Source organism: Artemia franciscana, chromosome 6, assembly GCF_032884065.1.
Source record: "Artemia franciscana chromosome 6, ASM3288406v1, whole genome shotgun sequence".
NCBI lineage: Eukaryota > Metazoa > Arthropoda > Branchiopoda > Anostraca > Artemiidae > Artemia > Artemia franciscana.
The window spans coordinates 1612960-1716283 of NC_088868.1; the positions used below are offsets into that span (position 1 = coordinate 1612960).

The 103324-nt window shown below is 34.3% G+C and overlaps 1 protein-coding gene across 1 annotated transcript; it reads right to left on the reverse strand.

The window, feature by feature from the left end:
• Window positions 1-23373: 23373 nt before the first annotated feature.
• On the reverse strand, window positions 23374-83806 carry LOC136027897 (pentatricopeptide repeat-containing protein 2, mitochondrial-like). The gene is made up of 7 exons (XM_065705327.1): window positions 83655-83806; window positions 73886-74117; window positions 68198-68291; window positions 56105-56299; window positions 48978-49181; window positions 43412-43630; window positions 23374-23602 (listed from the first exon to the last, which is right to left on the reverse strand). The coding sequence occupies exons 1-7, from the start codon at window positions 83710-83712 to the stop codon at window positions 23486-23488; spliced, it is 1119 nt and encodes a 372-aa protein (XP_065561399.1). The 5' UTR covers window positions 83713-83806; the 3' UTR covers window positions 23374-23485.
• Between the last annotated feature and the right edge of the window lie 19518 nt (window positions 83807-103324).

Consider the following 103324-nt stretch of genomic DNA (forward strand, 5'->3'; position numbering starts at 1 on the left):
ATGTTAAAAAAAAAACGCGATCAGTAATTGCATGATCAAAGACTATTCCTCAATGTTGAAAAAACAACAATAACAAAAGAATATCGAAAGAAGGGACTAAATTGACTTTGCAGCCAGTTGAACTTTATCCTTTTCAATCATAGACATCGTGACGGATGAAAGGTTAGAACAATATCTTATATAATCCAGTTGGTATTATAAAGCTATCTGTAACTTTTCAGGATCAAAATACCATAAATGACACTATTAACTTTGAAGAAACTACTATGACATATTTTCTATCAGCTCATTACGAGCTATCGATAATACCGAAAGAAGGGACTAAATTAACTTTGCAGCCAGTTGAACGTTATCCTTTTCAATCGTAGACATCGTGACGGATGAAAACTTGAAACAGTATCTTATATGATCTAGTTAATATTATAAAGCTTCCGTAACTTTTCAGGATCAAAATACCACAGATGACACTCTATTAATTATTACGAAGCTGCCTCGCTGTTTTACTTTATCGTTTGTATCCGTTGCGTAAACACTTAATTCTAGGTTACAGTGAGTACGGGTGGGCTACACCAACTAGCAAAAGTTACAAACCTCTCTTCACTGAAGATGATTGTAGCCTAACAGACGATTATTACTTAAAAGTCACCGACATGTCTTACCACTGGAACCAAGTCGGTCTTACCATCAAATACACTGGAAACAAATAATAGGTACACTAAATAGCAAAATTTGCAAACCTCTCATTGCCAAAGATGATTATGAGTTAACAGCCGACCCTACATGTCTCACAATTGATATCGGCCTGTTCTTGGTTTCAGTATGTACCTTACTACTGAAGTTGTCAACCTTTGAAATTCTTAAACTGGTATATCTCATGAAGAAATTTGTGTACCAAAAAATGGATGACATGTACTTTGGTCAGCTCATCACGATCTATAATACCGAAAGAAGGGACTAAATTGACTTTGCAGCTAGTTGAACTTTATCCTTTTCAATGGTAGACATCGTGACGGATCAAGACTTAAAAAATATCTTATATAATCAAGTTGGTTTTATAAAGTTATCCGTTACTTTTCAGAATCAAAATATCATCGATGAAACTCTATTAATTATTACAAAACTGCAGGATTGTTTCATGTTATCGTTTGTACCCGTTGTGTAAACACTTAATTCTATGTTACAGTGAGTATGAGTACACCAACTAGCAAAAGTTAGAAACTCCTCAGCACTCTCATTGTTCTACGTTATCGTTTGTACCCGTTACGCAAACACTTAATTCTAGGTTACAGTGAGTATGGGCAGGCTACACCAACTAGCAAAAGTTACAAACCCCTCTTCACTGAAGATGATTGTAGCCTAACAGACGATTATTACTTACAAGTTCCCTGCATGTCTTACCACTGGGACCAACTTGGTCTTAGTATCAAATACACCTGAAACAAATAATAGGTACACCAACTAGCCAAAGTTGCAAACCCCTTATTGCCGAAGATGATTATGGTCTAACAGCTGACTGTTGCTTACAAGTCCTCTACTTGTCTCACAGTTGGTATCGGCCTATTTTTGGTTTCAGTGTGTACCCTACTACTGAAGTTGTCAACCCCTTAAAACTTTCAAACTAATATATCGCATGAAGGAATTTTTATACCAAAAAATGACTGTCATATACTTTGATCAGCCAACTTTTTGACGTGACCATTTAGAAAGGAGCAAAAGATAAGCTGCAATTTCTTTAGCAATGACAGAACTTTTAAGTTTCAGTGGTACATCTGATAACATGTCTCTACCTCATTCCCAAGTCCTTAAAAACAAATGATAATCCCACCTGAAATTACGGCAGCACTTTCGGACCCGTGGGAAAATGCCGCTTTTTTGCTTCTTTCAATTTTTCTATTTATCACTCAAAGAAGATACATTGGCTGTGTGGCTGGGTAACTGCCGCATATATTTAACACTTATAGATTTTAGTCCTTCTTCAATTTGAAAGTGGTGCCTGCCTTCTTGCCTGCTAGAACGGAGCTTTCCACTCAAAAGCAGAAACAGGGTTTGATGAAATGAAAGCTTGGCTGCACAACTTCAGATACTCCTCTCTGACATAACCTATATAACTCCACTTCACTTCGCACACCATAGTCTCTGGCTCGTGGACAAGCAAAAACAGTTCATTTTTGGCCCCAGGCAAGAGTTCTGTGGAGCTTACCAAAATGTAATGCCATAGTCATCAATCTGGCCCTAGGCCCACACTTTCCGTAAAAACCGCACAGGTTAGACTCTTACCAGTTTCCAGAAATAAGCCGAGATCGGCAGCATAGGAAAAAAAAAACATAAAAAAAAGGAGACAAAGCCAAAGTGTTGCTCTCGCAACGCAATAAATCCATCGAGGATTTTGTTGCCAGGAAATCTTTGGTTGTTCTGAATTACCCCGATAAGCCAACTTATGACTTTTCATATTGTAGCCCCGACGTCAAAGCAGCTGGTTTAAATTGACTAAAATTTGTTGACAGCTGGGGAGACAAATAAGCCGCTATCCTTATCTGATCACTTGCATATCAAGTGTAACCTAGTTTAATAATTTCTGTTTGTTTTAAATTATAGTGTCGCTCCTTAATTGCAGTTAAAGAACTTGTTTTTTATTTAATCTTTAATACAGCTTAAACGCATGTGGTAACCGCTCTCGTAGGAATGCTTCTAATAGAATTCAGAGCATTGGAATTAAGTATATTAAGATACGGAAAAATTGTCGATCTCAAAATTGGCTGAGGGTTATGAGTCCTACTTTGAATGGAATTAGCTATTTGGCACACCATAGCCATTATACCGATTATTTTGACCAAATTTTTGGGGTCCTTCCTTTAATGACTTCACTGTATTTCAGCCCTTTCATATAGACTGGAAAACTTTAAATCAGTTTTTGTGTGCAAAATTGTTTGATGAGTTTAAAAATTCTGTTAGGACATCGCTGCCTAACTTTTAAAAAAAAAATAAAGATGACCTTATCTCTGCATCAAAAATCCACCCAAATAGAAGATTAAAACACCATTTTACAGGACACAGAAGGTTGCTTAATTTTAAGGCACTTAGTATCTACCAAGTTACGTATAGCGATCACAAATTCTGTCGGTCGGTCTGTCTTGCTGTCCCGATTTTGCTAGTTTAGGCACTTCCAGGTAAGCTATGACGATGAAATTTTGCAGGCATATCAGGAACCAGACTAGATTAAATTAGACATTGTCGTTTCCCAAATTCAACCATTTAGGGGGACGGCGGTTAAATTAGAAAAAAATTAGGTAGTTTTAACTTACGAACGGGTGACCGGATCTTAATGAAAATCGAGGTTGGTTAATTCAACAAATTAGAAAATATGAGTTATTTTTTAACTTAAGAACGAGTGATCATATCTTAATGAAATTTGATGTTTGGAAGGATACCGTGTCTTAGAGCTCGTATTTTAGATCCTGATCGAATCCGGTGACATTGGGGGGGGGGACCTAAAATCTCGGAAAACACTTAGAGTGGCTGGATCGGGATAAACCTTAGTGGGAAAAATAAGCACAAGTTCTAGATACGTGATTGATATAGCCGGAACGGATCTGTTCTCTTTGGAGTAGTTGGGGGGGGGGGTTAATTCTGAAAAATTGGAAAAAATTAGGTATTTTTAACTTACAAAGGAGTAATCGGATCTTAATGAAATTTCATAATTTAGAAGGACCTTTTAACTGAGATCTCTTATTTTAAATCCTGACCGGATCCAGTGTCATTGGGGGGGGGGGGGGGTCAAAAATCTTGGATAACGCTTAAAGCGGAGAGATCAGGACGAAATTTGGTGGGAAGAATAAGTACAAGTCCAAGATACCTGACTGACATATCCGGACTATCCGCTCTCTTTGGTTGAGTTGGGGGGGGGGGGGGTGTTAATTCAGAGCAATTAGAAAAATGAGGTATTTGTAACTTAGGAACGGGTGATCAGATCTTAATAAAATCTGATATTTAGAAGAATCTTGTGCTTTAGAACTCTTGTTTTAAGTCCCGATCAGATCTAGTGACATCGGTGAGAGTTGGAGGGGGAAACCGGAATTCTTGGAAAAACGTGAAAAATGTATTTTTCCGTGGGTGTATTTTACGGGAGGGATTTTCCAAGGAGGAGGTCGTGGAGTATGTTTTGAGATGGTAAATGACATGCGTAGAGCTCAAAATCCAATTAAATATGGGGAATGGGGGAAGCTGTCACCTCATGACCCAAGCATTCCCCTCAGACCTCAGTTTACCCCTCCCCCAGCTGAAATTTAGTTTTTGCAAAAATTTTTGTCAAAACTAAGTTGAGCCTGCATAATTAAAGTATCCTGAGAAATAGGTCAGTTTTCTTTAGTAAATATTTCCCTTTATGGTGATATACACTAAAGATACTCTACACCACAAATTCGATTTATATTTCAAATAGAAACATTTTCAGGGGGGATTTTATCTGGTGGAGGGGGAGGGCTGGTGGGAGGATCTCTCCATAGAGGAATTTATCAGGGTGGAAGAGAATTTGCATGAAGGGGGAGGCTGGATTTTCTAAGTATAATCTAAATAACAATGAAAAAATCAACTGAAACTAAGGAGCAAAATTAAAACTTAAAACAACCAGAAATTAGTACGTATACGAGGGGGTTCGTCCCCTCCTCAATGCCTGGTTCCTTACGCTAAAGTATTTTTAGTAATTTCAAAAAAGCTATTTATTCTAATTGAACGGTCTTTGTGATTAAGGGGTCATTCTTAAAGAATTGAAGCAAAATTCAAGCTTTAGTGTAAAGAGCAAGGCATTGTCAAGGAAACAAACCCCCTCATATAAAAATATTATGATCATATATTAATAAAAATATACGAACATAGAATTTTGTTATGCAAGTTACGTATATTTATTACTAATATAAATACGTTCTGAGACCATACTGGCTATGCATGATGTATGAAAACAAGAAAGGAAATAATACATGAAAAGAGAAAAATCAAATAGGGGAAAAACGAGGATTTTGTCAGCCAGTAGCAAAATATGAAAAACAAGCAAACATTTCGACAAGGACCTCCGCCAAGTCATCACCAGTGCTCAAAAAATAAGAAAGAGGAAAAAAAGAAACAAACAACAAAATCTAACCTTCTTAAGTGAACTGTACGAGAGGATATTATCCTCTCGTACATTTTTCTCTTTTCATTTATTATTTCCTTTTTTGTTTTCATACGTTATTACTAATAAGAACGTTGGTAAATAAAATTAAAAGTTCTAGTGGCTTTTTTCAGTAACCAAGAAATTGGAGGTCAACTAGGCCCTTTCCCCCGCCCCTTTTTCTCAAAATCATCCGATCAAAAACTTTGAAAAAGCCATTTAGCCAAAAAAGCAATAATTAATATACGAATTTCGCGTTAATGATTCATATACGATGAGCCAAAATCGAAACCTACATTAAATTTTTAACTGAAAGGAAGGAGCGATATTAAAACTTAAACGAACAGAAATCATTGCGCATATGAAAGGGGCTATCCCCTCCTCAATGCACCGCTCTTTACGCTAAAGTTGGACTCTTTGTCTCAGCGCTAATTTTTAAAACAATAAAAAAAATAACGTGAAGAGCAGGGTGTTGAGGAGGGGATCACTCCTTTCATATACAGATTAAATTATGTTCGTTTTAAGTTTTATATCGGTCCTTACTTTCAGTTAAAAAAAAACTTTTTCTTTTTATTTAATTGATTGCACAAGATGATCTTGAGGGTTGAACTATTATCTGCTCTTTTTTCTAGCGTTCCTTAAAATTAAACATTTTTTATTCTACCTTAGCTTGTCGTGTAAAGATTAGGATTCTAATGTTTTAACTTTTTATTATTTTTCGGTAAATGTTTAGTTTCGTTCCAAGTGCTCTAAAGTACGTATTACTGCATATACCAAGATCCCGATGATCGTATATTCTTTCTCTGTCATTGTTAGAGAAGCACATCCATTTTTTAAGCTTTCGAAAACCACCCTCCCACGAAACTAAAAATTTATAAAGTGGCCTTGCTTACAGGTAACATTGCCTATAGAACGAAGCGTATTAGTCCATGAGCCCCGCGGGCAGCGGAGTGAGGTCTGTATTTTATATTTATTCAACAAAGAGTGATAAAGCAAAAAAAAAACACCTCAAAAGAGGTTTATTAAGTAAATATAGAATACCAGCGTCGCCCTGGTGCCCGTGAGGCTCATGGACTAGTGAATGCACAAAGGGTCAAAATCGTTAATGACGATTTTAATTAATGACGTTAATGAATAAATAGATTAAATGAATGAATAAATAGATTAAATGAATAGATTAAATAATGACGTTAATGAATAGATTAAAGTTAATGACGTTAATGACGATATCATCTCAGGATGATATTTCCAGCAGTAATTGAAATTTGGTAAGGTCATCAGCACAGAAATGTTTTCAATTTAACATAAATCAGAATTTGCAATGAAATAGATTGAACTTGCAAGTAAGGTCACTTTGCTCTTCATCTACTCTTGGGATTTTTAAACATGTCATTGCTAAATTTCAGACCTTGTACCCAGAGAAAAAAAATATTGATTATGTATCATGAATGTAGAACGCGTCTAATGTAAATAAGTATATTTTAAGTATAGAAACTTACAGTTTCTACAAATTAACTTACACCATTGTTTAATGTAGCGGCACAACTAGAAAAAAACACTAGTTGACTTATGCCCTGATGTCGTGCTTATCCAAGAGCCTTATATTAATAAATCTGGTAAACTTTAGTTTATACCGAATATGTACAATATCTTGTCAAAGACAACATTTGAAAAAAGATTTTATAGTACTGCTTTACTTGTGCACAAATCCCTAAAAAAATGTAAAACCTAATATAAAATTTTAATAAACATAAAATACATGTAATTTATAAAAGGAAGGAATAAACAATAAGTAGACAAATCTGAAGCTACGATAACATACAATATACTGAATCAGAAATTACCACGAATACAAATAACGCAAAAATGCAGAATTATGGAAGGGAAATTGTGTCCGCTGATGACCATTGTATAATTAAAGTATTCAGAACTTTCTACAACCAGAGAAAATTTCGTCAAATCAAGCACTAGGACGTAGAACCAGTAACAATGCCCCCAAGATGTGGGGATACAGAAAAAACTTTCATATTTCGTTCTTGTCTTATTCTGGATTGCGTCATTCTGTTTGTTCTGTATTCTATCAAATCGTTTTGTGAGAGACAACTTCCGTCATAGACGGTCATTTTGCTCCGTGCGCACAGCCAAAAATAACAACCAATCCGAATCGAAGATCAGTTAACCGTGAATCAGATTTCACCAGCTATTAGAAATATTTTGTTTGTTAATCATTGACTAAATCGAAACGTAAAAATTTACTATAAGGCAGATACATACATAACAATTTATTTCGAGAAGGTGTGGGGTGTGTAGCCCAAGTTCGTACAATAAACCTTGTCATTTAAGGGGGATGAACCCAGGCCACAGTTGTCTTCCACTGCCTACGCACCTGATCTTCGGTAGGTCTAACTGTTTTCCAGATCTGCAACAGGGCTAGGCTATGCGACGTTAGTCTAGAAATGTTTAAGGTACTTGAGTATTATAAAAGAAACACTCGAGACATTACCCAGTTTTCATTCCGGTTAGTTTGTAATGTGTATTGATAGAACATAGTGTCTGAGCATAGATAGCTATATTCGTAAGATAGGTTAAACGGGATAAAAAGTATTTCTGTTTTGATGACCTTGCTAATTTAAAGTGTACCTAATCTTTTAATTTACAATTGCTCCATAACGCTTATATATATATATATATATATATATATATATATATATATATATATATATATATATATATATATATATATATATATATATATATATGTGTGTGTGTGTGTATATAATTTATTGGAACCTCTTCTGTATTACTATAACCCATTCCCAAACTAATTTTTGCAAATATTAATAATAATAAAATTATATAAAAAGGCTTAAAGTAAATACTAAAAGAATTCGTTTGACCCTATTTTTAGTCATTAAAATGGTCTTACTCTTTTGATGCCAAACTTTTAACAACCCCCTTTTTTAGTGGTCTCTTTTTAGCAATATCTTAGAGTACGTTTTAGAATATGCTTAGATTTCCACAAATATTCCAACTAGAAGTGACCGGTTCTCCAGCTTCGAACTCACTTCCGCAGCATGAATTTACTCCTCTAAGTTATCAAAATTAAAACTGAAAACTGGGTTAATAGCAAGAACAATGTTTTCTCTAACTAAGTGGTTGGCCCAATAGTTATTTGCCCTCAGGGCAAGAGTTAATATGTTGCTTGTCAAGCTAACTCTTTTCTCCCAAATTTATTTGATCAAAATTTTGAGACGGTTATTTTATTCAGCATAGTTGAAAGATCCAATAACTATGCCTGGTATACATGCATTATAGCGACCCCAGTCACGTTTTTGATCTGAGTAGAACTGATTTTTCCGACCATAAATGAAATTTATTAAGTTTGCCATGTGTAGTGATAGAGAATAATGTCTGACCATGGATGTTAATATGAAGATTTGGGATTTGCCAAGGACTGAAGAAGAGGAAATTAGACTTTTCCAGGATAAGGGGGTGTTGCCCAAAACAAAAGAGTGTGTCAATGGAAACAACATGACTTTATGCTTTTTCAGCAAAAAGCCTTTTTTGTAAGTGAACAACTGAGCCATGTAAGAAAAGTCGGTTTGTGTGTACACGCGTGGTTTGCTGGCAGTAAAATTTTATTACTTTTCTTAATTTTCTTCTGTAATTTTCATAATTGTGTTAATAAAGTATTATGTTTTCATCCTGTTTTGGTATATTTCACCTAACTTCACTTCTTGAATGGGGTCGCTATAATACAGAAATACCTATATCTTTGGGGACAAAAGGACCCCCGATATCTTTGGGGAGAGGGCTGTAAGTTCAGAAATTTGCCCATTGTTTACGTATGGTATTTGTTATTTGGAAGTTAATACATTTCTTGGGTGGGGTGATTTTAGTTGGCTTCCATATGGAGAATTTTCAGTGGAGAGAGAAATTGACAGGAGATTAACTTTTCAGAGGAAAATTTACATTGGGGGGATTTGACAGAAATCCTGTACGAAATTCTTTTTAATTGTCTTACTTTCTTTTTACCAACTCAATTTTGCATGTGGAGATGATATGGGAATTATCCGGAATATTTTCAGCATATTTCGATTTCTGGGAAAAGATTTCTATGGAGGGGGGGGGGGGTATTTCCGATGTGATCGAGAAAACAGTTATAAATTAACATATATTTTAAAAGAAAGTAATTTAAGGTAAATTGTTTTCGCTGAATCGTCCACAAGAAATTTTTGGCGAGGATGGAACAGTCTCTAGGGAATTTTGCAGAGGGGTGGGGGTGTATTTTACAACGGAATAAATCTCCACGGAAGAATATCCCATGAGGGAGAGGGAAATTTTTCATGAAGGGTGAGCCAGATTTACCGGCCTTATTTGAAAAACGATCACTAATTAGATACAAAAGATCAAGTTTTTTTTAATAGGAAGGAAGGAGCAACATTAAAACTCAAATCAAACAGAAATTGCTCCGTATATGAATGGATTGCCTCCCTTCTCAATACCTTGCTGTTTACGCTAAAGTTTGACTGTTGTCCTAATTTTCCTTAGGTACAGATACTGAAACACAAGGGCTGTTTAATTAGAAGAGGAAGGTTTTTTAAATTTGCTAAGACTTTAGCGTAAAGAGCAAGGTATTGAGGAAGGGAGCAACCTCTTATAAGGCGGAATAATTCCTGTTCGTTTTGAGTTTTAATGTTGCTCCTTACTTTCAGTAATTTTTTTTTAAATTCGGTTTCTTATGACGAGTATTCAAGGCAAACCCAAGAAAAACATACTTTCAAATTTAATTGCCAACGATAAAATTTTTTGGGAACGTATAAGATCCTGGTAAGGTTTACTTCAAAATTACCGACAAATTTCTTTTTAATTTAGTTGTTTATATATCCATAGCATCTGCCTACCCCCCCCCCCTCTCACATATTTTCCAAGCATATTTCAAATCTTAGAAAGAGTACACTGGCTGAACCCAAAGAAAAATAATAATAATGGCTTCAAGTTCAAGTTCAAGTTCATTTATTTATTAATCGCACATACATGTATATATATATATATATATATATATATATATATATATATATATATATATATATATATATATATATATATATATATATATATATATATATATATATATATATATATATATATATATATATATATATATATATATATATATATGACATAGGCCCATGGGGAGACAAGCTCGAAAAACTAGGCCTAGACAAAGAATAAAATAATAACACACTACAATACAAAGATAAACAAGACGGCAAAGATACAATAACACAACAATAGTATGACAGTAGCAGCTAGCTCAGGATCATTCAATACTATTGAAGAAATTAAGAATGTAATATTATTAAATATAAATTAATACTGGAAGATAGCTGAGAGGCCCATAATCACCCAGAGCAACGAACCATACAAAAACTTTGCCTTACTAAATAGATACTTAATTAATTAAAAATAATCCTGAACTAAATGAAATTTAAGTTTCCTTTTCAAACAGTTCGTGGTAACGAACTGTAGTAAGGAGCGACCCGGTTCAATAGTAACCAAAACTCTAAAAAATGGAATTTTGATACCAATAGCTACATCAAAAGAATCGCATTTTAATGCTGGTTTTAATATATAAGTTTCATCAAGTTTAGTCTTACCCATCAAAAGTTACGAGCCTGAGAAAATTTGCATTATTTTAGAAAATAGGGGGAAACGCCCCCTAAAAGTCATAGAATCTTAACGAAAATCACACCATCAGATTCATCGTATCGGAGAACCCTACTGTAGAAGTTTCGAGCTCCTATCTACAAAAATGTGGAATTTTGCATTTTTTGCCAGAAGGCAGATCACGGATGCGTGTTTATTTGTTTTTTTGTTTTTTTGTGTTTTTTTTTTTTTCTTTTTCCCAGGGGTGATCGTATCGACCCAGTTGTCCTAGAATGTTGCAAGAGGGCTCATTCTAACGGAAATGAAAAGTTCTAGTGCCCTTTTTAAGTGACCAAAAAAATTGGAGGGCACCTAGGCCCCCTCCCACGCTAATTATTTTCCCAAAGTCAACGGATTAAAATTCTGAGATATCCATTTTATTCAGCGTAGTCGAAAAACCTTAGAACTATGTCTTTGGGGACGACTTACTCCCCCACAGTCCCCGTGGGAGGGGCAACAAGTTACAAACTTTGACCTGTGCTTACATATAGTAATGGTAATTGGGAAGTATACAGGCGTTTTCAGGAGGATTTTTTTGGTTTGGGGGAGGGGTTGAGAAGAGGGGGATATGCTGGGGGAACTTTCCTTCGAGAATTTGTAATGGGAGAAGAAAATTTCCATGAAGGGAGAGCAGGATTTACTAGCATTATTTAAAAAAAAACAATTAAAAAATAAAAGTGAAAAAGCTTTTTCAGCTGGAAGTAAGGAACAGCAATAAAACTTAAAACAAACAGAAATTATTACCCATATGAGGGGCTCACCTCCTTCTAATACCTCGCTCTTTACGCTAAAGTATTTTCAGTAATTTCAACTACTTATTCTACGGTTTTTGTGATTCAAGGGGTCATTCTTAATGAATTGGGATAAAATTTAAGCTTTAGTGTAAAGAGCAAGGTACTGACGATGGGGCGAATCCCCTCATATATGTAATAAAAACATGAGAATACAAAAGTTTTTTACGTAAGCTAATTTATAAGTTACGTAAATCTTTTACCAATAAAAAGATTCGTAAAAAATTAAAAGTTCTAGTTGCCTCTTTAATTAACCAAAAAATCGGGGGGCAACTAGGCTTCGTCCCCCGCTCTTTTTTTCTCAAAATCATTCGATCAAAATTATGAGAAAGCCATTTAGCCAAAAAAAAAAAAATATGCAAATTTCGTTTTGATTATCCCTCTGCGGAGAGCCAAAATCAAAACATGCATTTGATTCAAAAACGTTTTTACTGTTTTTTACTGTTTTAAAAAGAAGAATTGAGAGAAAGAGTCAAACTTTAGCGTAAAGAGCGGGGCGTTGATGAGGAAGCAGCCTCTTTCATATACGAAGTAATTTCTGTGCGTTTTAAGTTTTAATGTCGCTCCTTACTTTCAGTTAAAAAAACTTGTTTTTTTTTATTTAATTATTAAATGGATAGAGGAAAATTTATCAATAAGACCCTTGTGAGCATCCCAGCACCGAGCTATTGACACAAACGGAGCGAATTTAGATCGCTCAGTATTATACTTGTCAATGTAGATATCCTTTTTTTGTCGAGTGTTATAATTATGTAAATCTTGTGATTGGGAGAACAAACTTTGATGGAGGTAATATGGCGGTAATTTCTTAATGTCATAATCGATTTTGAAAAGAATTGCTCCAAAAGCAAATTGTTGAGAGACTGGAAGTACATCTAGATAAGTATATAAAGATGCAGTAGAAGACTTATTTGGAAGTTCAATAGGTGATGGAATAAAAAGGTTAAGGAATCTTAGGGCTTTATTTTGTAAAATCTGTATTGGTTTAATATGGTTTTTAAATGTAGATAAATATACTAGAGAACAATAATTAATATTAGTCTGAATCAGAGCAAAATAAATACTTCGTAAAGCAGAGTAGGGCAAACAAGGCTTAAACCTTCGCATTAAACCAACATACCTTGAAATCTTTAATCGTAGATTTTGAATGTGTGTTTTAAAAGATAAGCTTTCGTCAATCACAAGTCCAAGGTACTTTGTCATTTTCACCCGAGATATTGATAATAGATACTTTGAAGAAGTAACTCGGGTAATACGAGGGCAGATATTTGACTTTCTGCCGTAAATTATGAAATTTGTTTTTGATACAGTCAAAGCAATAAAATTTGAAGAACACCAATCAAGAACATTAGAAAATGCAGTATTCAGTTTTGTCTCCAACTCCTCGTCATTCTTTTCAGAAATTGAAACTGCCGTATCATCAGCAAAATGTGTTTTGAGACACGGGGATGTAAAAGCGCGGTGAAAATCATTTATATAAATTAAAAAAAGGAGAGGACCTAGGACAGAGCCCTGAGGTACCCCAACCTTCGAAGACTGATGTACAGGTGAAGAGAGGAAATTGCCTCCATCTAATCGTTGCTTTCTCTTATCAAGATAAGATTTAACTAGATCCAACGCCGGTCCACGCACACCACAATTATCCAATTTAATAAAAAGAATACAATGGGATATTGTATCGAATGCTTTTTTAAAATCTAAATATATTGTTGCTGGAATTTCACCTCTATCTAAGCATTCATGAATATAATGGATGAGAGCAACGATAGCATGTTCAGTGTTGCGTCCAGACCGGAAACCAAACTGGAAATTTGCGAAGAAATTAGACGATTTAAGAAAGTCATAAAGCCTCTTATAAATTGCCTTCTCAAGTATTTTAGAAAATGCTGACAAAATAGAGATAGGGCGGTAATTTGATGGATTTTCAGGAGAGTCACCTTTGTGAAGCGGAACTATCCGCACTTCTTTAAAAGCAGATGGGAAAACTCCAGTTTTAAATGAAAGATTAATTATATGCTGTAATGGTGATATTATTGCAGACAGTATTTCTTTAACAATTTTAGAACTAGACCCGTCAATTCCCGCTGAATTACCTGGATTTAGATCACACACTATTTTTGTTATTTCAGAATGAGAAATAGGCCCGAGAAAAATTGAATTACTTTGAGGAGATGGAAGGTATGAAGAAAAATGTTTATTACTACGTGAATCAAACTGGTTCATTACTGATGAAACAATTTTCTCTCCTATTCAAACAATTCAAACAGCGTCTATTTAAAAAGAAACCATAATTAATTTATCAAGTTCAGATGCAGCTTAAGCATTGCGACCTCGACTTAAATTTTTGTTGTTTACTTTGGCAAAGGTGATATCCACGTGGAAAATTCAACCGCCACAACAATTTTTATTGTTCTGATATGCTTTGTTAAGTCAGACAGCCTTTTAGCCCCCAGATACAGTTGGCATTTTTAGATGTGTAAAGGATAATATTGCAGTGGACATATCAGGCACAAAAAATCACATGCTTGGTAAAACAAACATCAGATAGGGAAAGGGTGTGTTCAAACGAAAATCAAAGGTCTAGTGCCCTTTCTAAGTAACCAAAAAGATTTGAGGGCAGCTAGCCCCCAGACACAGTTGATATTTCTTAGAAGTGTAAAGGATAGTATTGTAGTGGACAAATCAGGCAGAAAAAAAATATGTTAGGTAAAACTAACAGACAGGGAAAGGGTGCATTAAAATGGAAACTAAAGGTCACTTAGCCCTTTGTAATGATGACAAAAAGAAGTCAATGAAACGGATAAAATCCGTCGAAAACATTACAGAACAGGCTAGCTTATATCTTACTCTACTAAAGCTCCTTTCTGAATTTAGATTATCATTTAGCATCCGAGGGTTGATGCACATCTTACTTCACTTTTGACCTCTTTTAGGGGGGAAGTTACGATACTTAAAGGGTTGAGAAATGATATCTTAAGGGTTTTTAGCGAAAAACTTTACTGAAACAGCAGTTTAAATTATATATGTAATAATAATATATAATAATGTTGTATAATAATTTGTTATTGCTCGAAACGGGGGAGGGTTATCACGTAATATGGCAATCCGTGAGCCATTTCTAGGCAAGTCAAAGGGTAAAAGAAACCGCATGCTTTGCTTCAAAGAAAATGTATTCCAGCAATAGTTTCTATATACTGGACATATAAAAAACTTGATGTACTGTGTATTGTGTTAATGTGCCTTGCGGTCCTTATCGTCAGCTTTTTCTATTTAGGCTAGGGTAAGACCCTTGTAAGGTTTACTTCAAAACTACCGACAAATAATTTTTTAATTTATTTGTTTATTTATCCGAAGTATCCGGCTACCCCCCTCCCTCATATTTTTCGAGTATATTTTAAATCTTTGAAAGAGTTTCCTGACTGAACCCATAGAAAGGAAAATAATGGCTTACGATTCAGTGGTCCTTGTGGTCCTTATCGTCAGCGTTTTCTATTTAGGCTAGGGTAAGACCCTTGTAAGGTTTACTTCAAAATTACCGACAAATGATTTTTTAATTTATTTGTTTATTTATCCAAAGTATCCGGCTACCCCCCCACCCTCCCTCATATTTTTTAGCATATTTTAAATCTTTGAAAGAGTGCCCTGGCTGAACCCAAAGAAAGGGAAATAAGGGCTTACGATTCAAACAGCGTCTGTTCAAACGGAATCATAATTATTTTTATCAAGTTCAGATGCAGCTTAAGCCTTTATGTGAGAGTAAGTTATCTTATCTACTATATTTTCTACTTTTTTTGACAATTTTTAGCGCTAATGCTAGGTTCAGACGCATAGAATTTTCCTTAAATGTTGATAGAAAATCCTTAAAATGTGAAATTATGAGACTATGTGATATCTACTATCTGTTATTCTAATCGATAGTTTTAGATGAAAAGTAAAATTTTAGTGCATATCTACAATTGAGTAAAATAAATGAAACTAAAAAACCCCCAAAAACAAAATAAAAAGCATCAACTAATGGTATCGATATCGTTAGCATGTTTAAGTCGATCCAAAAGTCGTGTTTTTTTTTTGCTTTGATTGAATAAAACCACCCAGAATTGTTTCTTGGTAATTTTTCCATTTATTGAAGATATCTGTATTTACCTGAAGTATCTATATTACATATAATCTGATTAGAATATCACTTATCTACGATGACTTTGTTGGCTCTTGACGGAGACTAGATAAAAAAAAAAACTAGTTTTTTTTAACTGCGAGTAAGGAGCAACATTAAAACTTAAAACGAACAGAAATTATTCTGCATATAAAAGGAGTTGACCCCTCCTCAACGCCTGGCTCTTTGTGCTAAAGTTTGACTTGTTCTCACAAGTCTACTTTCTAGAACAATAAAAAAAACTTTAGCGTAAAGAGCGAGGTGCTGAGGAGGGGTCAACCCCTTTTATATTCGGAATAATTTATGTTTGTTTTAAGTTATAATGTCGCTCCTTACTCGCAGTTAAAAAAAAACTAGTTTTTTTTTATTTAGATTCTGAACGTTTTTAAATTTATCAATCTTTTGATTTTGGTTCTAACAAATCAAATTTATTTTAATCAGCAATTGAAATAAAATTTGCATATTCATTTTTTTTGGCAAAATGGCTTTCTCATAGTCTTAATCGGAAGATTTCGGGAAAAAAGGTGCGAGGGAGGAGGCCTAGTTGCCCTCCAATTTTTTGATTACTTAAAAAGGCAACTTGAACTTTTAATATTTTACAAACGTTTTCATTAGTAAGAAATATACGTAACTTACGAATTAACTTACGTAACAAACTATATTCGTATAGTTTTATTGCGTATATGAGGGGGTTCAACCCCCCGTCGATACCTTGCTTTTTACACTTAAGATTAAATTTTGTCCCAATTCCTTAAGAATGACCCCTGAATCACAAAGGCCGTAGAATAAATAGTTTTAATTACTAAAAATACTTTAGCGTAAAGAGCGAGGTATTACGAGGAAGTAAACCCCTCATATCTATATATATAAAAATAAGTTTTCTGTGTGTGTGTCGAGTGACGTCATGTTTGTGTGTCGGCTGACGTCGTGTTTGTCGACTGACGTCATTATAAGGATTGAGCTGTATGCGTCATGAAGTTGTTTGTCGACTGACGTCATGTTTGTCAACTGATGAAATTACAGACCGGGACACCGGGATACAAATGACGACCGGGACACCGGGACACAGGGAATATAAATGACGACCGAGACACAGGGACACAACTACAACGGGGACGCCGGGGGCAAAGGGAAGGTATATAAATGACAACTGGGACACAGGGATTGTTCAAAGAAAAATTACAGACCGGACACCGGGACACAAATGACGATCGGGATACAGGGAATATAAATGACGACCGGGGCCCGAAGTAGCTGAGTTAATAACGCGTTATGTTCCAGGTTCTTGGTCCGAGAGGTTGCAGGTTCGAACCTTGGCTAGGTAAAAACTACAAAAAAAACTAAAAAGAAAAAACTAAAAACTAAAAAAAAACTAAAAAAAAACTAAAAAAAAGGTAAAAACTACAAAAATCATTAGAATCATGAAGTATAACTAAAAAAACTAAAAAAAAGGTAAAAAACTAAAAAAAAGACCAATTCAAAAACGAATGCATATACAGGGAATGTTCGATTAGCAATCACCATCAACAAAGCTCAAGGGCAATCATTAGAATCATGAGGTATAGATCTGAATACGGATTGTTTTTCCCATGGACAATTATATGTTGCATGTTCAAGAGTCGGTAAACCTGACAATCTATTTATATGCACAGACAATGGGACAGCGAAGAATGTTGTATATTCGCAAGTTTTACGTAGTTAAAAACATATATATATATATATATATATATATATATATATATATATATATATATATATATATATATATATATATATATATATATATATATATATATATATATATATATATATATATATATATATCTGTATTCACAGGTGGGACACAGGGACACAACTACAATGGCGCGTAACTAATATGGCAGGTAACGACTTACGCGCGCGGGGGGCTTGGGGGGGGGGGCGCGAAGCGCCCTCAACCAACTAGGTGTTGGGGTGGCGCGAAGCGCCACCCCAACAGCTATTGCGTAATAATTTCTGTTCGTTTTAAGTTTTAATGCTGCTCCTTGCTTTCAGTAGAAAAAACTTTTCATATTTATTTTTTTATTGTTTTTTTAATAATGCTAGAAAATCCTGCACCCCCTTCATTGAAATTCTCTTGCCCCATGGAAAGTTCCTTCATGGAAAGATCCCTCAACTTCCCCCCCCCCAAACCAAAAAAATCCCCCTGAAAACGTCTGTACACTGCCCAATAACCATTACTATTTGTACACAGGTCAAAGTTTGTAACTTGCAGCCCTTCCACGGTAACTGTGGGGGTGTAAGTCGTCCCCAAAGACATAGTTATTTGGCTCTTCGCCTATGGTGAAAAAAATGGGTATCTCAGAATTTTGATTCGGTGACTTTGGGGAAAAAATGAGCGTGGGAGGGGGCCTAAGTGCCTCCCAATTTTTATGGTCACTTACGAACTTTTAATTCCCATTAGAATGAGCCCTTTCGCGACATTCTAGGACCACTGGGTCGATACGATCACCCATGGGAAAAAAAAATTAAATAAACACGCATCCGTGATCTATCTTCTGGCAAAAAATTCAAAATTCCACATTTTTGTATATAGGAGCTTGAAACTTCTACGGTAAAGTTTTCTGATGCTCTGAACCTGATGGTGTGATTTTCGTTAACATTCTGTGACTTAAGGAGTATTTTCCCCTATTTTCTAGAATAAGGCAAATTTTCTCAGGCTCATAACTTTTGATGGGTAAGACTAAACTTGATGAAACTTATATATTTAAAACCAGCATAAAAATGTAATTCTTTCTATGTAACTGTTGGTGTCAAAATCCATTTTTTAGGGCTTCGGTTACTATTGAGCCGGGTCGCTCCTTGCTACAGTTCGTTACCACGAACTGTTTGATTAAGAATTGGAATCTTAAAGTGACGCTATTTGAATTTGGGGTAATTATTCTGTTAAAAGAGTACCTTCTTAATCTGCTTGATGTCAAATATTTTTAGCTTTTTTTTTGCTGATTTTTTTTTAAACTTGACACCTGCTACTACCAAAGTCTGCATAACCACAGATGATGATCTTTCTCATCAAAAATTGTATTCTTTATTTTGTGTTGTTTTCTTAAGATAGTTATTGCTGTGTTTAAACTAAATAATTGAATATGGAGGTCTTTTCTTTAAAATTAGGGTTCATAATTTTTAATTATTTAAGATATATGGTTCGTAAGTATCTACATAACCAATTAAAAAAGATCCCGTTTTCTCTGCCCTCGTTACTTATGTGACTGCATACTTTAAATATCTCTAAATTGCTTTTAACTCGAGACCTTTTCTACCCTGCACAGTAGTCTTGATTGATTTTTTTTTATTTCTTTTTTTATTCAAAAGAAAACGGTGAAGCTGTGCGTGCCAGGCATAAACGAATAAATTTATGGAGAAGCAAATCATCATTTATTTGAGAAACAGAATTTGTACAAAAATACAAGCTCAAAATAGTACTCAGCTACTTTTTCTGCATTTCAAAGTTTCAATTAAAAGAAGTAAGAATTACCAATATCTCCATTTCAGAGATCTCCTAAGATTCGCGGTTTTTATTAGGTTTTAGGGAGGAAAGCTTCCCCCCCTCCATAGGTAGCGATTCAATTTGGCCTTATGTATTACTGACATTCCATTTTTTTCAGTCTAGCAAACCCCTCCTTTCGCTGAGGACCGAATTCTGGGTACGACTATCCTATATCTATATCTGTATATCTTGCTATTTCTATATACAAAGGAGTACAGAATAGTGTATAATTCCTACAACCACCCCCACCCCGCTTTTTATCTGTGGGATAATTTAGGCATTAACATGTACTATTATAGACATCCTTCCCCCCCCCTGCCTGTCCAATGACTCACGGTCTCAACTTCTAATAGATGGTTCGTAATAATCCATAACTATTCAACAATTCTTGAAATTTCGTGTGGATCAACTTTGTTAAATACTACTACTAACAACTCACTGCAGAACTAAACCGCCTGAGGCTAAGGACTAAAGCTCATCTGTCAGTTGAATGCTCATAATCTATAAAACTGAAGAGGCACTTCCCAATTATTAATCTTAAGAGAGAAAATCTGGTCAACCCATCTACCCATCCTAAAACCGCAATGTCCTCTTAAAACTTTGTCTACAGTATCTCTTAGTCTAAAAAGTATCATCATACTAAGTAATTTGCCTCTTACAAAGCCAAAAGTCACTGACCCATTTCAGTTATAGATAATTTTTTTATTTATAACAGTTATATTGTTATAATTTTTTAACAGTTATGTGCATGAAATTTTAGTATCATAAAGTCAAGGCAATAGAAGTTGATTTTCTATCATGTACGAATACCATACGCTGCATGTACACCGTGCGTGTTCCGTATCACGTTATATACCGTACGTTGTACGGTACTGAATTTCTCCATGATTAATTTCCAGGATCTAAAAAAAATAAAAATATTTATAAAATAAAAAATATTAAGAAATAAAAAAGATATTTAAAAATAAAAAGGATCTGTGACTTTTGGCCCACCCTGTACAGGGGTTTAGTTAGGATTTTCGTAAAAATCGCTAGGGACTTTTTAAAAACCATTTTCTTAATCTTCTGTGTTTCATTTTCATCCTCATAGTTCCTCTATTTAAAAAAACTCATTTACCACACTATCAGCACCTGTGGTCTTTTATCCCTTTTAGTACTGTCACTAATTCTTCCTCATAAAATAAATCTCCCTTTGTATCAAAGTTTCACAAGCTTTTCTGTTATCCTCTATATCTTTTCTGTATCCCGGTTTAGCACATTCTCAAAATGCTGTGCCCATTTCTATTTCACTTTTTCCCTATCACTAATCGTGGACCCCTTTCTATATTCAACTGGTTTAAGTGAAAATTCATTACTCCCTCTTAATATATTAACATGCCAGTACAACATTTTACTATTATTGTGTCTAACTGCATATTCCAGATTCTTGGTGATTTTATCTTAACTTGGGAAGTTAGTTTGGGTGGTTTTAGTTTCTTTTTGTTTTGTCTTTTTTGAAGTGTAATCCCGTATCGATCGAAATGCAGGGTAATTGAATATTTTTTTTCTTTTTCTTTTCTTTTTTTCTTTTCTTTTCCTTTTCTTTTCTTTTTTTATTTTCCTCTGCTTTTTCGTATTGTTTTTTTTTTGTATGTGCACTGGGGTTGTAAGCCCAAACAAGCTTTGCTTCGGGCCATTTGCTCGTTTCGTTTATTTATATCAATAACCCCACCTTTCTCTCTCTCTCTTAAAAACAAAATGAACAGAAAATAACTGAAATTTTTTCCTTCAAAGAAGTTTCTCAAAGCTACAAATCAATATTAAACTTAAGACGAGCAAAATAAATTCTACAGTAGTTCAACCTTAAAACGACCGGAAACAACAATCAAAGAATAAATGAGACCCAAAACGAACAGAAATTAGAATAAATAGTCATATCAAACATAAATATACCAGATAAAGAAGTAGATGAATAAATAAATCCTAAAACAAGTAAAAATTAAATTGAATATTCAAGTCAAGCTTAAAACGAAAAAAATATTGCTATAAACAGGAGCTTTTGGTTTGGTCCCCTCCCCTTCCTCTAGCCTTAAATTTATAATATACTTTGTTTTCAGTATAGCACATATGACGCAATTTGATTTAGAACTCCTTTTGTCGAAAGCACTTTTTAATGAAAATAATCAAAATTATTTTTTGAATAAAAAGGACTGTTTTAATACCTATCTTTTAATTAATTCGAGCCAGTAAGAGTAGAAAAAGCTCCTGATTATTTTTTTAACACAGTTTTACTGGCCGAAATTTTTTTTTTTTAAAAATGGTGTAATCAGAAGGGAAGACGAACCGATTGTTCACAGACATAAAATTAAGAGTCTACAAGACTGATAAATTTTATCAAGCTAGTATTATTGTATTGTGTGATGCTCTCGTAAACTAGTTCCTATTTATTCAATCATAAAATATCAGACCACGAATTTGCTTAAGGTAGAAGGTACCTTAGGTAGTTTTTCACCACAAGAGAAATATCCAGAAATTTTGTTCCCGATCTAGATGGATCATTTACTAATCCTACGTAATGGTGATCTTTTCAAATAGGGTGTTTTCGTCAATCCTCCTTATACAATAGATGAAATCCTGTCTCGGAGCGTACTAGAGTCCAGAAGTCTTATAAAAACACATTCATCTACTTTTTTTATTCAAAGATTCAGAAACTATACTATAATATTTTATGATAAAGATCTAGAAGAAACCAATCCAGTACTGTGTCATAGGATAACGATAATATACCCACAGACAATCTAGTCCCTTTAATCAGAGCCACATCCGTGGCCCTTCTTACAAGATTCATAAAAAGACACTGGCCACTGGAATTTCCAAAACCGGCACTGCCGATGAACGAAATCGTCCTCAGACTTTTTTATTTTTCAGTTTTTCGTTGTTACCTCTTGTGCTGTTGTTTAGCATGGTCTTTAATTTTGTAATAGCATTTAAAAAGCCTTAGGGCTTCGCATAATTCTACCATTAGGATTTTAACAGATTATGGACAAAGAGATTGAGTAGTAAATGTGCATTTAAAACTGAATATTCTTCCTCTCGCAGGTAAAAGTAGATGTAGTAAAAAGTAGAAAAAGTAGGTAAAAAGTAGATGTAGTAAAAAGTAGAAAAAGTAGGTAAAAAGTAGATGTAAAACTTCCATTTTACATCTACTTCGGTTGGGACATTTACAAATAGCTTAAATAGTTTTTACAGTCAGTAGATATTTGATCCGTTTGAATCTAGGCGATTTTTTATTTTAGCCGGGGGATATGTAAAGAAGTCTCCCTTATTTTCATCATATTGTTGTTATTCGTGCATAAAACACAATCCCCACATATTGCACTCACCAACTGAATGAAGTAGAACGGTCAAACTCCGTTTGAAAGAAATACAAGAGGCGAATAGATCCTTTCCCGGTGTCTACAGATCCTACAACCATACGAAAAGCAGTAATGGATGAAAGCAATCATAGTAAAAGTGCATTTTCCAGAAATATTCTTTTTTTTTACCAAATTAAGTTGAATCAAAATTCAGCACTAAAGAGCATAAAAACACAAAGATCTGGTGGAAAAGCGAATGGAAAATCATAGCCATGACCTTTTTTATGATTGATTGTATTATTCTTTCTCAACGTAGATTGGGTGTGTAAATCAGTCCATCATCATTGCAATTAATGCAGGAAGGGAGGGGGCTTGAGTGGAGTATTATTTTGCGTTCCCAAAAACCATCATATTTTTGCTTTCATTCTCAAACCTGTCAAGACAGTCATCGATATTTTGACTTATGAATACGCCAAATAAACATATCTTTCTAACTCAATGAAATTCAAGACACAGCCACCTACTGCTCAAAATATATAAACCGCCGCTGACATTATTGGGAGTCGCTCTTTTTACTAACACTTCACATACTGTTTTTCCCAATTATTTTTTTAAATAATATTTATCTGAATTTCTAACCTAACAAAGCTCAATGTTCATCCAAACTTGTAGAAATTTTCAGAACTATCATATTTTCAACGATTTAAATCCAAGTCTTTTCTTAATTAAATCATTATTTTAATGGAACAGCGCCTCTGAGTAATTACAAAAACGATGACACTAGGTAGTAGAACTTCTTTGACTAAAATTAAAAACGTCAACTTCACATCAATCGGAATCAGAATCACTCTCCACTTCTTGCTTTTTTGAACTCTTTCGATTACGTTGTTCCTGACTTCTTGGAGTCGTCCTTACCACTGGTCTTTCCAAATAATACTCAATGTCCTAAAGGAGAAAAAGAAAATATATACATCTAATACAAAAATACAACTCGAACTGGTATTCAGTTCCCTTGAGTAGAGATTTGCTGTGTGTATTATTTATACTACAAGCACTAGCTTATCACAGCCCAAGCAAACCCGAGGCCAACACATTTTGGTAAGTTTCTACTACCACACTACTGGGTTACACTACTAAGTAACATTACTACACTGCATTACCAACATTACCTACACAGCACTACAACAATACCATAGTGACACTACTAGCACTAATAGCTTATCACAGCACCAAGCCATCGAGGTCATAAAATTTTGGAAATTCCTCCTCTGACCCCATCTATTCAGAGTGTCATTATTTTTGTTCGACTAACAATAATAGCTCAGTATCACAGTAAAACTATTAAGTACCATCATCACACTACACTACCAACAATACTAAAACAACTGCCACTAACAACTCACCACAGTGCCAAGCCTCCAAGGCCAAGACATTTTGAAAAGGCCTCCTCAGACCAAATGTATTCAGAACTTCATAGTTTTTTCCCTTACACAAAGTTCCGACAGCTTTAAATCTTTGCTTATAACGTATTGCCTCACCTCCCCCCCCCCCAAGTATCCTGTCAGGATGTCTCTCGAGTTGCTCTAAACTTATTTACTCGTTTTGGTTGTACGTGTTTTTTTACAGTCCATACATCACTATATAGTTGCTCGCGCATTAAGCTCATGGTTTTTCCATACTTTTAGCATAGACTAAATACCCTCGTATATTTGACATTATAATACAAAGCAGCGGTGGAAATACAAAAGGCGTTATGTGACTTATTAATATAAAAAAAGAGATATACATCGATTGGACTAAATTCAGGCACGCCAGATTGACTGGTTTAATCAGAAAGCACCTATCACCTTTAGTTCTGGAGATATTCAACATTTTATAGTCCACTCAATACATGTTATAACCAAATTTCGACCAGTTTTTTAGATCAAAAAGCGTAAAGTGTATGACTCTTCTGCAGCCACGCGAGGATTGTCACTTAAATAATATGTAGGCATGTTATGTTGGAAATTCCTTCCAGACGCTATTTGACATATTATATGACAAAAATATGTAGGCATATTTTCAACATTGCTTTGCTTCGCCTGAACATTTTGGAAAAAGTCACGTAGTGTCTATTTCCACAGCCAAAAGGCATTGTTTTTCGGCTGTTGCAATATATTATTTTTATTCATGATAGGAGAATGAAATTCTTTTTTTTGTTGGCTATTTTAGGATTATAGGGACTAACTACCTTTCAAAAATAGGATAAAACCTAGTTTTGGTGACTACAGAACTAGGCTAAAGCCTAGTTAGACCAAATTTATTTCATCAATGTTAAATCAATGAAGTTATGCAGATCCCTGTGCATGCTTGACCGCAATAAAAATTTCATAATAGAAAAAAAAAACACATTAAAATAGGCAAACTACTTTATATGATGCTATACAGGCATTCAAACATGGATATCACTGTTTAAACCTTTTTGACATTGACCCCTTTACATGTCTAAGCGTGATTCTTGAAGGCGTTTCTAATAACCGACAAGTACCAATTTTATTTAACTGGAAAAGTAACCAAATCTACTTTGTTGCTGCCATTTGCCTTATTTAATTTTAATTCTACTTTGATTTTACTTAATTCTACTTCAATTTTTAATTCTACTTTGTTGCAGCCATTTGCTGCAACTCTTATCTTGATACCTTTTTTTCAGTAAAGGGGTCAATGTCAAAAGAGTTTAGAAATTGTAGTCTAGGAAGCACCATGCTAATGTCATAACCATAGGCAATGGATTTTTTTCATTAACAAAGCATTTAAAACTTCTTTTTTATATGGATGTCACACATTGTCGTTCGTTGATAATATGTCTGGTTTCACATATAATTGTCTTATTTGTATTTTTTTTTCTGTCTGTTCTTCTTTGTTTTGGTTTTGTTTGTATTTGTCAAAATTTATTTGTTTATTTCCCTTTTCTTTCTTTATACTCCATCAGTGTTGTATTTTAAATTTATGATGGGCAATAAATTGATACATACATACATGCATACGTACGACAGTTTCCGAACTTTTTTTTTTTAATAATGAGCTCTTCGATATTGAAAAACAAAAAGATACCAAATACGCTATTGATTCAATAAGCATTGTAAAAATATACTGTCTTTTTAATTTGTTATTCTGTTTACAAAAAGAGATTTCCAACTATGAAGATAGGTGTTTTGCGAGCATCACTGTAGGAAATGTTGCAGACGCCTCGAGCATCATTTATTATAAGACATTTTACCCCAAGTATTTGGAACATAACACTTGACAATGTTGGTGAGGCTACGCATCTTTCTGCATCCTAGACACCAGTAAAAAGATTCTTTCCCACAAAACAGCTAAGAACCGATAACTATTTTTATTTTCCTTCAATTTTTTCCTTTTTCTCATCGAGCTGTTTTTGCCGACTCTCCTTTATTTGAGTCTTATTATATTATTGATTTTATATACATATATTGTTTTCTACCTGCTATTTAAACAATTCCTCTAAGACTTCTCCTACAGGTGAAGCAAAGTACAGGGTGACTTTTTTCAGTGATATCACTTTCAATAATACATTTGCTTTTCATCTTAGAGTGGCTCTTGGAAATTTTTCATTTTTTTAGATTTTTTTTTTAGTTTCGACCATGGACTTTGTAGTTCTTCCTTTTTTTATTCAAAACTGTTTGATTTCTTATTATTCAGGCCGAATTCAAATTTCCACATTTTTTCTCCACGGCTTATGATTATTTTTTTTTCACATTTTCTCCCAATTTAGCAAAATATATATATTTTTAAACCCTTTTGTTGCACTGAAAACATCTTGAACGATATATCTGCGCTTTGTCTAATCTGTTCAGTTACTGGAAACTTTACCACGGTTTTTTCTCTTTATTTCTTATATTATTATATTATTATTATAGTCAAGAAGCGTCATAAATCCGATACAATACAAGTAACAAAGGAAAATGATTTATTTAAAAAAAGAAAAAAAAAGTTTATATAATGTGAACGAAAGTGGAATTGAATATGTGTATTATAAAATAAGGACGTTTTATAAACAGGTTTTGTTCTGGAGAGGCTCTTATTTTTTCCATTTCTAGTTCTTAAAAGAAAGAGGGTAGACACCTGAGCGATTCAAATCACAATGCGTAAATGTATGAAAACAGCCTTAAAAGGCGGCTTCCAAAAAAATCCGGTCTGCCTTCCATGATATCTAATTCAATATTGTTCTGACTACCAAAACTAGACTGATCCTGCTACCCTTAAGATTGGTCCGAAATGTATTTTCCCCTTATATGTGTTATTAATTCTCCACGGAAAACATCGAAATAGTTAAAATAACTCTTGATAGCTAATCAATTAATTGATGTAGAAACATTCTTGTAACAGCTAGTCGTGGTTCTTAAGAGATCTTCTCTAGGCACTTACTTTCTTCACTGAAAGATTAAAACTGATTTGACGCCTATGGATGTGACATTAGCATGGTGCTTACTAGACTACTATTTCTAAACCTTTTAGACATTGACCCCTTTACATTTGGATCGGGAGAAGTAAAATTCTTACTTTTCCACATCTCAAATGTGGGTTAATTTTTTTTTTTTCAAAACTATTTTGACGCCTATGGATATGACATTAGCACGGTGCTTACTAGAGTACAATTTCTAAACCTTTTTGACATTGACCCCTTTACATTTGGATCACGAGAAATAAAATTCTTACTTTTCCACATCTCAAATGTGTTTTTTTTTTTTTTTTTTTCAAAACTATTTTGACGCCTATGGATATGACATTAGCACGGTGCTTACTAGAGTACAATTTCTAAACCTTTTTGACATTGACCCCTTTACATTTGGATCGGGAGAAATAAAATTCTTACTTTTCCACATCTCAAATGTGGTTTAATTTTTTTTTTTTTTCAGAACTATTTTAACGCCTATGGATATGACATTAGCACGGTGCTTACTAGAGTACAATTTCTAAACCTTTTTGACATTGATCCCTTTACATTTGGATCGGGAGAAATAAAATTCTTATTTTTCCACATCTCAAATGTGGTTTAATTTTTTTTTTTTTCAGAACTATTTTAACGCCTATGGATATGACATTAGCACGGTGCTTACTAGAGTACAATTTCTAAACCTTTTTGACAATGACCCCTTTTCATTTGGATCGGGAGAAATAAAATTCTTACTTTTCCACATCTCAAATGTGGTTTACTTTTCTTTTTTTCAAAACTATTTTGACGCCTATGGATATGACATTAGCACGGTGCTTACTAGAGTACAATTTCTAAACCTTTTTGACATTGACCCCTTTACATTTGGATCGGGAGAAATAAAATTCTTACTTTTCCACATCTCAAATGTGGTTTAAATTTTTTTTTTTCAAAACTATTTTGACGCCTATGGATATGACATTAGCACGTTGCTTACTAGAGTACAATTTCTAAACCTTTTTGACATTGACCCCTTTACATTTGGATCGGGAGAAATAAAATTCTTACTTTTCCACATCTCAAATGTGGTTTACTTTTCTTTTTTTCAAAACTATTGTGACGCCTATGGATATGACATTAGCACGGTGCTTACTAGAGTACAATTTCTAAACCTTTTTGACATTGACCCCTTTACATTTGGATCGGGAGAAATAAAATTCTTACTTTTTCACATCTCAAATGTGGTTTAATTTTTTTTTTCAGAACTATTTTAACGCCTATGGATATGACATTAGCACGGTGCTTACTAGAGTACAATTTCTAAACCTTTTTGACATTGACCCCTTTACATTTGGATCGGGAGAAATACAATTCTTACTTTTCCACATCTCAAATGTGGTTTAATTTTTTTTTTCAGAACTATTTTAACGCCTATGGATATGACATTAGCACGGTGCTTACTAGAGTACAATTTCTAAGCCTTTTTGACATTGACCCCTTTACATTTCGATCAAGAGAAATAAAATTCTTACTTTTCCACATCTCAAATGTGGTTTATTTATTTTTTTCAGAACTATTTTAACGCCTATGGATATGACATTAGCACGGTGCTTACTAGACTACAATTTCTAAACCTTTTTGACATTGACCCCTTTTCATTTGGATCGGGAGAAATAAAATTCTTACTTTTCCACATCTCAAATGTGGTTTACTTTTCTTTTTTTTCAAAACTATTTTGACGCCTATGGATATGACATTAGCACGGTGCTTACTAGAGTACAATTTCTAAACCTTTTTGACATTGACCCCTTTACATTTGGATCGGGAGAAATAAAATTCTTACTTTTCCACATCTCAAATGTGGTTTAATTTTTTTTTTTTTTCAGAACTATTTTAACGCCTATGGATATGAGATTAGCACGGTGCTTACTAGAGTACAATTTCTAAACCTTTTTGACATTGACCCCTTTACATTTGGATCGGGAGAAATAAAATTCTTACTTTTCCACATCTCAAATGTGGTTTAATTTTTTTTTTTCAGAACTATTTTAACGCCTATGGATATGACATTAGCACGGTGCTTACTAGAGTACAATTTCTAAGCTTTTTTGACATTGACCCCTTTACATTTGGATCGGGAGAAATAAAATTCTTACTTTTCCACATCTCAAATGTGGTTTTTTTTTTTTTTTTTCAGAACTATTTTAACGCCTATGGATATGACATTAGCACGGTGCTTACTAGACTACAATTTCTAAACCTTTTTGACATTGACCCCTTTACATTTGGATCGGGAGAAATAAAATTCTTACTTTTCCACATCTAAAATGTGGTTTATTTTTCTTTTTTTCAAAACTATTTTGACGCCTATGGATATGACATTAGCACGGTGCTTACTAGAGTACAATTTCTAAACCTTTTTGACATTGACCCCTTTACATTTCGATCGGGAGAAATAAAATTCTTACTTTTCCACATCTCAAATGTGTTTTTTTTTTTTTTTTTTCAGAACTATTTTAAACGCCTATGGATATGACATTAGCACGGTGCTTACTAGACTACAATTTCTAAACCTTTTTGACATTGACCCCTTTTCATTTGGATCGGGAGAAATAAAATTCTTACTTTTCCACATCTCAAATGTGGTTTACTTTTCTTTTTTTCAAAACTATTTTGACGCCTATGGATATGACATTAGCACGGTGCTTACTAGAGTACAATTTCTAAACCTTTTTGACATTGACCCCTTTACATTTGGATCGGGAGAAATAAAATTCTTACTTTTCCACATCTCAAATGTGGTTTAATTTTTTTTTTTCAAAACTATTTTGACGCCTATGGATATGACATTAGCACGGTGCTTACTAGAGTACAATTTCTAAGCCTTTTTGACATTGACCCCATTACATTTGGATCGGGAGAAATAAAATTCTTACTTTTCCACATCTCAAATGTGGTTTACTTTTCTTTTTTTCAAAACTATTTTGACGCCTATGGATATGACATTAGCACGGTGCTTACTAGAGTACAATTTCTAAACCTTTTTGACATTGACCCCTTTACATTTGGATCGGGAGAAATAAAATTCTTACTTTTCCACATCTCAAATGTGGTTTAATTTTTTTTTTCAGAACTATTTTAACGCCTATGGATATGACATTAGCACGGTGCTTACTAGAGTACAATTTCTAAACCTTTTTGACATTGACCCCTTTACATTTGGATCGGGAGAAATAAAATTCTTACTTTTCCACATCTCAAATGTGGTTTAATTTTTTTTTCAGAACTATTTAAACGCCTATGGATATTACATTAGCACGGTGCTTACTAGAGTACAATTTCTAAACCTTTTTGACATTGACCCCTTTTCATTTGGATCGGGAGAAATAAAATTCTTACTTTTCCACATCTCAAATGTGGTTTACTTTTCTTTTTTTCAAAACTATTTTGACGCCTATGGATATGACATTAGCACGGTGCTTACTAGAGTACAATTTCTAAACCTTTTTGACATTGACCCCTTTACATTTGGATCGGGAGAAATAAAATTCTTACTTTTCCACATCTCAAATGTGGTTTAATTTTTTTTTTTTTTCAAAACTATTTTGACGCCTATGGATATGACATTAGCACGGTGCTTACTAGAGTACAATTTCTAAACCTTTTTGACATTGACCCCTTTACATTTGGATCGGGAGAAATAAAATTCTTACTTTTCCACATCTCAAATGTGGTTTACTTTTCTTTTTTTCAAAACTATTTTGACGCCTATGGATATGACATTAGCACGGTGCTTACTAGAGTACAATTTCTAAACCTTTTTGACATTGACCCCTTTACATTTGGATCGGGAGAAATAAAATTCTTACTTTTCCACATCTCAAATGTGGTTTTTTTTTTTTTTTCAGAACTATTTTAACGCCTATGGATATGACATTAGCACGGTGCTTACTAGAGTACAATTTCTAAGCCTTTTTGACATTGACCCCTTTACATTTGGATCGGAAGAAATAAAATTCTTACTTTTCCACATCTCAAATGTGGTTTAATTTTTTTTTTTTCAGAACTATTTTAACGCCTATGGATATGACATTAGCACGGTGCTTACTAGACTACAATTTCTAAACCTTTTTAACATTGACCCCTTTACATTTGGATCGGGAGAAATAAAATTCTTACTTTTCCACATCTCAAATGTGGTTTATTTTTCTTTTTTTCAAAACAATTTTGATGCCTATGGATATGACATTAGCACGGTGCTTACTAGAGCACAATTTCTAAACCTTTTTGACATTGACCCCTTTACATTTCGATCGGGAGAAATAACATTCTTACTTTTCCACATCTCAAATGTGTTTTTTTTTTTTTTTTTCAGAACTATTTTAACGCCTATGGATATGACATTAGCACGGTGCTTACTAGACTACAATTTCTAAACCTTTTTGACATTGACCCCTTTTCATTTGGATCGGGAGAAATAAAATTCTTACTTTTCCACATCTCAAATGTGGTTTACTTTACTTTTTTTCAAAACTATTTTGACGCCTATGGATATGACATTAGCACGGTGCTTACTAAACTACAATTTCTAAACCTTTTTGACATTGACCCCTTTTCATTTGGATCGGGAGAAATAAAATTCTTACTTTTCCACATCTCAAATGTGGTTTAATTTTTTTTTTTTTTTCAAAACTATTTTGACGCCTATGGATATGACATTAGCACGGTGCTTACTAGAGTACAATTTCTAAACCTTTTTGACATTGACCCCTTTACATTTGGATCGGGAGAAATAAAATTCTTACTTTTCCACATCTCAAATGTGGTTTACTTTTCTTTTTTTCAAAACTATTTTGACGCCTATGGATATGACATTAGCACGGTGCTTACTAGAGTACAATTTCTAAACCTTTTTGACATTGACCCCTTTACATTTGAATCGGGAGAAATAAAATTCTTACTTTTCCACATCTCAAATGTGGTTTAATTTTTTTTTTTTTCAGAACTATTTAACGCCTATGGATATGACATTAGCACGGAATTACTAGAGTACAATTTCTAAACCTTTTTGACATTGACCCCTTTACATTAGGATCGGGAGAAATAAAATTCTTACTTTTCCACATCTCAAATGTGGTTTGATTTTTTTTTCAGAACTATTTTAATGCCTATGGATATGACATTAGCACGGTGCTTACTAGAGTACAATTTCTAAGCCTTTTTGACATTGACCCCTTTACATTTGGATTGGGAGAAATAAAATTCTTACTTTTCCACATCTCAAATGTGGTTTAATTTTTTTTTTTTTTTCAGAACTATTTTAACGCCTATGGATATGACATTAGCACGGTGCTTACTAGACTACAATTTCTAAACCTTTTTGACATTGACCCCTTTACATTTGGATCGGGAGAAATAAAATTCTTACTTTTCCACATCTCAAATGTGGTTTTTTTTTTTTTCAGAACTATTTTAACGCCTATGGATATGACATTAGCACGGTGCTTACTAGACTACAATTTCTAATTGCATTTTACAATTCCTTTACATTTGGATCGGGAGAAATCAACCCCACATCTCAAATGTGTTTTTTTTTTTCAGAACTATTTTAACGCCTATGGATATGACATTAGCACGGTGCTTACTAGACTACAATTTCTAAACCTTTTTGACATTGACCCCTTTACATTTGGATCGGGAGAAATAAAATTCTTACTTTTCCACATCTCAAATGTGGTTTACTTTTCTTTTTTTCAAAACTATTTTGACGCCTATGGATATGACATTAGCACGGTGCTTACTAGAGTACAATTTCTAAACCTTTTTGACATTGACCCCTTTACATTTGGATCGGGAGAAATAAAATTCTTACTTTTCCACATCTCAAATGTGGTTTAATTTTTTTTTTTTTTTTTCAGAACTATTTTAACGCCTATGGATATGACATTAGCACGGTGCTTACTAGAGTACAATTTCTAAATCTTTTTGACATTGACCCCTTTACATTTGGATCGGAGGAAATAAAATTCTTACTTTTCCACATCTCAAATGTGGTTTAATTTTTTTTTTTCAGAACTATTTTAACGCCTATGGATATGACATTAGCACGGTGCTTACTAGAGTACAATTTCTAAACCTTTTTGACATTGACCCCTTTACATTTGGATCGGAGGAAATAAAATTCTTACTTTTCCACATCTCAAATGTGGTTTAATTTTTTTTTTCAGAACTATTTTAACGCCTATGGATATGACATTAGCACGGTGCTTACTAGAGTACAATTTCTAAACCTTTTTGACATTGACCCCTTTACATTTGGATCGGGAGAAATAAAATTTTTACTTTTCCACATCTCAAATGTGGTTTAATTTTTTTTTTTTCAGAACTATTTTAACGCCTATGGATATGACATTAGCACGGTGCTTACTAGAGTACAATTTCTAAACCTTTTTGACATTGACCCCTTTACATTTGGATCGGGAGAAATAAAATTCTTACTTTTCCACATCGCAAATGCGGTTTAATTTTTTTTTCAGAACTATTTTAACGCCTATGGATATGACATTAGCACGGTGCTTACTAGAGTACAATTTCTAAACCTTTTTGACATTGACCCCTTTACATTTGGATCGGGAGAAATAAAATTCTTACTTTTCCACATCTCAAATGTGGTTTATTTATTTTTTTTTCAGAACTATTTTAACGCCTATGGATATGACATTAGCACGGTGCTTACTAGAATACAATTTCTAAACCTTTTTGACATTGACCCCTTTACATTTGGATCGGGAGAAATAAAATTCTTACTTTTCCACATCTCAAATGTGGTTTAATTTTTTTTTCAGAACTATTTTAACGCCTATGGATATGACATTAGCACGGTGCTTACTAGAGTACAATTTCTAAGCCTTTTTGACATTGACCCCTTTGCATTTGGATCGGGAGAAATAAAATTCTTACTTTTCCACATCTCAAATGTGGTTTAATTTTTTTTTTTCAGAATTATTTTAACGCCTATGGATATGACATTAGCACGGTGCTTACTAGACTACAATTTCTAAACCTTTTTGACATTGACCCCTTTACATTTGGATCGGGAGAAATAAAATTCTTACTTTTCCATATCTCAAATGTGGTTTATTTTTCTTTTTTTCAAAACTATTTTGACGCCTATGGATATGACATTAGCACGGTGCTTACTAGAGTACAATTTCTAAACCTTTTTGACATTGACCCCTTTACATTTCGATCGGGAGAAATAAAATTCTTACTTTTCCACATCTCAAATGTGTTTTTTTTTTTTTCAGAACTATTTTAACGCCTATGGATATGACATTAGCACGGTGCTTACTAGACTACAATTTCTAAACCTTTTTGACATTGACCCCTTTTCATTTGGATCGGGAGAAATAAAATTCTTACTTTTCCACATCTCAAATGTGGTTTACTTTTCTTTTTTTCAAAACTCTTTTGACGCCTATGGATATGATATTAGCACGGTACTTACTAGAGTACAATTTCTAAACCTTTTTGACATTGACCCCTTTACATTTGGATCGGGAGAAATAAAATTCTTACTTTTCCACATCTCAAATGTGGTTTAATTTTTTTTTTCAAAACTATTTTGACGCCTATGGATATGACATTAGCACGGTGCTTACTAGAGTACAATTTCTAAACCTTTTTGACATTGACCCCTTTACATTTGGATCGGGAGGAATAAAATTCTTACTTTTCCACATCTCAAATGTGGTTTACTTTTCTTTTTTTCAAAACTATTTTGACGCCTATGGATATGACATTAGCACGGTGCTTACTAGAGTACAATTTCTAAACCTTTTTGACATTGACCCCTTTACATTTGGATCGGGAGAAATAAAATTCTTACTTTTCCACATCTCAAATGTGGTTTAATTTTTTTTTTTTTCAGAACTATTTTAACGCCTATGGATATGACATTAGCACGGTGCTTACTAGAGTACAATTTCTAAACCTTTTTGACATTGACCCCTTTACATTTGGATCGGGAGAAATAAAATTCTTACTTTTCCACATCTCAAATGTGGTTTAATTTTTTTTTTTCAGAACTATTTTAACGCCTATGGATATGACATTAGCACGGTGCTTACTAGAGTACAATTTCTAAATCTTTTTGACATTGACCCCTTTACATTTGGATCGGGAGAAATAAAATTCTTACTTTTCCACATCTCAAATGTGGTTTAATTTTTTTTTTTTTTTTTCAGAACTATTTTAACGCCTATGGATATGACATTAGCACGGTGCTTACTAGAGTACAATTTCTAAACCTTTTTGACATTGACCCCTTTACATTTCGATCGGGAGAAATAAAATTCTTACTTTTCCACATCTCAAATGTGGTTTAATTTTTTTTTTTTTCAGAACTATTTTAACGCCTATGGATATGACATTAGCACGGTGCTTACTAGACTACAATTTCTAAACCTTTTTGACATTGACCCCTTTACATTTGGATCGGGAGAAATAAAATTCTTACTTTTCCACATCTAAAATGTGGTTTATTTTTCTTTTTTACAAAACTATTTTGACGCCTATGGATATAACATTAGCACGGTGCTTACTAGAGTACAATTTCTAAACCTTTTTGACATTGGCCCCTTTACATTTCGATCGGGAGAAATAAAATTCTTACTTTTCCACATCTCAAATGTGGTTTTTTTTTTTTTCAGAACTATTTTAACGCCTATGGATATGACATTAGCACGGTGCTTACTAGACTACAATTTCTAAACCTTTTTGACATTGACCCCTTTTCATTTGGATCGGGAGAAATAAAATTCTTACTTTTCCACATGTCAAATGTGGTTTACTTTTCTTTTTTTCAAAACTATTTTGACGCCTATGGATATGACATTAGCACGGTGCTTACTAGAGTACAATTTCTAAACCTCTTTGACATTGACCCCTTTACATTTGGATCGGGAGAAATAAAATTCTTACTTTTCCACATCTCAAATGTGGTTTAATTTTTTTTTTTTTCAAAACTATTTTGACGCCTATGGATATGACATTAGCACGGTGCTTACTAGAGTACAATTTCTAAACCTTTTTGACATTGACCCCTTTACATTTGGATCGGGAGAAATAAAATTCTTACTTTTCCACATCTCAAATGTGGTTTACTTTTCTTTTTTTCAAAACTATTTTGACGCCTATGGATATGACATTAGCACGGTGCTTACTAGAGTACAATTTCTAAACCTTTTTGACATTGACCCCTTTACATTTGGATCGGGAGAAATAAAATTCTTACTTTTCCACATCTCAAATGTGGTTTAATTTTTTTTTTTTTTTTTTCAGAACTATTTTAACGCCTATGGATATGACATTAGCACGGTGCTTACTAGAGTACAATTTCTAAATCTTTTTGACATTGACCCCTTTACATTTGGATCGGAGGAAATAAAATTCTTACTTTTCCACATCTCAAATGTGGTTTAATTTTTTTTTTCAGAACTATTTTAACGCCTATGGATATGACATTAGCACGGTGCTTACTAGAGTACAATTTCTAAACCTTTTTGACATTGACCCCTTTACATTTGGATCGGGAGAAATAAAATTTTTACTTTTCCACATCTCAAATGTGGTTTAATTTTTTTTTTTTTCAGAACTATTTTAACGCCTATGGATATGACATTAGCACGGTGCTTACTAGAGTACAATTTCTAAACCTTTTTGACATTGACCCCTTTACATTTGGATCGGGAGAAATAAAATTCTTACTTTTCCACATCGCAAATGCGGTTTAATTTTTTTTTCAGAACTATTTTAACGCCTATGGATATGACATTAGCACGGTGCTTACTAGAGTACAATTTCTAAACCTTTTTGACATTGACCCCTTTACATTTGGATCGGGAGAAATAAAATTCTTACTTTTCCACATCTCAAATGTGGTTTATTTATTTTTTTTTTCAGAACTATTTTAACGCCTATGGATATGACATTAGCACGGTGCTTACTAGAATACAATTTCTAAACCTTTTTGAGATTGACCCCTTTACATTTGGATCGGGAGAAATAAAATTCTTACTTTTCCACATCTCAAATGTGGTTTAATTTTTTTTTCAGAACTATTTTAACGCCTATGGATATGACATTAGCACGGTGCTTACTAGAGTACAATTTCTAAGCCTTTTTGACATTGACCCCTTTACATTTGGATCGGGAGAAATAAAATTCTTACTTTTCCACATCTTAAATGTGGTTTAATTTTTTTTTTTTCAGAATTATTTTAACGCCTATGGATATGACATTAGCACGGTGCTTACTAGACTACAATTTCTAAACCTTTTTGACATTGACCCCTTTACATTTGGATCGGGAGAAATAAAATTCTTACTTTTCCATATCTCAAATGTGGTTTATTTTTCTTTTTTTCAAAACTATTTTGACGCCTATGGATATGACATTAGCACGGTGCTTACTAGAGTACAATTTCTAAACCTTTTTGACATTGACCCCTTTACATTTCGATCGGGAGAAATAAAATTCTTACTTTTCCACATCTCAAATGTGTTTTTTTTTTTTTTTTCAGAACTATTTTAACGCCTATGGATATGACATTAGCACGGTGCTTACTAGACTACAATTTCTAAACCTTTTTGACATTGACCCCTTTTCATTTGGATCGGGAGAAATAAAATTCTTACTTTTCCACATCTCAAATGTGGTTTACTTTTCTTTTTTTCAAAACTCTTTTGACGCCTATGGACATGATATTAGCACGGTACTTACTAGAGTACAATTTCTAAACCTTTTTGACATTGACCCCTTTACATTTGGATCGGGAGAAATAAAATTCTTACTTTTCCACATCTCAAATGTGGTTTAATTTTTTTTTTCAAAACTATTTTGACGCCTATGGATATGACATTAGCACGGTGCTTACTAGAGTACAATTTCTAAACCTTTTTTACATTGACCCCTTTACATTTGGATCGGGAGGAATAAAATTCTTACTTTTCCACATCTCAAATGTGGTTTACTTTTCTTTTTTTCAAAACTATTTTGACGCCTATGGATATGACATTAGCACGGTGCTTACTAGAGTACAATTTCTAAACCTTTTTGACATTGACCCCTTTACATTTGGATCGGGAGAAATAAAATTCTTACTTTTCCACATCTCAAATGTGGTTTAATTTTTTTTTTTTTTCAGAACTATTTTAACGCCTATGGATATGACATTAGCACGGTGCTTACTAGAGTACAATTTCTAAACCTTTTTGACATTGACCCCTTTACATTTGGATCGGGAGAAATAAAATTCTTACTTTTCCACATCTCAAATGTGGTTTAATTTTTTTTTTTCAGAACTATTTTAACGCCTATGGATATGACATTAGCACGGTGCTTACTAGAGTACAATTTCTAAACCTTTTTGACATTGACCCCTTTACATTTGGATCGGGAGAAATAAAATTCTTACTTTTCCACATCTCAAATGTGGTTTTATTTTTTTTTTTTTTTTTCAGAACTATTTTAACGCCTATGGATAGGACATTAGCACGGTGCTTACTAGAGTACAATTTCTAAACCTTTTTGACATTGACCCCTTTACATTTCGATCGGGAGAAATAAAATTCTTACTTTTCCACATCTCAAATGTGGTTTAATTTTTTTTTTTTTTTCAGAACTATTTTAACGCCTATGGATATGACATTAGCACGGTGCTTACTAGAGTACAATTTCTAAACCTTTTTGACATTGACCCCTTTACATTTGGATCGGGAGAAATAAAATTCTTACTTTTCCACATCTCAAATGTGGTTTATTTATTTTTTTTTTCAGAACTATTTTAACGCCTATGGATATGACATTAGCACGGTGCTTACTAGAATACAATTTCTAAACCTTTTTGACATTGACCCCTTTACATTTGGATCGGGAGAAATAAAATTCTTACTTTTCCACATCTAAAATGTGGTTTATTTTTCTTTTTTACAAAACTATTTTGACGCCTATGGATATGACATTAGCACGGTGCTTACTAGAGTACAATTTCTAAACCTTTTTGACATTGGCCCCTTTACATTTCGATTGGGAGAAATAAAATTCTTACTTTTCCACATCTCAAATGTGTTTTTTTTTTTTTCAGAACTATTTTAACGCCTATGGATATGACATTAGCACGGTGCTTACTAGACTACAATTTCTAAACCTTTTTGACATTGACCCCTTTTCATTTGGATCGGGAGAAATAAAATTCTTACTTTTCCACATCTCAAATGTGGTTTACTTTTCTTTTTTTCAAAACTATTTTGACGCCTATGGATATGACATTAGCACGGTGCTTACTAGAGTACAATTTCTAAACCTTTTTGACATTGACCTCTTTACATTTGGATCGGGAGAAATAAAATTCTTACTTTTCCACATCTCAAATGTGGTTTTTTTTTTTTTTTTTTTCAAAACTATTTTGACGCCTATGGATATGACATTAGCACGGTGCTTACTAGAGTACAATTTCTAAACCTTTCTGACATTGACCCCTTTACATTTGGATCGGGAGAAATAAAATTCTTACTTTTCCACATCTCAAATGTGGTTTACTTTTCGTTTTTTCAAAACTATTTTGACGCCTATGGATATGACATTAGCACGGTGCTTACTAGAGTACAATTTCTAAACCTTTTTGACACTGACCCCTTTACATTTGGATCGGGAGAAATAAAATTCTTACTTTTCCACATCTCAAATGTGGTTTAATTTTTTTTTTCAGAACTATTTTAACGCCTATGGATATGACATTAGCACGGTGCTTACTAGAGTACAATTTCTAAACCTTTTTGACATTGACCCCTTTACATTTGGATCGGGAGAAATAAAATTCTTACTTTTCCACATCTCAAATGTGGTTTATTTTATTTTTTTTTCAGAACTATTTTAACGCCTATGGATATGACATTAGCACGGTGCTTACTAGAGTACAATTTCTAAACCTTTTTGACATTGACCCCTTTTCATTTGGATCGGGAGAAATAAAATTCTTACTTTTCCACATCTCAAATGTGGTTTACTTTTCTTTTTTTCAAAACTATTTTGACGCCTATGGATATGACATTAGCACGGTGCTTACTAGAGTACAATTTCTAAACCTTTTTGACATTGACCCCTTTACATTTGGATCGGGAGAAATAAAATTCTTACTTTTCCACATCTCAAATGTGGTTTAATTTTTTTTTTTTAAACTATTTTGACGCCTATGGATATGACATTAGCACGGTGCTTACTAGACTACAATTTCTAAACCCTTTTGACATTGACCCCTTTACATTTGGATCGGGAGAAATAAAATTCTTACTTTTCCACATCTCAAATGTGGTTTACTTTTCTTTTTTTCAAAACTATTTTGACGCCTATGGATATGACATTAGCACGGTGCTTACTAGAGTACAATTTCTAAACCTTTTTGACATTGACCCCTTTACATTTGGATCGGGAGAAATAAAATTCTTACTTTTCCACATCTCAAATGTGATTTAATTTTTTTTTTTCAGAACTATTTTAACGCCTATGGATATGACATTAGCACGGTGCTTACTAGAGTACAATTTCTAAACCTTTTTGGCATTGACCCCTTTACATTTGGATCGGGAGAAATAAAATTCTTACTTTTCCACATCTCAAATGTGGTTTAATTTTTTTTTTTTTCAGAACTATTTTAACGCCTATGGATATGGACATTAGCACGGTGCTTACTAGAGTACAATTTCTAAGCCTTTTTGACATTGACCCCTTTACATTTGGATCGGGAGAAATAAAATTCTTACTTTTCCACACCTCAAATGTGGTTTAATTTTTTTTTTTTTTTTTAACTATTTTAACGCCTATGGATATGACATTAGCACCGTGCTTACTAGACTACAATTTCTAAACCTTTTTGACATTGACCCCTTTACATTTGGATCGGGAGAAATAAAATTCTTACTTTTCCACATCTCAAATGTGGTTTACTTTTCTTTTTTTCAAAACTATTTTGACGCCTATGGATATGACATTAGCACGGTGCTTACTAGAGTACAATTTCTAAACCTTTTTGACATTGACCCCTTTACATTTCGATCGGGAGAAATAAAATTCTTACTTTTCCACATCCCAAATGTGGTTTTTTTTTTTCAGAACTATTTTAACGCCTATGGATATGACATTAGCACGGTGCTTACTAGACTACAATTTCTAAACCTTTTTGACATTGACCCCTTTACATTTGGATCGGGAAAAATAAAATTCTTACTTTTCCACATCTCAAATGTGGTTTACCTTTCTTTTTTTCAAAACTATTTTGACGCCTATGGATGTGACATTAGCACGGTGCTTACTAGGCTACAATTTCTAAGCTTTTTTTACATATTTTTTTTTTTTTTTTTTTTTTTTTTTTTTTTTTTTTTTTTTTTTTTTTTTTTTTTTTTACAGAAAGTATTACTCAATCTTGATCAAAGAAAAAACGAATATAGTGTAAAGTTAAATTCCATCTTAAAAAAAATTCTAAATCATGAAGTAAATGTCAGTTCCAGAGTGATGCTTTCTTGCCTTTTCATAATCCAAGTGATGAATGTAGATGTCCAACAATCAGTCGGTCTTGATATTAATTTGATCTAAGTATATAGTCAGCTTCGGTAACTTATAATTCAGCGTCATTCGATAATTCCATTTAATGATGTCCCTAATTTTATATTGTCTCTCTTTATTCCTTGTTATTTTGTCTAAAATTTGTGATGTTTAATTAAAAATGATCTACTTCAAACCTCTTTACATGTGGAGTATAAAAGTGTATACATGAGGAGTACAAGAATGCACTTAGAGGAGTACAAAAATACATACATGAGGAACATAAAAATGCACTTAGAGGAGTACAAAAATACATATGTGAGAAGCAGAAAAATAAATACAAGAGGAGTACAAAAATACACTTAAGGGAGTACATACAGAAAAATATTATGGAAATAGAAACAATAGACAAGAAAAAACTAAAAAAAAATAAATAACATCTCAGCTACTTAGGCAACATGATTAAGCTATATAGTTAAGTGGAAAGTCAACAATATTTTCTCGACGCTTATGGGACCTGTCCATAAGCTGGTCCATTTTTGAAAAAAATATCAAAAACCCCAGATCTACTCGAAATGTACCGGTTGCAAGTCCAAAGCGGTAACTGCAGAGGATAAATGCAACAACGGACGAATATAAATGTAATTTTCTTCCGCTCAGATATTGTGAAAAAACTGCACAAAAGGAATAAGAAAAAGAAATGCGGGACAAAAAAAGCGTTATAAAATCCACCCAGGTTTTTTGTGAAACTAGCCTTTAACTCAAAAAAGCAGCCAGTACTATTTTCTAAGCTTTTCTTTCGACATTCATATAACAAGTGTCTTAGTAGTTTTAACATTTCGTCCAAACGAGAGACCTAAATAGTTCAGAGAAGACGATGCAGAAACGGTTTCAGGATCAAAATTAGTAGGAATAGGAGGTTGTAGAAACAAACCGTAGACGAAAAGCTCAGTTTTAGGAGAGGCTACTTGAAGCATAATTTCAGTGAGACCATAGCAAATTTTATCTACTGCATCTTTAAGAACCTAGATATCATCTGATAGTAGAAGGATATCGTCTACGTAACAGACGTCACTGACATCAATATGCGGCTAAATCAGAAATGAAGGAAAATTATTAGTAACAATTATGAACATTATTAGTTTTTAACATTTTAGCAATTTAACAATTATTTATTTTAACAATATTTAACATTTAACATTTATTGTTAAATTTATTTATTTAATATTTATTAAAATATTTAATTTAATATTTAAATTAATAATTTATTGATAATTTAATTAATAATTAATGATTATTTGACAATTAATATAATTAATTAATAATATAATTAATAATTATATTATTAATTATATAATATTAAATAATAATATAATATAATTGATAATAACATAATTAATAATTAATCAATTAATTATAAATAATAATAATTTCAATATTTATTCTAAAAAAATATTAATAATTAATTAAATATTTAAATTAATATTTAATTTAATATTTATTTTTGGCATTAATGAAAAGAGTGGACTAAGTACAGAGCCTTGTATCCCACCTTTCGGAGTACTGACATTAATTGTGAGGTTGTAGCATATGGATCAGTTTTGGCAATCACCATTATCAGGTGTCAAAATACTTCTCACGAAAGAGGGATGCAGAAAATAATATATTCACCAAACATACCCCGGTGGCAATTGTCCAGAACAAAACTAACTAAATATCCTTACCTTATCAACCATGAGATTTTTCTCCTGTAGTTCTTTTTCTACACTATTAAACTCAGTGGTGAGAATCTCTTTCTGATTTTCTTCTTTGACTCGATCTAGTGACTGCTTTAATGCCTCTATGGCTTCTGGCATAAATTTGACAAGTTGATCTCGTACTAAAGGCCGTCTGATTGTGCTCAATGCATCCTCTGGACGATCCAAATATGAATATGCAATAACCTGAAAAAGAGAAAATGGAATAAGAGCAAACAGAAACAAACCAAATCTACTTCCAAAGTTTTGATATAACCTACTTTATGAGCGTAGGAGGCGTTAAAACACAGCAAAATAATAAATTACAGGATTTCGCCATTAGTAACACAAACCCTCTCTAAAATCAAATAAATGCAATTTCTCATTAAAAATCGATCAGGCATGACTGAGTGACAGAGATTTAGTAGCTCAAATAGGAAATGCAAGAAATAGTTATCAAACCTTAATAAACTACAGGTTATTGGATTGTTGGCATGGGAGGTCGATACCTCTCTTCTATCTTGGAGGGGGGTCTACAACCCGAGTTTATTTCCCAAGGGGAAGGGTCAATACCTCTCTCCTGTCTTGGAGGGCGGTCTAGGCCCCGAGTTATTTTCTTCCCAAACTTACTATTGCTTAACAGAGAAGGAAAAAAAAGATACAATATAGTTGACGGATGATAAAACTAGACTAAGGTGAATGTTAAAGTTAGCATGAGCCATAGAGATAGTAAATATTAGGGAGGATTTGATTATTAGTAGGGATAAAGTATTTCTAGAGAAATGAGTCGTTCAGTTGTCAAATCAATTGAGCTCTATTCTTTAGATTTATACGTATTTAAAAGATTGAAATTAAATAATTGAAGAATGAATAGTTAGAATTAAACAAAACTTAATAATTAGAGCGAACATTCAAACTGAATATCAGTTTATTACAAAAATAAGTGATAACATGATAACAAAATAATATATCCTTTAGATTTATAGATATTTAATCATTTAAATTAAATAATTAAAAAAATTGAATAGTCAAAATTGAACAAAGCTTAATAATTAAAGCCAACAGTCAAAATGAATATCAGCTTATTACAAAAATAATAGGGATAATAGTAATAATAAGATAATAAAAAAAGCTCTATTCTTTAGATGTATAGGTTTTTAAAGCATCTAAACTGAATAATTGAAAAAATTAAACAGTCAAAATTGAACAAAACTTAATAATTAAACCCAACAGTCAAACTGAATATCGGCTTATTACAAAAATAATAGGGATAATAGATGAGATAATATAAAAAACCTCTATTCTTTAGATGTATAGGTATTTAAAGCATCTAAATTGAATAGTTGAAAAAATTAAATTGTCAAAACCAAACAAAACTTAATAATTAAAGCGAACAGTCAAACTGAATATCAGTTTATTACAAAAAAATAATAGTATTAATAACAATAATAAAATAAAAAGCTCTATTCTTTAGAATTATAGTTGTTTAAATCATTTAAATTAAATAATTGAAAAAATTAAAGTTGACAAAACTTAATAGTTTTGTTCAACACGAAGCACGTTTGTGGTGCCTCATGTGTTGTATATATTTAGTTAATGTGGATTTATTGGTTTATGTATGTAGGCTAATGTGAATTTGCTGTTTTTTCTTGCTTTCTTGTTTGTTTTCTTTTTTCCTTTTTGTATTATTTTCTATTCTATTTAAGACAATCTTTTTCTCCAACAAATGGAAAATAAATTTATCATCATGCGGTTAAGGTAGGAAATGAGGTTAGCAACTGGTTTTGTATCTATCCCCCTTTATATGGATCATTTTGATGGACTTCGTCTTAAGGAGCACAGGAAAGGCAATTGAAGACCATGGAATCAAATGGGGAGGAAGAACGCTCCTGGACTTAGATTATGCTGATGATTTAAGCATATTAGATGAAAGTGTGAGCAAAATGAATGAATTTTTAGAGGTTTTACGAGTTCAGGGTGCTAAAATAGGCTTGAAAATTAATGTTAAGAAGACTAAGTCACTAAGGTTAGGAATAAGTGAAGATGAACAGGTGACCTTAGGTAACGAAAAGATTGATCAGGTTGGGAGCTTCAGTTACCTTGGTAGTATTATTAGTAAAGATGGTGGGAGCAGTGAAGATGTTAAAAGTAGAATAGCTAAAGCTCAGGGTGTTTTTTCACAGTTACAAAAAGTTTGGAAGAATAGAAAGATAAGCCTACAAACCAAGATTAGAATATTGGAAGCTACAGTGATGACAGTGGTCAAATATGGCTCTGAAGCATGGACACTCCGAAAAGCAGATGAAAATTTACTAGATGTTTTCCAGAGAAATTGCCTACGGATTGTTCTGGGTACCCGGCTGACTGACCGTATTTCAAACAGTAGGTTGAACGAAAAGTGTGGTTCAATCCCGCTTTCTGGGGCTATAATGAAAGAAAGGTTGAGATGGCTAGGCCACGTTCTACGGATGAAGGATGACAGATTACCGAAGATTGTCCTTTTTGGCCAACCGTCTGGGGCTACACGGAAAGCAGGTCGTCCTTGTCTGGGTTGGGAGGATGTCATAAATAAGGATTTAAAGGAAATGGGAACTTCCTGGGAGGGTGTAAAGAGGGAGGCTTTAAATAGATTAGGTTGGAGGAGGAGCGTGCGTAGCTGTGTTGGCCTCAGGCGGCTTGGTGCTGCAGTGAGTTATTAGTAGTAGTAGTAGTATTATCAATAATTAAAGAGAATTCAGTCATACTGAATATCAGAATATCGGGTCTACGAGTATCACGGTCAGTTTCACAAGCATAATTCCCAAGCATCAGTATTTTGGACCCAAAATTGCAAAATACATTCACCATACAGAATATTCTCAGAGCGAGTATTTGTTTGACATTATTTTTCACCAAAGGAGTTCGGTGACTGATAAACAAACTACTTACAAAGAGTACGTTTCCAAAGACGTACAAAGTGTACGGAGAGTACTTTTACAAAGACGTACCGAACCCGTACAAAGAGTACGTTTCCAAAGACGTACAGAGTGTACGGAGAGTACGTGTACAAAGACGTACCGAAACCGTACACAGAGTACGTATCCAAAGACGTACAGAGTGTACGGAGAGTACGTTTACAAAGACGTACCGAACCCTCAGCTACTTATAAGATATTCTTTTCAACACTCAGTGTATTTAACGACAGCTTTCGTGTTTTCCGAGATTCAAACTTAATCATTTTTATATAAATTTTATATTTTATATAATAAATGATTATATTAAACTATAAATTTCTTAAATTCGGGTAAAGATAAGACCCCAGTTACTCGCCAAAGAGAGGTCTATCAAATACCTTGTGATTGTGGAAATTATTATGTCAGCAGGACCCATCAGAATCTAGACAAACGGTTACAACAGCATAAAAATGACATAGACAAAGCCGTAATTTCAAATAGTTCCAACAACTCCTTTGATTCTGCTTTAGGTTGGCATATATTTAATAATCCGTCCCACATGATACTTTTTGAAAACTCTTCACTCATCAGTAATGATTTGGGAATAAAAGAGATGGTTCGAGAATCAATCAAAATTAATCTCAAAATAAATAATAATATTTCTTTGAACGCGGACTTGGAATACTCACTAAATTCTTTATACTCAAATTTGATTAAATATGATCTAACAAAATATTTCACTAAACCGATTTATAATAGTACTGATCCAACTACGAAAAGGCCTTTGAGACAGGCTAAACAAGCAAGATCAGCTTTAAGAAATTGCATCTAATCATTTTGTTCTCTTTAGTTTGAATGAGCTTATATTCTCATTTCATTCTTTTCGCCAGTCCTGGTTGAACTTCGTTGAAATAAGGATGCTAGGGCTATTTTTAAAAAAAAGTTTTAAAAAGTGTTTTAATTCTTTAGTTTTAATTCTCACAATTTTATTTAAGTTCATTTATATATATATATATATATATATATATATATATATATATATATATATATATATATATATTGCCTCTGAATTATTTGTCTATATTATTTTTTCTATGGTTTGGTAAATGATGACTTATACTTATTGACGACATGACTGCCTGTCCATGGATTATTCTTTATGGTTGATTGTGTGTGGCTATGCTGTTTGACCTATGTGATTGTATGGATGAGTAGGGTTAAGGCCTCATTCAAGTGCTGGTCTATATTAATCACTAATTTAGGAAAACAGTCTTCCTTTTCTCCTTCTGTCTCCTTTTTTTTTTTTTTTTTTTTTTTTTTTTTTTTTTTTTTTTTTTTTTTTTTTTTTTTTTTTTTTTTTTTTGTGTTTGTGCTGTAGCATTGGTGATTTCTCTTTTCATGATATATATATATAGTTTATCTCTTATCCTTGTATTGTGCTTAAGACGGCCCTTGGACAAAGGGGCGAAATATCCACAGAACTAATTTCCACTGTCTTGAAAAGATTTTCCCTATTGTCTCTACTTTGTATTTGTTTGTTACGGAAAGGCAGTGTGGTCTTCGTCGCTATTTTCAAGTAAGCACGTCCACAAAAAAGAAATTATAGATACTGAAAATAATATATCAAAATAATTGAACAACAAGGAACATGTGAACTGAAACACCTGTCATTTCTCGTACTTAAATATTTAATAGTTTTTAGACATTTTTTTATTTTTGCTTCGATAGTTTTTTTAGAGCACTTCGTTCCCAGATATAACGGTTTGGTGTCTTAAATTTTCTCCATAGATGAGAGGGACAAATTCCATAGATGAAATTGGAGTCAAGACTTTCTAGTCCGAAGATAATAACTTTTTACATTTGTGGCCAAAAATGACATTGTTTACATTTGAAACAAACCCCCTAAATGTTTGATAAAATAAAAGTAAATATAAAAATCATTAAGAAAACCAAAATAATGAGGGCGGTTTCCATCCAGCTGAAAAAAACATTGAAAAACAAAAATCAGATATTTCCACGACAAAATTTTGAATTAAAATGGAATATTTGTGGGCATCAAGTCTTGGCTAATTGTAGAAAAAGTCAATCCAAGATAGTCCAATTGAGTGAGAGGCAATTCTGGCATTAGCCCACCTTATTAGGATTGTATAAAAATAGTGTTAGCTCATTTGTTAATAGATAGATATATCTATCTATTATCCGTCCATGCGTCATTTCCTAGGGCCAGTAGAACTAAGGTATATAGTCATAGGGCTAAGATAGCAATAGAACTTGTAGTTTTCAAGCTCCATGCCATCCTCATTACTATAAGAAAAAGAAAAAAAACCTTTTCAAGTAAACGTTAATAAACACAAAAAAAAGAAGAAGAATAAACACACAAAAAAACAAGCCAGGTCAAATGGAAGACTTTTCAAAAATTAGATTAATAAGGATTTTTCTTTTGCGGTTATGGTCTTTTAAAATATGTACTAACGTTGGAAACCCATTCCCTGGGTTCAATAAAATGGTTTTCCGAGTGTGTGCCAAATTGTATATCGAATCGCAAACAATGAACAAGAGTCCATCTTCTAGGCCAATCCTATCCCAGCCCTCTAAACCCATGTTAAGCAAGGAAAACTCACTTTAAGATTTCTAGGAAGAATTCCAGTCCTTTCGTCCATTCTTGTCAAGAAATCTAATGCAGTGTTCGGGTCGTTTTGCCTCAAAGCAATACTTGCAATTAAAGTAACCCTTTGTCTTGAGCTAGCTATGTGATCATTGCTTATAAGCATATCTTCGTTCTTGTTGACTAAATCTAATGCCATCTTGTAGCTTTCAGGGGTATTCTAAAAGAGAAAAAGAATTCAATAAAAAAAATATGCAAGAGTCTGTCAGGGACGTATCCAGGATTTTTGTTCGAGGAGGGAATACAAAAAACGTTTACAAAACGCAGCAAAAAATTTGTTTATATTTGTTTTTGTCACTTTTATACGAGTTTCAGGAGGGCTCAAAACGAGTAGCTGTTGTTGAGACAAAATTTCCTTTCTTCTTCTCGCTGATACAATTTGAGAGTTTGATCGGTTTTCGCATAGATACTTAATTTTCAGATCAAAATGTTGCAACAAAAATGATTGCAGTTTTGACCACGTAGATTTGTGTAGTGTTTTAACTTGTACCAACAGAGAATGCATTTTCACTCATGTCACTCCTGACTTTCGGAAAACAAGTGGGCGTGTGCCAACGAGCACGCCATTATCGCTCCCTGATGGACACGCTTATCGGTGTCAGCGACAACCTTGCAAATATCAGGCAAAAAATTGTTTCCAATCTCTGCTAAGCTTTCAATCACCAGAATTCAATCCCCAAACCCCCCCCCCTCCCTGAATACCCCCACTTTAGTATCCCTTTTTTGTTTCCCTCCCCCTCCCATACGGACGTTTCCCCAACCTTTTCCCACCATACCCTGGCATAAACTTTTTCGAAATTTTCAGATAGCAAGCAGAATGATCCACACGTGTTAGCTCCATGCAGAGTTCTCAAAACTTCAAATAGTGAGACAAATACTAATATATTTTCTGCTCCTTTGTCACCGTTTCCGTCTCGTAACCGTTTTGCAGCCCTTCATGATGAATCAGATAGCCTAGTTATTGCATTAGATAAGCCTGAAGTTTTTCGCCCGCCTAAAAAGACCTTCCCAAAACAGACAAAAGTAAACAAACGTAAAGTTATTGAAAAAGAAGTCCCTCGATCACATTTTCATTTTCCTTCTCTTTTAACTTTAAATGCGGAAAGTCTCAACGTTGATAAAATGGGTGAACTTGAGGGTTAGGTTCAAGTAACCGGAGCTGATATTATTACAGTTACGGATGTACATAAACAAAGTCCTGAACATCTTACAATACAAAGTTACAAACAATTTATTAAACTAGGACATCCGAATCATCCGTTAGGTAAGAAAGGTGGCGGCGTAGCCTGTTTCGTACGTGAGCAGTTGGCGCTGCGGTGCCAAAAAGTCCTGAACGTCTTACAATATAAGGTTACAAATAAATTTATTAAACTAAGACATCCGAATCATCCGTTAGGTAAGAAAGGTGGCGGCGTAGCCTGTTTCGTACGTGAGCAGTTGGCGCTGCGGTGCCAAAAAGTCTTGAACGTCTTACAATACAAGGTTACAAACAATTTATTAAACTAAGACATCCGAATCATCCGTTAGGTAAGAAAGGTGGCGGCGTAGCGTGTTTCGTACGTGAGCAGTTGGCGCTGCGGTGCCAAAAAGTCTTGAACGTCTTACAATACAAGGTTATAAACAATTTATTAAACTAAGACATCCGAATCATCCGTTAGGTAAGAAAGGTGGCGGCGTAGCGTGTTTCGTACGTGAGCAGTTGGCGCCGCGGTGCCAAAAAGTCCTGAACGTCTTACAATACAAGGTTACAAACAATTTATTAAACTAAGACATCCGAATCATCCGTTAGGTAAGAAAGGTGGCGGCGTAGCGTGTTTCGTACGTGAGCAGTTAGCGCCGCGACACCAAAAAAGCTTCCGAGATCTGTAACTGGTATTGTTATTGGAGTTTTTTATTGCTCACCCAGTATGGCATCTTTCCAAAAAAAGGTCTTTGCTCAAAAGTTAGCTTTGTGTGTTGATTTCATTATTTCTAAGTACCCGAATGTCGGAATTTACATTACTGGTGATAAGAACAATCTAAGAATTGAAAGCTTCCTCAGAAATTGTCAGAATAGAAATTATAATATTCTGAAATTTGTCAGAATATTATAATGAACCTCAAGACCTACCTCCCCTTGGTGGTAGCTACCACTACATGATAAAGTGGGCCCAACTACCTTCGTATAAAGTAAAATATGTAGTTGAGAAAGTTTCCTACCGACAAATCGGACAGGGGTCTCTTGGAATTTGGAAATTGGATTACATCCGAGTCCCGGGGTGAGGTAGCAATTTTAGAGTCCTCCGATGAAAAAGCTGAAATTCTGCAAGATAAATTAAGAAACAAACATGAAGAATGCTTTCCTGAGAAAACTTCCAAGCGGTGCAACACAGATCGTCCTTACATAACCCAAGAAATTAAAGATTTGATTCGGTATAAAATTCAACTAAGAAAAGAAGGGAAAATAGGAAATGCTAATATGCTCCGTAACAAAATACGTAAAATGACAAGAAAAACTGCAGCTGAGTATTACCACAAAAAAATTGATAACCTTTTTGAATCAAAGCCTAGCATGTGGTATGAGGAAATAAAACGAATTTGAGGAAAATCCCCGAGTAGTGTTGATTTTTGTTCAGATTCTAATGACGAAAAAGTTGCTAACCAGTTAAATGGTCATTTGGCCAGAATAATCCAATCTTTTCCGCCTCTTGATGTAAATAAAACGACCCAAGAGTATCAGAAAATACCACATGAGGACATACCTTTACCTACTATTTCTGAGGATCAAATTTTTAGTAAAATAAAGAAACTTAAACGAACTAGTATAACTCCCATTGATATTCCGATTGAACTTATAAAAGCATTTCCTGACAAATTGACTAAGCCACTAACGCAAATTTTTAATTGCATTTCAACTTCTTCAGTTTACCCACAGATACGGAAAACGGGGTATGTTACTCCAATCCCTAAAAAAGATACTGAACTTAATTTCGACGGCGTGAGACCAATCACTTTGACCCCCTTGCTCAGCAAAATGTACGAAAGCTTTGTAGCAAATTGGCTAAAAGCTGAAGTTGAACCCCTACTTGATCCTCATCAGTACGGTAACAGAAAGAATACATCAACATCCCATTATCTAGTCAGTCTTTTACATTTTATTTTAAGCATGTTGATGAGCCTGGTAAATGGCTAAACTTAATAACAATTGATCTTTAAAATGCTTTCGATCTGATTGATCATAATATTATAATTTCAAAGCTTTTAATTAATTTTAGAGTGAACCCTGCTGTTGTGAAAATCATTCAGTTTTTTAATAAATAGGTTCCAAATTTTAAAATATAAGAAGTCTTTCTCTGAACCTGAGCCAGTTTTTTGTGGTGTACCTCAAGGTACCACCCTGGGTCCTATTCTTTTTCTAGTTATGATTAATAATATTGCTAGTGATTGTGAAGTCCGTTGGAAATATGTTGATGACTTTACCCTTGGAGAAATTTGTGAAGCAAATTAATGTAGCAAAGCTCAAATTTTAATTGATAATGTGAAGACTAAAGCTTCCTTTTCAAATATGACAGTAAATGACAGTAAATCTTATATTTTAACTTTTCATTTTTAAATTCTTCTGAACCTAATTTCCTACCAACTATCTCTGATTCTCTTAAAGTTAGTAAGCTTAAACTCTTGGGAGTTATTATAAGCAGTGATTTAAAATGGGAAGCAAACACAACTAGTTTAGTAAAAAGGGTTAATGCTGGGCTGCACATGCTCAAGCTTATGTCGAAACATAGCACCCCTCCAGATCACCTCCTCCGAATATTTATATCTTTTATTCGCCCAATTCCGGTATATGCAGCTCCTGTATGGCATTTTGGACTGACGGTTGAGCAAAGCTCCAGGTTCGAAAGAGTTCAGAAAAGCGCTCTAATGATAGTTTCTAAGCAGGCAGAAATGTTGTATGAAGAGCTGCTGACAAAGTTTAAAATACAAACTCTGGAAAAAAGAAGAGAGAAACTCTGCATGGATTTCAGAAGAAAATCTCTGATCTACCCAATCCACAAAACCCTTTTCCCCCCTCAATCCACAACAAAGCGACTCCCGCACAAGGTGGCAGTGCCTGTTGACAAGATTCAGCCGGTACGCTGTGCCCACCAGCGGTTAGTGAAGAGTTTTATGCCAAGTATTGTAAAAATGTATAACGAAAATCTGGAGGATTGATAAGCGTTTTGTTTTCTTGGTTGTTTTTTGTTGTTGTTTTTTTGCTTCGCTTTTTAATGTGACTATACCAAAGAAATTTGGCAGTGCCATGAAAATTGTGGTGTCAATAAAATCTTATCTATCTATCTAACTTTAAATTTTACTTTCGGGCGGGAGGGATCTATCCTACACAAAAGGGGAGCTTTGGAAATCCCTTTGTACACCTTGATTGGGTTTCTGCAACAGTGCTGGAAATTCAGAAGCATATATTAATTTTGAAAGTTTAGAAGAATAATAAAAATAAACAATACTGAAAATTGTCGAAAAATCCAAGAAAGACAACAATAACAATACAAATGATAACGAATACTCAGAGGTTCATCTCTCTTGATTTTTTCATTGTCTAAAACAGATCCTACTGCCCCCAACCATATTAATGACTCATTTGGCAACAATTTTGCATTAGTTCCTTAATTATAAAATTAGGGTCTTTTTTAAGAAGAAAATTAGATTTATTAATTAGCACTGCTTTTGTTTGCCTTTTACAAGAATCCAGAGATGCATATTTCTCCATCTTATATATTAATTAAAAATGATCAACAGTTCTCATTCAAATTAATCTGTTCTCAAAAAGAAACAACTTTTTTACTTATCCTCTATGGTTATAGCACTTACCCCAAGCACAATCTCAGCACTTACCCCATATGCCCCTTTCCCATATTGGCTCTGGGTTTACTTGGTATTACATTTGTCGTTGATAATTTAACAATCATTTAACCTTATGGTTTTTGGGATCTAGGGTTCTAGCACTTACCCCTAGAACAATCTCAGCATTTACCCCATATGTCCCTTTCCCATATTGGCTCTGGGTTTACTTGGTATTACATTTGTCGTTGATAATTTAACAATCATTTAACCTTATGGTTTTTGGGAAATGCACAAATATTTCTTGAAAAAAAAAGTCCATTTAAAGAAATTTCGTTCTGTGTTAAATAAGAGAGCTTTTTCATTTTCTCTCTTTAGTAGAGGTGTCAAATATTGTTTACTTGATACATTTTTTCTTCAAAAATTCATTATCAAAAATGAATGCAGTGAAAAAAAAATCAATCTGAAGATGGTTTAAATAGAAGAATTAGCAAAAAAGTTTCTAGACGGTTCTAAAAGAGTCAAAATTGCCCAATTTTCAGACGACCACAAAATATAAACTAAAAGAAGGTGGGCATATATTTCTTAGTTTTGCACTTATCAATATTAGTAAATCAATTAAATTATATCACTTATATCAATTAATCGCTTATATCAATTAAAAGAAAAACGTACCAAATTCTGCCAAACCATGGGTGACAAAATGTCATTTGATTTGTTTCATTTTATATAGAACAATCTCATGGGGACACTAACAATCCCATTAAAAAAAATAATATAAAGGTTCTAATTCTTTAAAAATAGGCAGAGAATAAGACCATTCAATTAATTTGAATTGGTAATCAAAGTTGGCTGTTACTTTCAAGAAGGAGCATAAAATTGAATGCATTATTTTAAAATTTAATATAAAGCGACGAAAAGTCATCCTACAGATACTATTCTCCATATAGATAACACAGACATATAAACAGCACTTTCAAAGGGCGACCTTACGAAAAAGATAAAGGAATAATAAGAAATTAGCACTATAAAACGAAAAAAATAAAACGAATGAAGAAGCACAGTAAAAACGAAAAACGAAAAGTCATCCTACAGATACTATTCTCCATATAGATAACACAGACATATAAACAGCACTTTCAAAGGGCGACCTTACGAAAAAGATAAAGGAATAATAAGAAATTAGCACTATAAAACGAAAATAATCCGTCAACTTTTTTCATCAAGTTTTAACTCGACTGTTTGATTTTTGTTCTAACATTATTGTAAACTTCTCAAAAACTATGCAAATAAATAAAAAAAACGATGCCTAAATATAATGCTCGATCTGTTTCAATTCAGATTGAAAATTTTCATAAATTTGGTTTTATATTAGGCTAAAGCCGTTCTGACCTCATTCTATAATTAGCCTTGAATACAGATGTATGTTAATCCACTATTTTACTAAAAGAACCTTTTCCTGTTCTATTTTGTTGTGACTGTTTCTTATAACTGTTTAATTTTTTTTTCAGCCAGATTGGTAACAAAATAATTTCTGTCAATATTTAAACAACTCTTACCACCCCTCTAGAAAAAGATCTGTACATTCTGGTCTTCTTTGCCCAGGAACTTAGACACAACATTCAAGTCACTTATAAAAACAAGTTTTTTGTCCTTACACTGACCCCATTTTTGGAATAATAATATTTTTTTTTGTATTAGGGTCCCCTTAGCCAATGATTTTACGGTATAAGTTTCAAGTGGATTCAAAAAGAATTTCCTTTCCCTTTTCTGAGCTTTACTTTTGGGGGGTCCATGCCTCAAACCTAATGTGTCTTCGAAATTAGGATCCATCTTCATTCCACAAATAATTTATAGGATTGGCTATTCAAAGAAATACCATAGTAGACAAAATCTATGGAAAATATCTTAAAAGTAAAAGTAACGAAAAATGTGAACGTCCAATATAAGCGTAAAATTTCAACGCATCAGGGTAAAAGGTTAAGGTTTACCACCACACACTTACACACGTGTATATCCCCCTTCTTTGAGAAAATCTACACTCCCCTAGAGGGGGGTGTAGTCTTTCTTAGGGATTATTGAGTCTAAAAAACACATCGTTGTTCTTCGAAAATTTGCCGTGATACAAAAACAGATGGTAAATTATTTCTCAGAACAAGGAAGCGAGCTAGAAATGATAGGAATTTACATATTCGCGTTTTTCTTTCCTGGAAGTTCCTTAGCATGGTTTATCCAAAGTAACAAAGTTGATTAATAACAACAAAATACCTTCTTATAACAAGCTGCCAAGATGACAGTTCCAATATTTAGAAATAAATCTGTCTCCTTAAAATTCTTTGCCTTTATGACGTCATAGACAGCAAACAGTTCTTCAAACATGTTATGCTTGTAAAGCAATGACACCAGAATCTTCACGCTGGAGATATAATCAAACATACCGTCTAATGCTGGGTCACAAAATGCCTAAAAAATGAACAAATCTAAGTCTAATTCAATTTATGTAAAATAGTCCGAAAAGCAGCCAATTTAATTCTCTAAATCTCAAATATATTTTCAGGCTTCATTTTGCATTATATATTGCTTGTCTGATTCTACTTCTTTTCGCGAGGGTATTCTGAAAATCCAATTTACTAAACTTACTATGTAGTATGATTGTCGATTCAAGAATCTTACCCCACGTTCAGCAAAGCTGATGATCACTTTCAACCAATCAGGGGCCTCTTTCACTGACAAAACTAAGTAAATTAATTGCATTAAACAGAACTGAAATCTATCAGTGAGGGAACCCAGATTTTCGCTAATCGACTAATGCTAGAAAATCCTACGCTCTCTTCATGGAAATTTCCTCCCCCCATGACTAATTCCTCGATGGAAATTTCTCCCAACATATCCCCCTCTTCTCAACCCGTCCCCCAACCAAAAATCCCCCCGAAAAGGTCTGTACACTTCCCAATAACCATTACTATATGTAAGCACTGGTCAAAGTTTGCAACTTGTAGCCCCTCCCATGGGGACTGTGGGGATTTAAGTCGTCCCCAAAGACATAGTTATAAGATTTTTCGACTACGCTGAATAAAATGGCTATCCCAGAATTTTGATCCGTTGACTTTGGGAAAATATTCCAATTTTTTTGGCCACTTAAAAAGGGCACTAGAACTTTTCATTTCCGTTAGCATGAGCCCACTCGCAACATTCTGGGAGCACTGAGTCGGTACGATCACCCGTGAAAAAAAACAACAACAAACAAACAAACAAATAACACGCATCCGTGATCTGCCTTCTGGCAAAAAATACAAAATTCCACATTTTTGTATATAGGAGCTTGAAACTTCTACGGTAGGGTTTTCTGATGCTAAGAACCTGATAGTGTGATTTTCGTTAACATTCTATGACTTAGGGGGTGTTTTCTCCTATTTTCTAAAATAAGGCAAATTTCCTCAGTCTCGTAACTTTTGATGGGTAAGACTAAACTTGATGAAACTTATATATTTAAAATCAGCATTAAAATGCAATTCTTTTGATGTAGCTATTGGGATCAAAATTCTATTTTTTAGAGTTTTGGTTACTATTGAGCCGGATCGCTCCTTACTACAGTTCGTTACCACGAACTGTTTGATGAATGTCACAAATAACTAATTGCCCGACCAACCCACAGTTCACCGAATGTTATCTGCAATGGATAGCAACGAATCTGCACCTAGTTATGCGTTTGTTAAAACGACTAGAAATACTACACAGATGGACAACTTCTAGGAAGAATGGAGAAAGAGTTGAAAAAATGACCAAGTTCACTCTCAGGACATAGCTTTCGTTTCTGCGACGGAGGGTGGGGTCCTTTGGACAAGTTTTATGTCGAGAATCTCATATCCACTTCGTGTCTAGAATTGATCAAGAATAATAAAACCTGCAAAGTGATGTCTCAAGTGAAAAGGAAATCAGAAAGGATGAACAGTCGCCAGAATCAAACATCTCCTGTTCTTCCAGGCCTGACGATTCTGTTTCATAGTTCTAACCCCTTACAATCTTTAGCATCATTTTTACGCTTAAAATGCCAAGGATAAGTAACCCGATTTTCAATAGCATCTTGACCGCACAATCTCAGCACTTATCTCATATGCCCTTTTCCCCTATTGGCTCTGAATCTACTTAGTATTACATTTGTCGTTGATAATTTGACAATCATTTAACCTTGTGGTTTTTGGGAAATGCACAAATATTTCTTGAAAAAAAAAGGTCCATTTAAAGAAATTTCGTTCTGTGTTTAATATAAGAGCTTTTTAATTTTCTCTATTTAGTAGAGGTGTCAAACATTGTTTACTTGCTACATTTCTTCTTCTAAAATTCATTATCAAAATATGAATACCCTGAAGAATAAAACAATTCAATCTGAAGATGATCTAAATGTTAGAAATAGCAAAAACGTCCCAAGCAGAGAAGAGCTTAAATTTAAACAAAAAACCCATGTTTTGCCGCGTGAACCATCAAAAAAGAAAAAAAGGAACATTCTAAAATGGCTTTTATGCTATAAATCCTCTGATACTAATGACGGCAAAAATAACTTGCGTTCAGCTGCAACTCCAATTGACATTACAATGACCAATTTAGATAATAATCCCAATTTAGATAATAATGACTTACGTCCGGTATGTCCCCTCCCCGAAGCTGAAAAACCAAATTTGACCAGACGGCGTAGTCATAAGTCTCATCTATGGCAAAAAGTTCATCTTGATATAATGAAGGCAATAAAAAAAAAACACGAAAAAGACAAAACATTAGAAGAGAAACAGGAATCAGAGTTCTTGTCTGAAACTAAGAAAACACTTAACGGAATTTTGCAAATCTCAAGCGATGTATCAGCAAACTCGTTTTCATTACCTGTAAATCGTGTTAAACCCACGTCAACTAGCGGTGAAACCAAGGAGAAGGAATTTAATCCAAAAGAACAACATGATTTTGAACCATTGACAAAGATGCAAGAAACGGTTATTGGAGATGAGCAATTAATAAGCGAGGAGCAGAACGAACAAGCGGATGGATTTAATGGTGTAGATAAAGAAAAAATAAGCCGAGGACAGCAGAATTCCAAAGTCTTACCAGAGCTTCAAGAGCCATCTAGTGGAGTTGAAGAAAACATAAGTGAGGAGAAGAATGAACGTCAAAAAACGACTACTTGGAACATTTCTTCATCTAACATTCATTATCAATGTATCAATGCCGTGAAAAATAAAAATGATCTGAACGAAAGACAAAGTGAAAAAGTTTCTAGAACCGAAGGGCTTAAATCGACTAAATCTGAACAAAAGGCTCAAAACTCGTATTTAAGTAAACCCTACAGATCAAAAAAGAAAAAAAGAAACATTCTAAAATGGTTCTTATGCTACAATTCCCCTGATATTGATGACGTCAACTTGCGCTCAGTTGAAACTCAAACTGACATTACTATGACTTGCGCTCAATCAAGTTGGTTGACATCAAGTTGGTCAAAAATACCCAAAACACCCATTTCAGATAATAATGACTTACGAGAGGTATGTCTCCTACCCAAAGCTGAAAAACCAAATATAACCAGACGCCCTAGTCTTAAGTTTGTCAAATGGACAGAACTTACTAGCCATTTACAAGAAATTTTTAAAGAACAATCTGATCTTAACAATCTGAGTCCATCTGATCTTATGAAGGCAATAAAAAATTACAAATTGGAAGGAAAAAGCGAAAAAGACAAAAACCTAGAAATGAGCCTGAAACCAAACAAAAAAGACGAGACAATAAAAGCGTCAAGCATTCCACTTCAGTCACATCAACCAGCTACAGTAAGCATCAAAATTACTCAAACTATTGGTGAAAATGGTGAGGAAATCGTCATAAAGCCCGAAGAGCAACAGGATTCAAATATTTCGAGCAATGTATCAGCAAACTCATTTTCATTAGCAGTAAACTGTATGGAGCCTACATCAGCTAGTGGTGAAACTAAGGAGGAGTTTAATCCAGAAGAACAACTGGATTTTGAACCATCAGCAAAGTTGCAAGAAACGGTTATTGCAAATGAGATAACAAGTGAGGAGCAGAATGAACAAACGGAAGGACTTAATAGCAAATTGTTACTAAGTCAAGAAGACGAAAAGGCTTTTAACAAAGACGAGAAGGAGATTGAAACAAGGCGGCCAAATGAACCGAGCAATGCAACAGGAGATTCGTTTTCATCGGCGACAAAAAGTATCGACATCATGCCATCTTATGACAAAACTGAGAACAAGTCGAATCGAGGACAACAGAATTCCGAAGCAGTACCAGAAGCTCAGGAAACAACTCGCAGAGATAAAGAAAAAATAAATAAGGAGGAGAATGAACGAGAGGAACAATTGTATAGCAAATTGTTACAAAGCCAAGAAGACGAAAAGGCTTTTAACAAGCACGAGAAGGAAAACGAAGCAAATGGGTCGAATGAACCGAGCAATGCAACAGGAGATTCGTTTTCATCAGTGACAAAAAGTATCGAAATCATATCACCTAATGACAACACTGAGAACAAGTCAAATCGAGGACAACAGAATTCCGAAGCCTTACCGGAGGCTAAAGAAACAAATCACGGAGATAAAGATAAAATAAGTGAGGAGCTGAACGAACAAGAGGAAAAATTGAATAGCAAATTGTCACAAAGCCATGAAGAAGAAAGGGATTTTAAAAAGCACGAGAAGAAAAATGAAGCAAGTGGGCCAAATGAACCGAGCAATGCAACAGGAGATACACTTTCATCAGCAACAAAAAGTGTCGAAATCATATCAACTAATGACAAAACTGAGAACAAGTCAAATCGAGGACAGCAGAATTTCGAAGCCTTACCGGAGGCTCAGGAGACAACTCGCGGAGACAAAGAAAAAATAAGCGAGGAGCTGAACGAACAAGAGGAAGAATTGAATAGCAAATTGTTACAAAGCCAAGATGATGAAAAGGCTTTTAACAAGCACGAGAAGGAAAATGAAGCAAGTGGGCCAAATGAACCGAGCATTGCAACAAGGGATTCGTTTTCATCAGCAACAAAAAGTATCGAAATCATATCACCTAAAGACAAAACTGAGAACAAGTCAAATCGAGGAAAACAGAATTCCGAAGCCTTAACGGAGGCTCAGGAGACAACTCGCAGAGATAAAGAAAAAATAAGTGAGGAGCGGAATGAACAAGAGGAAGAATTGAATGGCAAATTGTTACAAAGCCAAGAAGACGAAAAGGCTCCTAACAAGCAAGAGAATGAAAATGAAGCAAGTGAGCCACAATAACCTAGCTATATAACAATGGACTCGTTTTCCTAAGGGACAAAAAGTATCAAAATCGTAACACCTAATGACAGAGCTAAGAACGGGTCAAATCGAGGATAGCAAAATTCCGAATCCTTGCCAGAGGTTCAAGAACCATCTACTGGAAATAGGGAAAAAATAAGTGAGGAGCAAAAAGAACAGATGGAGGAATTGAAGAGCAAATTGCTACAAAACCAAGAAGATGAAAAGGCTCCTAACAAGCAAGAAAATGAAAATGAAGCAAGTGACTATGTAACAGCGGACTCGTTCTCGTAAGCGATAAAAAGTATCAAAAGCATATCATCAGCATCATTTTATCTATGGCCCATCACAAAAAACAAAACCGAGCAGAGAGCCCAGAAAAAGACAGAGTAAAAATAAAAAAAAACAAAAGAGACAACATAAATGACCAAAGATGAGAAGACTTCTGGCATTCGGTAGCGAAATTACAAATACGCTTCTCAATAACCCCAGCTGGGTTTGGCAATTGATGCAGAAAAGAGCTACTTTTCCAAGTTGGAAGTTCTATCAAATACTTTGTAACTGAGAACGGTGAACTCTACTTAGATACGAAACATTTGAAGCCAGGGAGGCATACGAAACCCAGATCTTACTGGCATAATTTTTAGTTGCTAGGTTTACAGTTTCTTTCGGGTTTGCTCCAATAGGCATGCCCAGGCAAGTAAGGCTACAAGCAAAAGGAACCTCAGAGCCGGATAGACTTATTGATTTTCTATTCCCTTTATAGTTGAATGGTAGAACAACTGTTTTATCAGTAGTAAAGCTCAAACCAATGTGTCGGTACTTTTCTTGGAGAAAGGCAAAGGTTGAAGAGCATCCTTGAAAAGTGCAGGAAAGGTTTAGTAGGTCATCCGCAAACGTAACTAGCGAAAGATCAATTCCTTTGAAGATAAATGTACAGCTCAACTTATCCTGAGCACCAGTAACACAATTATTAAACAAAACTGGAGAAGTCAGAGCTCATTGGCGTGCACCTTTTAAAATCGGAAATAGTTGACTACCATCTTTAATTGTGTTGCGAGAGCAACACTTTGGTTTTGTCGTGTTTTTTTTTTTTTTTTTTTTTTTTTGTTCCTAGCACCCCGATTTCAGCTTATTCCTAGAAAGTGGTAAGGGTCTAACCTCTGCGGTTTTTACGGAAAGTGTGGACCTTGGGCCGGATTGATGAATATGACTTTACATTTTGGAAAGCTTCGTAGAACTCTTGCCTGGGGCCAAAAAGGATGGTTTTTGCTTGTCCTTGAGCCAGAGCCTATAGTGTGTGAAGTGAAGAGGAGTTGTATAGCCTATGTCAGAGAGGACTATCTGAAGTTATGCAGCCAAGCTTTCGTTTCATCAAACCATGTTTCTGCTTTCGAGTGGAAAGCTCCGTTCTAGAAGGCAAGCAGGCAGGCACCAGTTTCAAATTGAAGATGGACTAAAATCTATAAGTGTTAAATATATGCGACAGTTACCCTGCCCCACAGCCAATATATCTTCTTTGAGTGATAAATAGAAAAATTTAGAGAAGCAAAAAAGCGGCATTTTCCCACGGGTCCGAAAGTGCTGCCATCTATTGTTTCTACCCATTTCTGTTCGTGATTTCAGCTGAGTTTATAATTCGGTTTTTCGCACTTGGGATTGCGGTAGAGAAATGGTATCAGATGTGCCTCTTAAACTTAAAAGTTCTCTCATTGCTAAAGAAATTAGAGTTTATCCTTTGCTCCTTTCTAAGTGATGACGTTAGAAAGTTGGCCTACGGCAAAAAAGTCAACTTTTGAACTAAGACAGATAGATTTTTTTTTTCGACGGCAGTCGATAGCTTTTGATGAGCTGATCAAAGTATATGCCATCCATTTTTTTGTACAAAAATTCCTTCATGAGATATACCAGTTTGAAAGTTTAAAGGGGTCGACAACTTCAGTAGTAAGGTACACACTGAAACCAAAAATAGGCCGATACCAATTGTGAGACATAGGGGAGTTGTAAGCAACAGTCGGCTGTTAGCTCATAATCATCCTCGGCAATGAGGGGTTCGCAACTCTTTCTAGTTGGTGTACCTAATTTTTGTTTCCGTTGTATTTGATGGTAAGACCAATTTGGTTCCAGTGGTAAGACATGTAGGGGACTTGTAAGTAATAATCGGCTGTAAGGCTACAATCATCTTTAGCAATGAGGAGTTTGCAACTTTTGCGAGTTGGTGTACCTAGTTTGTATTTTAGCGTCCTTACAGATTAACAACTTCAGCGTTTAGTCGCAGCGAGGAAACAAAACCAAAGTGTTGCTCTCGCAACACTTTACTCGGCGAAGCCGAGCAAAGGTTGCCGCAACACCTCACGTTGCCCATGCAACGTAGATCTAGTTCCAACCTTCAGGTTTCTATACATGTATCTTAAACAAGTAATTGCCACAGCATCATTACCTTTCAAAAGGGCCTCAAGCAAAGCCTGCAAAAATATACATGAGTCAAAAGCTCTCGCAACATCGAGTGCACATAAGACCAAGAAATAACCTTTCTTCAATATCCTTCAGCACATTTATAAGCAGAAAAAGAGCATGCTCTTTACCTAAGCCACGCTGGTACCCAAGCTGATGAGGAGGGGTGGAACAATTTTCTTCAATATATCTTATCAAATAAGACTCAAAGAGCTTGAAAGTAATACATTAGACGGTAATAGGGCGATAAGAACTGCAAAGAGAAGCGTCTTTTTTGCCCTTTTCATGGGACTTGTTTGTCCGATACAAAATTGCAAAATGGACTACACCACAAACAAGGATCATCTGAAACAGTAGTGCTATGTTGTTCGATTAAAGAACCTGCAAGTTGCAGGTGCCTTGCTGAAATAGAACCAACACTAGAGGAGGATTATTTTATTATTATTTTGGAATCAAAGAGTGATCAGCATTTGGCAACACAACTAGGAAAGATTTCGTCTTATTTGAAAGAACAAGGTCAAGCTGTTTCCAAAAAAACTCCTATGTTTTTGTTGGAAGCACTGAACTCCCTCGCAAAATATTCAACCCACTTTTTTCGGCACACTAGCACTCTGGACTTTGATAGCCTTGCTGTAATTCCAGAGTTTGGAGAGGTCTCCAGCAACAAAAATTACATTTTTCTGGATCAGCATTAACTTGTGGTTTTTATAGAATAGAATATAATATATTTATTCACTACAATAGCCGGAGCTAGCATTAGCATGTCATGACATAAATAATTTATACCTTCAAAAACACTCACAGGAAAATTTAAACAAACATTTTATTAATCAAACACATATTAATCAAACATTAAATATTAGTCGCGTCAATATTATTAAAATGACGGGTAAAATATGGAATAAATGATTTGCGATATCTCTCAGTACTATAGGCTGAGCAAGTCAGTAACTATGGACAATTATTTTTTATTTGTCGGAGTCTAGTAACTGGTCCTTCAGTTGGGGGGCTCTCAAGGTTGGGTAGTAGACGACAATGAGTTGGGGAATTCAAACAGTTTAGTCCAAATCTATATGTTAAGCCATGTCTACGACTATCAAGTGAGTCCAAATTGAGTTGTTTCAGCGCATCCTCGTTAGTTGACTAGTTTTGTCCAAGTATAATTTTTACTGCTCTTTTTTGTATCGTCTCAAGTCTATCTGTTTGATCTTTTGTCAATCCCGGATGCCAAGCAAGGCATGCATACTCAAGAGAAGGTCTAACATAGTTGCAGTATATAGACTTTAAAACCTCAGTTGGTGTACCAAATCTTTTTAGGTTGGAAAATGAATGTAAAAGCGAGGCGCCTTTTTTAGTCAGATAGTCAACGTGCGAATTCCATCTTAAATCATCGTCCAAAAGCATCCCAAGTATTTTAACAGCTTTCTTTGTCGGCAGTAAGGAATTATGAAAAGAGTGGTTGTTATCCTTTAGGAAGGAAAATGTCATATAAGAGCTCTTAGTTTCACTGACCGTCAGTTTTACCTTTCCTCATTCAGCTTTTAGATCATGATAGATTTTGATCAAGTCAGACTGTTCAGTAGTCGGAGGGCTTAGTCGCAATGATAAAACAGTTAAATCATCAGCAAATTTAAAACGGTCACGAATTGTTGCTAAAATACGGTTAAAACAACAAGAAAAGAAAGTGGGCCTAATTTAGTCCCTTGTGGCGAAACACAAAAAATATTTACAAATTCAGATGGCTCATGATCAGGAAGTTGGACACACTGAGACCTTTCAAAAAGAAAACTAGCGAGCATTCGTACAGCAAATGGACGGGCACCCATAGCCTTTGCTTCTTCCACAACTACATTATGATCAAGACTATCAAAAGCCTTAACTATGTCTGCAAATAATGCATCAACATAGGCCCCATTATTTTCTAAGTGCTTAAGAATAGTATCAACAATGCAACCAAATAATGAACAGTACTATGCCCGGATAAAAATCCAGATTTCAGTTCCTTGTTAAAATTTCCGTTTCGTACGGAGCCTCAAATAATTAACAGAACCATCTCTCGGGCGACCACAGTCGTTCCAAATAGAAAGCCATAGCTTGGCCGAATTACACGCATTCACTAGATCTCTTTGGGATAAAATGGCCAATAAGTAACATGATATTCACATAGTGATAAGACAGCTAACCTCGATACAAGATACTAGGGTATATAGGAGTGGTGATATTGATATTAAAAGTAAAAGATCACCATCTTATACTGTCTAGGATTAATTTAAAGCTGAAATTTAGGAAGGGTAACGAACTACCTTCTGGGTAGTTATGACGTTGGTTTATTAAAGGATCAAAATTCGAGAAAAACTTTAAGGGTTTAAAATTTAACAATGTAGAAGATGGATGGAATAATTTTAGAAAAACAGTTTATGAAGTCGCTAATGGCTTTTTAGGGAAAATTAAGAACGCAGCTAGGAGTATTAGTAAAAATACTTCATGTTTAATAGAAAGGACGAGGAGCCAGTACAAAAATTATTTGAGTGACAGGAGGAGTAATAAGGAGGTGTTAAGTGAAGACCAAGGGTAAAATTGCCGAAGATCTAGAAGAAGTAACCACACGGCACAATAGTAAAATATAGAACTGGTATGTCAATAAATTGAGAAGGAATAAATAGCTGAATTTTCACAGTTAAGGATAGGAACGGGGCCACAATTAGTTAGAAGGAAAGAGTTAAAAAGAGATGGGCAGAAGATTTTAAAATTTGCTAAACCGTGATAGATTTACAGGAAAAGGAATAGAAAAAATGAATAAGTTCGTGACACTTGGGATGTGACAGAAGATTTATTTTGTGAGGAAGAATTAGTGACAGTACTAAAAAACATTAAAAAATAATAAGGACCCAGGTACTGATGGTGTGGTAAATGAGTTTTCTTATATATGGTGGTTGTGAGGTAGAGCTAAGTTACTGAAGATTATGAATATGATTATTGAAAAAAAGGGGAAAAACTAGCAATTTTATGAAAAGTCTAATTAAAACCCTCCATAGAAAAGCTGATAAGAGTGAGTGTTGTAATTATAGAGGCATTAGCCTGGTTTCTCTAGAAAGCAAATTACTTAGTAGGATGATGTTTTTTTTAAGACTTAAAGATGCTGTAGGTAAAGTTTTAAAACTAGAACAGCGTGTTTTTAGGAAGCATAGAGGATGCGTCAACCAAATTTTCACTCTTAGATCAATAATTGAGAAGTGTCTGAGTTGTCAAATGCCTTTAGTCCTCAGTTTTATAGATTATCAGCAAGTATTTGACTCAGCTGATAGAAGGGCTTTAGCGAAAATGATTAGTTCTATGTAGGAGAATAACATTGCTGCGGTTAAGACAGGAAGTGAGGTTAGTAGCTGGTTTCGTATTAAATAAAGAATTAAGCAGGGTTGTGTTCTATTCCCATTTATATGGATCTTTTTGATGGACTTTGTCCCAACAAGCACACGAAAGGCAATGGGAGAACACGAATTAAAAATCTTTTAGGCTTAGATTGTGCTGACGATTTAAGCATCCTAGATGAAAGCGTTAGCAAAACGAGTCAACTATAGGAGGTTTCACGATTTCAGGTTGCAAGAATAGGTTTGAAAATTAATGTCAAGAAGACTAAGTCGCTAAGACTAGGACAAAGTGAAGGCGATGTTGGATAACAAGAGGTTCGATCAAGTGGACAACTTCACTTACCTAGGTAGTATTACTAATAATGATGGTAGGTGCAGTGAAGATATTAAAAGAAGAATAACCGAGGTCCAGAGTGTTTTTCATGGTAGAAAAGAGTTTGAAATAATAGGAAGATAAGTCTTCGAACCAAGATTAGATTATTGGAAGCTACAGTGATGACAGTGGTCAGTTAAGGGTCTAAAGCGTGGCCGCTCCAAAAACGGAAGATGAGTTACTAGATGTTTTCCAGAGAAATTGTCTACGGAATGTTTTTGATACCCAACTGACTGACAGTATCCCAAATGATAAGCTTCACAAAAAATGCTATTTTTGATTGTTTCTTTTGTATAGCATTTGCGCTTTTTCTCACCTTTTATACTTTTTTTTGTATACTCCATTTTTGATTACTCTTCTTTTTTCCTTGATAAACGCTACCAGGTGTACAATTGAAACATCTGGACTTTAGCACTCGTAAACTTTTTGTGAGTTTTTACGTCTGTTTTTGTGTTTTCATTTCACTTTAACTATTATCTCCTACTCTTTATGTTACTTGTTCTTCTTAAATTGTGCGTCGATAAAAGCCTACGAAAAAAAGCTAGTTCTAGTTGCAAGTGTTTTAATATCTCATTTTATTTCAAAGTTTCAGTTCAAAATTGTAGTTACTCAAATCTTCATACTTCACAGCACATATACTTAAATTAGTACAATAGTTCTCACCACATCTTCATAAAGAATACATCATAAAAACATAAATTGCTTTCTTTGAAACCCAAATTAAACTAGCTTAAGGGCAGTAAGGGGAGGGGTGCCTTCACATACAGGACAGCCTCTGTTTGCTTTAAGTTTTAAGATGACTCTTTACTTAATCAGTGCTAATAGACCGACTACACGCACCCTTTTGAACAAACAAATCTTTAACTATGCACAGGAAATCTAATATAGTTACCTTTAATGCTTCAACTGGTTGATTAACAACATAAAAGTATCTCATAACTATTGGTCCAAGGATAAATTCTGTTTTGGATTTCTGGGTATTATACCTGAAAGAAGCAATGCATTAGTCCACTAAACGAAAATCTTCTGAGCTTCATTTTGCACATAAGTTATATTTCAGTTATACAGAAACATGATCTCATAGAAGAGGACTGTGGCTTTAAAATACAAGCATTCCATTTCCTTCCCCCCCCCAGCTCCACCCAAAAAGATTCCTCTAGCCCTTCTCTAAGAGTTAGATCTGTATGAACATTTACGAGTTAATCAATTATTCCCCTTTACACTTGCCAAGTGGTTGGCGTGCTGGATTTGGAATCCTTTGTCTGAAGTGAGGGGGTTCGATTCCTGCTGTGACCAGTTATTTGGTTTGGCATGGGGGTCAGTAGCGTGACTCTGTAGGCTCAGCCAAAGTCAAACCAGCTCTAAATGGGTACCTAGAAAAATCTGGGGAATGTAGGGAGGAGAGGTGTACGAAAGCATAGGATGGATGGCCCCTGACCCCAATTACACTTTCTGGCAGAAGAGACTTGAAATGGAGATCAGCACCACCGGTTTGGACTTTCGGAGTCTAGTGCTGTATCCTGGCACTTTCAATATAATTCCTATCAGATTAGAGGCAATGAGAATGACTTTCAGCAGAATTAGTCACTCTAATTACCTTTATTAAGAAACTAAGGAGTATAGGAAATTGAGAAGAGAGAAAACTACAAATAATTTCTAAGACAAGAATACCTTGCCATTTGAAAAAAAAAATGCGTAACAAAGGGTGAAACTTGTAATTAAGACAGTAACCAAAATTAAGAAGCTTTAACGCGTTAAATCCACACACCCAGAAGCCTTTATCAACAAAGGAAAGAAGTTTAGTTAGATTTAATTGTGTGAATCATTTCGCTAGAATTTCATATTGAAAGATATTATTGACTCTGTTGGCCTGCATATGTTATTAATTCAGCTTGATTGAGACATATCTTCTTAAGTTGTTTCTCAATACCGTGTTGTTATTATCAGAGAGAGTAATCGGCCCTTTTAACACACAATTATGGAAGCTTTCCAAATGTAGGTTTTCTTGTGGTTTCTCTCTCTAATTCTTCATGTAATAAAGTTTCTTATTTTTTTGTGTTGGTTTTCTGCATATTTCTATTAATTATTTTAGATTTTTTCCACTGACAAAAGTTTCCAGATGTGAAGCCAAAATATCTGGGTTTGTGGAATTATAAGTTTTTATCTAGCTTATATATTTTCCTTTTACTTATGGAGCAAATTCTGGGATTTAACATGATTTCATAAGAATAAAAAATAATTTCAACTCTGACAATGCAGTATTCCTTGCCAGAACTAAAAAGGCTCAAAAGAAGCTTAATTGTGATCAATAAAATAAGGATTTCAATTAAAGGCTCAAATTTATTTGGATCCAACCCAAATTTACTAAAAATATGCAGTCCTTTTTAAAACTATTCTATTATGGATTATAGTGCAGGTTAGCCTAGGCTAACCTATGATAGCATGGTAGATTGATGCTTTGAATGGCAATGCAGGACCAGGGCTGCAAAGTTGGGCAACAAGCATACTACCTGCCCCTATAAAAAAGAACTAGCAACTAAAATGTTGACTCAGAGCTCTATGCGACATCAATGGCTCTGGAGGATCTTTACCCGTTACCCTTTCAGTCTAGGTTAACAAACATTAAACAGGCAAGTTAGGGACATGTACAGTAATAAACCTATCCTGCCCTTTTAGCAACAGAAGTTGTTCGTCGTTGGACAAATATAAAGCAAAAGGTGAACAAAAAAAATTTGAAAAATTTTTTACCAAAAAACCATTTTTAAAAGTCATTTTACTAATTTTATAGTGGATAATACTAGAGTCTGCCAATTGTTGTATTTATTGGTTCTCGAGATGAAACATGAATTTTCTATCTTGTCATTTCCCAAATCCTGTGAGGTAATTTATTAACAACAAAAAGCTAAACTGACAAACATCCAGTAATCAGCTGCTACATGGAATAGTCTCCCAGCAGATGTAGATGCCAAAAGGTCATCTTAATGCTATTTTAATAGAGGTTTTAACACTTTTACATGGTAAAAAAAGAAATAAGATAAGTCTTTTATACTATTGCTGGTGAAACAAATCTTGCTATAGAAAAAAGGATTAATCAATATACCAAAACTTCAGTACTGAAGTGTTGAAACATTTTGAAATTGGTTTAGTACCTGTTTCATATATGCTACTTCAATATTTTAAAAAAACAAAAATTACTCAAAACCATTTTGTAAAATACACCCCTAGGACCTACTTTATCAGGAATTTATCCTGGCTCAATAGCAATTTTAAAATAATATTTGTCCAGCTGAAACGAAGATACCCAGTCCCTCATATCATTGGGACTTGACATATCATTGGATATTAAATTTAAATGTCTTACATTTTTTTTCTGTGACCTTAATTACTTAGAGAGAGCAGTATCAAACCCATGTGACTAGGTGGGCATTTGTGGGAGATGATTCCCCTGGGAAGTGGTAGGGAATATTTAAGGAAATGGAGACATTTCCTCTCATTAATTGTCAATAGACACTAACAACTTGAAGTAACATTTTGAAATATTTGTAAATCCTGAAAGTTCAGTATTAATCATACTTTATTTTTAAGCCTTGGGGTCACAAGGGAAAAACAATCTTTGGATCCCTCTCTAAAATCAAAGCTTACAATACCCAGGTCCTTTTCTAGCAAGGACAAAACTCTGGTCAGGTAACTCTTTTCATTGAAAAGCTTCTTTTCATGTGTTTTCAACCAGAAAAAGAAACGTTCATGAAACAAACAAGAGCTAAGAGCTCATATGGCACTTGTGACGAGGTCGGAAGAGCCGAGAGCTCATATGGTACGAGGTCGGAAGAGCCAAGAGCTCATTTGGCACTTGTGAGAAGGTCAGAACCTAAAGTTAGATTCGGTACTAGAGTTATCGAATATGCCACGATATCCTTCTAAACATCAAATTTCATTGAGATCCGATCACCCGTTCGTAAGTTGAAAATACCTCATTTTTCTAATTTTTAAGACTTACTCCCCCCCCCCCCCAACTACCCCAAAGAGAGCAAATAAGTTCCGATTATGTCAATCATGTATCTGGGACTTGCGCTTATTTTTCCCATCAAGTTTCATCCCGATCCCTCTACTCAAAGTGTTTTCCAAGATTTTAGGTTTCCCCCCTCCAACTCCCCCCAATGTCATCAGACCCAGTCGGGATTTAGAATAAGAGCTCTGAGACACAATATCATTCCAAACATCAAATTTCATTAAGATCCAATCACCCGCTCATAAGTTAAAAATACTTCATTTTTTCTATTTTTCCGAATTAACCGACCCCTACTCCCCCCCCCCCCAGATGGTCAAATCGGGAAAACGACTATTTCTAATTTAATCTGGTCCGGTCCCTGATACGCTTGCCAAATTTCATTGTCCTAGCTTACCTGGAAGTGCCTAAAGTAGCAAAACCGGGACTTTAGGTTTTCCCCCTCCAACTCCCCCCAATGTCATCAGATCCGGTCGGGATTTAAAATAAGAGCTCTAAGACACAATATCATTCCAAACATCAAATTTCATTAAGATCCAAATACCCGCTGATAAGTTAAAAATACTTCATTTTTTCTATTTTTTGCGAATTAACCAGGCCCCCACTCCCCCCCAGATGGTCAAATCGGGAAAACGACTATTTCTAATTTAATCTGGTCCGGTCCCTGATACGCTTGCCAAATTTCATCGTCCTAGCTTACCTGGAAGTGCCTAAAGTAGCAAAACCAGGACCGACAGACAGACAGACCGACAGACCGACAGAATTGGCGACTGCTATATGTCACTTGGTTAATACCAAGTGCCATAAAAAGGCGAAATTAAATCTTACTGATAGGACACAGAGAGTAAGGCTTTTTACTAATGAAGTAAAATCAATCCTCTCTGAGAGGTGTGGAGTCACCAGCAGTTTCCTGCAGGGTAGTGTCTCAGGACCTGCCCAGATCAATATGAATGTTTTTTTACAATTGGCTACAAATTATCTCACTCTCTATGCTGAAAACTCAACATTTTTTGGTGCAGTCAACAATGAGTCACTACAAGTGGATCTTAACCATATTCAAAACTGGGTAAATACATGGCACATTAGTTTCAATGATGACACAAATGCAATGTTTTACATTTTTAGCAAGTCCAACCAGGTTTTAAGTATAATAGCGGGTCAATCCCGCTGTAAGTAACTCTCAAGAGCCGGAAGTCCAAGTCTGGGAATCGTTATTGACAACCAGTGTAAATTCCATTCAAACTGCAAGGAGGCTGTATCTCATTGAAACTCTGTCCTTGCACTCTTGAAAAAACTATATACACTAGATCTTGCTATGTTTTCTTGAGGTTGTACAAGACCCTTGTCAAACCAGTGTTTGATTTTGGAATGTGCATAGCATCACCAGGATACAGAGGTGACGTAGAGCTTCTGGAAGGGGTATGACGGTGAGCTCTGGCAGTAACAGAGATGAGAGACAAGGATTATAGTGAACATTTGAAGGAGCTGAAATTATCTGCACTGGTTTACTGATGACGAAGAGCTGATATGCTAATGACATATAAGCTTATTTCACAAGAACTCTTCACCCCCAATTAATTTGTCAACTTTACAAAATATTGACACAGACAGGAGGGGACATTCAAAGAAGCCGTTCAAGCCATCTGACAAAACTAACAGTTTTTCTCCTACTGTGTAGTAAACCACTGAAATAGTATCTCAGATACAACAGTCTCGGCACCCAATTATGAAGCTTTCAAGAAGCTACTAGATGTTGAATAGAAAGGTGTTCCCTGGAAGTACCAGTGGGATGCATTTGATTTTTGATCATTCACATCATCAAGTATGGAGCATTTAACAGATAAAGATGGATCTTCATTTCTTCCAGAGTGGCAATTAAGGTAATTAATTCAGTCTGAATCCTATACAATGAGAAATTGGATAGTCATGTATTATATTTCTGCTTTTAAAAGACATAAAGAAACTGAAAATTACAAAATTTAACTGATTCACAATAATAAAAAAAATCTTTACAGTTTGTTTTTGATATAGTAACATGTAATCTGAACACATCATGATTAGTTGTAAATTACCAAAATATTATTATTTTATTGTCTGTCTGCTCTGTAAAAAGTGGAATAGCAAAGTAGCAATGCTACTTTTCAGTTTTCAAATTTGTTGGCTGATTTTGGGCTGCTTGAAAATGTTGTTTTTACATATAAAAATGCTTTTTGCTCAAAGAAAAGCCATAATAATATAATTTGTACTGCTCAAGCGTTGGAAGCTTTTGGAGTTCTGTCAGATTCTGCTACCGGCAGCTTTGGAACTTTTTCCATACCTGTTGTCTGTATTACAAAATGTTTTGTGGATTTTCCATTATTTTACTTTCAACTGAGAAATGTGCCCAAAACTTATTTCTAGGTAGGAGATATGTAAGCCAAAACAATTAGAAAAATTGGCAAGATACAGCATATAATAAACTTAGCTTTAATTGTTTCCTAATGTAAAAAAGGACTTGGGAAACATGGACAAAGCTTGGAAGTTCTAGGCAAGTTTGTCTAATTGTTCATGCACATTCTACTAGAAAGGATATACCTTTTCAATAAATTGTGTATTGTTTCAGAATCACTTTCATCAGCAACATGAAGGAGAGTTTTAATATCTTCTATAAAAAGCATCCCTCTGGCTTCTGGTTGAGCTTGCTGGGCCATCCTAGATTTGAATCTGCCCAAAATGACATCAGATGTATATTGAGAAGATGTCCTAGCTCTTTCCTCATTATATTTAGGAATTCCAAGATTCTCTGGTGTATGCACTGATCTGAAAGCTAAAAACAAAATAAAAGGCGAATTAATGGAATAAGATCAAGTAATAAATAATACTGAAGGCTCTCATATCATTTCTCTTTGTTATAAACCCATAGCAGTTTGGTGCACCAATGGTATCATATGAATTTTCCTTGGGAGGAGGGTAAAAAATCTTACCTAACTTTACCTTAAATTGCAGCTTGGAGCAATCTAAGGATTTTTCCTTGTAGAAACTCCAGAGTTGATAACACATGACACATAGTTGAATACATACACTAGCTGTTTCATGTTGCTGATTCGAGTGCTTCCTAGTTATACTTCTATTCTTTTTTTGACCATTCGTTGTCAAGATGGTTCTTAAAGCTGTCTGTGGTTTGGGCAGCAATGGTATCTTGCAGTAATTTGTTCCAGAGGTTGGCAACACGGTTGATAAGAAAATGGGAGCGTTGCCGCTTTGAGGAGAAATACCTGGATAACTGCAAGTAATGTCCCCTCGTACGACTTTAACCTAAATATGGGTCTCTAAAAGACGTTGCTTCTTCCATCAAATAAGGAGAAAGTTTGCAGATATTTTTTTTTCTGGATTCTTTCAAAGCAACAATAACAAGTCACATATTTTTACAGTAAAAAAAAAAAAAAAAAAAAAAAACAAGAAAGAAAGAAAGAGAGCAAGAAGAAGAAAAAAAGAATATGAGACTACTATGTTAGTAACATTCGAATTGAATTGACTGATTATATAGCAGGCAACCAAGTTCTGCAGTTCTTCCTGCATTTTTTTTACATTAGAGCCTAACATGCAACAAGGGTATCAAATGACTTTTTCCCAGTTCCAGTTTCAGACTTTGTATAAGGGTATATGGACTACCATACAGTCCAAATGATTTTCTGGGGATAGGGGTCTAGCATTTGAAAACAAAACTAATACTTCAAGGTTAAAAAAAATATATTACAAAAATCTATTTTGGCAATAACATCACTATGACATTGATGTCACAAATCGATAAACTTCGATTACAATCGATGCCTAAATTTCTTGGCTTCAATAAGAAACCATTGGCCCTATAATTTTCAAGCAACTCAGCAAAATATCAATTTTTTTCACTAATAATCAGCACCACCAAATTTGAATTCCAACTTTTTCTCTCTCTTGCTTCTGTCTACCTACCTTGAAACTTCTAATCTGGTTGGAGACAAATTATTATTTGGCCCATTTTGAGGTATCACAAACTTTTTTACAGATAATCTTGCATAATGAACAAATGCAAAAAAACAGTTTTTATCTTTATTTACAGGATCAAGGAACTCTCTCGGTCAAATCTAAATATCATGGAATAGAAACCTTTCTATAGTGACACCTCATTCCTATTCTATCATTTTTGCTGGTAAACCCAGGATAAAACACAGTGTTTGAATAACATCCGATGCCAAGTTGAAGTTTTACAGTCATCTATTATAAATGAATGTATTTTTTACAATCAAATATGATAAATTTCATAATTCTCAAACCTTAAATTTTTCATTTTATAGGTAGGATTCAAGCACAACTGAGACAAATAATTTTTGTTCAATAAAATCGACTTAAGATGAGCCAAATTACATACTGTTCCTAGGCTAAGTGTTGTAAAATTACTGTAAAATAAAAACTCAGTAAGTAAAATTTGTAAAATAAGGTACTCCCTAGGAAATACGGGTAAAAATTGTGTTTTAGAGTTAACCTGTAGTTACAAGACCAGTTGAGCATTTCTTTTTAAGCATCACTTACAGGTTTTTAATGAAATTTTTGGTACTGGCGCAAACCTCAAATTTGTCATCTAAGTAAAACTGGGAAAAACCCATAGGAAAAACTCATGATCATTATACAGATCACAAACTAACTGAATTTCAGCATGGTCAGGTAGTGGTTCTACATAGACTTGAATCATTCTGATTTTCCTGGGCTTAAATAAGGTGTTGCCTTCATCTAGAGTTTCATCAATTTAACTAACTGTCTAGTTTATCTCTTTGGTAATCATGTGCCTAGATACCTTTTGGAAAGTGTCTGATTTTGGACATCTATTTTGTAACAAAAAAAAAGGAAATCAAATTTACCATTCTTTGGGAGTAAAATAAAATTAGTCATTTTTTTCTACCTTTAAACCTAAGAAATGCTACCCTAACAACCTTGGATATTTAAATAGCTGCATTCAGCCACATTCCTCACATAATATACATGATATACATATAATTTTTCAGTTTTTTTTTTACAAAAGTACTGAATACAAGTAAAAAAGAGATTTGTAACACTTTGAAGATTTTGATTATTAAGGACTGGATTACAAAAGCAGAATATTCAACCACTTTCACAGTCATTAAGACTATCTTCAACAGAATTTGTTTGCAAATCTATCTCCTCTCCCTCAACTTTGATTCTGATTCAGGTTACTATGCCTGTCCCAAAGCCCCCCCCCCAAACGAAAGTTCTGGATACAACCGTGAGGATTATATATCAATTTCTTCCTCCATTCTCCCATTGTCACTGCCTTAGAGTTAATTCTGTATTTATCTGAAGATTCTTCAAACAATCGCTGAAACACAAGGGTAACTAAACAACAACAGGAATTTCTTTTAGACTCTGTAGTCAGTAACAACTCTTTTGGCAGCAATTGCTTGAAAATGAGACTAAATGACTGAGCCCCCTCCAAAGTGTATTCAACCACTCCTTTCTTATGAAGTGCCTCTAGGAAAAAAAATACTACAGGTAAGGCAATAAAATTGCCCCTGACTTAAACAGGAGAGTAGAAATTCCAATCTCCCTTCTAATGAAAATCTGAAATTATCTAACAGGAAAACAGGGAGGAATTTTCCATGGTGGAGGGGGGGGGGCAAACGCTGGCTTCCAGGGAAAAGAGAGATTGATCACAAGATTTCTCTGAAATGTTAAATTTAAAATAAAAATGAGGCCACTGAGTCTGCTTTGGCACTCTTAATTACTGAAATATTCAGACCAAGTAGTTCTTTTTTGATGAGACAACTTTAATATTTGAAGCAAATGACTTTCCACATTCTTTTAGAAAGGCAACTGAAATTTAAAAAAAAAAATCCATATATTTGAAGCAAGAGACCTTGCTTCAAATATAGATATAGATAGCCTACTGGAGATATTTCTATAAACTAAATTTACAATAACTTAAAATTCAAGGATTCAAATAACATTTCCCCTCAGTTTAAGATTATCCAACCACAATTTTAATGAAAATTGGGTCAATAGACAAGCTAAGTCAATCACTAAGTAGAAAATTATTGCCAAATCTAATTGGTGAATAGTCTTTCATTTATTCTGGCTTGTTTTTTTTTTTGGTTTGTTTGATTCACTCTTTCTTCTGCTCAGTTAGAGTTAATTCAAAATGTTAGTTTTACTTCTTTTTTTGAGCACTGAAGACAGCTTGGCAGAAGTCCCTAACAATATATCTGCTGCTATTATTTTTTTTTTTTTTTATCCACTGGCTGAGTTTACCCTCATTTTTCTTGGCTATTTAATATTATTTTCTTGTTTGTCAGCCCCTCCCCCAGGGGCTTTGGGGGATTAAGTTGTCCCAAAAGACATAATTATTAGGTTTTTTGACTATGCTGAACAAAAAATTTTGATCTGGTGACTTTGGGAAAAAACGAGTGTGGGAGGGGGCCTATGTGCCCTCTAATTTTGTTGGTCACTTAAAAAGGGAACTAGAACTTTTAATTTCTATTAGAATGAGCCCTCTCAGGACATTCTAGGACCACTGGGTTGATACAATCACACCTGGGGAAAAAAACAAATAAACATGCATCTGGGATCTGTCTTTTGGCAAAAAAAAAAATACAAACTTCCATGTTTTTGTAGATAGCAGCTTGAAACTTCTACAGTAGGGTTCTCTGATATGCTAAATCTGATAATGTGATTTTCGTTAAGATCCTATGACTTTTAGTGGTTGTTTCCCCCTATATCCTAAAATGAGGCAAATTCTCTCAGGCTTGTAACTTTTGCTAGGTAAAACTAAACTTTATGAAACCAATATATTTAAAATCAGCATAAAAATATGATCCTTTGCATGAAAATATTGGCATGAAACTTCCATTTTTTAGAGTTTTGGTTACTATTGAGCTGGATTGCTCCTTACTACAGCTGTTACCACAAACTGTTTGATCTTACAAAACAAATATACCGTGAAAACAAGAAACATAACAATAATAAAGAAAAAGTTAAAAAAAAATGAAAACCCCTTTTAGGACTGTTATAGTAGCAATTAGTATATTGGGAAAGAGCAATAAAAAGTCCACCAAGTGGTATGTTCATAGCTAGTGAATTAATCAAGACATTGGAATGACTCAATGCTCTTACCTAATTTTAAAATTACTATCATTGTAATTGTTCCCCTCCCTAATCCAGGTTAATTTTACTGATAGGAAAAAAAATATACCATTGAAATTCTAGATTTTGAAAAATATTTTTGTAGCTTGAAAAATCCCCTTTTCTTGGTATTTTCATTGAAAAAAAAGACTTCCAATCTGCCTACATTTCCCTGAATTGATTCTACTTATTCAAAGTGGATTAATCAATCTCTAAAATTCCCTCAGAGAAGAAAAAATATTGGCAGCTAGCTCAGACACTTCCAATGCCAGAGTTGGCACAGCATGAAATAACACCAAGTAAAAGTGTTTACCAAGTATGGTAAAGTGAAGGTTTAGACCCAGCACTATTCACTATCTATATCAATGATCCATCTTTGACCATAAACAATAAGATTTTGTTATATGCCTATGATTCCTGAAAAATCAGTTCAATTCGTGATCCCCAAAGTACCAAATGCATTCAAGCAGACCTCAATATGGGAAAATAGCAGAAAATTTAACATGCAAGGATAGACACTTCAGACCAAACAATCCTCAGAGCCAGAACTTTATGCAATCACAAACTAGACAGCCCCTTACATGCAGTCACCACAAAATATCTGGGAGTTTTAGTTGATTACAAGCCCAAATTTAATTTACATGTGTAGTCCATACATCCCAAAACCAACCAAAGTCTTAGTGCAACAAAGGGAACATTCTGCAGGATATTCCCCATGATAATTACTAGTCTCTGAAAGGGTTTGATTTGCTCAAAATAAGAATTTGGGATATGCTCTGCTACTCTAGTCAATAAGCTTGATAAGTCAATTCTGAAATCTGTGCAGCAACAAGCAACAAAATGCAGAAGAGGTTTTCAAAATTTGCCAAATCTCAACAGACTCCAAAGGCTCAAAATGCCATTTCTCACATACCAACATAAGTAAGGTACATTGTAACAAAATCTTAAACCTTTTCTAAATATATAGTTCCTTGAGAATGAGAGGGTACCCCATGAAGTTCTACCAGAAACACTCTAAACCAGGCTGCAAAAAAGTTTCTACTCAAACCACATGGCTTGTCTACATAACTCCTTTGGCTAGAACACAGTCATGTCCCCTAGTGTTGAAACCTTCAAGTTAGCTGTTGACAGAAAATGATGCAGTGAGCCATGGATCTCAGTTTGGGATGTGCCCAACAATCTGATTCACCATCACCAGTAGGCAGTGTCACAGAATTTGTCCTTAATGTTGCAGATGTTGGCAACAATAAATATGGGATCAAGTTTGAATTGAGGTGCTTCTTGCTATCTTGGACAGTAGCCAAGTAAGTTGAATGAAACTTTTAGTAATTAAGTCAGGGCCTAAAATACATACTAGGAAGATGTTATCAAGCTACTATCTCTATCCTTTCCTTATTTCCAGAACTTAAAAAATTGCTTGGATTACAGGTCTAAATTTTGACAAAAAATGACCTTAATTTTGGACTGTGTCTTTTTTTGAAAATATAGTTCTTATCATTTTTGCAAGATTTAAGCTTTAGTCCTAAACTAAACAAACAAATTTTCAAATCTCTAAAACCTTGTAAATCAGGATTGAGCAAAGGTGTGAGGATTGAAACACTTTTCTTGTGCCCCATTTGAGCAGTATAATGAATGAATGAGTGAATAAACACTAACATTAATTCCAGAAAGTTATAGTCTACTTTTTTGAAACAAGGATTGTAATATGTCATTATCCTGGAGAGGGGAGATGTTGAGGTATATGCCTCAAAATGCCTTCCCAGTGCACCATTGAGGCTCTGGATTTATTCATGAAATTTCTATTCACTTGGCACAACTACTTTACAATAGACAAACCACATCATCTACCACTTTACTAAAGCTACAAATCCCCTAAGGTTTGACTCTTTTAATGAGTAAATAAAAAAAACAGGCTTTTTTAACAAAAAGTAAGGATCAATATTAACTCAAAATGAAAATAAATTGATTTGTACATGAGGAGGGTTGTTCTCTTAGAAATACCTTGCTCTTTACATTGAAGTTTTTTTTAACTTTAAAAACAGCTTATTATTCTAATTAAATGGTCCTTGTGTTTCAGGACTTATTCTTGAAGAATTGAAAAAAAATTCAAACTTTAGTGCAGAGAGTAAGGAAACATAGACCAAACACAGACTTAGTATTGAGGAGGGGCCAACCCCCTCATATACAGAATAAATTCTGTTTGTTTTGAACTTTTATGTTCCTCCTTACTTTCAGTTGAAAAACCTGTATTTTATTATTTAATTTCTGATCATTTTCCAAATAATACTGGTAAATCAGGCTCACACTCAATGAAAAATTTCCTTCCCTCACAGGAAAATTCCTCACACATGAAATACACCCCTCCCCTCATAAAGTTCCCTCTGGACGATTCCTTCTGGAAAATTCAATCCTTAATGAAAATCTGGTACTTGTGTATTCTCCTGAACACACTCAAGAAGTGAAGTTAGGTTAATCATAATCAAATATACCAAATATATGAAAATATGATACTTTAGAAACAAAATTATGGAAACTACAAAGAATTATAGAAAGCAGGCCACCCAGAAGGCATTCTGTTAAATACCTAACTTACGCTAACCTCCTCTACATATTAAATATTTAATTAAAATAGCCTATGCTGGCATCATAGTTTTTGTCATTGAGACAAAGTTAATTATAACTGATTGCAGACAGTCAAACCAATTTTTCTTTAGATAAAATAGAACAAACTTCTCAAGTATGTTCTGGATAATACACAAGTACCAAAATCCCCTTCCATTGTAAAATATCTGTAAACAATTCAACCTGAATAATTCTTTTTAGCATATTTACATTTGAACAGACTTTAAATTATCATTGTTTTCCCAATAATTCTGGAAATTCACTCTTCCATAGAATTTTTTTTTAGAAGTCCAAACATGCGAAATCCAGATAATTCCCCTAGGACATCTCCACATGCAACACTGAGTTAGCAAAGAGAAATCAATATGAATAAAAATGAATTTAATATAGGCTAGGAATTATGTCCTTTTGTTTTGCTTTGATGGTTTGTTTGAGGAGTTTCAGGCTATATTTAAAATTCCTGTGATGACATAGTTATGTCAGTTTTTTTCCTGAGACAGTATTTTTGAGGATAAAAATTTTTATGTCTTGAAAGTGAAACCTAGCAAAGTAGATCCTCTGCTTTAATGAAGCACAAGAAAACTATTTTCAACTTCACAGCTTTGCTCAATCACAGTATATGAGGTTTCAAAGATCTGCAAATGCATATCCTAAATTTAGAAAAAAAAATCATAAGTTTGGCTTAAAATTCTACTCAAATAACAGGGAATACATTTTTGGAACTAAAACTAGAAAAAAGAGAACTGTTAACAGAAAATTAGGGCAAAATGTTGTTTTGTAAAAATTTAAATAGGCAGAATTCTAAATAGCAGCATAGACTACACTGCCTTTCTATCACAAACATCAAACAACAAGAAGAACAATAGGGAATTCAATAAATTTATCACAGTTCACATTATTGACTTGCCAATAAAGGGAACATACCCCTTGATGCCTTTTTATGCTCTTTATAAATATAATAGTCACTTCTATCATAAATTTAAGCACTTCTTGAGCTTTTAAAAATGATAAATTTTCAAATAAAGTATGAATTATGGTAAGATTCTAGTTTAGTGACTTCTTACTATCTCAGAAAGGGGTCAGGTTAGGAAAATGAAACTTTCAGGGATGGGTCTACAGGCTACAGTATATCCCAGGTAGGTATTTTGAAGTACCCACCTCTACTCCTTCTCCCTCTAGAGGGCCCTGAAATTTCTATATATGACAGGTCTATACATATTGAAATTTTGACAAATAAACATTTTACCTTAATTTTCAGTTACTAGTTGCTTTTTCTCTGCCTTTAGTTCTGAAAATGCAATTCCTGTTATTTGAGTGGAATTCTGAGCTATTTCAATGTTTTTTTTTTCAAAATTTGGGAAATGTATTTGCATATCTTTAAAACCTTATAAATTGGGATTGAGCAAAGTTGTGAAGCTGAAAACAATTTTGTTGTACTTCATTCAAGGAGAAGATTTATTTTGCAAGGCTTCATTTTTATAACACATATATTTTTAAAGGTCATCAAAGGTCAGGACCCTCTAGAGGGAGAGGGAGTGGAGGTATGTACTTTAAAATACCTTCCCAGGCCATACTTTAGCCTGTAGACCATCCCTGAAAGTTTCATTTTCTTAACTTAACCCCTTTCCAGGATAAAAAGAAGTCACTAAACTAGAATTTTACCTGACTTATCAGTTGTTTTTAACAAAATAATAGGCCTACTATGTTTACTTGGTGCTGTTTTCTTGTTTGTTTTCAAAAAAATAATACTATATTTTCCCCAGTCCAAAATTATTTATAGTTAGGTTAGGTCATAAAGTGCTTAAATTTGAATTTGTAATAGAAGCAATTATAATAGGCTTTTTGTAAAGAGCATAAGAAAAGGCATCAAATGATCTGTTCACTTTATTGGTAAGTCAATAATATGAACTGTGACACATTTACTGGGAATTCTTATTGCAAGACAGTGGAAATCTAATTAGAATGAATATTTTGGCCCTATGTCCAAGGGCTGTCCTTGGCAAAACACAAATAGCTTATATAAGAAGAAAAACCTAGGCCTACAAGATAAAACCAATATAGGCTAGCCTAACTAAAATATAAAAAAAACAGCTCAAGAATCCTTACTTCAGCAAAGTTCAACATGGTTGAAGTTTTTCTTCTTATATATTTATGATTTGCTGAGAACAGCCCATGGGCATAGGGCTAAGATATTCATTCTATGCTAATAAGATTTCCATTGCCTTCCAAAAAAGAAGTACCAATTGTTCTTCTTGTTTTTGATGTTTCAAAATTCTAAGACTTAAAAATAAAAAAATTATCAATGTGGAATTTCAACAATATTTTGGCCCCAGATACACCCCTGAAAGTTTCGTTTTCCTATCCTAACCCCTTTCAAAAATAGCAAAATAAACTAAAATTAACTGTATTTAGCAAATCAGGAATTACATCTAAGCCCAATTGGTCTGCCTTAGGGAATTGGAGAGAGGCAATAGCCTAGCATGTTTTTATTTCTCAAGCTTGTACAGGATTAGAAGTAGACTAGCAAACTTCAAGTTTGTCACTGAGCTAAGGCAATAGTCGAAATTCTCACCCTGAATCAAAGGAACTAAGCGCTTGTTCATGAAATCAAAAGTTTTATTTAGAGCCATATTGTGCGAAAAATGCCCTAGAAAATTGGATGATTTACTGAAGAAATGATTATTTATAATATTTTATTTCTTCAATGAGTCACAGAAGAAAATATCAATGTTGCCGTTAGCCTGGAGCTAGGACCCTTTTTAGAGGTATGTTTCTGCGACACCTATTTGACCACAATATGGCACCGGGGGCCAGGGGGACCCCTCTAAGATATTTCTGGTACCCTCATTCCGTTTTTTTTTATATTCTTCTTTAAATAAACTTGTTAGTTTGGTCAATTATTGGCGGCCTTGTCACATTGTCCCGGCCCTCCCAGATTTTGAATTAGGTCTGCCTTTGTGTTGCACTTCAAAATTTGGGGGCATATTCCTAGATTTGTATATTCCTGACTACCTGAAGAAGAGAGCTTTTGCTTAAATAAGAATACTTGAGTTAGGTGGTTAGTATCCTGCTAACATTATTGGAGAAAGGAGCTGGATGGATCATATATCTTTTGAATTAGTACAGAAGAATTTGAGTTTGAGAGCTTAAGTATATAAAATGGTCTATGAGCAGACATTTTAAAATAACCCACATGACAGAACAAGTTGAGATTTTAATGTACCTTAAGTGAACCAAAGTAGTCTGCCAGTTTGTCTTGAATTGATTTGTAAGCTCAATCCACGGTTATAAAACGTAATTCAATACTTTTAAACTATCAGCCAGACGGCTTTACTATTATTAAATGTTTGTTTTCCTAACCGGTCCAAATCTGTGTTCATCAGCTCAACACCCTTTATCCAGAGTGAAACTACCGTCAACCCAGGAAATATTTCTTGCCAGTGTGTAAATAGGTTTCCTTGATTTTATTATTTACTTTATCTTGAATAGGGGCTAGCTATGGTAAGCAAGCCAAGTTTTAGGGTATTTTCTGTTGGACCACCTAATGGTTTATTTAGATTTGAGATGGATATAGCATCCACTTCAAAGAAACTTAGATCCCCAATGTATTTGGATTTTCTTACTGGAGTCAACTTCAGTGGCGTAATTTCGTCATTATCCTGGGGGGAGGGGCAAAGTTAGAGCCAATTTTTCTAAATCAAGTCAAAACGACAGTGAAAACTGAAAATGGGCTGAATAGTAAAAAGAAAATATAAATATACTAAAGAAACCTGACCTGTTTTGGCGGATGTCTGAATTATGCAGGCTAATCTTAGTTTTGACAAGACTTTTGAAGAAACTAAATTTCAGCTTGGGGGAGAAACTGGGGTCCGGGGAGGCAAACTCAGGTCTGGGAGGGGCAGCTTCCGGCTCTGCCCCATAGCAAATTATGCCCCTGGTTAACTTAAAATACTTCAAAGAACGAATAATAAAAATTATCCAGTCGGACATTTTACTGTTCGGTACTGTCATTGGCACTGCCTTGAAATTTTGAAAAAAAAACTAACTTTTGGATGCTAACCTTGAAAGAAAGCGTCAAATTAGTGTGAAATCGATTTTTTTTCTTCTTCTTTTTTTTTCACAAAAAGACTTAAGGTGATTAGTTTCTGCCCGAATTCCTTTCTTCGCAACCTTTTAAGGAAACAAAGCAAAGATACTGAAAATGAATTGTGTGATATGCTATGTAACAGCACTTCCACATCCTCAATTACCAAGCTCTTTCTATGGTACTGCTGAGGGCTAACCTCTGTGTGTATGAGACTCTGGAAAACAAAATTTTAGTGATTATTAAGAACTAAATATATATGTACCAATCCTCATATTTCTTTCAGTCTTGTGCCGTCGGTTTTTTTTTTATTTCTAGAAATTATATTGTTTTTATTCTATTTTCAGCTAATGATAACAATCGGTTCTGAACTTCTGAATTTTCGGATATTTCGTGAATTCAGTTGCAGGAAGTTTCAGTTACTTAAGCACCTCCCTTTCAACAGAATAGACTTTTGTCCCATTCGAAATTATTGTATCAATTCATACAGGGGAGTGAATTGGAGAGGGGGAGTTGCCCTACCTCTTTAAAATGATTAATCTGTATAGTTATAACTATAAAACTAAGCATAAGTTCTCGTACAAAATTACATACACACCAGAATCTTCTCTTTTTTTCCCAAAAACTACACTCGACAGAAAATGTTCATTAAGCTGATTTTTCCCTAGTAAATACATGGTCGTTCTGTTAATCCTTGCATATGTAGGCATAAATCTATTTCAGGTGGCGAGAGGAAAATTTGAAAAAAAAGTGCAAAATCCTTGAATTGTTTGGAAAATATAGAAAATCATGCGCAAAATAATTCAAGAAAACAAAATGTAAAACAAAGAAAATAAAAACGAACATTAAGTAATGATGCATCATTAAATAGAGAATTGGATGACAACGTACTTAACCCTATGTAGCCAAATTTATAGAAAATGAATTAACACATATCAGGAGTCAAATAAAATGAACCCATATCCAAAAGGCATACAAAGATAACAACAAATAACGCTATAGAGTTGTTCAATTTTTAATCAATTTGAATAGAAAGAATAAATATCGTTTTTTGTCAGTCTTGACTGAAACTTTGTGACTTAATGAAGCTGAGATTCTATCAAAATGTGAATAATTCATTTTTGTGATTTGAGTTTGATTAATATTTTATCAATGAGTTTTTGAGCAAGCTAGTTTCTTTTCTTTGTTTTACATTGTATTTCGCTGAAGACCACTATTTTGCTGCATTTCGCTTCTTTTATAGTCCAGGACTTTTAGCTCAAAAAAGGGTCGAACCCGGACAAAATTGCAATATAAACGAAAATGGTACCAAAATGATCAGAAAAAAATTCTGTACAACATACTAAAAGTCCCCATAAATCCGAGTGGGGCGAGTACCCGAAAAACAGAGGAAAAGGGGGAAATGCGGGGGGAAATGGAAAAAATGCCGAACATGCCCAGAAAATTGTTTAAAGTGAGTTTTCTGGGGTTTTCACATACGCTGATTACGAAATTGACATCTAAAATTCAGTATAGAAAAAGAGTACTACAGAAAATGGGGGAACAGGGGAAAGAGGGGAGAAAAGAGAAGAATACAGGGTAGGGGTAGAAAGCGGTTTGGAAGATATTTTCTGGGGTATTCCTATATGGTGATTATGAAATTGAGATATAAAACGATATAACAAAATCGATTAATATAAAACGGGGAAATGGGGGGGAGGGAGGGGAAAAAGGAAAATATACAGGGTAGGGGTAGAAAGCATGTGGAAATGTGTTTTCTAGGGTTTTTCTATCTGCTGATTATAAAATTGACATCTAAAACAAAGTTCGAGAACAAATACAGGAGATCTATAGAGGTTCGGCTACCCCATAGGTTCGGAAAAGGCAAAAAAAAAATTCGAGAAAGAAATACGGACAAATACTGAAATTACATTATTCCGTATTCCTCGCCGTTATCGACAAGCGCGTGGGTTCGTTAACATAATCCTGTTCTAATTCGACATCCAGTAAGAGAAGCAAGGTAGACTAGTCACCGCGGAGTTCCAGTGCCGACGACAAAACCTATCCTGACGGAATGACATCTAGCGGATCCAATAGTCCCCAGTCTGCGTGGATGCTTACACATGTGACATGGTAGCAGGATAAATCAAGGTACGACGAGATTTTTTTTTAAGTCAAGCATAATTTTGCGTATCGGCAACTCTTCTTTCAGTACTAAGCCAAGTTTAATTCATTATTTTCCCTGGGTGCCCGAATTAATGGTTATTAGTTGCGTTTTGTCAAGATTAAGCAAGAGCGACATCTAGTTTTTCAGCTTGTTTTCAGAGACGGTCTTTCGAGATGGCGCGCCATTTTGAAGGTTCAGAATTCATTTAGAGAGTTACGTTCGCCGTGCGAATGGTGCTGATGAAAGATAAAGCTCTTTGGAAACCCTGCTGCTGTATCAGAAGTGGAAAATTTTCATGTCATGGAGAGGTAAGATTCAAGGTATCTGTCCTATTTTTACCGAAACTAAGCTGCTCTTCTCTTCCAGTGCAAGATGAGTGGCTCCAACAGACTCTGCATTCTTTGTCAGCAGGACATATCAAGCGATGATGACACATCCATTGTTCTGACTGCGAAAGGAGCACTATCGGTGAGCACAGCAAGCAAAGACAGAGGCGACCAGATTGCTGCAGAACCAGGTCAGATTGTTCATAAAGCATGCCGAAAAGATTATTGCCGCCAAAGTACCATTTATTCCTTGAAACGGACAAGTGAAGAACCTATCCCTAACGAGACTCCGAGAAAACTGAGATCTCAAGATTTCTTTAACGTGCAGGTCTGTTGCATTTTTTGCAACTATGAAGTGGAGTTCGAGAAGTCGATAAGAAAGGGGGCCAACGGCGAGTGCGTGAAAGCAGCCACGAAAGAACTTAGACACTCAGTGTTGCGGGCATGCAGATGAAATTGAAAAGATGAAATTGTTCAAAGATGAAATTGTGAAAGCGGGTGAATATCTTCTCCTCAGCTTGTATAGAGCACGACCAAACGAAGATCTCACTAAGCTGCGATATCGAATTTTCTTGGAAAAAGTTTCTTCGTCTAATACTACGGCGTTTGTTAAGCCTGAAAGGCTTCCGCCAACCGAAGCTGCAGCTTCATTCCACTCCCAGCGAGTGCGCCTCCAGGTATCCCGTTGGAAAGGGGAACCAGCTGACCTCGACCCGGCTGACTGGGGTTGGGTCCTCAGAGACCATAAATACTCACCTGTGATGACCCATTTGTTGCCCGCACCTCAGACTCTTTTGAGTGTCGTGAGATGCAACTGTAAGACAGGCTGCGAGAACTCGCGATGCAGCTGCAAGAAAAATGGATTAGCGTGTACGTTCGCGTGCGGAGAATGTCAGGGTATCAACTGTTTGAACAGGGACAACGAGATTGTCGAAGACGAGGAGCTCGACTAGTGATATCAATGCTGTGTTTTTCAAGTCAACTATACTGCCTTCGAAAGTGCAAATTTTACATATAATAGCCATTTTATATATAACTGCCAAGCGGTTGTTTTCTTTATGTTTAGTAATTCAAATGGTTGTAAGAAATGTCTGTGATTCAAGAAAGTACAAGTTTGATACTTAAGCGAGTTATTTTGTCCATAGGCCTACTTATTAGCCATTAGCAGCTGGCTCAGGAGTCAGGCCTCCCTTCCCCTCTTCCGTTGTTTCCTCCAGTTTTGTTCGGTTTTCATGGTTCTCGTTTTCTTTCCTTCATTTTAGAGGTCAGTTTCGTGATCAGCAGATAGAAAAACCCAAGGAAACACATTTCCACATGCTTTCTACCCCTACCCTGTATATTTCCCTTTTCCCCTCCCCCCCCCATTTCCCCGTTTTATGTTAATCGATTTTTTTATATCATTTTATTTCTCAATTTCGTAATCACCAGATAGGAATACCCCAGAAAATATCTTTCAAACCGCTTTCTACCCCTACCCTGTATTCTTCTCTTTTCTCCCCTCTTTCCCCTGTTCCCCCGTTTTCCGTAGTACGCTTTTTCTATACTGAATTTTAGATGTCAATTTCGTAATCAGCGTATGTGAAAACCCCAGAAAACTCACTTTAAACTATTTTCTGGGCATGTTCGGCATTTTTCCCATTTTCCCCCGCATTTCCCCTGTTTTTCGGGTACTCGCCCCACTCGGATTTATGGGGACTTTTAGTATGTTGTACAGAATTTTTTTCTGATCATTTTGGTACCATTTTCGTTTATATTGCAATTTTGTCCGGGTCAAACCCTAAAAGTCCTGGACTATTAGGCTTTAAATTATATTTATTCACTGTCTTAAAAAAAAAACCTCACTATCTTCTCATATTGTGTGTAAACCTTGAATTAAAAAAAAAAAGAATGTAACTTTACATGAAGTTACGAAATACATAAAGGATATAAATAAGAAATCAAAAAAGATATCTGAGGATACATCATTGAAAAATAAAAACTAGAAAACTAAAAGAGGTGTGCTATCAAAGCTACTTTCTTTTAGTTTATATGTATTTCTAACTAAAAGACTAAAATCAGTGACTAAATTGTGCTCAAGAAGAAGACACTACTTTAGTAATCTAGTGAGTTATTCATCAAATTTTAGTTATAAACTATTAACAAAGAGATAGGATTTTATCAATAAATTGACAAAGGCATGTCTAATTTGTGACTGTTTTGGTCCAGCATAGAGTTTCGTTACTCTAGTTAAACCTTGCATTAAGCGAAAGGTATCGAAATTGCCTTAAACTCCGAAAAGTTATTCATAATTATCAAGGATAAACAATATAATGTCATGAGGCAAGCAGGCTTTTCGGACCTAGCGCCAAAAATTGAGTATCCTCTAGGATAGAAGGCTTTACTACAGCTGGAGGAAGGGGTAAGAAGACATGTAGGTGAAATACAGCGGAAGTAAGATTGAGGTAAACATTCCACCGTACTTTCAATATAAAGACTCCTTATTCTGGAGAATACTACAAACGACTAGTAAATATCTAATATTCTATTTAGCTGCCCTGTAGTCTTAGCTATCATACAGCGGTTTTGGGCATTTTGGCTGTTTTTCCGTAATGCTGGTAAATATAACCCCGATTCAAGAGCATAACTGTTATGGTAACACTAGGCAAAGCAACACTATCATTTCTCTTGTTTTTCCCTCATTACGCTTCTTCAATTCTTTTTGTTTTATTTCTTAATCTAATTTTTACCTAGACAAAAATATTTTATAATTGTAGTGTTGAAAAATAACATGGTAATTACAATTTATGGTAAAGATCTAAAATAGCGGCTCTTCAGAAGAAAAAAGCTAGAACAAAAAGAGATGCAGTTTTAGATTGAAAGTTTGTATTCATTTTTACAGATTCGTTCATGTTTTTGACAATTCATCCCCAGCCCTCCGCTCTTCCCCCTACCGGTCTCATACAGCCCCAGACTATGTAAAAAATCTAGCTTGATAATTGATGAAGACTGATTTACTACAGATACAAAATGGGAAAAAAGAGAACATGATCAATTAATAGTTGCTGCATATCATAAAGTAAGAATTATAATATTTTGAAGTTATTTTTTTTTTGTATATTATAGCCTAGGGTTATATGAGGCCATTAGAGAGGTGGTGGGAAAGTATATACAAAAACACGAACAAAACCATAAAAATTAATATAAGACTAGCAATTTAAAACTGTTTCTATTTTGTTCCGGTACATCTCCCTCTAGAAATCCACTATTCTAGAAATTTACCCGGTTTTTACCCATCAAAAGTTACGAGCCTGAGAAAATTTGCCTCACTTTCGAAAAAAGGAGAATTGCCCCCTAAAAAATTGAATCTTAATGAAAATCACACCATCAGACTCGGTATATCAGAGAACCCAATTGTCGAGGTTTGAAGCTCATATCTTCAAAAATGTAGAATTTTGGATTTTTTCCAGAAGAAAGATCACAGACGCGTGTTCATTTGTTTTTTCCTCAGGGATGATTTTATCGACCCATAGGTCCTACAATGTCACAAGAGGGCTCATTCAAACAGAAATTAATAGTCCTACTGCCCTTTTTATGTGACCAAAAATATCGGAGGGCAACTAGGTCCCCTCCCACGCTCAATTTTCCCACAGTTTGAGACAGTCATATTGTTCAGCACAGTCGGAATTTGTCCATTGCTTGCATATAATATGGGTTATTGGGAAGTATTCGTTTCGTTTTCCGGGAGGGGGGATTTTTCTGATGGGCGGTCGGGAGGAGAGGGTTACGTGGGAGGATCTTTTCATGGGAGAAAAGAATTTTCCATGAAGTGGACGCCGGACTCCCCATCAACATTTAAAAAAGACGACTAGAAATTAAAAATAAAAATTTGACTGAAAAAGAGGAGCAACATTAAAAACTAAAAGGAACAGAAATTACAACGTTCATGAGGGGGTTCAACCCCTCGCCAATACCACGCTCTTTACGCTAAAGTTTATTTTTAGTAATTTAAGAGTTATTTATTCTAATTAACGACCATTGTGATTCAAAAGTCATTATTAAAAAATTTGGACAAAATTCCAACTTTAGCGTAAAGAGCGAGGTAGTGACGAGGGGTTGAACCACCTCATATACGCAATAATTTCTGTTCGTTCTAATATTTAACAATGCTCCTTATTTTCAGGTTAAAAAACTTGTTTTTCCTATTAAATTTTAAAAAAAAGTCAGCACATTTTTCTACAACACAACACAATCGCCACCTTCTTGTGAAATGAAAAAAGCAATACATTTCTGGACAAGGTGGGGAGACTACAAAGAGTATCCTTGTAAAACGATGATTATTGAAGGATACTAGGAAATGACTAAACTGATACAATGGTTGGCCAATTAAGCGATAATTATTTTTATGGTAGAACTTTCCACCATATTACAGGCTAATAGACAGCTATTAATTAATCTACATTTACCTGGATATTTCCCTTGACAGCCAAGGTGCGGCACTTCATGTAGGGCTAAGTACACAGCATACATTTTACAGGAGACGAGGAAAATAGAAAAGAACCTTTTGGGTTTTTTAATAGTTATCAACAAACAGTTACTGTTTCAAGGAGTTTTGGCAACTTTTCAATATAATAAAAAGAAAAAGCAACTAATTGTGACATCAAAAGCTCAAAGTACCGAGATGTAACACTTCTATATATATATATACATATACACACACATATATATATATATATATATATATATATATATATATATATATATAAAAATAAGTTGTCTGTCTGTGGATGTGTGGATGGATGTGTGGATGGATGTGTCAGGTGACGTCACCTGAAAAAACTGGATTAGGTGACGTCAAAACTGAAAAAACTAAAAAAAGGCAAAAACTACAAAAAAAACTAAAAACTAATAAAAAAAATAAAAAAGCTAAAAAACTAAAAAAACTATAAAGGTAAAAACCAATAAAAAACTAAAAAAAAAACTGAAAAAACTAAAAAAAGGCAAAAACTACAAAAAAAAAACTAAAAACTAATAAAAAAAGTAAAAAAGCTAAAAAACTAAAAAAACTAAAAAAACTAAAAAAAGGTAAAAAACTAAAAAAAATAAAAAATAAAAAAAAACTAAAAAAAAGGAAAAAACTGAAAAATAAGCTAAAATAAAGGTAAAAACCAATAAAAAACTAAAAAAAAAAGGAAAAAACTAATAAATGACGACACTCAAAGAGAAAGCGACCAGGACAAAAAACTAAAAAAAAAGGCAAAAACTACAAAAAAACTAAAAACTAATAAAAAAAATAAAAAAGCTAAAAAACTAAAAAAACTAAAAAAAGGTAAAAAACTAAAAAAACTAAAAACTAAAAAAAAACTAAAAAAGGTAAAAACTAAAAGAACTAAAAAAGAAAAAAATAAATGACGACACTCAAAGAGAAAGCGACCAGGACAAAAGGAATGTTCGATTAGCAATCAACAAAGCACCGGGACACAGGGAGTATAAATGACGACCAGGACACAAGTAAAAAAAAAAATTAACAAAACTAAAAAGAAGGTAAAAACTACAAAAAAACTAAAAAGAAAAAAAAACTAAAAACTAATAAAAAAACTAAAAAATCTAAAAATCTAAATAAACTAAAAAAGAAAAAAAAAGGAAAAAAATAAAGGAGAAAAACAAAACTAAAAAACGAATGTATATACAGACCGGTACACCGGGATACAAATGACGACCGGGACACAGGGAATATAAATAACGACCGGGACACAGGGACACAACTACAACGGGGACACCGGGGGAAACAGGGGGATATAAATGACGACCGGGACAAAAAAACTAAAAAGAAATAAAAACTAAAAACTAATAAAAAAAACTAAAAAATCTAAAAATCTAAATAAGCTAAAAAAGAAAAAAAAAGGAAAAAAATAAAGGAGAAAAACAAAACTAAAAAACGAATGTATATACAGACCGGGACACCGGGATACAAATGATGACCGGGACCCGGGACACAGGGAATATAAATGACGACCGGGACACAGGGACACAACTACAACGGGGACACCGGGGGAAACAGGGGGATAACCTGACAATCTATTTATATGCAAAGACAATGGGACAGCAAAGAATGTTGTATATTCGCAAGTTTTACGTAGTTAAAACCATATATATATATATATATATCTATATTCACAGGTGGGACATAGGGACACAACTACAATGGCGCGTAACTATTATGGCGCGTAACGACTTACGCGCGCGGGGGGGCTTGGGGGGGGCGCGAAGCGCCCCCACCAACTAGGTGTTGGGGTGGCGCGAAGCGCCACCCCAACAGCTAGTATATATATATATATATATGAAACCTACCTCGAGAACGAAATAAAATAAGAGATGGGAAACCGGATTGAGCCAATCGACTGAAAGTATCTCGTTTAATAGGGTGGGTTATAAAGTACCAACAGGTTAAATATGGTTCTGAAGCATTGGCGCTCCTGAAAGCGGATGAATATTCGCTACATGTTTTCCTGAGAAATTACCTAGTTATTGTTCTGGGTACCCGACTGACTGACCGTATTTCAGACAGTAGGCTGTACAAAAAGCGTGGTCCAATCCCACTCTCGAGGGCTATAATGAGAGAAAGATAGAGATGGGTGGGACACGCTCTACGGATGAAGGATGACAGATTACTGAAGATTGTCCTTTTCGGTGAGGCGTATAGGGCTAAGCAGAAAGCAGGTCGTCCACGGTTGGGTAGGAGGATTTCATAAAGAAAGATTTATAGGAAATGTGAGCTACCTGGGAGGGTGTGAAAAGGGAGGCTTTGAATAGATTGGGATGGAGGAGGAGCTGGCGTAGCTGTGTTGGCCTCAGGCGGCACGGTGCAGCAGTAAGTTATTACTAGTAGTAGCAGTAGTAGTTATAAAATCACTTTTACAACAAGAATCATTTTATTTTTGAGTTACTGTGGCCAAATCTACAACTCACGACAGATCTTGATATTGTTGTCAGCTCCATTTGACGTATCTTGTAAACCTAGTCGCCCTATCATTCTTAGCTTACTGAGGTATTCTTGGGATTTGAAAAGCATTTTCTAGCAGTTTTCATGCACCAGTGGTATATTTATTTTTATTTTATGTTGTACTAAATTAATTTCTTTTTTAATCTATTTATTTATTTTATTTTTTATAATTTATTTATTTTATACTATTACATATTTTATAGCATTTTTTTCTATTCATTTTATTTTATATTCAAAAGTATCTAGCAAATCACACTAGTGCTTCGAAGATACTGAATGGAGTTGTCTTATTTTTGCTTGGGTTTGCATAAGAACCGCGCTTAAGAGCCAAAGGATTAAATAGGATAAAATATAAATAAATAAATAGGATAAGATATAATTAAGTACAATGATTTTATACAGGTTGAATGTGTTTCGACTTTAGACGGACAATATTTAGACGATTTTAGACGGACGTTGAATGTGTTTCGATTTTAGACGGACAATATTTGCAAATGTACATTTTCTAATAAGTTACATAAACTAAAATGAAAGCTCATATAAAACAACAACCTTTAATTCCAAGTGAAATAAAATAAACAAAATGCGCAGTGAAATAGTTCAAAAAAACATATTGCACAGAACGAAGAGAGCAGTGATGGAATGACCAGAGCTTAAAAACGTTATGGAATAAGTCAACAAATATTAAAACACAGAACTAATACAAATAAAACTCTAAAGTGTTAAAAGAAGTAAAATAAGTGCGATTAGACATAACGCGACTAAGGCTGTTTCACGTTTAGTATTGATTTTCGTACTTTTAATTTTAACTTGTAATCAATTCCAAAATTCGATATTTTTCGTAAGTTATTTGGAATTGGTTTTTTGGAAAGTATTATAATTAAAAAGGGGATGAATATAGTTTAAATAAACAAATGATATTAAACAAATATTAAAAAACTCAATTTTCCAGTGAAGCTAAGATGACCCTTGAATTTAAGTCCATTGCGCGTATATTTCTTTCACTAAATTTTGCCACAAAAGGAAATCGGAGAACATAAAGCGCAAGAAAAACCTAAATTGGTCGAAGTTTTTCGACAGATCTAGAACTTGTGGCTTGCTCTGTGCTGAAACGAAGCACGCCGCTACAAAACCAAAGATTTTTTTCTTAAAAGTTTTTGAAAGACCTAAAATTAACGTTACAAAATTGTTCTATTGACAGTTAGCTCAGTGAGTTGCGCTGAATAGCCCCACAACAAAACCAGACATGTTTTATTTTATTTTTTTTATTTTTTTGAAAGATCTAAAATTAACGTGATAAAATTGTTCTATTGACAGTTAGCTCAGTGAGTTGCGCTGAATAACGCCACAACAAAACCAAAAACGTGTGTAGTTTTTTATTTTCAAGTTTTTGAAAATCTGTAACTAACGTCACAAAGTTGTTCTATTGACAATTAGCTCAATGGGTCGTACTGAATAACGACGCAACAAAACCAAACATGCTTTAATTTTTTCGAAGTTTTTTGTAAGATCTAAAATTACAGTTACGAATTTGTTCTATTGTTTTTTGAAAAATTTAAAACTTATGTTACAAAGTTCTATTGAAAGTTAGCTCAATGAGCCATACTGAATGGCGCCACAACAAAAACAAAACATGTTTTAGTTGTTCTTTTTTTAAGTTTTGAAAGACTTAAAACTAACGTTACAAAGTCTTTCTATTGGCAATTTGCTCAGTAAGTCGTTCTAGTTTTGTTTGACTTGAGAAAAAACCCCAGTTTTTGAGCTCCGAAATATACTCTTCAATTTAGAATACCTATAACAGGTCTGAAATATACTTTAATAACAATAAATCTGACATAAATCAAAAGCTTTCTTTCCTCATTCAAATGATTTTTTTTCTTTAGTGCACAAGACCCATGCTGAACGTTGCGAGCATGGCTATGGTTATTCATGCGTTGTCCGTTTGCTAATGGTAAATATTGGTCTTACCATACTTAACATCTTACCATACAAAATTTAGAGCCTTTAGAATAGAAAATTCTTAGAATACGAGGACAATCTTAGAATATAAAAATATTAAGGATATAGAGCTAGAAAAGTAAGAATATCAGAAAATAAGCGTTGGTTCCCACAGCTGAGCTTTCACCGTCATTTAAATGTTCTACTTTATTGTAGTGGTTCTAACAGCAGAAGGATCTGTGGGGTTCGGATCCTCCTCCCAAAGGAAACTTATTCTAGGTTAATTTATGGCTAAAAAAGACCCTTTTATGTTCAGAATCCCCCCCCACAAAATGGTTTGGCCCCAGCCAAAATAAAATCATTTATTTACTCCTGTGTTACGAAAGTATAATCGTTCAATGCTGTATGATAGTCAGTAAAAATGCTGATGATGAGTTTTACTGCTGATGATGAACACTGTATATGTGTCCGAAATATCCAGTTAAAAATTTTATATCTGTTCACTGTCGATTAAAAGCTTTCATCCCTATTTTGAACTGTTATACTTTAGTCATGGAAAGGCAGTGTGGTGTTTGAAGTTATTTACTCCTGTATTCTAATATAAATTTGTTCTTTCGGCAGAAATCTATAACAGCACAGCTACTTTTATGTCCTTGTCACCCGAAATTTGAAATTTGGGCGAGAAACAGCCTTTAATCAAGACCACAATAACATGTGAATTGTCATACGCTTTTGCAAGGTTTGAAGAAATTCTATTTTCTCAATTTGTTCTAATCAAAGCCCTTATATTAATAGACACCAAATAAAACAATAAACACAATATCTATGCATTTGTTCTTCCTGATGGGCAAACAAAACGTCATCTATTATTATTAATTATAATCAATCGCGCCGAAATCGGCGCGATTAAAAGGTGTCATGCAATGAGAGCATGGATCATCATTTCTTAGCTTCTTATTGGTTATCAAAATAGCCAATCATTACTTCTTGTGTTTGTGTATTCCCAATCATATACATGCACAAAGTAACTTTACCTCGAATCCAAGGTAAAGTGAATCAAATTGTAAATTGTAACTACCTTTGAGTCTGGTAATATATGATTGCTCTGACAAACTTTTGAGTAAACAGATGACAAGAACAACATGGAAAATATTAGATCAAAATATTATAACACAAATATACATAGGTTTGAGAGAAGAGATTACAACTCACTTAAAATTCTTAAAACACAACTGAGGAGTTTGGAGACCAAACCGATTAAACATATTTCAGTACTATTTTAGACTTGAGCGCTAAGGCATATGACTAAGAACCTTATACGTCCATAAAAAATATATTCTTTAAATTAACAGGTAAAGCTGACAGGCAATATTCTCGCCAGCAGACCATGAATGATTTTTTTTTTCACACTCCTATTTAACCAAACTTGAGTTTCTATACTTATTTTTAATTAGTAATCATCAAAGAGTTATTTTTGCTATTAACTTGTGAACTTAATAGTTATATTCGGTACCAGTACCACCAAACCGGTTACCGGTACCGGTACCGGTACCAGTGGCGATTTTCCAAAAATAAAGCGTCAATACAATAAATGACACAGAACATTTCAGTGCTCACAGCAGGCCCATATCCAGGATTTTTTCTTCGAGGGGTGTGTTATGCAAAGACTTTTTTTTTGGGGGGGGGGGTAAGCAAAAACTTCGAAAAACGCATAAAATTTGTGGACACAAAAAACCTCAAAAACGCGTAAAATTTGTTTAGATCCATTTTTGTTACGTATTTACGAGCCAGAAAAACATTTCGGAGGGGGGGGGGGGGGGGTCAAACCACCTAACCCAAATGGATGCGGCCTTGCCTCAAAGACTAAGTGTTTGCTTTTTCAAGAAGCCAATTTGACTCATTTCAAAAATAGGTAACGAATTTAAAAGCAATGTAAAACTACTTAAACACATCCTCCCTATCAAAACACATAAACAGACAGAAGTTTTAAAAATAGAAGTGTTGACTAAAATCCATATAAGCCATGTACTTTCTTTTTCAATTTTATGCGTTATTTCCGTTAACTGAATCGGTTTGGCCACTGAAAACCTCAAATAAAAGTATATGTCAAAGTAAAAGCCCAAATTTACGGCTTCATTTTTGATTATATAGAGGGAGATAAATAAACTTAGCTCTCGATGTGACTTCCTTCTAAAGCTTTTATTTTCAAAGTACGACATGACGAATAGACTTATTATCCTTGATTCTGATTCAACAACAATATTTTCATTGTTATTTCCCCTTTCTCCTTTAATATTTTGTTCGACCATATTTAAAAACAGGTTCTGCAGCTTTGAAAAAATAACAATAATTATAATTATATAAAAATAGAGAATCACCAGCAAAACACAAAGAAACACGCTGATTTATAGTGTAATCTGTAGCTTCCCATGCACATGATTTTTATAAAAAAAATGAGGATATTCTTCACCTTCTTCCCCTTATGCTTTCCAATTTTACTTTTTGTCGAATCTAAAATATGTAAAAATAAAATCTAGATCTGAAATAAGATATTGAAGAGTCCTATTTTCATGGCAGTGTATTAATTCTTATTTCTGGAGGAATCACTTTTAAAAAATTTAAGATAAAAAAATAATCAATGAATCGATTAATCGTTCTATATTTAAAGCACACGTTCGCAATAATTACGCAACAACTTACAAATTTCTATTAGTTTCGAGGTATGACTGGAAACACAGGATCACCAAATCAAAATTCTTGGAAGAGACATTTATCCTAATTAGTTTTCTATTCCTTCCCAGAGGAAAATTCAATAAATTACAAGGAGACATAAGAGAAAAAGATAAAGTTAGAAAGTATTTGGATGTATTTTGCGCCTTCAGTCGCCTCCCCCAGGGAGAGAACGGGCTCTTTATAGGAATACCATGCGTCAAACAACCATTTAACGATAATAAATTAAAGATGAAATAATTAACAAACTAGTTTTTCAATTTCAGCGTACAAGTTAATAATTTTGCACTATGCACGATTTTATACAATTAAACAAAAAGTAACTAAGAAAATTAAGATAATTAAGAAAAAGTAACTAACGTTACTTTTTTTGTTATTTCAAATTTATACAATTATATATGGAAATGTGCGATGAGTCTACCCTCCCCCCAGTATTAATTTAACGCCCAGTAATCTAACAAGTATCTTTCAGGAACAATGTACAACACGAAAAAGTAACTAAAGTTGCTTTTTTTGTTGTTCCCATCCTCCCTAGTTATGAATATACGTAATGCATCCTTGTAGTGTATGTACTACTGCCATAAGAGTGGGTTGGGGTGGAGGGGGAACTTTTAACAATCCAGTGCCGTGTCCACTCATATAATAATCCAAAATATGCAGTTTAGTGAAATCAAAATGAATCCACATGAAATTTTGTATTAACAAAGGAGGTTGTAATTTGACCACTATTAGTACTTTATAAAGGTAAAGGTAAAAGGTAAAGGATACGGCATTAGACTTTACAGTCCGTACCGGCGGTGCTGATCTCCGTTTCTTGGCCCTTCAGCCAGGAAGTGCAATGGGGGGTTGGAGGCCAGCCATCCTGTGCTTTCGCACACCCTTCCTGTTTACCTTCCCCAGATTTCTCCAGGTACCCATTAAGAGCTGGGTCGACTCTGGCTAAGCTTACAGAGTCACGCCACTGACCCCGTCCCAAACCGAAGAATTGGGTACACTGGGATTCAAAACCGCGTCCTCTCAGACAAAGGATCCTGAATCCAGCGCACCAACCCACTCGGCCAGGACTTTATAAGCTTAGTACTTTATAAGCTGATTAATTATCAGCTATGCCTAAACATACATATTGGCAGTTGGACAAAGGTCACTTCCCAAAATGAGTAATCAATATAAAGTTTTGCGAGCAGCCTTGGTCACAGGAGATATATAAGAAAGGCAGCGCATTGGTAATTGCCATTGTTTCTTCAGAAGTTTGAAAGTTCAATAATGATTTATGCAGAAGCATAAAAAGTACACGTGTACTTCAACACAAGCCACTGAGAATGGCCAAAGGTGGAAGATACATAATTATATATGTCGAAGTTTCAAAAAACAGAATAACTGGAAACACTTGGACACCAATTGATGTTGGTAATTGCGGTCTTTTCTTCAGAAGTTTGGAGGTTAAATTGCGATTGATATAGAAATATAAATTTGGGGTTTGCATTTCAAAATACCATCAGTTACTATAAAGCACTAGTAATTTCAAAATGGAGAAGATTTAAGAATTAAAAATATTCAAAAAAAGGTAACTGGTTAAAGTAAAGCACCATTTGGTGTTACTAATTGTTGTTATTTCTTTTGAAAGTTTTGAAAAGTCTAAAATATTGATCTCTGTAGAAACGTAATTGCGGGTGGTTTAAAATTTAAATGAAATTAGGAGCATTTTGATTTAGATTTTACCAGAGCAAATTCATTAAATTTTTTTCTATTAAACTTTTTTTTAATGACGTTTAACTTTTTGTTTACTAGCAGTTAGCTCGGAAATCTGACATTTTCTCTTTAAACATCCAATATTTTATCTCATATCTTTCCCTTTTGGTAATTTTAGCACCTTGCGTTAATTATGCTTCGTCAAAAATCAATATTACCGAAGTTCTGAACTTCTGCAGAAACGACGGTAATTGTTCCTTTGGAGTATGGAAGTAAAGTCATATTGATTTTTGTATGATCATAAGTGTGGGTAGTTCGAGATTTAAGTGACATTAGGGGCATTTAAATTTAGTTTTTAACATAGTAAATTTATGCAAAATATCATAAGTCAGCACAAGGCACCAAAAATTGCCAAAAAGAGAAGATATAAGAAATTTTTTTTAATGTCTAAAATTTTAGATTTTCGTAGTCAGTAGAGCGTCAGTAAGCAAGAATTAAAGGTAATTAAATGAGCATTAATCGAAAAGTGAGAGCCCAATTCATGTAGATTAATGCCAACGTTTGATTATAAATTTGAGAGTCCAATTATGTCGATGTTCATATTAATATAATTTGAGCTGGCAGGATATTGGATATTTTATCACTAAGAAAAAAAAACCCCAATTAAACAATAAATTAATAAATAAGAACAATTGAACCCAATTAACAAATTAAAGAATTTCGCGATTAGCATGAAATTCCAACCCGCTATAATGAGGATGCAAAGATCCTGATGTCTGAGAATCAGTTTCCGTTTCTGATCATTCTCGCAAGGGATTTCCTGGATACAATTTTATTTTTGATTCCAAATTACCTAGATCTGACTTTGTTCTTGATTTACGCCCGTGCAGAATCTATCATTTCTAATTTAGTTTTTTTTCTCTTCTCACCATTTGACAGACCCTCTCGCCGCACATGATTTAAACTAACTTTCTGTTACTATATTTATCACTATTCCAGAAGATTTTAAATGTCTTGAAATTTCAGGTATTTGAGCAAGGCTAATAGAACATTTTCCTGCATTTTCTTTTCTTGTTTACAATTTTCTTGTATCAGAAAGCTTTACAACTAAATATAAGTAGATAAAAAGTCATACGTCACTAGACAAGATACTATTGATAAAGTGTTATAGGACACTCTATTATTAACAATAATATAAGTTACAGGGACAAAGTAAGACAAGAATTGATGAGGATAATTGCCATCGTTTCGGAAGAAGTTTGGAAGTTCAGTTATATTGATTTTATGGAAAGATAATTTTGTCAAGTGAAAGATTTTTAAAGACAGAAAAAAGGTCTTACCTAAATCATGTTTGAATTTATTAAGATTAGACTTGTGAATTTTTAAAGTTAGCTTGAAATTGGTTTAAACATATAACAGTTAATTAGAAGCGGGCGACTTCACATTTTTTGCAGTGACCAATAAAGGAATCGATTAAGTAACAGATTAAGCAACAAGTAGAATTTTGACCTCACAACGCACCTAAGGGTCAAGTATGCGGGAGGTCAAGGGCCAGAGGCCCATCACCACAAAACCTTGAGTTTCCAGATTGTTCCAGTATGTTTGCATAATTTAAGAAAATATGTCCGGTTGTTGCTATTTTGACAGAACCCACCTCTCCCCGAATCCAGTCTCAGTAGATGTGCCTGACATCTAGTTACAAAAAAAGGTGAGAAGCGCAGGGACACCGAAATACAAAAATGTTGAGGGAGGATATTTTCAATTTTAAAAATAAAGGTACAAAAAAGGTCATTTTTCGAAACCAAGTGGGGCCATTTTTTACGTGGGAGAACCAAAAAAGGTATTCCGAAAATTTAGAAGGAGGGGCAATAAAGTTAGGAGATAAATGCCCTCCGCACCCTAAGTAGATCCCCTGGGGAGACATATCGCTACTTAAATAGTAAATACTGGTGCGTTGATTTTGAAACTGAATTCGGCTTTTTGATCTTTGAGCCATTCACATAAAAAATTAGAAAAAATCTTTTATAGTAATAAACATGCATATTTTTCTTTATATTTTAAACGACGTCAATATTTTCATAAGGACAAATTATCTGTATATCTGTTATTAGTTGTCTGAAAATATGAGGCAGGTGATCAGCCAAATGCAACATGACGCTAGTTTCAAGTTTCCTTAAAAGGTATATATATTTATTGCCCGTTTCATTTGATAGAGTCCAAAGATCATACTGAAGAAAAGTTTTGAACTCGAGCCAATATAGGTTTGAATGCCCCTTAAAAAATCGAGGGGGTGCCCACTTTCAGGAATCACGCACATCCAAGTGACGCGTGCCAAGCCTGGTTGTAAACT

Excerpts from the sequence above, each read along its gene's own strand:
- LOC136027897 (XM_065705327.1), bottom strand. The coding sequence starts at position 83,712 with ATGGCTCTAAATAAAACTTTTGATTTCATGAACAAGCGCTTAGTTCCT. Across the intron at positions 74,118-83,654 it reads CTTAGTTCCTTTGATTCAGG|CTTTCAGATCAGTGCATACA; the intron begins GTGAGAATTTCG and ends TTTTGTTTTTAG. Across the intron at positions 56,300-68,197 it reads AACCAGTTGAAGCATTAAAG|GCATTTTGTGACCCAGCATT; the intron begins GTAACTATATTA and ends TTCATTTTTTAG.